This window comes from Pipistrellus kuhlii, unplaced genomic scaffold, assembly GCF_014108245.1.
Source record: "Pipistrellus kuhlii isolate mPipKuh1 unplaced genomic scaffold, mPipKuh1.p scaffold_m20_p_6, whole genome shotgun sequence".
Taxonomy (NCBI): Eukaryota; Metazoa; Chordata; class Mammalia; order Chiroptera; family Vespertilionidae; genus Pipistrellus; species Pipistrellus kuhlii.
The window spans coordinates 28,344,636-28,464,647 of record NW_023425562.1 but is presented as its reverse complement, the minus strand read 5'-3'; the positions used below and the strand labels follow the sequence as shown (position 1 = coordinate 28,464,647).

Here is a 120,012-nt window from a genome sequence, read left to right as displayed (position 1 = left end):
TGTCATTATTAATGATAAAAGAAGTGGTTTCACTCCAATTATAATCCTTTTGGTGGTTAAATAAGGCATGTACACTATTTCGAGAGTTAACTTTTTTTTTTTTAATTGTCCTTGACCAGAATCAACCCGGGACCCTTCAGTCCGCAGGCCCACGCTCTATCCAGTGAGCCAAACCGGCTAGAGCAAGAGTTAACTTTGAAGTAAATAAAGCGCCCAGAAGGAAGTCAGAGTAAAATGGTTTCCTTCCGATTATGTAACCCCTTTGGTGATTAACTAAAAGCATGTACAACTAGTTGCAGATTAAGCTCAATATAAATAAAAAGCGTCCAGAAGGAAGTCTACCCGCTGCTGGGAGAGGGCAAGTTTTCCTCACGCACTCTTCTCCAGTGCCTGAGAAGTTCCCTCTTAAATACCAAACTCGATGTAGAAAAATGCACTTAAATCTCTTTAGAAGGTCATTGGGAGGTGTGAATGGGAGGGCGTATTGAGACTGCTGTCTCAGGTGCACGTTCACGTTCTTTCCGGCGGCACTGCGGACCCATCTGGCGCAGGTGCAAGTCCGCACGCGGCGGCTGCGGCTCCGCGGGACTCCGGGCGGCGGTCCGGGCCCGCGGCGTCCGGCACAGGTGCCGCTGCGCGGGCGAGGGCGGTCCGCCTCCCCGATGCCGGCGAGCCTGCCGACCGCAGCCTACAACCTAGCGGCAGCTACACCTCCTTTGCCTCTAGCCTAGATCGCAGCATCGTTTCCCCCCCGAACTTGTCCACAAGCAAAAATAACGTGAATACCCTATCTAGAGTCTATTTTTCATCGCCGTCGTCGCCATTTCCTGAAATTGGCAGTCCTCTCCCTTGCCCTTGTCGCCACAAAAACACAAACAAGCTACTGCAGATCCCGCAGGCCCAGCGGCGTCGGCGTCAGCGGCGCCTGCGCCTCTTCCTTCTCACCCTCTGATCCCTCCTCCCGGCGCGGCTCGGGGGAAGCGTTGACAGCCGGGTGCGGCGGGGAGGCGGCCGCGGGAGCCGGGAGGAGTTCTGGACCGCGCCTCCCCACCTCCACCCCCAACTTGGTACGCTCCCGCGGCCGCGCCCCGCCGCTGACACCGAGCTGAAAGAGAGGCGGGCCGCGGGGCGGGGCCGGCGGAAAGGGCGGGGCGGTCACGCCGCCTGTCCCGTGCCCGCGGCGTCACGTGCCCGCGCCGCAGCCAATCGCCGGGCGGCGCTGCCCTGGGAGCGAGGAGGCTGTGGTGAGAGACAGACCGAGACCGGAGATGTTTTCAAGCCCGGCGCTGGCGGCGTTCGTGGCGGTTGCAGCGGCGACAAAGACAACGACAGCGACGGCAACCCCTAGGCACTGACTCCGGGGCTGAAGCCGCCGGTGTCGACGGTGCCTGGGGTCCGTGAGTGTGAGGGGGGCGTGGCGACAGGCGAGGAGGAGGAGGAAGGAGGGGCGCGGTTTCGACCCCGTCCCCGGCGCCCCGGAGGAGACCCGTCAGATCTGCGCCGCTCCCGTCCCCGTCCCCAGAGCAAGGTAGGGGACGTGCCGCGCCCACCTCGTTGCTTTCCGGCGCGCCAGGCCGGCCCGGGGAGCCGCGGGGCTGGCGGTGACAGGCCGTTAGTGGCCGGGCGCGGGGCCGCCCCGCCCGCCGCCGCCGCCGCCGCCGCCCCTCCAGCCGCGTCGGGGAGCCGCGGCGCAGCTGGCAGCTGCCGGCCGGGCGAGGGTTGCCATGCGGGGCGGGGGCCTGGGCGGGGTGCACCCCCGCTACCACTCCCCGTTCCCGGGGCTGGGGCTGCCGCTGCCGCCGCTCGGAACATGGCGGGGTCGGGAGGAGCGTGTGCGTGCGAGTGCGCGCGGCCGAGAGGGCGCCGCCGGCTCGCCGCGGCCGGACCTGCGGGGCGGGGCGGGGGCGCGCCCAGCCCGGGCCCGCCCGCCGCCCGCCGCCCGGAGACCGCCGCGGCCCCGCCGGGGGCAGCCTCGGGGGTGCCGGGGGTCGGAGGAGAGGGTGGCGATGGGAGAGAATTGCCATTTTAATGGTCTCAGGGGAGGGAGAGCGGCCGCGCTGCAGTGCCGTCTGAAATGCCAGTGCAATCCTTGCCGCATCGGTTCTCTTCATCGTCTCGTGAGTGTCCGCCCCTTCGAATGATGTCCTTAGACCTTCAGAGCGGGTCAGGTCCTGAGGTCTTATTTTGAGGTGCACTATGGTGTGACGGACCCTGGACGATCTCAAAGCGTTGAGTAAACGGCTGTACAAAGAGGTTACCGAAGCCCAGCTGACAGCTGTTTTGATAATAACAGAAGCAGATCCGGATGGGAAGTGAACGCTGTTGCGCCAGCTGAGATGGAAGGAAACGTTTTAAGCGGTGCAGTCCCCGAGGCTGTCCCGTCCCCTGCACACCCGCGGCCAGAAGGCGGACGTGGGTGAGAGATGGGTTGCAGAGCCAGTGGTCTGGAACGTTTTGGAATTTACTCTCTGTAATCCTGAAGTGGAAATGAATCGGTGTTTTCAATCATGTTAACTTTTTTTTTTTTAGACGGTTTATTGTAAATTAATAAAGGAAGACTAATAAAGTAGCTATTTTTAACGGACTATTAAAAACATATGCCAAAGAAGGCTGTTAAAAATCTTGGGCACCACCGATCTGTTTCAGTTTCTTCAATCATACAAAGGCTTTCCTGGAGATTAGCTCAGAACTGGCAGGACATATGTTCTGTTGTTGCCAAGTGGCTTGAAAACAAATGAGATAGTGTCGGACTGTATAAGATCCAGTCGCTATATTAAACTAATCGTGTTGGGGAAAGTCTTTAATTTGGGCTAAACACAAAAACATTTAATGATTTGAAATGTTTCCCCCAGGAGATGATTGGCAAAGGTAGAAGTGTTTTACTGCTTAAAGATCTTTTATATTTGACACAAGCACTAATTAGATGTCTAAGGATCTGCATATGGTTTGACTAAGGTTAAGTTGAACAAGTCAGAGTATGTGTTCTTTTAGGAACAGGCGCAGTGTTAAAATGGAGTAAAATCCAAGTTAAGTGGTTTTCATGGAAGGAAAAGTAAAACAAAACAAAAAACCAGGAGGCCTTAATATCTTAATTTTTATAGTTTCCATGGTTATTGCTAAAATGGCTTATGAGCAAGTGGAGCTGGGACAGTGGGAATCTCTAGTGTGTACTTCATGAAGAATAATTGAGGAAAGTAGAGAGAACAAAAATATTCAGATAAGGAAAAAACTTAGGTAGGTGGATGTTGTTCGATCTCTGCTTTTCCTTCTTTAATATCAAGAAGGGAGGGCTCTCTACTCCCCTCCCCTCCTCTTTTTTTTTAAAATGTTATTTTCTTTCCTATAGAATTGTTTGGAAATGTGACATTCTTCTGAGGTAGATTGGAGAAATGGCAGTAAGGATATTTGGAAAACATTAGAAAAGAGACTTTTCTAAATAACAATAAATTTAAGTTTCTTAGTTGACAAGCAGTTACATTTTATTTAAACTGTTTTTATATTTTAAGCACATTATTTCAGTCTAAAAAGAGAATGATTAGTGAGATGACTGTTTTCTCTTTTTGTTTTGTTAATCCTCACTCGAGGATATTTTTTTCCATTGATTTTGTTAGAGAGTGGAAGAGAGAGGGAAAGAAAGAGAAACATCGATGTGAGAGAAACACATCTACTGATTGCCTCCTGCAGGAGCCCTGGGGAGGAGCCTACAACCAAGGTACATGCCTTTGATCAGAATGGAACCTGGACCCTTTGGTCCTCAGGCAGATGCTCTACCCATTGAGCCAAGCCAGCTAGGGCTAGACTGTTTTCTTTATATAAACTTGGTGATACTGAAGCAACATCTATCAGATAGACATGAAAAATTTATACAGTAATTGTAATAGGTTGCCTAAGAGTTAGTAATACTACTTTCTGACTTGGAACTTGTTAAAACTAATATCAACGTGTATTTGTAAAATACCTTACTGTGTAAAGAGTACTATCTTGGAGATTTATTCTTAAAACTGGAAGAGACCTCAAGTTTTCTAATCAGTTTTCCTCATTTTACAGATAAGAAAATAAAGGCCTAGAAAATAAATGACTTAATGTCAGTTCAACTAGTTAAAACAGTCTGGTTTGGGGCTAGAGGTTTCTTTCTGTGAAGATGCTAATTTGCCTCTTTCTTTAAAAAGTAGCTTTATGGAGTAGTGGAAAGAACATCTTATATCTATCTATCTATCTATCTATCTATCTATCTATCTACCGTATTTTTCGGACCATAAGACGCACTTTTTTCCCCCCAGAAGTAGGGGGAAAAAGTCCCTGCGTCTTATGGTCCAAATATAGCCTACACATATACTTTTAAAAAAAAGTTTTTTTACTTGCCCGGCTCTGTGTGGTCTCTGTGTGCTTGTCCGGCTCTAAAATGGTTCTAAATGCTGCTGTTTACTTTACAGGGTTGATTACATGTGTTTATGACTGTGATGTTGGGTTTTAATGCACATAAAATATTTTAGGACACTATTTGTTTCAGAATCTTTTTTTCTTCATTTCCCTTCTCTAAAAACTGGTGCGTCTTATGGTCCGGAGCGTCTTATGGTCCGAAAAATACGGTATATAAAAGCCTAAGCCAGTGGTCAGCAAACTCATTAGTCAACAGAGCTAAATATCAACAGTACAACGATTGAAAATTTTTTTGAGAGCCAAATTTTTTAAACTTAAACTTTTTCTAACACCACTTCTTCAAATTACACTCACCAGGCTGTGGTATTTTGTGGAAGAGCCACACTAAAGGGCCTAAAGAGCCGCATGTGGCTCGTGAGCCACAGTTTGCCAACCATGGGCCTAAGTGATTGGTAGATCGGCCAGTAGCTATGACATGCACTGACCACCTGGGGGCAGACACCCAACACAGGAGCTGCCAAACTGCAGTCATTTTGCAGCTGCGGTTCTCAGGTGATGCACCCAGAACCAGAGGAGGGAGACAGATTCCAGGGTGCGTCACCTGAGAACCTCCCTCTTGCAATCCAGGACCCCTCAGGGGATGTCGGAGAGCTGGATTCAGCCCTATCCTCACCGGCCAGGCTTAGGGACCCCAACGGTGCACGAATTCATGCACCAGGCCTCTAGTTGAAATATAAGTGAGCAGGCCTGAGTTTAAATTCTTGATTTGTCGCTTCATAACTGTGGTTTTTGACAAATCACATTAACTTTCAGAATCTTTTCTTCTTAATCTATAAAAAATAATTTTTCTACATAATTTCCAGAGCTGCTGGAAGGAACAAATGTGATTACATATGGAAAGCTCATTGTATATTATAAACTTTTTATATATATTTAAGATTTGATGATACTATCTTTAAAACAAATACAGATCTTACTATGTAAGGTGTCAAGATCCCTTGGTTTTTGCTTAGCCTTAGCTTTGTTTTCAGCACCTGCTGCTTTATAGATTATAACTCCCTGCAGATATGTTTTCTGATACCCACTTAGTTCTAATCTTAGTAAAGCCACTTATTGAACATTTTAAAAATTGTAGTTGACTTCCTCTGGAGAGAATATAAAATTTCTTCATATAGCATTTGAAAACATTCTCCTATACACTCATGCATGCATAATCAGTTTTACAGTGGGTTTAAAAAAAATAATAATAATAATAGTGAAAGTATCTTAGTTGCAGTGCTGTTACTAGTTTCCAGATATAGCAATAACAGGAGATAATTTTCCTTTGTAAACTTAGCCTTGAATAGTTCATGTTAAGGTTATCTTATAGAACTAAAATACATTGAAATGTTAAGACAGAGGTTTTGTTTACTGGCTTATGCTGTTATGTTTAAAGACCTTTTTTTCTAGTGATTTAAATTGATAATATTAGAAACAAAGCATATTTTAGTATTACACAGATTATTAGTAAATTTGAAGCTAAAGTTTACAGTGAACAGTTGTTGAGTATCTATATATATTATAAAAGCCTAAGCGACCATTCTACTGGTAGCTATGATGCACACTGACCATCAGGGCAGATGCTCAATGCACAGGCATGAAAACATGGAACAGACTGATTAATCTCAGAGGAAAAGGGGAAGGGCAGGGAGAGATTAACCAAAGATCTTATAGGCATATTAGAGGCCCAGTGCATGGATTCATGCACTGATGGGGTCCCTTGGCCTGGCCTGTAGAGATGGGCTGAAACCAGCAGTCCAACATCCTCCAAGAGGTCCTGGATTGCAAAAGAGCGTAGGCCAGGCCGAGGGACCACTCCAGTGCATGAATCCATGCAACAGGCCTCTAATTTAGAATATGTGTTCAAAGTTTTAAGTGAAACATTCAATTTTTATAACAACCTTGTAAAACAGACGCTATTATTCTAACATAAAGCTGAGGAAAATGAAGCTTTGAACATATATGTGAGATGTAGATATTCACAGGCCTAAAAATATGACATTTCTATTGTCCTTAATTATTTCTCTGCCATTAACTAAGAGTCTTAGCTGATTTTGAGAAAGGCATTTTCTTAAATTTCAGACTTCATGAAAAATGTTTAAGGATTAGCTATTCTACCTTCTACTTTTGCGTCAAAAAATAAAATAGAAAAGTAAATACCTTAATAGAATCATGGAAGATTGGACAGCAAGCCTATGAGATTCTGATATAGTTGTTGGTTGATTTTTTTTAACTATATATTTTTATTGACTTCAGAGAGGACAGGAGAGGGAGAGAGCGATAGAAACATCAATAATGAAAGAGAATCATTGACGGCTGCCTCTTGCACCCTACCCCCACTGGAGATCGAGTCCACAACCCAGTTATGTGCCCTTGACCGGAATCGAACCTGGGACCCTTTAGTCCTCAGGCTAATATTCTATCCACTGAGCCAAACTGGCTAGGGCAGTTGTTGGTTCTTTTTATATGAGTTGGCAGAAGCAAATTATTCTCAATAGCTACAGAGGGACTACAGTTAACATTTCAAGCGGCTATTCTAATAAACATCACCTTGATATTGATATCATTGCCCTAAAGAAACATTTTAATCAGAGTGACTAAAGAAAAAAAACTCACTAAACTTCTAAATTATATTGGGGCCATAATTGGGGAAAATATCACAAATATTAGTGATAAGCCGAAACTAGTTTGGCTCAGTGGATAGAGCGTCAGCCTGCAGACTGAAAGGTCCCAGGTTCGATTCCGGTCAAGGGCATGTACCTGGGTTGCGAGCACATCCCCAGTGGGGGTTGTGTAGGAGGCAGGTGATCGATGTTTCTCTCTCATCGATGTTTCTTACTATCTCTCTTCCTTCTTCTCTGTAAAAAAGTCAATAAAATACATTTTATATATATATATATATATATATATATATATGTGATTTTTAAGTTACCTTATTGCTTGAAAGAGTGGTGAGAGTTCTATAGCATTTCAGATTTCAGATTGTTCTTCCTCATACATAGGAGTTTTGTTGACATTCTGACTTTTTAAAATATTTTATTTTTATTGATTTCAGAGAGGAATGGAAAAGGAGAGGGAGATAGAAATATCAATAATGGGAGAGAATCAATGATTGGCTGCCTCCTGCAAGCATCACAATCGAACCGTGACTTCCTTTTTCATAGGTCGAAGCCCAACCACTGAGCCACGGTTGCACCTCCAGGTCCATCACACTGTAAAAAGTCAATGTATATTTATTGATTGACTAAGAATGTCAGGAGAATGATCGGACTAGCATCAAGAGAATGAACTGGGAGTAAGGGAGAAAAGATAGGTAGCAAATGAAAAGGCAATGGTTACTATAATAAGGGATTTAATAGAAATTAATTTTCAAAATGGGGAATGATATAATACCATTTTTAAAAAGAAAATAATTCTAGAAGTATGGAATTCAGTTAGAAGGCAAGGTGATTATTAAAAAGGTTTTTAGGCTTTAAGGTATTAGGTTCTGCTAAGTCCAAGCAGAAGACACTGCTTGTATGTAATTTAAAATTTAGCAGAAAAAGATAATTATTTAAAACAAAGGATCCATAAACATTGTAAAGTTATGTTGCAAATTCTTTACTACATATATGTTCAGGAGAAAGAACCTAATGGCTTTCAAGCTCTGAAACAGGTTTGTCCATAAAAGATTAAGAATCACTAACTTGGCCCTAACTGGTTTGGCTCAGTGGATAGAGCATTGGCTTGCGGACTGAAGGGTCCCAGGTTTGATTCCAGTCAAGGGCATGTACATCCCCAGTAGCAGATGTGTAGGAGGCAGGTGATCGATGTTTCTCTCTCATCGATGTTTCTCACTCTCTATCCTTCTCCCTTCCTCTCTGTAAAAAATCAATAAAATATATTTTTTAAAAGAATCACTAACTTGGAAATTTAAGTTCAATTTTTTTGGTTGTCCATGGTTTATTGATAATATTACAGCCTAGCAAAAGATTCAAATGGCTCCATGTGGTGTTTTGAAATTCATCTCAACTGTAGGCTGAGTGACCTGCAGGTTGGACAGTCTGTTAAAGTCCAAGAGCTTCAGCATTTCCTTAATGTCAGGATCAACTTCAATGATCTCTTAATCCAAAGCTGAGACCTCAGGCACATAGTTGTCTCTCCTGTCCCTCTCCTCCTCCTGCAGCTTGATAGAGATGCCTCTCACAGGCCCCCAAGCCTGAGATCTTGTTTTGGAGCTTCTTGCTGGGGATAATGGTGATCTCGAACACGCGCTTGTTGGTGTGGAAGCCTTGCCCAGGCGCGTTAGTATTTCTCGAAGAACCAGGGCACCTTCTTCACGGACTTAGTGCGAATGCAGCCCATATTGGCGAGTCCCTGGTGAAAGTGCTTAAGTTCAGTTTATTGATATAGAACTATACCATTCTTAAATAGTCCTAAATTTATGTTTTAGGCATTATTTTTACAGTATACTTCCTTTCATAGATAAAGCTTTTTAATATTGGTACCATCAGTGGGGCTTGTCTATTTTCCCCTCCAATTCATAACATTTGTGTGATTATATATTAGGACATGTTTTATTTTAAAAGTAAAACCAAATAATGCAAGTATTCTTTCCCAGTAGGGTTGGAGTTTTCACAGTACCACCTTTTTCTTGTTACTTTCTGAACTGCTATTAGAATACAGTGAATTCTCTTCACTGGTTCCTCATTACCATATTTTCTTTATTCTTCTCAGCATACTTTAGCAGGGAAACAGTTTATAATTCTAAACTGGTCTGGTCAGAAGAGCTATTGATAATACATACTGCTACCCTCAGCCAGTTTAGAGCATGTTTTCTTTCAAACTCCTTCAAATATGCTGAATTCGTGTGTGTACTATAGTAAATAGGTTTATGTTGGAAAGTGAGGAGGATACAGAAAAAGTGAAATAGCAGGTCAGGGCTTAAACAATTCAATCCTGGTGTGAAGTCATATGGAAACTATAATTTTAGCTTTGTTGTTTATAACCTACACTATTGTTGAGTTTGGGTGGGAATAGTATGGTATGCAGATTATAAATAACTTAATACTGATATTAGCATTGCTCGGTCATATAGGGGACTGATTTCAGCTACCTATAACTGCAAAAAGAATTTGGGCATCTATAAAGCTGATTTTCAGGATCATAGACTTATAATTCAAAAGCAGTGATAATGCTTGGCTAGTATGTCTCAGTGGTTGAGCACACACCCAATTATGTAAGCAATTAAAAGTCCTTTCCTTTCATGTAAGCCTAAAGTATGTGCCAATCTTTTTTTTTTTTTTTTTAACAAAAACAGTAAAAGTGAGTTAAGGCATTATTTGGGATTAAAATTTGAATGGTACCTGAGTACCTGAGGTATATGTTGCAAAGATCAGCTGCTTTGTCTTTTGAGGGCAGGAGAGGGGGCAAACTTACAATATCAAAAACTTTTATTTTGAAATATTTCAGATAATTTAAAAGAAAGAGAAAATAGCAAAATGAGCACCTGGGTGCCTATCACCAGTTAAGAATTAAACATTATAAATTCATTTGAAGGCCTCTATATATCTTTGGTCCAGTTCCTAACTCCTTCAGAGGAATTCCTATCTCCCTCTCTTTGCATAAACTTTTTTCCAACAGTGACTTTTCCCTTTCTCTGTGGATCTATATATTTTTCTTTCTTCATATTTCACCTCAATGACCTTTTCATTTTAGCTCTATTTTATATTTTATATAACAGAGGTCTGATAGGGGAGTTAAAAATAAGTGGTATACATGAAGTCGAAATCCGCCTTAAAATCTAGGCAAAGGAAAGTTAGACTTCAATGCTGCATAGTACAGAACAGAAGTGATAAAGTAGATGTGAAAGTAACCTAATGAAATAGTTATTTTAGGATTATTAGTCTGGTAGTAGCAGCGTGAGGAACAGTGAGTCTGAAAGGAAGTAGAGAATTGCTAACTCATTTTGACTGACCTTTTCTCCTAATTACTCTGATAGTGAGATTTTATTTGGCCTCTAAACACTTTACCATTTTTGAGAGGAGAAAGGAGCTGGTGGCAAAGTGCTGAATTACTGCTGTTTCTAATTGTCAGGATTTGGGAGGTTATTCCTGTCCCCTTTGAGAATCTGTTGACAGCAAAGTGGAAATGTAATGGCTCTTAGACTTTTTTCAGTTCTAAATGCCAGAGATACAAGTAAAACTGCCTAACCATTTCTCTGAGTTGTTGCAGCCCTCTACTGGTCTGTCGAAGTTGCACAGTGTAGAACCCAGTAGAGCTAGAAGGAGGTCAGTAAATCCAGCAACTGTTTTTAGAAATTTAGACAACATTTATGTCAACTGTCCCAAAATTGGAAATGATTATTTTATAAATTCACCTTAATTCTGGAAGTAAATATCGATACAGATATAGATATTAAATGCCCAGGACAAATAGATAATTATAAACACAACTGCCTGTATTACTTTCTTTTTAAAACTTTAAATGTATTGTTAGAATGTGGTCCTTTATGGTCCAGTGTTTGACAGTATAAAAAAAATATTTTCCCCACTATTATTTTTTGTTATTATCTAATGAAGTAGTGAGAATTTATTGGTTTATTTATTTGTTATTTTTTAGTCCTCACCTGAGGATATTTTTCCCATTGACTTTTAGAGAGGGGGAAGAGAGAGGGGGGAAAAAAATGGAGAGACACATCGATTGGTTGCCTCCTGTCCATGCCCCAACCAGGGATGGAATCTGCAACCTAAGCATGTGCCCTGACTGGGAATCCACCCCACAACTTTTTGGTGCAGGATATGACTCTCCAACCAAACAAGCGCACCTAGCAGGGCGAGAATTTTATTTTAAAATAATTTGAGCCGTGACCAATTTTACTCAGTTGTTCATAGGGCTGAAGAGTCACAGGTTCGGTTCCTAGTAAAGGGCACATAAATCGGTTGCAGATTCAATCCCCAGCCCTCTGTTAGGGCTCCAGCAGGAGGCAACCAATCAATGTGTCTATCTCATGTTGATCTTTCTCTTCCCACTCTCCCTTCCACTCTCTAAAAATAAATGGAAAAAATATCCTCACTTCTCAGATAAGAATTTTTAAAAAATTTATGAGATATTGTTTAGTTATTACTATTAGAAGATAAATTAGCCGAAACCGGTTTGGCTCAGTGGATAGAGCATTAGCCTGCGGACTGAAGGATCCTGGGTTCGATTCCCGTCAAGGGCATGTACCTTGGTTGCGAGCATATCCCCAGTGCAAGAGGCAGCTGATCAATGACTCTCTCTCATCGATGTTTCTAGCTCTCTATCTCTCTCCCTTCCTCTCTGTACAAAATCAATAAAATATGTTTAAATAAAAAAAGATAAATTATTTGTTATAAATTAAATATAACAAATAAATGCCAATTTTAAAAAATTATTTTTAAAGCAATTTTTACTTCTTATTGCTGGAGTCAGAAATGTGGGTGTTATTCTAGCCTACTTGCTTATTTACTGTTTCTTTCTAACACAATATAGTCATTGTACTTTAAGTGGTCTCCTCTCATCTAATTCCTCTTTAGTCTACCTTCAAAGTTTCAGAAAAAGCATATTTCTACTCAAATTGTTACTACTTTTTTGAAAGTTTTAATTTGCTGCTTTAAAAAAAAATAATATATATATATATATATCTATGAAAGGAAGGGAGAGGGATAGAGAAAGAGAGAAATTTATGAGAGAAACATTAATGAGAAAAACATCATCGACTGGCTGCCTTCTGCACACTCACTACTGGGGATCAAGCCCACAACCCTGGCGAGTATCCTGACCTGGAATTGAACTGGCAACCTCTTAGTTCATGGGTTGACGCTGTCATTGAGCCACATTGGCCAGGCTTAATTTGCTTTTTGTCATAATGTTGAAACAATACAAGATGCTTCATGATGTGGCTCTGCTACTTTTTTTAGCCTCATTTTCTACTGCACTGTTTTTCAGTTTTCACTCTCCCTGGCCTGCTTTCTTGTGGGTTGTCTGTTCACACCTGTGCTTCTCTTTCCCCTACAGCCCCGTCTAGTCTGTTCCATCTGTGTCTATCTCCTCATAGTCATCAGTAAGACTCTTATTTCAGTATTTACCTCTTCTCTAAATTCCCCATTCATACCCTATATACAGCACCCAAATTGGGTGATCCCTTTGTGCTAGTACTATTATTTCTGCAGCATTTATTATTTCATATGGTAATTAACTTATCTTTTGTTCCTTAAAAACTAAATTTCCTTCAGGCTAGAATTGTGACTCATCTTTAGTTCTATTGCTTGGCATATAGATGTTTAGTAAATGTTAAATGATTGAATAATTACATGAAGAAATTAGTATGATAGCTAAAGGAAATAACCATAATTTAAAAATTTTAACACTAATTTTTTGTGTGTGCTTATTTCATAATATATCTGTATTTAAGAAAAAGAGGAGGCGATAATGAATTGTAGAATTTTAGGACTGGAATGGACCTCATTTTAAAATGTAGAAACTGAAACCTAAAGCGTTTACTAGAAAAAATTAGAAGAACCCAGGTGTTCTAGTACATTTTTGTATTGCTCCATTCCTCCTAATATATTTTGCCTTAGACTTGGCTAAGATTAGTTGGTATTGGTTGTTTTTATTTCAAGCATTTGGGCTATCTAAATATTACTCGTTTATATCACAGGTTTACCTTTGTGGAATTTTGAAGGTGATACACTCATTTAGCCAAACCAAGTTACCATTTATAATGTATTTACTTTGTATAGTAAGTCTTGAATTATCTGCCATCCTCAGATTCCTAAAATATATAATATTTAGCAGCACCAACCCAAAGTGCAGCCTATCTTGACTGGATTGAGCTTCTATCCTAAATATTTTGTGTCCTTTATATTCTGGTGGCTGGGTTAAAAAATATAAAACACCTTTTTATCTCTTTTGCTCTACCTTTGTCTGAAGCAGTCTCTCACTTGCCATCTTATTATTATTATTTCCCCTGTGTTCTACCCAGAGAATTGTAGTCATCCAAAGGAAATCAAGTGTAAGTCAACCTATTATGTATATAGTTTTAATTTTTATTTGAAGATTATACCATACATGTTCATTATAAAATCTAATATATAACTGCATAAAATAAACATTCGTTAAGGACTTTTAAGGACATTGTTGAGAACAGATTATTTTAAAGGATGTGGATGTTTTGTCTTCATCTTTGGGATGCTGTTGGTCAAATTTGTGATTTTATTATACTAATTTAATTTTTTGGTCTGAAATTACAACCATCATATTCTTTCTTTCTTTATTTTTTTTTTAATGACTTTGTACAGAGAGGAAGGGAGAGAGAGAGTTAGAAACATCAATGAGAGAGAGTCATCGATCAGCTGCCTCTTGCACACCCTCTACAGGGGATATGCCTCCAACTAAGGTTTATGCCCTTGACCTGAATCGAACCCCGGGACCCTTCAGTCCCCAAGCTGATGCTCTATCCATTGAGCCAAACCGGTTTCAGCACAACCATCATATTCTTATGGGAAAATGGTATGGAATAGCTGCCAGAAAACATTGTGGTGAAAATCAACGTGGGAAGATGTGATAAAGAAAGCACTCTTCCTTTTCAAGGTCTAAATTCTCCCTTGCATGGTTTAAGTTGTTACTGTAATGGTAGGAGGGGATGGGAAGGAAGAGATAGGGGAATCTGGTGATGTTCCAGAAGCACACCATTTATTTTGAGGCCTTTTCCATTATTTTTTTAAAACCACTTTTTAAAGTATGATGACGGAATTAAGCTCTTTGGTGTTTGTTTAATAGGAAATACTTAGTTTTTATTTTGGTTTATTCTTTATTCTAAATGTTTATTCTTTTCTGTCTGGGGGAGATAATAATTATTTTATAATTTAAGCTATCATTTTTGCATTTGTAGAAATACAGAATTTGGAGTGAAATTTTTCTAAACCTCTTACTCTGGAATTGGAATTTTGGAAGGATAGAGATCTTCAGTGTCATCTAACCTAACTTTTAAGAAGAAACAGGATCTATAATACTATCAATGATAAAAATATATTAAAAAAGAAGAAGAAACAGGAATATTGAGTATTGATGAAAGTCAACTAAAAAGTCGGTGGTAGATCTCAGAATAGAATAGTGGACTTCAAGTTCCCTGCTCAAATCACGGACAAAGCAATGGTCATTTTCCTAACTGAATGACTGTTAAAAGGATCATTGATTTCTGTTGCTGTGATTTGATCCTTTGCCAGTTGCCTTTATTCTCAATAATTTTGGAGGAGCCAAAACCGGTTTGGCTCAGTGGATAGAGCGTTGGCCTGCGGACTAAAAGGTCCCTGGTTTGATTTCGGTCAGGGGCACATACCTTGGTTGCGGCACATGCCCAATGGGGGGTGTGCAGGAGGCTACTGATCAATGATTCTCTCTCGATACTTCTAGCTCTTTATCCCTCTCTCTTCCTCTCTGTAGAAAATCAATTAAAATATATTTTAAAAAATAATTTTGGAGGAAGCATTTTTTACCCCCACAGCAACTTTAGCTCAGTGAAAGCTGGAATAACAAAAATGTTAGGAATTTCCATTTCATTTTTATGGTTCTCTGCCTTTACTTTCTTTAGGTAGAATATAAAATTGATAAATTTATAGAGCAGCATTTGAATATTTTTATGTACATCAAGTACTGTGCTAAGACATCATTTTAGTTCTTATAGCCTTAACAGTTGAGCTTTTTCAATTCATGACAGATGAATAAATTAAATAACTTGGATTTTGTTTTCATTTGTATTTAAAGTGCATGTTTTGAGGATTCAGGACAAAAAGGTGGACTACTGAGGGAGCTCCTTTTTTCAGATATATGGAAATGCTAGATAAAAATAAAACATTAAAAAAAAAATACACAGCTCAGCTTCAGAGAAAAAAATATGAATCTGCAGGTGCCTAAATAGGAAAGAGGAATTCAAAGTCATAATAGAAAACAGATATTTAAGCCCTGTCCTAAAAGGAAAATAGACAGATACTTCTTAGTGTGTGAGTTTTAATGCAGTACTGGAATCTACAGGCCCAGGAATAGCAGGGAGCTGAGCCCAGATCAGGAAGAATCTGAATTGTATTCATGAATGGGGCCTTTAAAAAAAGTTAATCTTCCAGCCTGAGTTTATATTTCCTGATAAAATTTCTTCCAATTATTTTATTTTTAACCTTTGAGTACTCTTTGTGGTCTCTTTTACAAAGTATATTGCTGAATCTTATTTTTATATAACCTTACAGAATTATATTTTTATTAACGACCTTAATCCATTTTCATTTATTGTAATAACATATATTGAAAATTATTTATATTTTATTTACTATACTTCTACTTATTTCCCACAATCAGTTTCTTAATCTCAAATATATGTGTGTGTATGTATATATACAGAATGTCTGTAGTTTCGATAGCATTTTTACAACAAAATGTATTTTAATGAATACCACCTTTTTAATTATTCAATGTATACATTTTTTGGGACACCCAGCATATGTGTGTGTGTGTGTGTGTGTGTGTGTATTCCTCCAAGGAAGACAAGTACTTTAATCACTTTCTCACTCATCTCTAGTCTCTTCCACTCTACCCCTTACCCCCAAGTTTCCCAACAAGCATGTTAATGTTTTGTAGAATTTTAGTTCTGGATTGTTTAGGGGTGTTTTCCTCGATAATTTCCAATTAGTCCAGCCTACACTCTTTTTCATGGAATAGCATTGACAGCTTTGGTGTTCTGTTTCTGACCTTTTCCAAAGTAAGCAGGTAAGGTTTATGGAACAGTGTTTATAAAGTCTACAATAGCATGTAGCAATGTACTAAGCCTTCACATTCATTATACAATCATTTACCAAGAGCAGCTTTCAGTCCTACAGGCTCCAGTCATATACCTGTACAAGTGTACCGTTGTTTATCATATATACCACATTTTTACTGTACCTTTTCTTATTTTAATATATATTTTATTGATTTTCCACAGAGCGGAAGGGAGAGGGCTAGAAAGCTAGAAATGTCAATGAGAGAGAAACATCGACCAGCTGTCTGTTGCACACCCCCTACCGGGGATGTGCCCGCAACCAATGTACATGCACTTGACCGGAATTGAACCTTCCAGTCCGCAAACCGACGCTCTATCTGCTGAGCCAAACCGGTTTCGGCTTTACTGTACCTTTTCTATGTTTATCAAATAAAGTTACCTACAGTATTCAATACAGTAATGTGCGGTATAGGTTTATGGCCTAGGAGCAATAAGCTGCCATACCATATAGCCTAGATATGTAGTATGCTATACAATTTAGGTTTGTATAAATGCACTCTATGATCTTTTTTTTTCATGGCAAGAATTTCAAATTTTATTGTATTTCTTACATGGCCATTAAATGTTGCTGGGATCTATGTCCAAAGTTTTGGATGGCAGCCCCTGTAAGGGTGAGGTTATACAGTAAGAAATTCACATTTAGGGGTTGCCCAAGGAAACCAGAGACTGATAATCTGGTTGCAATTATTGGAAAAGCCCATTCAGGACTGAACTGAGGTCCTTGGTTGCTGTCAGCAGCTGGTCCTTCACCAACCTGTACCAGGAGAAGTAATAAGACCTGTTAAATCTCTGGTTCCTGATAATCGGTGGTAGATCACAGGCAGGAAAACTGGCTGGTGGCTGCAGCTTGTGTTCACAATCTAGGGAGATCAGGGGAAGGTGCCAGCCCCATCACCACCCCCCTGCTACAGCCACTGCCAGCAACCGCAGCCACCAAGGTGTTTTCATCAACACAGACTCCAGTCCCTTCACCATGAAAAAATTGCAACTTTATTTCGGCATTTTTAAGATGTGTCTTTCATAGGATATGACATTATTTTTTTTCTTTTCTTTTTTATCCTCACCTGAGTATATGTCTGATATTATAATAATAATTCACATAGATACTAGAATGTAGCGTTTTTAGATCTTTGAGTCCATTTATAGGAAATTTAAAGCATGTCAGTCATTCTGCTTGTTGTGGCCCAATTCATGGTCCCATTGGCCAGCAGCCTCAGTGTAGTTCATTGTTGAGCAATAGTACTTTCTGTGATAATAGAAATATTGTTATGTCTGCACTGGGTAGTCCATAATTTAATTTTAATTATTTTAACTTGCAACAACCACATATGGCTGATAGGTTATCATACAGTAATGGTTCTCAACCCTTCTAATGCCGAGTCCCTTTAATACTGTTATGAATCGTAATGTAAATATCTGTGTTTTCCGATGGTCTTAGGTTCTACAGCAGCAGTTCTCAACCTGTGAATCATGACCCACTGGTTGAGAACCGCTACTAGGGTCGCCTAAGACCATCGGAAAACACAGATAATTTACATTACGATTCATTAACAGTAGTAAAATTACAGTTATGAAGTAGCAACAGAATAATTTTATGGTTGGAGGTCACCACAACATGAGGAACTGTATTAAAAGGTCACAGCATTAGATGGGTTGAGAACCATTGTCATACAGCAACTTCATGGCTTTCCCCCTTGGAACTTTTCTAAACCTCTCAAGCTTGGACATAAGCATAAGCTTATAAAAGGGTCCTTGCCCTGTTAAAGCTTGCAGAGTTGAAGGCTGAAAAAATTGGAAAGGAAATGATACATATAGTGATAATTACAGTGCAGTATGATAAGGATTAAATCAGTGAATAGGTCAATAAAGTGACTAAATGCCCTGGTGATGTCTGGAAGTTAGGTGAAGGAAAATAAACCACTTCAGGATTTTAAGTAAGAAAGGTTAGCGCTGGCCAGTGTTGCTCAGTTGGTTGGGCATTTTCCCATGTACGGAAAGGTCATACCAGTCAGGGAACATGACAGGATGCAGGTTGGGGGAGGGGGGGGCGGGCAATGATCAATGTATCCTCTCACATTGATATTTCTCTCCCCCCCCTTCCTGCCTCTCTAAAAACCAATAAAAACATTTATTTTTAAAAAGAAGGGCTTAATTAATTTTATTTAATTTAAAATAGAGTTAAGTGTTGTAAAATTACCAATCAAACCTATAAGGTTCTTAGTTGGACCATCAGAAATAACTGCCAGACCAATAACAGAACTGCCATAGAATATATTCTGAGTTCCTACTTCTGGAGCCATGCTCAAATGACAAAACCTTTGTCACTGCTTCCACTCAGTTGCTTCTGTTACCCAGAATACTGGAGATGTAAAATTAGTCTAGGGAAGGTGGGAAGAATTATAAATGTAGTTCCCTTTTTTTCCTCTTTAGTGTCAAGTCGAGTGGACTTGAACAAGAAAGCTTTCGAGGCACAATTTGATGAAAACTTATTTTAGGTTATGATAGCCTCCCTGAAGAAATAAATTATCTTATGAAGACATAGAGAAAACCAAATTGCATAAACTGCATAAACCTTAAATAGGTTTTATTGCGGAGGAATATACATAACCCTTATATATCCATTCTTTACAGATCCAGAATGAGAAGACTGATAAAAGAAGAAGCTAGCTGAAGAGCTATAAAATGCCCAAATCTGGGTTCACAAAACCAGTTCAGAGTGAAAATTCTGACAGTGACAGCAATATGGTAGAAAAACCATATGGAAGAAAGGTATGATATACTAAAGATTTGTTTACTCTTGGAACTGGGAAAAAGAGTTGTGCAACCATCATCACAAACTAGTTTAGACCATTCCATCATTGCTAAAAGATCCTCACATCCATTTACAATCAGTCTGTTCCTATCCCAACCCACAGATAAACCCTAAATCTGCTTCTAAAATCAGGAATTGTAAGTTTTCAAACTTCTTTTCAAAAATTGTTTTGGCCGTTCAAAGTCCTTTGTATTTTCATAGGATTAGCTTGTCACTTCCTTTTAGAAAAAAGCCTGTTGGTGTTTTAATAAGGATATTATTGAATCTGTAGATCACTTGAATGGTATTATCATATTAACAATATGTCTTCCTATCCATCCTCATAAAATATCTCTTCATTTATTTAGATCTTTAGCTTCTCTGAGAGATGGTTTGTCATCTTCAGTGTACAAATCATGTGCTTCAGTTGTTCAGTTACTCCTGTTTTATTCTTTTGGACACTACTGTAGATAATTTCATTTTGGGTTTTTCTTGGCTAGGATATCCTATCTAATAAAAGAGCAATATGCAAATTGACCATCTCTCCCAACACACAAGATTACCGCCCCCATGTGGTCAAAGATGACTGCCCCCATGTGGACACAAAACGGCCACTACAAGATGGCTGGCTGGAGAGGGCGGTTGTAGGCCATCAGGCCATCAGGGAAAGGCAGTTGGTAGGGACAAGCCCTCCAAGAGAGGGGAGTTAGAGATGATCAGGCCTACAGGAGATGACAGTTGTGGGGGACCCAGGCTTGCAGGGGCGGGCAGTTGGGGGCAACCAGGCCTGTAAGGAGGGCAGTTGCGGGGGAGGAACCAGGCCTGCAGGGGAGGGCAGTTAAGGGCAATCAGGCTGGCAGGGAAGGGAAGTTAGTACAACAAGGCCAGAAAGAGAGGGAAGTTAGGGGTGACTGGGCCAGTAGGGGAGGACAGTTAGTGGTGAGCAGGCCTACAGGGGAGGGCAGTTGGAGGCAACCAGGCCTGCAGGGGTATGCAGTTAGGGGCAATCAGGCCGGCAAGGGAGCAGTTAGGCATCAATCAGGCTGGCAGGGCAGTGGTTAGGGGGTGATCAGGCTGGTAGGCAGGTGAGCAGTTGGGAGCCAGCAGTCCTGGATTGTGAGAGGGATGTCCAATTGCCCGTTTAGGCCTGATTCCACCAGGATTGGTCCTAAACCAGCAGTTGGACATTCCTTGAGGGGTCCCAGATTGGAGAGGGTGCAGGCTGGGCTGAGGGACATCCCTTGCCCCGTGCACAAATTTCGTGCACCAGGCCTCTAGTAGAAATGTAATTGTTTTTTATATAGTGATCCTATATCAACAGTGACTTTACTGATCTCATTTTTTTGTTTTTAAAACTTTGTGGATTCCTTAAGATTTTCTACAAATGAGATGATGTAATTGGCATATAAAGATAATTTTACTCCTTATTAAATATGGATACTTTTATTTCTTGCTGATTGCACTGGCACTTTCTGCTTTTTTACTGTAGTGTTTAATCTCACATTTACTGTAATTGTTGATAAGGTGGTATTTATCTGCTATTTTGCTCTTACATATTTTATGTTTTTGTTTCTTATCTATGCTGCCTTTTAAAAGATATTTTTCATTGTGTTATTTAAATTTCTGTGTCTTTTGAAGAATGTTTCTTGAATTATAATCTTTAAAATATTGATCTAGGGATTATAATGTGCATTACTACACGTTAATATTGACTTAATTCCAGTAAAAATAGCAATGTTGCTCCATTATGGCTTCATTTGCTACTTTTCATGTTATCTGCAATATAGATTATATCTATATTTATTAATGCGACAACAGAATGTTATAATTATCTTATACAATCTTCTCTTTTAAAGAAATAAGAGAAGAAAAGAAAATGACTTTCTACTGGTTTTTGTTTTTACCTACATACCTACATACTTACCAATTTTGGCACTCTTTCTTTCTTTCTATGGATTAAAGTTATTGTCAGTATCATTTCCTTTCACTCTCTGAGAATTTTCCTTAGTATTTATTGTAAAATCTTCATCTGTGATTTCTCTGTCTTCATTGATCTAGGACTATCTTGATTTTGCCATTAAGAAAACAAAGTTTTATTCAGCTATAATTCATATACCATACAATTTACTCATTCAAAGTGTATAGTGCAGGAATTTTTACTGTATTTACAGAGTTGCACAATCTTCACTACTATCAGTTTTAGAATATTTTCACCTGCACCCATTAGCAGTCCTCACTGTTCTGGCCTCAACTTTCATAGCCGTAGGCAATCACCAGTCTACTTTTTATATAGATAGACTTGCTTATTCTGAATATTTAATATAAATGAAAGTATGCAATAGGTGGTCTTTCATGATAATTTGCCTTTATTTTCGAAGGATAGTTTTGTTGGATACTTGAATTTTTAGTTGTCTTTTTTTTTAATTAGATTAAATGTGTCATCCCACTTCTTTCCTGCTTTAACTGTTTCTGATGAGAAAACTGTTAAACAGTTTAACTGTATTGTGTTTACACTCCCTTATTTTATGAGGGATTGTTTGGTTTCCTGGATGTATAAATTAATGGTTTTTCATGAAATTTGGGGTGTTTCATTTATCTTTTTCTTTCCTTTTTGGCTATCTCATATCTTCTGTTGAACATATCTAATACATTTTCAATTAGTATTTTAAAATCCAGTATTTCCATTTGGCTCTTTTTAAAATTCATATTTTCTATTTGATGTCATTGTTGTCATATTTTATTTCATTAAAAAGAGTTGTATTGCTTTCTAGTCTTGCCACATCTAATATCTGGGCTCACTCAGAGAGGATTCTATTGAATATGTATTCCTTGCCTTTTTATATATCTTAATTTTTATTAAAAACTGAAGAATTTAGGTCATAGCAGCCCTAGATTCATTCTCATTACTTCCCAAGGACATTGTCATTGTTGATAGGTTATTGTTTTGATTTGTTTTTAGTAAACTGTCAGGAGCTTACCTGTGGTATTTGTCATGATACTGGTTCTCTCCCTCTCTCCCACTCTCCCTCTCTCCTCTCTCCTCTTTCCCCCTCCCCCTCCCCCTCCCCCCCCCCCTCTCCCTCTCCCTCTCTCTCTCTCTCTCTCTCTCTCTCTCTCTCTCCCTCCCTCTCGTCTTGCTTCCTCTCGTCTTGCTTCCTAGGGATTGCCCCTGTGTCTGCATAGATAAGCCAGCAGCCATTGATTGGTCAAAGATTATACTCAGACATCATGAGCCAGTAAGACTTTCTTTTACCTTCATTTTTTTTTAATTTAGGTCATTTTTTAAAAGTTAAAGTTGACATACAAAATTATATTAGTTTCAGGTGTACACTCCAGTGATTAGACATTATATAATTTGCAAATTGATCATCCCAATAAATCTCATACCATCTGACACCATAGTTATTAGAGTTTTATTACTATATTCCCTGTTATATACTTTACATCCCCATGATTGTATTGTAACAACCAATTTGTACTTCTTAATCCCTTTACTATTTTTACTTACCCTCAAACTCCCTCCTCTCTGGTAGCCATCAAAACTTTTTGTATCTATGATGGCTAACAATGTTTGCCTAGACCTGATGATTATCTGAGAGCCCACCCCACTTGTTTCTTCTCTGCTTGTTTGTTTATTTTGTATTATAGATTCAGTAGTTGATAGATATGTATTTATTGCCATTTTACTGTTCATATATTTTATCTTCTTAAAGAAGACCCTTTAATATTTCACGTCATGGTTTGGTGGCAATGAACTACTTTAGCTTTTTCTTATCTGGGAAGCTCTTTATCTGTTTTTTAATTCTAAATGATAGCTTTGCTAGGTAGAGTTATCTTGGTTGTTCTTCCTTGCTTTGCATCACTTTGAGTATTTCTTACCAGTCCCTCTGGCCTGCAAAGTTTCTGTTGAGAAGTCAGCTTACAGTCTTATGGGAGCTCTCTTGTAGGTAACTAACTGCTTTTCTCTTTCTACTTTGTCTTTAACCTTTGGCATTTTAATTATGATGTATCTTAATTGTGGATCTCTTTGGGTTCATTTTGTTTGGAACTGTTTGCACTTCCTAGACTTGAATGTTTATTTCTCTCAGGTCAGGGAAGTTTTCCCTCATTATTTTTTCAAATAGGATTTCCAATTTTTGCTCTCTCTCTCTTCCCCTTCTGGTACACTGATGGTATGAATGTTGGTATACTTGAAGTCGTCCCAGGAGGCTCCTTACAACATTCTCATTTTTTAAAAATTCTTTTTTATTTTTGCTGTTCTGATTGGGTATTTTTTGCTTCCTTATATTCCAAACATCTGATTTGATTCTTTATTTGAACTACTTAACTGTTAATTATTTGTAAGTTATTCTTCATGTCAGTATATACTTTATTTCTAACTGGTTCTTTTTTATGGTTTCCATGTCCTTTTTTATGCTGTTGAAGTTCTAACTAAGTTCATCTACTCTTTCCTTAAGTTCATTGAGCATCCATATAACCAGTGTTTTGAATTTTGCATCTAGTCGATTGCTGTCTTTGTTGTGTTTAGTTTTTGTGGGTTTTTTTCTGGAGTTCTTTCATTTGGGACATGATTTTTTATATCCTCATTTTGGCAGCCTTCCTGTGTTTGTTTTTATGTATTGGGTAGAGCTGCTACATCTCCCATGCTTGGTAGAGTGGCCTAATGTAGTAGCTGTCCTAGAGGGTATAGTGGCACAGCATTCCCACTCCTGAACTGAGCTTTTCAGGTATTCCCCACTATATACACTTTCCTGTTGTAGTTGAACCTTGATTGCTGTTGGCATGTCAATGGAAGGGATTTATCTCCACACCTATAAGCAGTAAAGACTGGCTGGGCCCACCAAGAAGGACAAGCTGTGCAAGAGAACACACTATAGAGCAGGATTTACTTCAGCAGGGCTCTGGTGCCTCCTTGAGTGTGTCTCTTGTGGAGGTGGTTGGGTGGTGCATCAGTGTGCTCTGAAGCTGTCCACCAGGTGCACTGGCTCGGATCTCCCCAGAGGTGCAGGTCAAGGTCAGCTGCCATCTGTGTTTTGCTACCCAGTATGAACTACAAAATGATTTGCAGAAGACTGCTACTTGTACTGGGGTTGGAGGTGCAAGGCAAGGCAAAGCTACAAACCAACTCCAGCTGCTGCTAGTGCCAGGCCTTGGGCCACTTAGCAAGAGGTATGGGGTACATGGAGGCCAGATGGAACTTGTTTGATTCTACTTGAGAGATTTTAGGAAGGCTTAAAGCATGAACCATGACTATTTGTATGAAAAAGCCTCTGGAAACAATTTGAGTGGGCTCTCAAGTTGGGTGGGGTGGGCTCTCAGATAATCATCAGGTCTAGGCAAACATTGTTAGCCATCATGATGGAGATAGATATGGTGAGTGCTTACTGGCTCTGTAGAGGGAGTTTCAGAAAAGGAGCAATGACCTCTGCCAGCACTTCTGTCTGTTAGAAAACTGCCCCTCCAGTTCTCACCCTAATGCTGGACAATTCAGTTTCTCCCTCTATGTCCCTAGTACCTTTTGAGCCAGGCGAGCGGTTAGGGGTGAGCTGTCAGGAAGGCAAATGGATAGGGGCAAATGGTCCTGGATTGTGAGAAGGATGTCTGACTGACAGTTTAGGCCCGATCTGGCAGTTAGACATCCCCCAAGGGGTCCCGGATTGTGAGAGGGCACAGGTCGGACTGAGGGGACCCCCCCCCCCCAACTTGTGCGTGAATTTTATGCACTGAGCATCTGGTATATACTCTATATAGGTCTAGTAATAATTAATGTCGTTTTCTAATACTTTTTTTAAAATCGAATTTATTTAAATAATACAACAAAATTTAATCAACAATATAGTTGCCATTGTTTTCTACTACTTGTGCCCAACGCTCAGGAAGCATTTTAATCCCTCTGTTGTAAAATTCTTGTGATTTTGTTGCAAAAAATTCGGTCAATGCATTTTTGAGGCATTCTTCATTATTAAATTTTTTTCCAAGAAGAAAGTTTTGCAAAGAATGAAACAAATGGTAATCGGAAGGGGCAATATCAGGAAAATATGCAGGTTGAGGGAGAACTTCCCATTCCAACTGGCGCAGTTTTTCAGCAGTGATTCTTGCAGTATGCGGTCGTGCGTTATCGTGGTGAAGAATTACGCCCTTCCGATTAATCAGCGCGGGTTCTTTTTCTCTTAAAGCTTGGGCTAACCTTTCCAATTGGGCACTATACACTGCACTTGTAATGGTTTGGTTAGATGGTAAAAGTTCATAATGAAGAATTCCTTTAAAATTCCACCAAACACACAACATCACTTTTTTCGCATGCAAGTCAGGTTTTGGCGTGGGCTGCGGAGCCTCATTTTTGTCCAACCATTGAGGCCGCCTTTTCAAATTAACATACAGCACCCATTTTTCATCTCCGGTAACAATTTGCTCTAAAAACGGCAAACGGTTTTGACGAGAGAGGAGCGAACTGCAAATTGTGACTCTTTGATTACGGTTGTTGTCGGTCAACTCATGAGGAACCCATTTTCCAAACTTTTGGACTTTGCCAAGTGCACGCAATTATTGGAAATTGTTTTTTGTGAACAATTTAAAGTTGTCACAAGCTCTTGTTGGGTAATTTGAGGATTTTGCACCAAAAGAGCTTGAAGAGCTTCTTGATCAAAATTGGACACATGGCCTCGACCACTCTTGTCATCTAACGAAAAATTTCCCTCGCGAAATTTCTCAAACCAACACTGGCATTTTCTGGCACTAACTGCATCTTGACCAAGAGCACTACAGATGTTTTTTGCAGCCTCACTTGCTTTTCTTCCTAATTGGAACTCGTAAAGCATGCAGTGCCGAATATGCTCTTCATCTGCCATCTTCTTAGCCCTAGTTTTGCAACAAAAACCAAACCAAACACAAACTTTTTCAAGCAAAACTTGTTAATTGCACTTCACACGTTCTGTAGATACCACGTGTTTGAAGGTTATGTCAATACAAGTCAGCGCCAAGCAAGATTTTAAACGAATGTTTAAAAACGACATTAATTATTACTAGACATTAATTATTAAAAGCCTAAGTGACCGTTCATTCAACTGTTCCACTGTTTGACTGGTAGCTATAACGTGCAATGACCACCGGGGGGCAGATGCTCAACGCACAGGCATGAAAACATGGAACAGACTGATGAATCTCAGAGGGGACGGGGGAGGGAGAAGGGCAGGAAGAGATTAACCGAAGATCTTATATGCATACTAGAGGCCCAGTGCATGGATTCATACATTGGTGGGATCGCATCCGTAGGGTCCCATCGGTGGGGTCCCTCAGGGTGGCCTGTGGGGATCAGACTGAAATCAGCAGTCCAACATTTCCCAAGGGGTCCCAGATTAGGAGATGGTGATTCCATGCACGAATCTGAGCACTGAGCCTCTTGTACCTGAATAATAATTAAACCTACATTTTAAAGAATCTTTATAAACAAAATGCATGCCTGTGAAGCTCCATTTCATTGGCAGAAGTGAAAGAAGAAAAAAACAAGAGGATTTTACTTTATAACTGGGAAATAAATAAGAGGCTTTTATTTTTAAGCAATCTTTGCCACTTAAGATATAAGGTAGTTACATTCTTTTCCTAATTTGCTAATTGATTTATTAAGAATTAATGTAGTCTATTCAGATGATATCAGCTGTCACTGGTTTTTCTTTGATATTTTAAAAATACTATTTTATTGATTTTTAGAGAGAGAGGAAGTGGGGGCAAGGGAGAGAAACATTGACGGGAGAGCGAAACATCAGTAGGCTGTCTTCTACCTGAGATGGAGCACTGCAACCTGGGCATGTGCCCTGACCCTGGAATCAAACCCTTTCAGTACATGGATGACATCCAACTAACTGAACCACACCTGCCAGGGCTTTCTTTAATATTTTGATGCAATGAATCTCTATAAGATTTTCTAATAATGAACTATTCTTACATTCTTTGGATGAATCCTGCTTGACTATGATATACTAGTACAATAAACCTTCAATTTTGTGACCCTCAATTTTATAGACCTCAGATTTAACCAACCAAATACTCAGTGTATATGTCATATGTGAAAACTAACACCCTGTTAATTTTAAAATAATTTTAATCACAATTTACTTATAATTAACAGATTATTTTTTGTTATTCATTATTATTTTTAACAAATTTTAGCAAATAGGCCATATGTTGGGGGGGGGGAAACTGTGGTAATTTCCCCTATATAAATAAATATACATATCTAAAACTATAGTCTACATATTTTAATCTAAAAGTCACCACTCCTAAACAATAGTTGATGAATAATTAGCATGTGATCACAACACACTGTGCACAATGTAATTGGTTCTGTTTTCTCGTGGCGTGACATTCTACAGAAGTTTTAATGCATGCACTAAGCCATTCTCCAACTGTGTGCATTTTTACTTGCAGTGACTGGTGAATGTACACAGATACTAGAACTATTCAGTATAAATTTAAAATTATGATAATACATATAGAAAACTATGTGAAATTAAACTTTTCATACATACTTAATTTTAATTACACAAGTGTGTCTACATAAATAAAAAACAGGTAAACTAATTTGTCAATTTTTAACATATGTGTTCTGAAAACATACTTTATTATATAACAGACTTTTGGCTTTAACAGACACCCCAACTCCCAAATTAGTCCAATATATCAAGGTTTTACTATATTATCTTGCTAAGATACTAATTTTATTTCACAATTTGTTTAATATAATTTATGTTTGGATTTATTTTATAAGCAATTTAGTCTATAATTTCTGTTTTGGACTCTTCAGTATCAGTTTTATTTTAAACTTAAAAATGAATTGGGTACCTTCTTATCTTTTATGTTATATACCATTAGTTATATAAAATGGAAAATATCTGTTCCTTGGATTTTTCTTTCATAAACTAATTTTAGAAATGCACGTTTAGAAAATAATCCATTTTTCAGGTCTTAAATTTTAAATTGTTGAAAAATGAATACAGTATTTTTCTATATCTTTTTAACAACTCATCTGGAATTGTATTTGGGCCTCTCAAGTTTTATTTTCCTCTTCTCTCTCATTTTTACTATTAAACTCACAAAGTTATATTCTATTGCTTTTTTAGAACCATTTTTGATATTGATAAATTCTATATTTTAAAAAAGTTAGTATTTTTATTTTTATGTTCCTTTTCCCCCACCTTGACCTTCCTTCAGTTTATTTTATGTTTTGGGTTGAAAGCTAGTATTTTCTGCAATTTGAGTCTACTTCTACTTTACTTCTGAGATTCTCTACAATTATAATGTCTATTTATTCCTGTTTGAAGACTATTCTTTTAAACTCTCCTGCTAAGGTGATGTCCCTTAGTTTTTAGTATCTAGCATATTTTTCACAAAAGAGTCATCACCATAGCCCAGTTTAGCTGTGCTGCACCAATTTGGATGTTAGCTTATAAGAGTAGACATCTTGGTAATAACTGTGGACCTTGAGGGTAGGACACTTCACCTAAGTGGTTGAGCACATGTTATTAATAAAACACACTGTTTAATTAAATACAGAATTAGTTTTTCAAATTTATATTTGTTGGTATTAATAAGTAAAAGTATGGGAGTATGAAACAAATTAGAAAAAGTTATAATTGTTGAAATTAGTCTTAAATGCATTGAGGACAATGATGGTTTATAATACACTCTGTACTTTTGTGTATGTTTGAAAAGTTCCTTCATAAAGTGGTTTTTAATACTATATTGCTTAGCTAATATTGTTATAATTTATATTTTATTTTTAATAGAGTAAAGATAAGATTGCATCCTATAGCAGAACTCCGAAAATTGATCGAAGTGATGTGGGCAAGGAGGTGAAAGAGAAATCGTCCATGAAACGTAAACTTCCTTTTACGATTAGTCCATCAAGAAATGAAGAAAGAGATTCAGACACAGGTAGAATAATTTGTTGTTTTCTGTAAAACGTTAATTATCTTTTATTCTGGTTTTGCTCATATCATTTCTTTCACCCTAATAGAGAAATTTTTGTATTTCAGTTTTATCATTTTGGGGCAGAAATTCACATAGTTCTCACCAAACATGATTTCTAATCAAGTAAAAATTTTTTTTTAATCTTTTTTCCTTACTCTCTCAATGTTTATTACAAATCTCATCACTTTCAGACTTAATGTTTTTGGGGAGCATTTAATAGTGAAATATACTCAATGATAGGGAGCATAGGATATGGTATATATGAGAAAAAGTTGAGTTTTTGTGGACATTGTTGAACCCACTAAGAAAAAAAGTTTTTAGGCATTTTAGATTCAGAAATAAGTCACCCTCCACTAAAAAAGGGAAAATTATTGAGGCTAACTTCCTAACTCATAGTACTTTTTTTCTGAAAACTCTTATATATCAGAAATAATACTTGACATCAATCAATTTCAGTTATTCATAATAGATTAGAACCTTATTTACCACTGATAAATTACTAGACTTTGTTTTAGCCCTAACTAACCATTTCTTGAAACTAATTTAAACTTGATGTTTACATATTTATATAATCCTTTTATACCTTGCATTAAGTATTATATTAATAAACCATTTTAAAGACTGTTTTAGCTTCACTCACAGAAAGTTAGTGTTCCATTCTGAGTTTATGTACATAAGTTATGTGCTATTTCTATCTTGGGAGCCATCTTAATCTGCAATGTAGAAATGATCTTAATTCTGAAATCTATGAAAATACCCTAAAGACTTTTGAAATGTCTTTTGTTAACACAGCGTTAGAAAACATTTAATTTTTAGTATACACTTTTAAGAATATGTAGGTAGTAGGTAGGTCTCTTAGCTTGAACTAAAAGTTGTTCTTAAACACTCATGGTATTTTTAAATCTTGAAAATTACTCTTTTTTTGAAGTAATTAAGAACTTGTGTGCTTTGTTCATTGTAAGTTACAGTGACTTTTTCTAGAGATTTAAATCTTTTTTTTTCTTCCTGATATGTGATTCTCCTAATCCTTAAGCAGTGTTTCCAAGCTATTACTAAGTATCTCAGCTCAGAAGAAGGTGCTTATGTACTTTTAGATTAATAAGATTTAACTTACCTATATTTTCTCTCTAGAGGTCCTTTTGCCACACACAGACACTCTCTCTCTCTCTCTCTCTATCTCTCTCTCTCTATCTCTATCTCTCTATCTCTATCTCTATCTCTATCTCTCTTTCTCTCATCTCCCTCCCTCTTTCTCTCTCCCCAGCTCTCCCTCCCCCCACTCCCTTTCCCCTGGACTAAAGTAAAATATCTTTTTTACAATCCAGCTTTCTTATTTTTATTATTTAAAAAAATAAAATAGCCCTGGCTGGTGTGGCTCACTTGGTTGAGAGTCATCCCATGCACCAAAAGGTTGCTGTATTGATTCCCAGTCAGGATACATACCCAGGTTGCTCGATCCCCAGTTGTGGGTATGCAGGAGGCAGCCAGCCAATTGATGTTGCATTTTCACATCAGTGGTGGTGTTTTTTCACATCAATGATTTTTTTTTTTTATCTCTCTCAGTCTCCCTTCCTCTCTCTCTCTAAAAATCAATAAAAATATTTTTAAAAAATAGAATGTAAAGTACTATTCAGTGATACTTTTCATATAAAAAATAATTATAGCATCAAACCTCACATTTGATATTGATCTTTTTTAAACAGTGTACTATATTTTAAATTAGCTAAAATTGTAAAGGAAGAAATACAGAAGGAAGATTTTTATTTTAAGATTTTTAAAAAATTTTTTCAGAGAGAGAGGAAGGGAGAGGGAAACAGAGACACATTAATTAGCTATCTTGTGCACACCCTCTACCAGGGATTGAGCCAGCAACCTAGGCATGAGCCCTGACTGGAATCAAACAGGCAACCTTTCTGTGCATTAGATTATTCCCAACCCACTGAGCCATACTAGCCAGGGAAAGATTTTTTTTTGTATATATAACAACCCTTAATATATTTAATATTTAAAATCTCTTAAATGTGAAAAGAAAAACACAAAAATGGAAAAATGGACAAGGAAGTAGTTTAGAACAACAAAATTACAATTGGCAAATAAATATATGAAAAAAATGTATAATGATCGATATGTTGGCCTAAATCATATGAAGTGGTCCCTGGATGGAAATAGGAACTTGCTTTATTTAATAGGTTTAAATTACAGTAGTACATTGTTGGAGATATATATGACAGCATATATAAAAAACTAAAAATGTTTTAATACTTGACTTATTCTTTGGCAATTAGTCTATAAATAATTATGAGAGAAAAAATTGTCTTTATGTTTATCTCAGCATTGTTATAATAGCAAAAACAAAAATCAGGAAAATACTGTTAAGTAATACAGGATTTGTTAAATTACAGTAAATCCAAAAAAGAAATATTATTTTATCCTTAAAAACAATATTGCAGAAGAATGTGCAGTGTGCAAAGATGTTCATAGTATGTAAACTTAAAAATAAGTTATGAAATAATATGTACTGTTTGGTTACATTAAAGTTCACATTCTGTGTATTTATATGTGCGTACAGGACAGATATTAACATACATATGGAAAGAAGATTCACTAATACTGTCTAAAACTGAAATATATATATTTTTTAAATGATTGCTTAAAATTTTAAATTTTTCCATATTTAGAAATTTTTATGAGTGTGTTTATATTTAGTATATGATATAGAGAAGTAATTTCTTTAGTTTTTTTCTTTTTATATTGGATTAAAATAAATTAATCTTACATCTTTTTATTTTAAATAGTACATGTAGATGATATTTTCTAAATCTTATATAAATTTCTCTCTCTCTCTGTCTCCTTTATATCCAGGATTTTGGGTGTTCTGTTACTTTCTTTGTATAATTTTTATGGCTTGAATTTTTAAAATAATGAACATATTTGAATGAAACACAGTCATTATTGTTTTTTAAACAGATATTCATATTGTCCAAGGAAGACTCAGTGGTCCCAAAATCAGCAACAATGCCATCAGCAGAATGAGTCGTTCTCAGTTTTCATTTGGAGATACCCTAGTATGAACTGCTGTGCCTATGCTATAGCAGTTTAGTAATGCCATTAGGGACTGGGCTCTTTTTATTTTTCTGTTCTGCCACCGTTAGCTCATAGGCTTTATCTTTAGTATTTTGCCGTATAGTCACAAAAAATTGCCTGCTTCTTCCTGGGCAGAAAATAGAGAGGAATGACCAAGGGCAGAGGTATCTTTCTACCAGTAAGAGTTTGCTTTTTTTACTAATGAAACAACTTTCTTAGGAACTTCTGCCTGCATCTCACTGGTTAGGCTACCATAGTTGCTGGGGAGTCTGGAAAAGTCTAATATTTTTAGCTGGGCAGATTGTCACCCTAATCAGAATTGGAGTATTTCTGGTAAGAAGGAGAAAATGAATATTGGATAGGTGCCTTACAATACTGCCACTGTATAGTATAAAGTTTTTAGCACAGTAATTAGTAACTGGTGTTTCTCCCTAAGCAAGTTTTATTCCTACACAGTCAGTCATAAAATCAGTTATTTTCTTTTCCTAGTGTAATGGCATCCAAGAGAAAGCCTTAATCCCTTGACATCAAGTACTGAACAGCTATCTTGAGTCTATACATGAGAAAATCTCTTCTTGACCTTCAAACTAAGCTTTCAATTATTTTATTATGAGTAATGCCATAAAAAGCATTTTTCACATTGTATTTTTATTATACTGTGAATTCTTTCCTTTTTTTAAAAAAAATCCTCACCCAAGGATATGTGTGTGTTTTTTAATTTTTTATTTTAGAGATAGAGGAAAGGAGAGAGAGAAACATCAGTAGGCTGCCTCCCACATGTACCTCCCCCCCATTACCCCCCCCCCCCCCCCCCCCAAGGATCGAACCCAAAACCTAAGTATATGCCCTGACAGGAATCAAACCCACAGCCTTTTTGGTATATGGATGATGCTCCAAACAATTGAGCCACCAACCAGGGCTATTTTCTTTCTTTTCATTCCTAGGAGAAGGATTACAGGCTTAAAGGATTAACCATTTCTATGATGTTTCTCCAAAATAATTACTATATTTAGTTACTAAGCCTCCAACAGCATATGAATATTCTTTAATCCCAAATAACATTGGGACACATGTTTTTCTTTAGGTTTAATAGATCTTTGAACTATAGAGGTAAATGAGTAGTAATTTATCCTTTTATATGCTTGTATAAGTGGAAAGTTATTCTTCACTTTTAAATTTTTGTTTTATCTTAGAAGGCATTATTTGCTTACTATTTTTTTTCTTTTGGCATATATAGATAATGTGGTCTGAGAAAATCCCAAAAGGTGCACAGTATTATCTGTTCCCTAAGTCCACGGTGACAGTTGTAAAGCATGTTCAAGTGTTTTGCACTAAATCTTCTCTGCCAGATAGCCTTAGAAGTTTTACTTTCCTTAAGTGTTAGATGCCATCAAAGAATTTACTCTATTTAATATGACTTAAGCAAATTTGGAAAGAGGAATTGTTTAACCATTTGTACACCATAAGCATCAGACCTTTTTAAATTAAATTCAAAATATTGTGGCAGTTAACTGGTTAAAATAAGAAAACAAAGCCTGCCCTGGCCAGTGTTGTTCAGTTGTTAGAGCACCAAAGGGTTACTGATTCAATTCTCAGTCCAGGCATCTTCCTGGGTTGCAGGTTTCATCCCAAGCCTTATTGAGCATGTGTGAGAGGCAGCCATTTGATGTTTGTCACACTGATGTTTCTCCCTCTCTCTTTTCCTCATGTTCACTCTCTAAAAATCAATGGGAAAATATCCTCAGGTGAGTATTTTTTTAAAAAAGAAGTGGGCAGAAAGAAAGAGAAAGAAAGAATACTTTGGACTGATATGATAGTCCAAAGTATTCCATTGTTTTCTGAATATGTTTGGCCCTTTTAAAACAAAAATATGTTTGGCCCTTTTAAAGCAAGCAAGGCCCTAGCCAGATAGTGCAATTGGTTGGAGCATTGTCCTGATATACCAAGATTGCTAGTTCAATTTCTGGTCAGGGCACTGAATGCAGAAATAAGTGAAACAACAAATTGAAGTTTCTCTCCCTCCCACTCTGCCTCTTCCCCCTTTCTCTCTACGGTAACAAAAAACAATAAAAATGTTTTTTAAAAATAAAACAATTTTTCTGCTGTTAAAATAGCAAATAAAATCAATACTTATCACCTTTTGATGATTTTCATGGAGATTATTTACTACAGACTTACTCCCATCCCTTTTTTATAAAATCTTCAAACATACAGTGCAAAAAATCATGCTTGGTATTTTTTCTTATTCTCCTACAACCCAAAACAGCATATTAGCTTTAAAGATTGCTTTTAAAATATAAGTATTGCTTGTCTTGCCTTGCTATGCATAACATATAAGGGAGAGATAGTAGCTCTGTTTAACACTTAAAGAGTTTTACAAAACCTCAGTAGGTAGCTATAGTCTCATTACCGTTTAGATGCAGTATATCATAGAAGGAACAGGATATGGAAGCTTATAATTTTCCATTCCTCAATTAAATCTTCATAGAATACACATTGAGATACCCCAAATATGAACATACTTTTTCTTTTTGAATAAAATCCAAGGGATGTGTGGGTGGAGTGCGGGTGTGTTGATTACTTCCAAAGGAAGATTTGGATGAACTGTTACACTACTACGTTAAATTAATGAATGTAATTGAAAGTTCAGTTTATCCACTATGCTTGAATCTATCACAATAATATGATCTGCTTTTACTAATCCCTTTAATTCTATTTTTGGCACAACTTATTGTTTGTCACTTTTTCTTTGCTATATTATCTGTGGAGACCATTTTGAATTTTTCCTGTCCTTAAATGAAATTTTAAATATTCTTCATGGAATTCTTCTAGTTGTTAACTTAATGTGTTCTGTTTTAAAATATACGTGTCCATTGAAAGGCTTATCATTTAGTCCATTTACCCACTTGCTTTAGAATTTGTCTAGATGTTATTTTATTAGATTTCACTTTCAGTTGAGTGAGCCTTCTCATTACTAAACTTTCAGACTTATCTTTAAATTTTTCAAATGCTGCATTTTGGAGTTGCTTGGTCTCTAAATGGTTTTTTAAATACTTCTGTTCTCTTATGCCTGACTGAGCTCATAATGATATAATGTCCATAATAATGATACTGGAAAGAAAAGTGTCTCAATAAGTTGAGAATATGAGTATTAGAATAATATTATTGTGAGTTAAAATGGCATATCTGCTCTGGCCATATTATCAAAAGTCAATTCTTCATATTGTATATATCTTGAATTGTTAGGCAGAATTACATATTCTTACTGATAAGTGTACTTTGATTGAGGTTACTCTTTCTAAGACGTCTTTAGTAGTGGTTTAGTGTAGTATTGCAAACCATTGGGAATGTGTATAATTTATAGAAAGTTCTCTGGTCTAGAATGATATGATAGTCCAAAGTATTCCATTGTTTTCTGAATATGTTTGGCCCTTTTAAAACAAAAATGCTGATTAAAGTCCATTCAAGCTTTCTAAAGACAAATTATAAACAGAAAAACAGTGATAGAATACTGCATCTTTTATCATTATTCACAAATTTTAAAATGTATATAACTTTAAAGGCCATGATATGTTTTAATAATCAGCATCAGTAATATCTACTGAAAATTGCATGGTTGATTTTCCTAACTTTAATATTCTAATTGAAGAAACTGAAATCTTAGGTATGGGCCAAATGTGTGTGTTACTTACGTGCAATTTTGGCTTTACCTAAAAATGAACTTTTGGAAAAGCAATGCATTATCATTGACTAACTAGTGGTCTTTTGACAAATGTTGGCTTGTTGAATTCTGCATTTCCCTTCGTGTGCTTTTTTTCTTTTCTCCTGTCTCTTCTCATTCTGTAGATTCAGATCCAGGACATACAAGTGAAAATTGGGGGGAGAGACTTATATCTTCTTACAGGACATACTCAGGTAATTAGATTATTTAGGGGCTCCTGTTTAGCCAGTGGTTTCTATCACATTTAAAATTAATTATTGTACTATAACTTATTTTCAAACCACTATATAAATATCTTTGAATAAGTGAACTACATCATGACACCAGATTTCCCACCTTTTGTTTGAGATATCAGTACATCACATCCAACTCATGCTATGTATGAACATTATGAGTAGGATTACTGTTTAACTGCCACTTAGGTGTTGTGCAGTACAGCATGGGGCACCATTCACGTAGAAAATAATGTGAAAGGCAACCTCTTGTAACAGCCCCCCTATGGGAAGATAACCAAGATGCTTAGTCTCTTTTGCTATATACCCTTCATAAAGTATACCAAGTATTTTTTTATAGACAGTGTCATGTGACCCTTCAGTTAAGCAGTATTTTTTTAAAAACATGTTTTAGAAAATTTTCAAGTTGAACTCTTGAATCTATAGACTTTGCTGCCTATGTTGAAATTAAAAAATGGGTTAAAACACCAGATTTCTTGGGAAAATGTCATTACTATTAGCTGTGTTGAACCTCTCTATTCAGTTATGGCACCTGGTATTATGCTTCATAATTGCTCCAGATAGAAGAATACAAGAGAATATATACAACACACTTAGTTAACTGTGTTGTCTCTTTTTAATGGACTCACATTCTAATATTTGAATGTTCTTTAATATAAAATGTTACTTAGTCTTTAGGTCTTTAAGTGTCTGCTTTTCAGCATTTGACATTTAGCTATAAAATATGAAATAAACCTTCTGCTTTTGACATACTTTATTTAATAAATTTATAGGGGTGGTATAGAACCAACTAATTATTTTTAAAATTATACTGAAAACTGTTAATTGAGCTGATAAGTCAGTTTTATTTGATTATCCAAATTTGGGGGTGAGGTCATGTTTATAATCAGCATTACATTTAAAAGACCTTCACTTACTGTGGAATTAGGTGTACTTTTCTAAAATGAGATTCCTAAGTGCCAGGTGCATCTGAAAGAGCTGTATGGGATGAAGCCATTCATGATCTGAGTACCTTTGATGGAAATCCAAATACTAGTATATAGGCACCCAGCTGTTAGAGATTTGTATAGATAGGTTAGAACCAAAGAGTAATGGCAACATTTTTTTCCTCAGCCTTTAAATATACACATTCCAGACATGACTCATGTACTTATGTTCATCTGTATTTGAATTGTTGCCTTACACAGTGGCTGCTTAGTGGAAAAATGCCATATTCTCTAGTTTTGGAGATGCTGGTAAATTGTATCAACAATTTTCAAAGAAAAACACTTTTTAAAAAAAACCCTCACCATAGGATATGTGTTAAGAGAAAGAGGAAGGAGGAGAAAGAGAGAAACATTGATGTAAAAGAGAAACATCAATTAGTTGCCTCCTGTACGTACTCCCACCAAGAATCAAACATGCAACCTTTTTGATGTATGGACAACACTTCACTTACCTAAGCCACCCAGGCAAGACCCAAGGAAAACAGTTCTGTCTCTTTTCCTTAATATATTCTATACTTAATTTGGATGTGACAGTGTTGAACTTTCTGTTAATTCTGACAAGATCTGAAAAAAAGCATTATTTTTGAGATAATAAGACTGAAACATCTTCATATTTCTAAAGATCATCTCTGAACATTGAAATCAAGAATGTTGGAATTGCTGAAAAGTTTATTTCTCTGTTTTTCTTTAGTCATAAAGTAAATCACTTGAATTAAAATATATAAATAAAGGGTGGCTGACTGCAATTTCAAGTCTAGTAGACTGTACCTTAAATGAGTACACGTGTCAATATTCCTGTGTTTAAATTTTAAAATTGCCGACTGGTTATTCATACATACATATAAACACATACTTTAGTTACTGAAACTTGAGAAGACAGGTCAAAGGAAACAAGTTCTTCACAAGATAGATCCAAGATAGCCAATGTTTTGTTCAGTGCTTTAAACTTGAAACAGCATACTTAGGGATATGTTAATGTAACACTTTTATAATTTTGAAGACTTGTATATAGTTATCTCTAACCTAACTTTGTACACCTGCTACTCTTTACTTACCTTCTTCTTCTAACTCATGTTAAACATAAACTCAGAAAAATGACTAGAGACTCTCAAAGAAAAAAATAGAATTCAGATTGGATGCTAGTATCTAATTCAAAGATTTGCTTGAATATTTGGAGTATATTCAATTTGTATATTCTTTTTCAAAATGTAATTTTTAAAACATTGTATTAAAATGCAATAAAAATAAAAAATAATCAGTTGTTTTGCAAATGAGAAAATAAAAAAGTTTCCCCAAAATTTTTAGAAATTATTTTAAGATCAGATATTATGTGTTATTTTGTTTCCTCCAATCACTAGATTTTACTTACTACCCTTAATATATCTTTTCTACTTTCTAGAAAATTTTCACACTGCAAAATATTTTATTTTTAGGTGAAAATAAAGTATTTTAAAAATAAAATATTTTACAGTGTGAAAATTTTAAGGAAAGTAGGGAAGATATATTAAGAGAAATAATAAAAGAGAACCAAAATGAGCAGAACATTATTAGGAGAAAGTATATCTTTCAGAAACATATAGGCTTCTCTAAAACACCTGTTAAGTGCTTTATAAAATATTTAATATTTAAGTGTGACAGTAGTTTCTGTCACACTTAAAATTAATTATTGTAATATAATTAGTAAAAAGTTAGATGAAACCTTTCTGAAACTGGATTTATACTAAATTAGATCATTAATGATAATGAAATGAGGAAAATTAAGATAATATATTAAGAATTCAATAAAGACTTAAATCTTGAAAAAAATTTAAATATATGTTGTTTTTTATTGATTTTAGAGAGAGGAAGGGAAAGGGAGAGCGAGAAAAATATCAATGATGAGAGATAGTCATTGATCAGTTGCCTCCCACACTAACAGGGCTCAAGCCCACAACCTGGGCCTGGGCCTGGGCCCTGACCAGGATTCAAACTGTGACCTCCTGGTTCATAGGTTGATGCTCACCCACTGAACCACACCGGCTGGGCTTGAAATTTTTATTATAAAAACTCAAATATCAACAAAAGAGCCAACGTAGGAGCTATTGAATTTTGAGTGGTTTGTGGGCAGAGGAGTTTAAATATTAGGAACTCAAATTTCTAGATCATTATGATGCCAGTATATTTTAATTAAGTGGTACACTGCAAGAAACATTACTTTTAAGTTCTATGCTATAAGTAATATTTAATGTTTAGTATCAAACTTTTGTTGGTTTCTTGAGACTTGCTAGATTAATAAATGCTATCTCCTAGAGTAGTTTAGCTGCTGGCCACACTACTTATGAATAAGCCTTTTCTTCTTCCACTCATTTTTGCTGCTTTTAAGTTTGTTTTTAAATTTTATTTATTTATTTTTGTAGCACCTCTGCAAGATTTTAAAATCTGGATCAATAAATCCCAGATAACCGAGACCGGTTTGGCTCAATGGATAAAGCGTCGGCTTGGGGACTGAAGGGTCCTGGGTTCGATTCCGGTCAAGGGCATGTACCTTGGTTGCGGGCATATCCCCAGTAGGGGGTGTGCAAGAGGCAGCTGATCGATGACTCTCTCTCATCGATGTTTCTAACTCTCTATCTCTCTCCCTTCCTCTCTGTACAAAATCAATAAAATATATTTTTTTAAAAATCCCAGATAATTTGTATAGGTTTTCCCAAGACATAGATGCCTCAGTAGTTAATAGGCTGACCATCTGCATCATTTCCTAAAAAATGAAATTTTATATATATATATAAAATCAGAGAGGAAGGAAGTGGGAGAGGCAGAAACATCACTGATAAGAGATCATTGATTGGCTGCCTCCTGCATGCCCCACAGTGGGGATCAAGCCCACAATAGAGGCATGTGCTTTGACCTGGAATCAAACTGTGACCTCCTGATTCATAGGTCAGTGCTCAACCACTGAGCCACACTGGCTGGGCTGCATTAGCTCTTATAGGACCTTCTGAATTAACTCTCAGAAAAGTCCAACAAAAAAGAACAGACATCTGTATCTCTGACCTGTAGAATCCAGTTCCATCTTAATTTTCTCATATCTTAATTATTGGGGAATACTGTTTGTATTGCCAAAGAATTTCACAAATAGCTAAGTTTAGAACTACCTTAAGACAGATCAAATCGCTTTGAAAAATCTTTAGACATTTTTGAATTTTTGCCAGATCTCTGTTAACCGCCCCCCCCCCCCCCACACACACACACAGACTCTTTAATTTGTTCATTTTTAACTTTAACATTTCTTGTTCAACTTTCCTATGACTGGAATAAAGTGATTCAGTAGTGTTTTTTAAATCAGTAATAGCTCTGTATGATGAGACTTGTCTCATATACTTATCTTTTTAGAAGATTGTATAAATCATTAGTGAAATTAGGGAAGTAATTTGAAGGAGCATTGCTATGTTGACTTACCAATAATTAAAAAGTATAAAATTATAGTGAAAGACAAGTTTCAAAGATGTAACACTAAGGAATGTTTGAAATGTTATTGAAGTTAACTTTTAATAGAACAAATCATTAAAATACAAATTTTACTTAGAGTAAATTTCCAGATGTTATTAGTTCTCTGAAAACAATAGAATTAATAACTTTTTTAAAAGCATTTAGGAAGAAAATTGTATAATGTAATAAAAGTGTGGTACTCTTTCATCTCCCTATTGTTGGTTCATACACACGTTTCCATATACATGTAAAACATATAATTTTAAAAAGTCATCTTATGTTTTGCTTTTCTTTTAATCTTTATTGTTGAAAGTATTATAGATGTCCCCCGATTTCCCCCTAGAGTTTTGCTTTTGAGTGCTTACATTTGTTTCAAATTCTTATATACTTATTAATAATTCCAGAGAAAGAAGGTCCAGAAAAGAAGAAAACAAAAAAGGAAGCTGGAAATAAGAAGTCCGCACCAGTTAGCATTCTTTTTGGTTATCCACTCTCAGAGCGAAAGCAGATGGCACTTCTTATGCAGATGACAGCAAGAGACAACAGTCCAGGTGAAATTTACCATCACTGAGTTCATGTTTACTCTTAGTTGTCCTCCAACTCCAGCCTGTCGTAACAGTTATTTTTAGCTACTTTAAATTTTTATTATTCCTAGATTTAGTCAGAATTTCTTGTAACATAAGTTTGTAACTACATTTATTTGTGTGACAATGGTTTATTGTTTGTATCCTCCACTAGATGAGAAACTACCCAAGAGAAGGGATCTTTGCATTCGTGGACATTCAGTAAATACTTGTCAATTAAAATGAGCAATTTAGAAATTGGTTAGTCAACTTGAGAAATCTGTTGCTGAACTATGTACTTTTATCTCACTGAAAAATTTTTTACCCCCATTTCTATAAAGTTGCTTCTAGGTTTATAATTTACTTTTCAGTTCACTAGCATCCTGGTGATAAACTAATGATCTTATCATATTATTACTTTTAGAAATAAGTGTTTAATACATGTTTTATTGTTATTTTATTATTTAAGATCTAGGTTATTATAAAAGAAAAAATATCTGCAGTATGTTATGTAAATTTATCTCATTATTTCATTTCACACTTCCAGTTAAGGAAGTGTGTATTTTGTTTTGTTTTATTCAAGTACTGTGCCCCCAGAAATAATTGAAAATGCCTTACCATCAGGACCAAAACAAAATGGAACAAACCAAACAACCTGCTAATTTATTAAAAGGAACTCAGATAGGTGGACTGATATAGTTATTACTTTAAGCATTGAATTTTGCTGTGCATTCTGACAGCTAACAACACAAAAGAAAAGTTTTGAGTTGTATAATTCTCATTGAGTGATACAAGAAAGTATATCACTTTTGTGTATAAAAAAAAATTATTTTAGCTCTAAATTCAAGGCATCTTTGCATAAGACTTTGGGTAGCACCAGACCTTGTTGAAGTACATTGAAAAAGACACAATTTTTCCAGCGAACTTTTCCTGTGTTGGTTCTTTAAAAAAAAAAAAAAAAACTTAGCATGCTAAAATTTCTAGAGTTTGTGTATCAAAGCATGAGTATACCTAATATCTTTCACTAATAAAAATGTTAGGGCTTTTTGCTGTTTTAAAGTAGAATAGGTTTTGGTTATTGTCCCACCTTTCAACCCCTACCTTGGTAAAGAATGTAGTCAAGTTAAAGATTTTTTACAGTGTTAAAACTTGAAATGTTTTTGTAAAATATTGACTTTGAATCAGATATAATAGTTAGATGGAAAGACTTTTAATTTTTAAAACTTATTTTTTATATCATGAACTTCTATCCTTAGAATAAATTAAAGAGCAAATACAATAAGACATTAAGTTAAAGTTCTTCCTTAATAACCTGCTATCTTGAAAGACAATAACTATTAACAATTTCTTCTAGAAATGTACTAGCCATAAGCTTGTAAATATATTATTATCTTTTGTTATAGATTGTTTTTAACTATAAATAAGGTCATTTTTTAAATATTGGTCTGTTATAGGTTGTTTTTATTCAAAGAAATATCTTAATCAACATTATTAATATATTAGAGGCCTGGTGCATGAATTCATGCACAGGTGGGGTCCCTCGGCCTGGCCAGTGATTGAGACCTATTGGGGGGCCAGCCAGCCAGGGGGAAGGACCCCAGGGGGGGCCAGCTGGGAGGAGGGGCCATAAGAGGTTGGCCAGTAGGAGGGGTAGGGGGAAAGGGCCATGGGGGATTGGCCAGTCAGCTGGGGGGGGAGGGACCACAGGAGGTTGGCTGTAGGAGCACACTGACCACCAGGGGGCAGCTCCTGCATTGAATGTCTGCCTCCTGGTGGTCAGTGTGCATCATAGCGACTGGTTGATTGGTCGTTCTGATCATTTGATCATAATGGTTGCTTTGGCTTTTATATAGAGAGAATATAGAATTAGAGTGCAAAGCTTTAGGAATATCAAACTATTTGCCATCAGCATATTGATATACTTGGAGTTTGGGGTTCATTGTTTTATCTGTTTCATAATTAATTTTCCATGTTTTTGTTATGTTTTATCTGCTTGCCATTATGGATAGTACTACTTGTATGTGTGATTACTGTTTTTGCATGGCTAACAATATTTTAATAAATTCCTTGCAAGTTGTGTGAATTAAAAAGTATGTCCTTTTATTTTTAAGAAGTTCAACAATTAGTTTTCTTAATAAACAACTTGACTATAAAAATTGCAATAAAACTCATTTATTCATTCAACAAATATTGTGTGAGTACCATGTGCCGAGTCTAAGGCCTCAAGGTGTAGTGATAAATAAGATAGATAAGGTCCTTCCTCTTATGGAGAGTATGTTATAGATATAGATGGGAAATTTATAATAACAAAATGTACCTTAAAAGTCAAAAGGTAAACTTTAATCTTTTTTTCTTATTGAGGAAAGAATGATGTTATGTTAGTGCTCTAACTACACTAGAAAATTATTTTCCATGGACTCTTCTCTTAGAGCAGTTGTTTCTTTTAAATAGTTGTAAATTTTAGAATTAATTATTAATGTTATACATATGTCTTAAATCCTTAACTGATTAAGAAACTAGTTTTTGTTTTCTTTTACCCCCCAGTATTTATGAAATGTGGAGGAGAGGACATTGAACATCATCTACTTTACCATTCTTGTTTTTTATAGAGAAACTGAAACAAATCAGAAGATGAAAATCATAGCAAAGCACTTTTTTTTTTAAAGGCCTTTCCCCAACCTTTCCTATTTCTTATAGTTGTTAAATTTCATTTTCATAGTAAAATCATTCAAGACCTTAGTTTGTACTTAATATCAGAGTACAACTCCAATACTTTGTCTGAGTCAGAGGTGTGTCTCTAGTCTTAATGTCATTTCATCTGGGTCTTAGAATAGTAGCAGTTTTTTCAAAGTATTCATTGAGCAGACACTTTTAGTATGCATGCCTGATTCTTTATTATTCATTTTAGACCAATTTTATGAATAGATAGAATAAAATATTTTTTCTAAATTGGCTCATGCAATATTTGATAATCCTAAAGGAAAATCTACTTCATGTATTTGGGTAAAATCCAAGTCAAGTTTTAGATTGTGAGGGTGAGAAGATATTCTTCCTGTTCCAGAAATTAGCACATTTTCTATAAAAGCCTTTAAATGAATGTACAAAATATTTAGCCTAGAACTTTTAACTTTCTCCTTTCTTATAGATTCCACACCAAATCATCCATCACAAACAACACCAGCCCAAAAGAAAACTCCCAGTTCCTCATCTCGACAAAAAGATAAAGTTAATAAACGAAATGAACGTGGTGAAACTCCTTTACACATGGCAGCTATTCGAGGAGATGTGAAACAAGTCAAAGAATTAATAAGTTTAGGAGCAAATGTGAATGTGAAAGATTTTGCAGGTAAGACCTATAATTAAATACTAATTATCAGGAACTAAAATTTAGAATTTAAACAGGTTCTGGATACAATTTAATCTACATTTTTTATCCTTCTTGTTAAAAAAAAAAAAAAAAAAAAAAGAATTCGCTGAAACTGGTTTGGCTCAGTGGATAGAGCATCGGCCTGCGGACTGAAGGGTCCTGGGTTCGAATCCGGTCAGGGGCATGTACATTGGTTGTGGGCACATCCCCAGTGGGGAGTGTGCAGGAGGCAACTGATCGATGATTCTCTCTCATCGATGTTTCTAACTCTCTCTCTCCCTCTCTTTTCCTCTCTGTAAAAAATCAATAAAATATATTTTATTAAAAAAAAAAAAAAAGACAGAGAATTCTAAAACCACACTTTATTACAGAACTGTTTTGGATTGTGTACATAAAACCCTGATCTTCACTATAATTCCATGTCAATAATTAAATTTATTTTTTTTAAATATTAAATTTATTTTTTAGTTGACAAATTATAAAAATTTCTTAAAATCTTATTTAGGTTTATTCTTGGTGAATTAGAGTTATATAATGTTTTCATAGTAGTTAATTTATAAGTCTTTCAAGATATTAACTTGAACATAAAGGACTGTAAAGAGATGTAGTGTGTTTTTTTTTAATCTTTAGGGTTAGATTTTGGAGAGGGGGAAGGAGGAAGGTAGGGAGGGAGGGGGAGAGAGAGAGAGAATATGAGAGAACACGAACGAACAATAGAACCCTGACCAAAAATCGAACCTACAACCTGGATATGTGCCTTGACTGGGAATCAAACCCAAGACCTTTCGCTGATTGGGTTGATGCTCCAGCCAACTGAGCTATACTGATTAGGGCAGTGGCATTTTATTTTAATTACTCAAATATTTGTGTCAGCCTTTAGTTCTACCTGCCTTTTTTTACTCAATGTGTTTATCAGTACATACAAATAGTTCTACTTCAATCATTTCAACAACTGTATGCATTATATGGACAATACTTTAGTGAACACTTGTAGAAATATCTTTGGGTATAGTTATGGTGGAAGGATTGTCAGTATTCCAGTTAGAAGAAAAGCTGCTGAATCATAGGGAATATATATCCTAAAATATTTGAAATACAGGCACATGACCCTCCAGAAAAATCTTTTTATCAGTTTACCTTACCGTCAAGAGTACTGTACAAAGAGCTTTCCCCCCCCCCCCCACATATTCACTAAAAGTAGATATTATAGATTTAATTATTAGCACTCTGGCAATTGAAAAAAAAGATCTTTAATTTGGACTTTCTTAGTAATAACTGAATATTTCTTGTATTCTGTGAATTGTGAGATCCAGTTCTTTGCCCATTTTTCTTATGTTTGGTAGTATTAATATGTAAGAGCCCTTCATATTAATGTGGATTTTAATTATTGAATATGTAAAGATTTTTACTTTCTGTGACCACGTTTGAATTTTCATTACTGTGAAATTGTACTAATTTGTAACAAATTTAGTGTTATTGTACTAAAGTTTTTAATATAATCATATAAGTTATTATTTCCATTTTTGGGTTCTTTGGTATTTTCTGCTCCTAAATCATAAAACCATATCCCTATGTTTTCTTTTTTTCCAAATTTTGTTTGTGTTTTGCTTTTACACGTATCCCTACTTAAATACATCTGGAATTTATTTCTCTATTGGGTGTGAATTAGGGAAAGGGTGATATACAATATCAACTTTAAAGAATGAACTTAAACTTGATATTATCATCTATCGGAAATAAAAAATTTGTACTTTTTCTTTGGTCTAACAATTCACTTTCTAGCATTTATCTTAATTGTATAATTATGAATGTGCATAAAGATTTAGTTATATGGATATTTGTTGCAGCATTGTTTCTAATTTTTAAAAATTAGAAATAATTTAAATGTCCAGCAATAGGAGCTTGTTTAAACAAATTATGGCATGTTCAATCAGTATATTAATAATACTATATTGTAGAAAAGTGACATGCGGGTTATTTTCATTGTAAAGTAAGTAAAAGAAGTGGGTTAAACAACCTTCCAAGTTTTGTTTTAAAATTATAGATATGAGAGGGATAGAGCTAGTAGGATTTATGTGAAATTATTTAAATTATTCTATCTAGGTGTTGGAATTATGGGTAATGCTTATTTTGTGCTTTGTAGATTTTTGTTGCTTTTAAATCCTCACCCTAGGATATTTTTCCATTGATTTTTAGACAGAGGGAATGACAGAAACATCGATGTGAGAGAAACACATCAATTGGTTGCCTCCTGCATGAGCCCCAAACAGGCCTGGGCCAGGAAGGAGCCTGTAACTGAGGCATGTTGCCCTTGACCAGAATCAAACCCGAGACCCTTCAGTCTGCAGGCTGACGCTCTATCTACTGAACCAAACCAGCTAGGGTTATGCTTTGTAGTTTCTATGTTTTCTAATTTTTCTTTCATGAACATATAACTTTCTTCTAATATAAAAGTAATGAAAATGATAAAGTTACTCCAGTTTAAATAAATATTAATTTCAGAAAATATTGTATTGACTTAATAGATGAAAGCCATTAAAACAAAGAGGTTTTTGTTTGCTGAATGAAAGACCCTTACAAGCTTAACTTTTGCCTCATTTTTCTATTTTTTCTATAGTCAGATGATTATAAATTTTAGCAAGTTTATATTTATTGGATAAGTGTAAATGTTTAATATTTTGTCAAATAATTCAGATTTAATGGAAATATCATGAATGAACTTTCTGTAAGATTAGTGATGTTCCCAGGTATTTATTTCTTGTTTGTCACTCCTTTTTCTTTCTGTACTATGTGCATTGAGAATCAATATGTAATGTATGCTTATATACATGGAAATATATATACATACATATATGTAATTATATTTATTATAAGGCCAATTTGTAAAATAGCTAGATGTAGTGGTTAAAGTGGATGTTACTTACAATAAAAATTGTAGTGACATGCTCCCTAACTTTTTTTAGACTTGTTAATATTTAATGATCCCTCTATATATAACATTTATTACTGCATTTTAGTGAACCATATGCCTAAATTAATATCCTAACTTTAGGTTGGACACCACTGCATGAAGCCTGCAATGTTGGGTATTACGATGTTGCTAAGATACTTATAGCAGCTGGAGCAGATGTTAACACACAAGGATTAGATGATGACACTCCACTCCATGATTCTGCTAGTAGTGGGCATAGAGATGTAAGTATGATAGAAAAATCAATAATACTCATTTTCAAAATATAAATTCAACCCAGAGTAATTTTGTTTGCTTCTTAGTCATACACTCTCTTATCATATTTCACTCATTGCCTGATCAGCTCATCTGTATTTTATTTTTATTTTTATCTGCCTTTGACCTGTTAATTCCTATCATAGTCAGGTTTAGTATTATATTTACATAAAATTTATTTAATTTGATAATTAATTATATAGGTTGGCAAAATTTTATTTCCAGGCCATTTGTCACACAACTAGATACAGTGGTTAAAGTGGATTTTACTTACAATAAAAATTGTACAGTGTCATACTGCCTATCTTTTTTTAGTTATTAATATTTAATGATTCCTATATACATAACATTTATGCCAGCATTTTAGCTGACATTACTTATTTAATATATTCAGATGGTTTATTTGTATATAATAATAATAAAAACATGGTATTATACTCAAACATGATTATATGTGCTCACAAATTAATGATATCTCTAAACATCATGTTTATTAGTTTTGCTGTAATATTATGGACCATACTGGGTTTTAAGTTTTATTTGCATTTTCAACCTTTGGCATGTTAATATCAGAGCTAAACCATTCTTGGTGTGGACCACTTTGGGTTCATTTTGTTTGGGACTTTTGTTTGGGACTGTTTGTGCTTCCTGGATTTGTGTGTGTATTTTCCTCACCAGGTTAGGGAAGTTTTCCATCACTATTTTTCCAAATAGGTTTTCTTTTAAAAAATATAAATTTTTATTGATTTTGGAAAAGAAGGAAGAGGGAGAGATAGAGAGAGAGAGATAGAAACATCAATGATAAAAGAGAATCATTGATTGGCTGCCTCCTGCACACCCACACTGAGGATTGAGGCCACAACCTAGGTATGTGGCCTGACCACGAATCAAACCCTGTCCTCCTGGTTTATGGGTTGACACTTAACCACATAGCCACACTGGCAGGTCAGTTCTTTCTCCTTTTTTTCTCCTGTTTTGCTCAGTCCCTTTACTCCCCAAGCCTACTCACCCCAGAGCTATCAGTTCTTCTATGTTTATGAGTCTGTCTCTGTTTTGCTTTGTCAGTTCAGTTTGTTCATTAGATCCCACATATGAGTGAAATTATATGGTAAAAGGTAAAATTTTCTTATTTTTTATGGCCGAGTAATATTCCATTGTGTAAATGTACCATAGCTGTTTTATCCCATCATCTACTGATGGACACTTGGACTGCTTCCAAATCTTATCTATGGTAAATAACTGCAGTGAATATAGGGGTGCATATGTTCTTTCAAATTAGTGTGAGTTTGATTCGGGTTTCTTTAGATGAATTCTCAGAAGTGGACTTGCTGGGTCAAAGGCAGTTCTTTTTTTAATTTTTTGCTGTAACTTCGTACAGCTTTCTACAGTGGTTGCATCAGTCTACATTCCCACCAACAGTGCATGAGAGTTCCCTTTTCTGCACATCCTGGACAACACTTGTTGTTTGTTGATTTATTGATGATAGCTATTCTGATAGGTGTGAAGTGATATCTCATTGTGGTTTTATTTTGCATTTCATAACATTGAGCATCTTTTTGAATGTTTATTGGTCATCCATCTCTCTTCTTTGAAGAAGTGTGTATTGAGGTACTCTGCCCATTTTTTAATTGGATTGTTTTTGGGGTGTTTTCTTTCTTTCTTTCTTTTTTTTTTTTTTTTTTTTTTTTTTTTTTTTTTTTTGATGTTGAGTTGTATAAGTTCTTTATATTTTGGATATTAAGCCCTTATCAGTTGTATTGGCAAGTAATGTGCTCCCATTTAGTGGGCTGTATTTTCATTTTGTTGATGGCTTTCTTTTTTATGCAAAAACTTTTTAGTTTGATGTACTTCTGTTTATTTTTTTTCTTTTGTTTCTCTTGCCAGAGGAGATATGTCAGGAAAAAAAAATATTGTCCAAGAAATATCTGAAATTTTACTGCCTGCCTATGTTTTGTTGGATTTTTATGGTTTCAAGTCAAACATTTAAGTTTTAATCCATTTTGAGTTTATTCTTGTGTGTGTTGTAAGAAAGTGATCTAGTTTTATTTATTTTTTTTTGCACATATCTGTCCCATTTTCGCAGCACCATTTATTGAAATCTTTAGCCCATTGTATGTTTTTGCCTCCTTTGTGAAATATTAATTGAATATAAAGGCGTTGGTTTATATCTGGGCTCTCTGTTCTGTTATGTTGATCTATATGTCAGTTCTAGTACTTTTTTGGTGGAATCTTTATAGTTCTCTATTTATAGTATCATGTCATCTGCAAATAATGACAGTTTTACTTCTTTCTTTCCAGTTTGGATGTCTTTGTTTCTCCTTCTTATCTGTTTATTGTAATTAGGACTTCTAGTGCTATGTTAAGAGTGATGAAAGCAGACACCCATCCCTGTCTTATTCCGGATTGAAAGGGGAACACTTGTAGTTCTTGCTTATTGAGTAATTTAGTAGTAATTTTGATAATGTTGTGGGAGGATATGAGTACCATATTTTCCTTTGCTGCCAATCTTGACCAGTTCTTAAGATTTTCTTAATAAATTTTTCTTTTTTCTGGCTTATTCTATGATAAGAATACAGTATGTAATATACAAAATATGTGTTAATTGATCATTATTGGTAAGGCTTCTGATCAGCAGTACACTATTAGTAGTCAGGATTTGCGGGGTTCAAAAGTTATACATGGATTGTCAGCTGTGTAGGGGGTTGGCATCCCTAATCCCGTTCAGGGGTCAACTGTACGTATTACATGAAGCCAGGGAATTTGTCATTCTTGTTTATAGATTGATCTTCAGAACTTGGAGCAGTGCTTATTAATAGGTTCTTAATAAATAATTTGCTGAATATATGATGAAAAGGGAAGAAACTGATGAGATTCACTGCTAAAATTGCCCAGTTTAAATTTTAAGGAAGAAATTTCTTTTTAGTAAGTAAGATCATCAGATGGGGGAAGGCAATGAAAATGGAACTTGAAGAGAGTAATCATGATTTAGAAGAGACACACTGTAAGAAATGGAAGCAGAATGATGTTATGAATGTTATCAAGGAATGGTTGAAATGACTCAAGTATGAAGTAACTAAATCTTCCTACTATTTAATTCAGATAGTGAAACTGTTACTTCGTCATGGTGCAAATCCATTTCAAGCTAATAAACACGGAGAACGTCCAGTGGATGTCGCAGAAACAGAGGAGTTGGAACTGCTACTAAAAAGAGAGGTGCCTTTATCTGATGATGATGAAAGTTACACAGGTTTGTTTCAGATAATCTATATTCAACTGTTTGTTTGACATAATGTTTAGTAGAACATTTTACTTCTACTTTATAGTACATAAAATGCTTAAATACCTTAGAATAATGCTAGCTATTATAGTTAGTAAGACTGGTGAATTAATAACCTATTATTTGCTACATGTCCTCTTTGTAAATGGAGTCACGATGCCATTGCCCTATTTTCATGATTTACCCCCCATAAATTGCTGATATTTATGCCCACTAAAGGGTGGGTCGCCCCTAATCCACCCACCCCACCCCCTGCCAGCCTGGTTGCCCCTAACTGCCCTTCCCCCAACCACCACGCACCTAGTCATTCCTAATAGCCCCCTTTGCCAGCCTGGTCGCCCCCAATTGCCTCCCCTGCTGGCCTGGTCACCCCACGCAGCCTGCTTGTTCAGTCGTTTGGTTCTCCCTCACTAACCCCTCTGCTACCTTGGTTGTAGGCAGCCATCTTGTGAGGGTGGGAGGGTTAATTTGCATATTGCCTCTTTATTATATAGGATATTGAATGTAAATTGTAATTTTTTAATTAAAAAATTTAAAAGAATAATGGAAGAATAAACCAACAACTTATAAACTTGGTTAACTAATAGAAGAAAGGGAAAAGGGAGGTATGTGTGAATTGTTACAGTCTTGAAAAACAGTCTGACAACAGCTGGTGAAATACAAGAGCTTTTATCTTTTAAAGATACATATTGAAATATTTCTAGATAAAATAACTTGAATGGGGATATGCTTCACAATGATATAGCAGCAGGATGAATAGAGGATATGGATTGGCCAAAGATTGATGGCTATTGGAGCTGAGTAATGGGTACATGGGGGTTCAATATAATATAATATTCTGTCTACTATGTTAAGTTCAAAGTTTATTATAAAAACATTTTTAAAGATACTTATGCACCTTGATCTATCAGTCACTTCTGGGAATATCCAGTGTTTATTATAGCACTGTTTTGACTAGAAAAAGCATAAATAGATAGTCAGATAGAGCATTGGTTATATAAATTGATGAATAAAGCCACATGATAGGCTATTGTATAACTATGAAAAAATATATCTTAATATACTATACCAATTACTTGGAAGGATTTTCATAAGATATTGACTTAAAAATTAAGATAAAGAATTATAATACCTAATTTTGTAATATGAACAATGTTTTAAAAAGCAATATGTATGTTCATTTGAGTTCATATATTTGTACAAAATTTTATAAGCATGGAGAAAATCCAAAAGAATGTATGTCAGGCTACTAATAAGGCATGTGTTAGGTGGGGGGTGGTGGCTGGCAGAGAAAGGGGGTGATTTGGGTGGAAGGAAGGGAGCTGAACACAATCATGTGATAATATTTTTGTATACATAAATATACAACTCAGAATCTTCCCTTACCCTGCATCCCTGTTTATTTAGCACCTTATGCCCTTCCCTTCATAGTGAACCTTCTTAAAGTGCATTGTATTACACTCTATTGAATCTATGTTTACTAACATCATTATTATTAACGTTAGAGGCCCAGTGCATGAAAAATTCGTGCACTGCAGGGGTTGGGGGGGTTGCTCAGTCTAGCCTGCCTCCTCACACAGTCCAGGAGCCCTCAGCGGATGTCCTACTAACAGCTTGGGTCCATGCCTCCTCTGCAGGAGGCAACGGGGCTGATCAGGGGAAGGCGCGGTGCCCATCACCCCACTGCTGCTGCTGCCACTACCGGCCGCTGGAGCTGCAGGCCCTCCTCGGCCCTTGTAGCCGCTGCAACTTTGTCTGAAAGGCTGTCCAGAAGACATCTGGTCTATTCAGTCTAATTAGCATATTGCCCTTTTATTAGTATAGATGTTCTAACTGCCAGATCCCCTAACTGTCTTCTCAGTCTCTATAGAATTTGACAGTGTTGACCATATTCTTCCTAAAATTCTTCTGTCTTGGTTTCTGAGGCATAATTCTCTGGCTTTCGTGTAGCTTGCCAGACTGTTTCTTCTTAGTTTCCTTCTAGAATCTCATCTTTATTTTTCCCCTTACTCCCTTCACATATTCCCCTGTGTTGATTTTTCTAAAAATTTTACTTTCTGGGCCCTCTTCTCTTACCACCCACACTTATAGTTCTAACTGCCATCTATATGGTGAAGCCTCCCAGATATCTCTTTATTCCATACATTTTTCTTAAGCTTTCAAACCTATATATTTAGCTGCCCCTCTGGCTATTACCATTTAAGATTTCCACAGAAATAAGAGTACCTGAATGGAACTTGATTCTCTATTTACACTCTTCTCTCTCTCTCTCTCTCTCTCTCTCTCTCGTGTGTTTTTTTGTTTTGTTTTTTCTCTCAGTGGTAACATAAATCAGCTATACTTATGTTATACTAAAGGCCTGGTGTATGAGATTAGTGCACTCAGGGGGTTCCCTAAACCCAGCCTGCACGCTCTTGCAGTCAGGAGCCCTTGGGGAATGTCTGACTGATGGCTTAGGCCCGCTTCCCCGCAGTCAGACATCCTTAGCCCTGCTTTGGAGGCAGGAGAGGCTCTGGCCACTGCCACTGCACTTGCCAACAATGAGCCCGGCTTCTGAGCATCTGCCCCCTGGTGGTCAGTGCGTGTCACAGCGACCAGTCATTCCACAGTTCAGTCAATTTGCATATTACCTTTTTATTATATAGGATACTTCATAGTCATCCTAAACTCCTCTTTCTCCTTTTCCTTCAGCTCTATTAGCAACTATTTTTGAGCACCCATTATGTGTTGGGAATTGTTTATGCACTGAGGATACAGCCTATTAAGAAAATGTAGATAATAACATAATCTGTCATTCCTACTTTGAAATAATTTATAAATCCATCTAGCAGTGACAAGCTGAAGGTCATTTGAACATCTTTGTGTTGTGTAAAATAAGGATTATGATAGCTGAAATTACATTGGCTTCCATAAAAAAGCAAGAAAATAAGATTTAAAAAATAGAAATTTTATGTGGTATGTTAATTTTTACATGTTTTGTGGCTACAAACTCTAATTCTGGTCTCTTTAAAAAGCAGTAGCTGTGGAAAGCAGTCTTGTTATAAAACTTTCTTTTAAAAAGAAAGTCTGCAACAGATTTTTCCTATGGAAGAAGAAAGGTGTTTTATTTGAACTTACATATTTAATTAGAGTGGAACACCATCTTCTAGAAACTTTTTATTTTTTTTCCATTTATTTAGATTGTTTCATGTGCTCATTAGCTATATGTTGATTTTTCAGAATATTTATTTTCTACATGGTGAAAGTGCCTGAATTATTGCTTGATCAAAAGTCCTTCAAGGAATGATGCAAAAATCATCAGTAAGTATCTTACAAAGATTTTGGAGTTACTAAAAAAGGCTGATGAAAATACCCAAATTTATTGCTTAATTTACATGAGGTCCTTGTTAGACTTAACTTTATCAAACACCATCCAGTCTAAATTCAGAATATTTAATAGAGAATTAACTGCCCACAGGTGTTTGTATATAAAGTCTGATAGTATTGTTACCTATCTGATATATCATGTCATCCATGTGACAGATACACTTTAAGTGTTGCAAAGTTAGGAGAATAAGGTCAAGACTATAAATTTCAAAGAAGTTAATACATTTGAAGTAAATAAAAGGGTGTTATATATGTAGTATTTTAAGTGTGGTTTATTCCATTAGGCACTGTGGTATGCTTTTATGACAGTGCTCCTCAGTAGCTTTTCCACAAACTATTGCTGATTCTCAGGATAAAGAACTTTTGCCAGAATATAAATGTACTGCTTTCATCAAAAAGAATACTAAAAAAAAAAAAAAAAGCATGTCAGCTGAACTCAGTGTGCTAGTGACATAATTCCCATCTCTGGTACAAGATCCTTATTTCATCATTAATTTGTAGTAAACAATTTGCAGACTGGCCTCAGTTCATGAACCACACTGCATAGCAGTTTTATGTCGTGCATATTAGACATTTACGCAGTTGTTGCAAGAATACATGTCCTGGTTAATATAGCTTATTTGTGTACAAATGTAAGACACTTTTAAATTTGCATAATTCTTTAGTCTTTTCCCCTTTAACTTCTGCCTTTTTCCTTTTCATTTAATATTACATTCCTATACAGGAATTCCATGTAATAATAGTATTTGCTACAAACAATTGCTCCTTGCTATTATGCTGAGAATTCAGTTATTCAGAGATCATGCTCATTAAAGCATAATTATGATAATAGAGATGAGGGTCACTGTGTCACGCAGTGTCCTTGCCCATACTTTTAGACATTCATTAATTGGCAGAGTAGAGATTCTGTTAACAAGTTTGCAGACACTGATTTTATTACTTAAACAGAGTTCTCGGTGGACAATGTTGAAAATGCCAGTCATTGTCCTAAGTATTAACCTTTTTCTTATCTTACTTTGACTGCTAATAGTCTGGCCTTGTTTATTAAGTAGTTGATATAAACTTACCTTACTTGCATACTTAGATTTAACCTAGAAAATGCTCAAATGCTCCATCATAATAAACAGACAAGCTACTTTTAGAGTCTACCATAAAATAGATTAGGAAACTGGTGCTTGCTGAGAGCATCTGTGTGTCAAAAAATACACAAAATGACCAGTATTTTGAAGCCTTATTTTCTTAATATTAAAACAGTAAGTTGTAACTATTTAAATATATTGTCATATTTACAAATTCACTTCCTCAGTTTTATATTTCAGGAATTATGAAATACAAGTGTTGATGCATGCATATAGAGAACTATGACAGTTAATAATTCAAGAGTTCCAAAAACCAATTATTTAAACCAAAATATACCATACATTTTTACTAAATGGATTATGTGATGTTAACAATTTAACGATGAGGAAAAAGAATCATCACCTTAAGTTTTAGAGCAAACTATTTAACCTTAGAAGTATAAAAACTACAGGAAGAAGTTGCATAGGGTGTTTTTAGAGCATTAATATCTATATCATAATTGATCATTAGAAATTTAAACTTGATAGAGCATTTTAATGGAAAAGGAGTTTGAGTACTAGTGTACACCTAAAATTAAGATTACTCCATTTAACATGTAAAAATATTTTATCTTCTTGCTTTCCAAATGGCATTTTAAAATCAATTCCAGTGTCTATGTTAGATAAAAGATTAGGCCTAGTATGAAAAATTATAATCCATTTATAACCCAAGAAACTTATTTGATTTAACCAGTGCTGTAAACAACATATTTGATTAAATCTATTTCTCAACTTGTTGAGTAGCAACAAGCACTATGTTTGGTACTTAGCACTCTTATTTTCACATATCCTTGTGGAATCAGTACTTAGAAGAAAGGAAAAGGGAGTTAGGTATCTATTATGTGCAGAGAGGTGGCATATAGTATGGATAGACAATGAGATATTCTTTTATTTAATGACCAATTAAAAGAAATTCCATTATAGTGTTTTGCATTCTCTACTTTTTATTCTCTGTTTTGTGACATATGGTGCACTTTAAATATCTTAAACGTAAATCTTTAACAAAACCTCTTCATTTAACTTTTTTGAAAGTCAATACTTTTAAATCAGATTGTATCACATGTATTATGTGTATTAATTATAGAAACCTACAATAGTTCCAGAGCTTAAGAATTTTTAATTCTAGGTAGAGTGTTTTTTAAAGAAAAATATCTATGTGAAATTTTGCTAAGTGGAGAAAAAGGGAAAGAAGTTAATGAATACCTAAATTACCATATATTGTAAACATTCACCCTTTATCATTATCTATAAAAATTACATAGCTCTATATTTTTTTTACTTGCTTATATACCAGAAAAATAAATGGGAAATTGTGGTTGCATCTAAGATGTTCTTTGGAATGTTTGCAAATTAATAAATGTCTTTACATTTTGTATGTTTTATAAAATAGTAGTCTGCCAAATATCTCTCTTTGAAATTAATGTAAATTATAGTAGTCAAGAAATTTCAAGTGTATTTGCCCAAAATTTGTAAAACTGTTTATTGCAGATACCAAAACTAATGGGTTTTTTGTTTAAGTATGTTAGCTTGCTGGTTTTCCTTAAAAATTGAATTTCTACTGGTGCCTAGCAACTTAAAGTGAGTCTGTCACATAATTATAATAGTTGAGATATTGCTGAATATTTAAAACTAAAACTCTATAAAGGGTACATTTGGGCAGAACCCTTAAATACAAAGAGCTTTGAATTAAAAATATTAATTATATATGCATACATTTAAATGAGTTCGGCCTTAGCTATATCATCTTGCCTGCAGAAAAAAATGTTTTATCTAGTCATGGTTGAAAGGACCTTCATGTAATATCTATATTTATGATGGAATAGCTAAGACTGGGTGATTTTTGTCAGTTTCCTTTAGTGACATCAAAATTTTTGTAGTGATACCACTATTTTCAGAGGGGGATTGAATATCTTGATTAATTTATATTTTATAGAATCGGTTTCTGTGTTACTGGTATTTTAGTAGAAAGACAGTGTAATAACTAATTGAGGGAGTATTCAGAGTGCTGTTGTACTTTATTTTAATTCTTATGTAGATTTTCTTTTAGACTTAGTATTTTCAACTTATATATTCTCTTCTCTCCCCAGCTTACCGCTAAATTAACTTAATGATCTACCTATATCTAGTATTGTAGAAATAAAGTGAAAATACGTTCTTATATGGCATACTTATTTCCAACTAGATGTATAACTTCTCTCCTCTTACAAAATAGAATTAAAATACCTAATCTTTACTTAGGAAAATTGAGGTAAAGAAATGAAAATTTAGATGAGACAGTACAAAATTACCTAATATTGTATTTCCTTATCTGTGAGCTATATCTCTCAATCAGTTTAGGAATATGAAACCTGTTGAGTTTTGTTTCTGAAAATGCAAGTCTTTTTCTAATGTTACTTATTTGCCTAAGTAACATAAATAAGTTATATTTGTATAATTCTTAAATATATTAGGGCCAAAACTGGTTTGGCTCAATGGATAGAGCGTCGGCTTGGGGACTGAAAGGTCCGGGTTCGATTCCGGTCAAGGGCATGTACCTTGGTTGCGGGCATAACCCCAGTAGGGGGTGTGCAAGAGGCAGCTGACCGATGACTCTCTCTAATGGATGTTTCTAACTCTCTATCCCTCTCTCTTCCTCTCTGTACAAAATCAATAAAATATATTAAAAAAACAAATATATATATATATATATATTAGTTGTATTAGTGAATTATTGCAGAGCAGAGGAACAACCCAAAATAGACATATGAGAGGTCTGCAACCATTGTGAAATATTCATCCCAATGAAACCCCAGAAATTCTCTGAAAGTAAGGCTCAGCCTGTTCAGGGAACGAACGGTGTTAGCAAAAGGCTGAGATTAGAGAGAACCACAGATCACTAGGAACAGGCCTCTAACTCAAGAGTGAAGCCTATTGTAAAGATTTTCCACAAAATGCTGAAGAAACTAGTTTCTCTATATTAATATGAAAAGAAATCCAGATATTTTAGGAAAACCAACTGAATGAAAGACAAGAAGGGCCAAGATGAACAAATAGAACCATTGATCCTGGAGAATCTAAATAATATAGGAGGCAGAAGGGTAAGTTATTCTCAATATTTCTGGAGATTCTTGGTAGGAATTGATCCACTAACCATGATAACAAAAGGCTACTGTGAAAAATTAGACTAGCAAAATCCTTAGAATTAATAATTATCACTGCTGAAAGTAAATATTCTATATAGGACTAAAGTATACACTAGGCATTGCTGAAGATCTGAGAGGTCTAAGAGAAGAGCAAAATATAAAACACTTTTTAAAAGACATTGGAAATAGTAAGAAAAATGATTTTTAAAAACCATCTAACCATACCCAAGATATATAGTATTCATCTTACAAATATCAGTAAATAGAAAATATTTTTAAATTAAATAAAAATCTTTAACTGGAGAAAGATTTGTGTTTATAGATCAAAGGGGAATAGTAAAAAAAAAGGAGGGGGGTCAGGGATAGGAAACATCACATCTTGATAAATCACAACTTCAAGGATAAAAAGTGTTTTAAATCCTACAAGCTTCCAAAATAAGAAGGAAACATGTTACCTACAAAGGAAAGAGATTGACATCAGATTTTTCATCTATAATAACAAAAGTCTAATATGCTGATTAGACTGGACGTCCTTTCGAACCAAGCCAGAGCTGCGAGGGAAGCCTGGGTCCCAGGTCCAGAAGGAAACTGGTATCAGCATCCAGGGGAAGGAAGGCCTACTCTTGCATGAATTTCATGCATCAGGCCTCTAGTCTATCCTATATAATAAGAGAGAATGTGCTAGTTATCTGTTACACTTGAAGCTTAATGACCAACAGTGTAACAACCAGATCATGCATCTACAGGAGAGTGGGGCAGCGAACTACAAGTGGGCAGTGAAAAGCTACAGGAGGGGGCAGGGCAGCAAGCTATGAGGAGGTGGGGTGGGGACGGGGGGAGTTACAGGAGGGTGTCAGAGAGCTACTGGCACACGGATTCATGCGCAAGGACATATACATGCATATATGGGTTGACCAGTTGCTATGATGTGCACTGACGACCAGGGGGGCAGATGCTCAATGCAGAAGCTTCCCCCTGGTGGTCAATGGCATTCCCCGGGGGGAGTACCGCTCAGCCAGAAGCCAGGGTCTCACCTGGCAAGCACAGTGGCAGTGGTGGGAACCTCTCCAGCTTCCGTGGCAGCACTAGTTATGTCTGACTGATGACTTAGACCTATTTTCCCAAATTTTGTGCACTGGGCCTCTAGTATTTAAAGTAAAAACTATTAGTGCCCTGGCTGAGTGGTTTGGTTGGCTGGAGTATGATCCCATACACCAAAAAGTTTGCAGGTTCAATTTCTGGCCAGGGCACATACTTTGGTTTCAGGTTCCATCTCCCATTGGGGCACATATGGAGGCAACTGACTGATGTTTCTCACATCGATGTTTCCTTTTTTCTCTCTCTCTAAAAATCAATAAACATATTCTTGGGTGAGGATTTTTTTTTACATGAAATATTTTTAATGCATACATATATAACAAGGATTTGTATACAGAACACATAAATAATTATTAAACATCAACCAATCAAAGGCGAACAATTGATAGACAAATGAATATAAATATGAACAGGTCAATTAAAAGAAGAGGGTTTATTAAATGACTAAAAAGCAAATGAAAAGACATTTGTTGGAAAGTTAAGATATGCAAAGGAAATTTAAAAAGATAAGCAATTGCATAGTCACCTGGTTGGGATGAGGGAAACTTGGATATTTAACAATCTTACCTAATAATAGACATGTAAATTGATCATACCTCTGCTATGCCCACAGCCAGTCAGGAGTGAGTATGTAAATTAACCTGATAAATATGGTGGGTTAATTTGCAGAGGCAGATGCAGAGTGGGAGAGAGCTACAGGAGCAGTGCTCTGGCTGGGAGTGAGGACTTGCAGGTTCCGGGTGGCCGGGAGTGAAGCCAGGTGAAGGAAGGCCTGTTCGTGCAGTGGGTCTCTAGTGGAGGAAATAGAATAAGCATTGCTAAAGGAGTTACTTAAAAGTAATTCTTTCATACAAATAAAGTATTGATGGCTAGTTTTACAGGATTGGTTAGTTCCAAGTATGCAATTGAGGGCGGTTAAAAATACAAGGAAGGAAGTAAAGTTCCTATTTGTCCATGTAACATTTGTTCCATGGCTCAGCCTTAGCAACCGCGTAGCACCGTAATAGCAGCTCTGAGAACTGAGGCACAGGATGTGCACAGGCCCCCCCTTCTCAGTAACTTCAAGTTAAAATCTGTTGCAACTTTCAAATAGACAATACAATATTATTAATTATAGTCATCATGCTGTACATTATCTCTTCAGAGCTTTTCATCACTGGAAATTTGTACCCTTTGACCACTACCTATTTTCCCCTTCCTGGACTTTTTTATTTTCTATATATTGCACTGCATTATAGTTATGAATGCGGTGTTTTTATTCTATGTTATTTCATTACATATGGAATATATAAATCAAGGTATTATGTACCTAAGGTGTGAGTATTTCAAGATCAAGCAAAGAATAGACAAATAGCACGTTTATGTTTGAATTTCAACTATAACCTCAGGTGGGTATGTTTAAAGCATTATGTTACTGCTTTTTCTTTTTTTTTATATGTAAACTAACAGTAAACCTCTTTTAATACCATGCTTTATTTTAGATCCTAGATTTTGTGACAGAGTTGTTTTCTTAATCATGAAACAAACATAGAAGTGAAAGCTTTTTATTGAGGGCTTATGAATGATCACGAATTATGGCTTCATTTTCCTGGGTATTTGTATAGTTCATCTTAACTATATTCAGTGTATTTTATGTACTCAGAAGTAATATGATATAATGGTTGTTAGTACTAATTTTGGAGTAAAAAAAAAATGGATTTGAAGACCTTGCTCTGCTACATACTAACTGATCAGGGAAATTTTTTATAACATTTTTACATAGTCATTTTTTGGGCCTGTAAGTTAGATACAAAGACAAATAAGACAACTTATAGACTTGCATAAATGTGTTTATTTTAAGCTTTTGCCAAGGATAATTTTCTTCCACATAAGTTGTAGAAACTCTTTAAATCATTACATAATGGCATTATATTGCAGTTAGCATATGAAGTAGAGTTTATGTAATTGTGTTCCCTCTTCACTATCTCCACTCCCATTTTCCTTCTCCTTTCTTTGAGGAATACTAAAAAAATAATTTATGCAAGTGATCATCAATTAAAACTAATGCTTTTATTTATAAAAATATAAATTCCACTAGACATTAACATAAGAAAAATAGTGGCCCGGTACATGAAATCATGCACATTAAAAGGGAATTAATTAGAGGAAATATTTTAATATTGTTATTTGCCCTTTCTCTATAATAGAAGTGTCAGAGATTAAAGAAAATAAGATGTATATGAAAATCTTCCTCCTGTCAGAGTCTGGGATGTGCCGCGGGACCCAGAGACACGTCCCCGCTTGCACCTTGAAATTGTGCGAGACTCAGACCCGGCCGGCCCGACCCTTGTCTAACGCTGCGGGGCGGAGGGACTGCAGGGCGGAGGACGCAACCTCAGGTCCCCCGTCAAACCCTGCTGGGGGTGGCAGCCTGGCCTCAGATTCCTCGGCTCAGCCTCAGGTCCCCCAGCGCCAGGGCAGGGGATGCAGCCTCAGGTCCCCTGGCCCAACCTCTGGGCCCCCCCAGCCCCAGTGCCAGGATGCGGGGTTGGGCATCAGGTCCTCCGGCCCCGGCGTGAGGGCATGATGACCACTTACATATTAGTTCTTTATTATATAGGATTATTTCTTAGCTCATTCTATTTCTTCTCTCCCCTCATTACTCTCCCTCTTCCCCTCCATGAAAAGTCCATATTTGTATATATGCTTTTTGTTTACTTGAAAGACTGATGTTTTCCACTACCCTCAGTCTAAAGGACCACCGACTTTCATTGTAACCGTATAATAAGTGACATGCCTGGAGTTAGCTTGAATATTTATGTCTTTAATCTTTTGGTACAAACTTAAGCAAATATGAAAAATTCTGGAATTCAGCTTTGGCTTTTTTAAATTAATGTGTGCTTTATTGAATATGTCAATATTTGATGTTAAACATTTTATTTAAATATTTTAATTTAATGATAACTTTTTATCTTTTTTTCTAGGCAGTGAGTTAATATTTATCACATTTATGGTATTTGTCAGGATATGCTAGGCACATTACATTAGTAAGTTCATTTAATCCTCACAATAGCCCTATAAGTTAATTCCTCCTAACAGGTTACTGACCTATTAAGTGACAGAGCAAAGATTTGAACCTAGAGTTAATGGCAGAACCTGTATACATTCAGAGTCAGATGACCCTAATGTCAGCATGTAACTGCAGTGTGAATTTAGTGTTATGTTTATTTGACTTAATGATACCTGTTTTGATGTATGCTGAGACTAGAGTCTTCATTATATTTGAGTGTAGCAACTTCTCTTGGGCAAAAAGGTTCTGAAAATGAAAGAAACTAGCTGGTGGAGGCTTTTTTGTTTTTGTTTTTGCTATGGAGCCTACCATTAACTGATTTAAAATCTTTCATTAAATGATACATGCTCACATATAATTTATTCCTGAAAATATTTTGTGTCTTACCTGATTTTGTTCAGAAAAATTATATTTAAAACTGTAGTATATGTATTTAAGGGTTTTTGTTTTATTCTGTACAGATGTTTTTACTTTTATTATAGAAACCTTCTAATATATGCAAAAGTAGAAATAGTAGTATTACAAGCCCATATATATATATTACTCAGTTTTAATAATTATCACTGTATGTTCAATCTTGTTTTGCCCCTCATGAGTCTATATATTTTTCTATATTATTAAATATCTATGATATCAAATAATTTGAGGCAAGCTGAATGTCCCATCAGTAGAAAAATCAGTTTAAATGATTACATATTAATTCAAGGTAATACACAGCCTTTAAAAATAGTAATGAAGAAATGTAACTTTAAAAGAAAATTTCTATGATCTGTTAAATGAAAAGAAAAATATATGAAATGGTATACATGCTGTGATTTGAGATACTTGTTTATAACCTAAATTCTACCTGAAAATTTTATATATCCTTTATACCTTAGTTTCAATGCTGTGTTTTTTAGAAAAGCCTGATTTCCTTCTCCAGTTCTCCCAAGCAGACTTTCCCAAATACACCCTTTGGACCTAGTATCTACTGTGATTTTAGCAATTGGCAGATTATATAACTGTTAAGGGGCAGGACTGGGTTTTGTATGGGTCTTTTTTCATATTTTCACCCCTATCTCCTAGCACTGTGTGCCTGGCAGAGCATAATTAATATTTAGACTTATGCTCAGTGTAGAACTGATATTTTATGGGATATAAAAAGGAAAAAATTATTCTCAATTTCCAGTAAAACTATTCAGTTGATGAGAAACAGAATATAAATAGAATAGTTATATATAAACATAAGAATTAAATCCTTGAAGACTGCAAGTAGGGAAGTCCTTAGGAACAAATTATAAATAAGATGTTAACAGAAAAAAATAACACCTGCTGTATAAGTACATTTTTTTTAATTCATTTAATCAAGAACCAAAATAAATACTCCGAAAATAGTTGTTCCTTTTTGCAACATAAAGTTTTAGAGTTTGGTATTATGTATTACAATATTGGTAATTGGGAATGAAAATTTTTTTTACATATGTACAAGCAATTATAAACCCAAAAATGTTCTTTTTTTTATGTGTCAGTATAACTATATCACTCATTGTCATTTTATAATATTATTATCTTACAACATTACCACATCTCCAAAAACAAGGTTGTAATTTCTCTAGAGATCCTCTATAGTAGTGCCCAGTAATTTTATAAACACTCTGAAATACTTCTGGAATTTGAATTTTCATGTGAAGTGAATATTTGAGAGCTAGATCACTTTAGAGGAACCTTACTATATTAAAATAAATTTATAACATATTTGAGATGATTTTTTGTATCTCCTTTCCTTGATCAGAGGCCTCAGTTGTTATTTTTTTTTAGTTAGAAGCCTGGGTTTTGTTTTCAGAGGCCCATGTATGCAAAATACATTTCAACTAAGAAAAGGTGCCCTCCCCAGCTGATGTGATTCAGTGGTTAGAGTGTCAGCCCACACAAGGAAGGGTCGAGGGTTTGATTCCCAGTCAAGGTCATGTACCTGGGTTGTAGGTTCAATTAAGAAATAGAGTAGTCTTCTTCAGGTATACCCATTTGTTATTATATTCTTGATTATATAATTAGGGGATATAGTTCTTTTGATTTTTCTAATTTTTTTTAAACTAGGTAGTCATTCCTTATATAGTCAAAACTATTCACTTTTACTTAAGTTAACTGTCCTCTGTGGGAATCACTTGATATACCTTATGGTTTTATTAATAAAAATTCTGAAACATAAAACAATCTGTGATATTTATATAATTAAACCCTTTAAATCAGTGGTTCTTAATCTTTTTTTTGTTTGTTTTCCATCAAAGAATATTAAGTTAAATATCCTTTTCAGAAAAACAATAAATATATGTAAAATTTTTATATAACATTAGTAATCAATATTTTTCTTGAAATCCAGTCCCTTGCTTTATATTATATATTTCTGATATATGTGTTGTAAATTCAGTACATCATGTACTTTTAGATGTATCAAGGAATCCTCTTCTAAAGTAGATTCTCTATAAAGCTTTTCCATGACACTGTAGCAGAGTTCTTACATGTTTTTATTGCATTATTCACATATAATTCTGAAATATTTTTTTAATTGTTTGAAATATTTATTGTATATGCTATGTTTTTTCTGTCTTATTTTTCTTTCATTTGTCTTTCAACCAACAATAGATTTTTTTTTTCTTCTTATTCTAGATTCTGAAGAGGTTCAGTCTGTAAATCCTTCCAGTGTTGATGAAAATATTGACTCTGAGACAGAGAAAGACTCTATCACCTGTGAAAGTAAACAAATAATTCCCAAAGCACCTCTTTCAACTGCCCTTGATGAGTATGAGTTCAAAGATGATGATGATGAAGAAATAAATAAAATGATTGATGATAGGCATATTCTTAGGAAAGAGCTCAGAAAAGAGAATGAATCTGAAGTAGAAAAAAATAGTTTATTTGCAAAACAGGATAAAGCTTTCTACCCTAAATCATTTAAAAGTAAAAAACAAAAGCCATCTAGGGTTTTGTATTCAAGTTCTGAAAGTTCAGATGAAGAAATTCTTCAGAACAAAAAGGTTTCTGCTTCATGCTCTATACCTGAAACATCAAATTCCGACACACAAACCAAAAAGGAATATGGAGTTTCAAATGAGCACAAACAGAAAGGTAAAGTTAAAAGAAAATTAAAGAACCAGAACAAAAATAAAGAGAACCAAGAGCTGAAGCAAGAAAAAGAGGGGAAAGAAAATACTAGAGTAACAAACCTGACAATTACTACAGTAGATTGTTCAGAAAAGACAAGAGAGGAGGGGAATTTTAGGAAATCTTTTAGCCCTAAAGATGATACTTCGTTACATTTATTTCATATTTCCAGTGGTAAATCTCCCAAACATTCTTGTGGACTAAGTGAAAAACAATCAACACCACTAAAACAAGAACACACCAAAACATGTTTATCACCAGGAAGTTCTGAAATGTCATTACAGCCTGATCTTGTTCGATATGATAATACAGAACCAGAATTCTTGCCAGAAAGTTCAAGTGTAAAATCTTGTAAGCATAAGGAAAAAAACAAACATCAGAAAGATTTCCACTTAGAATTTGGTGAAAAGTCAAATGCTAAAATAAAGGATGAAGACCATAGTTCAACATTTGAAAACTCAGATTGTACATTGAAAAAAATGGATAAAGAAGGTAAAACATTAAAAAAGCATAAATTGAAACATAAAGAGAGGGAAAAAGAAAAGCATAAAAAGGAAATTGAAAGTGAAAAGGAAAAATACAAAAATAGGGATGGGGTTAAAGAGCAACAGCGGAGTGTTGAATTTGATAGAGAATTTTGGAAAGAGAATTTTTTTAAAAGTGATGAAACTGAAGATATATTTTTTAGTATGGAACATGACTCCCTAACAGAAAAAAAATCAAAGTTGGAAAAAAACATGAAAGATGATAAATCAACCAAGGAAAAACATGTCTCAAAAGAGAGGAACTTTAAAGAAGAACGAGAAAAGATTAAAAAGGAAAGTGAGAAATCATTTAGGGAGGAAAAAATAAAAGATTTAAAAGAAGAAAGAGAGAATATACCTATCAGTAAAGAGACAGAAGTTAGTTCTTTAGGTATAAGTGCCAGTGAGGAATCTATAGGGTTACATTCAATGGAAAGGGAAATAGAAATTGAAAAACAAGAAAAGCACATAAAAGACAGTAAGGAAAAATCTGATAAACGATTTCAAAGTAAAGAAAAGGACATTGAGAAAGCTGAAAGAAGAAATTCTGAAAAAGAGAAGAAAATAAAACACGAGCATAAGTCAGAGAAAGACAAATTAGATCTTAGTGAATGTGTTGACAGAATAAAAGAAAAAGACAAATTATATTCACATCATACAGAGAAATGTCATAGAGAAGGTGAGAAGATAAAAAATATTACTATTAAAAAACCTGATGACAGAGAGAAAAGTAGAGAAAAGACAGACAGAAGACATGACAAAGACAAACCTGAAAAAGAGAGGCATCTAGCAGAAAGCAAAGAAAAGCACATGATGGAGAAAAAAATCAAACAGTCAGATAATAGTGACTACACTAAATCAGAAAAAAGCAAAAATAAAGACAAGGAGATAGATAAAAAGGAAAAATCTAGAGATAAAGAAAGTGTAAATACAAGTAACTCCAAACACTTTCAGGAAGAGAAGAGGTCAAATATAGCAGACAGCAGTAAAGCACAACAGGAAAAAACTTTATCCCTTAAAGAAAAAACAAAAGATGAATCTTTGAAAACTGATGGAAAAGAAAAAGATAAAAAAGATAAAGACATAGACAGATACAAAGAACGAGACAAACATAAGGATAAAATTCAACTGAATAGTTTATTCAGACTAAAATCTGAAGTCGATAAGCCCAAACCTAAGTTATCACCAGCTTCAAAAGATACTCGACCTAAGGAAAAGAGGTTGGTGAATGATGATTTAATGCAGACAAGTTTTGAACGAATGCTAAGCCTTAAAGACCTAGAAATAGAGCAGTGGCACAAAAAACATAAGGAAAAAATAAAGCAAAAAGAAAAGGAACGGTTGAGAAATCGTAACTGTTTAGAACTTAAAGTAAAAGATAAAGAAAAAACAAAGCATACACTAGCTGAGTCCAAAAATAAAGCACTTAGTAGGTCAAAGAGTTCAGAGTTGACTGATCCTTATACCAAGGAGAAACAATCTAAAGATGCTGTAAGTAACAGATCACAATCTGTTGACACCAAAAATATAATGAATTTAGGGAAGTCATCTTTTGTCTCAGATAATAGCTTAAACAGATCTCCTAGATCAGAGAATGAAAAGCCAGGTCTCAGCTCCAGATCTGTATCCATGATTTCTGTTGCTAGTTCAGAAGATTCCTGTCATACTACAGTAACCACCCCAAGACCTCCAGTTGAGTATGACTCTGACTTTTTGTTAGAGGGTTCAGATTCCCAAATGTCCTTTTCCCAGTCACCTTTTCTGCCAATTGCCAAATCTCCTGCATTTCATGAAAAGGACTTCGATAGTATAACTGAACTGCCAGAGCGGATTAAACCACCATATACAAGCAGACTTCCAACATCCCATGTCCGATCATCTTCTGTAGAAGATGTTAAACTTATAAATGAGGGGAGAGCAGCTGTAGAAGTTCGAAGATGTAGCATGCCATCTGTCATTTGTGAACATACAAAACAATTCCAAACAACATCAGAAGAAAGCAATCAAGTTGGCTTAGCTGTGCCAAGAGATATTTGCCCTTCTCCCAAATCTGTGGTATCCTCTAATGTGCCTGAAAGAGAACTTTCAAATGTATCGAACATACATTCCAGTTTTGCCACCTCTCCAACTAGATCTATAAACAGCAAATACATTTCAGCTGATATAAACATCATCAAGAGTTCTGCGTCAGTGGGCACTTTAATGGACAGTCCTGTTCATTTAGAGCCATCTAATCAGGTTGGTGTGATCCAAAATAAATCATGGGAGATACATGTAGATAGATTGGAATCATTAAGCACCAGTGATGTCATTGGCCCAAATTCTAGTACATCTGATCAAGATCCTTCTGTCCAGGTTTTTTGTAATTCCGGAAACAAAATATTAAGAGAACAGAATACTGACTTTTTATGCCTGCACCAGACTGAACTGCCAGCAAACTCTTGTGCTCAGGATGCACCATCCTTTCTACCTTCACAGCAACCAGGCTCTTTCCAAAGCCAATCGCTTTCAGATACTGATAAACATATGTCTTCATCATATGTTGCCAATCAAGATACAGATATTTTACAACATAAAAATGCAGTTCAGGTTATCAGTACTGTTTTAGATACTGATAATGAGTCTACAAAAGATACGGAAAAGACTTTTCCCCTAACAGATGTCCAAAGGACAGATACCTTTGTTCCATTGTACTCTGAAAACTCTGTTCAAGAAGCATCACCAAATTTTGAGAAGGCTAATACTTTGCCTCTTTTACCATTAGAGAAGGATTTTAATGGAAGTGATTCCTCTTCCCAGCAAAATATACATTATGCATTTAGCAAACATATATATAAGTCTTCCAATAGCCATGAAGTTGAAAATAACACTTCTGATATTCAGGTTATTTCACACGAAAAAGAAAGCAATCTGGAAAGTTTAGTTTTAACTCATTTGAATGATAAGTGTGATTCTGATTTATATGAAATGAATGCAGGAATGCCAAAAGGAAACCTAAATGAACAGGATAATCCAAAGCTTTCTCTTGAAAGTGAAAAGTGTTTGCTTTCCATTGAAGAGGAAGAATCACAACAAAGCACTTTATCATGTCTGGAAAGCCATTCACAACAACCAACTCAACCAGAAATGCATAAATATGGGCAATTAATTAAAGCAGAATTAGAAGAAAATGTGGAAGATGATAAAACTGAAAACCAAATTTCTCAGAGGATGACTAGAAACAGAGCAAATGCAGTGGCAAATCAAAGCAAACAGATTATTGCTAGTTGTACATTATTACCAGAAAAAGACAGTGAGTCTTCATCTCCTAGAGGAAGAATAAGATTAACTGAAGAAGATGATCCTCAAATTCACCACCCACGGAAAAGGAAAGTGTCACGTGTACCTCAGCCTGTGCAAGTGAGTCCCTCTTTACTACAAGCAAAAGAGAAAACTCAGCAGTCTCTGGCAGCCATTGTAGATTCTCTGAAACTAGATGAGATTCAGCCATACAGTTCAGAGAGAGCAAATCCATATTTTGAGTATTTGCACATAAGAAAAAAAATTGAAGAAAAGCGCAAATTGTTATGTAGTGTTATTCCTCAAGCACCTCAGTATTATGATGAATACGTGACATTTAATGGATCATATCTCTTGGATGGAAATCCCTTAAGCAAGATTTGCATTCCCACAGTAAGTAAGATTACTTGATATACATCCGAAATGCTGTTCAATAGAAATAATCAAGTCACGTGGAGTTTTAAATTTTCTGGTAGCCTCATTTTAAAAAATAAAAAGAAATTGGTAAATTAATTTTAATATTTTAACCAGATATATCCATATTTCAAAATATAATCAATATAGAAAAGTTATCTTTGAGACCATCTATATTCTTTTTTTGTTATAATAAGTATTTGAAATCTGGTGTGCTGGTGTGTGTCTACAGTACTTCTCAATTTAAACTAGTTACATTTTAGTAAGTGGTCAGTAGCCATATGTGGTTAGTGGCTGCCTTATTGAACAACACTGAGCTATACAGTATTTTGTTTTTCATTACCTGCTTTCCCTTCTGTCCCAAAGAAGGTATGTTTTTATTTCTTTTAAGGGTAATTCCTTTATATGTGTTTTTGATCCCACTCAGTCCAGTCTTCTCTGGAACCATCCTCTATTACAATACTTCTCACTAGTATATTTTTAAATTTTCCTTCTACATTGGCCTATATCCCCCATTTCAAACATATTTGGATCTCCTTCATTCCATGGAGAAAAAGTTACCCTTTGACTATGCCATTTTGTCAAGCTCACCTCTCTTTCCTTCATTGCTGCACTCTTGGAGAGTAGTCTGTGCCTCAAGTGTCCTCTGTATCACGTCCTATTCATCCCTGACTATTACACATTGGCAGAGGTCACCAGTGAGTGTGTAACTGCCAGATTCATTGGCCTCTTTTTCTTTCTACTTGACTTCAGTTATTGACATTGTGACCATCTTAGTCTAAATCAAATTTTCCCTCTCCCCACTCCCACCTTGGTCTCTGGTGGCGCTCTTTTGTAATTCCCTTGCCTCATTGATGAATCCTTTCTCTCTTTTAATGACTCACCTACCCACCCTTTAAACATCAGAGTTCTCTAGGAATCAATTATTTTTGCCCGTGTGATCTTAACTACTGCTATGGTTTCAGTAATTTTTCAAGTGCCATTTAGTCCCAAAAAATTCTTATCTAGTTATATATCTTTTTTGTTGACCACCAGAATCAAATATAGGTGCCTCCAGGCATCTATACCTAAATGACTTTCCAATACCTGTCATGGGAAGCTAACTTGCATATAAGAAGCTAACTATAGAATTGAGTGCAAGAGATTTATTAGGAAGGGCTATCATATCAGGAACAATACCTATAAATGTGTGAGGGAAGCAGAATTGGTCAGAGCACGAAGTTGAACTGAAATGCAGTTGCAACAATGACCTCAGCTGAACCCATAAGAGCTCTACAGGGGTGGCCTTTCTGATAAGTAGCCTGCACTCGGAGAAGAAACATAACCTTGGCCAAGCCAACTCACTTCTCTGAAAGGTACAAGTAATTCTTATAGAGGTACTCCAATGAGAGCTGTCAGCCAACACTCCTAGATGCTGGGGGATGAGTGTCTCATTGCTGAAGCAGGCGGAAGGGGAGGACTTAACCATGCACCATGGCATTCACTCTGTCCTCAGACTTCACACAGACCATGAGGGATGATTTCTCTTTCCCTGAAAAACACATCTTCATCCATTAGTGATGATACCAAAGTAGAAATCTACCAGTCACCAATCCTAACCATTCTACCTTAGAACTTTCTCCAGAATCTGTACCTTCTTCTACCACTGCCTTGGCTTAGGGCCCTCATCATTATCTGTCATTTAGAACATTACAAGGATTTTTTCACTTTTTTTTTTTTTTTTTGAGAGAGAAACATTGATGTGAGAAAGAAACATCCATCGATTGGTTGCTTCCTTCATTCTCCCTGTCCAGGGATTGAATCCACAACCTGGTATATGCCCTGACGGGGAATCAAACCCACTACCTTCTGATGTAGGGGACAGCTCTCCAACTAACTGAGCCACAATAGCCAGAACTTTTTACTACTTTTTTCTCTTCATGTCTTTCTGCTGGAACATTTTCTTTTGTTAAATTTATATTTCCTTAAAAACAATAGAGAGCTATTTCCTTATTTCAAAATCTCAGCTGTAATTAGCTGGCTTCCCATCTTCTACAGCTTAAAATCCATATCTAAGTATAGCATAACCATCATTTCATATTCTGACCCCAATCTACCCATCTGGCTTTATTTTCTTACTGCTACTTCCAAACTCACCCACTACATCAGAGAACATCAGCCAAACTGAAATCTTCTATGGAAATCTCTTATTCATACTTTTGGTAGTTCTCCCTGCCTGAAATGTTGTTCTCTTCAGGAACCCTTTTTTAATCCTCTTCCTTTGCCTTTTTCTAAGCTGTGATGTCACCCCTGTACAAAATTTAGTCAAGGAAGAATTGCTTGTGTCTTCCTTATTCCCCTATAATATTGTCGTTAACTGTTTAAGGTGTCTGTCTCTGACAGTGGTAATCTAATTAAGGGCTAGAACACTATCTCTTGTAGAATAGTTCCAAGTTTATCTTTAGCCATGAATACACTACTGATTTCTATAACCATGTTTCTAGCTGCTTCTAGACAGCTGAATGCCCCACATTATCCTTAAAATCAGTATGTCTAGCTCTGGCCAGTGTTTCTCAGTGGTTAGAGCATCAGCTCACACATCAAAGGGTCATGGGTACGATTCCCAGTCAATGGTACATACTTGAGTTGCATATTGGATCCCTAGCCCTGATCAAGGGGTATGCAAAAGGCAACCAATCGGTGTTTCTCTTACATTGATGTTTCTCTCATTTTCTCTCCCCACACTCCTTTCTTCCTCTCTCTCTAAAACAAAAATGTCAATGGAAAAAATATCCTTGAAATGATTAACAAAAAAATAAATCTTGCCGAGACCAGTTTGGCTCAATGGATAGAGCGTCGGCTTGGGGACTGAAGGGTCCCGGGTTCGATTCCGGTCAAGGGCATGTGCCTTGGTTGCGGGCATATCCCCGGTGGGGAGGTGTGCAGGAGGCAGCTGATCGATGACTCTCATCGATGTTTCTAACTCTCTATCTCTCTCCCCTCCTCTCTGTACAAAACCAAAAAAATAAATTAAAAAATAAATATAAATAAATAAATAAATAAATAAATAAATAAATAAATAAATAAATAAATCTTATCTAATACTAAACTTGTTTTATCTCAAAAGTGCTCAGTGGAACATATTTTAAGAAAAGCTGGTTTAACTAGACCACAACCTTTATTACTTTGCCACTGCTGATCTCTCTGTCCTCATATCCCATCATTCTTTACCTCCTGTTATGTTCCAAGGATTCAAGCCTGCTTATAATTGCCTCCAAACTCTATACTGTTTGTTTCATGCATTTGATTATACCATTCTCTTTTCTGGGAATTACCTTCTTCTCTTCTTTCTCTTTCCTTTTTCCCACAACTCATTTCTCTTAACTCTTCCTTTAGGTTAAGGCTCTGAAAGAAACTTTCTCTGACACTCCAGCCTCAAAGGAATACATACTCTTCCTCTGTGTTGCTTGAAAGAGGCCTGCATGATTATAAAACTACAACAATAGCACCAAACTCACCATTTAACTCTTTTTGTTGTAAATTTAAAGTTTACAGGACACAGAAATCAAGCAAATGTATCATTGCAATTAGAGGCCAGCTCATTGAAAAATGATTAGCCCCTAAAAGTTATGTTTTGTATTTTCCACATTGATTTGACTAATTAAATGCTTATGATATTTAACATGTTTTTCAGTCATTCATAATTCCTGTAAACTGTTTACTGATTATAGAGTCTTGATTAGATCCAGGTTTGATTCTTTGGCAAGAGCTTTTCATATATGGTATTGTATAATTCCTGTTGTGCATCATGAAACACACTGTATCTATTTCTCTTACCTTCAGAAAAATCAAGAGTTAACTAAGTTCTATACTGTGCCAGATATACTGAGCTATCTTACTTTGTTCTAATAATGCTGAAAAGAATTATAAACTGGGATGAGAGAGGGGGAAATATAGATACTCTAAGGCAGCAGTCGCCGACCGGAGGTCCGAAAGATTGGCGACCACTGCTCTAAGGTACTTAGTGGAACAATATTTAGGGTTTCAAACAGTTGAAATTAAAAAATAATTGTATAATTGTTACTATATTATTTAATTCAGAGAACATCTGAATTTATATCTTCATTTTAAGTTATCTACTAAAAGGTTTTAATTTTATAAGTGTAGCCCATTATAAATAAAACCTAATATTTTTAACTATTAAATTTTTAAAATTAGATTACGCCACCCCCTTCACTATCAGATCCTCTCAAAGAGCTGTTTCGGCAACAGGAAGTGGTAAGGATGAAACTACGTTTGCAACACAGCATTGAAAGGGTAAGAGTTGTTTACATTTACATTTATGCTAAAAAATAACAATATATTACAGTGACCTACAGTTTTTCATTAGTGAATTTTTCTTATTTAGATCCATTTTGAGAGATGATTTATTACCTTGTGCGTATCTTAGATGGAGAATTTGTAAGCCTGTTTTAGGGTAGCTGCTCCCATGTTAAAATTTATGTTCAGTATATTTTCAATTTATAAAAGCCTCTAATGATTTTCTCTTTTAAAAAAAAATACTTTTACTGATTTTGGAGAGAAAGAGAGAGATAGAAACATCAATGATGAGAATCATTGATTGACTGCCTCCTGCAAGCCCCACACCAGGGATTGAGCCCACAACCCAGGCATGTGCCCAGATTGGGAATTGAACCATGACCTCCTGTTTCATAGGGTGATGCTCAATCACTGAACCACACCAGCCAGGCTAATTTTCTTATTGAATTTGCAGAACTATAACAGTGAATTCTAGTTGGACATTTGGACTTCCACATTTTAGAATTGTTGCTTGTTACCAATTATGTTAGTGTAAAATACTTACAGAGGCTGTGCTTACTGATCCTTACTTTAGTATTTCAGTTTCTAGTGGTTAGTCTTGGCATGAAATGACAGGAGGGGAAATCTATCTAATTATTTATAAAAATCATAAAAGGCCCTGGTCAGTGTAGTTCAATTGGTTGGAGCATCATCCCATGTACCGGAAGGTCACAGGTTCAATTTCCCGTCGGGGAGAGTGCTGGGCTGGGGTTGCAGAGGTGCAGTCAGTTGTTGTGTCTGTTTCACATCGCTGTTTCTCTCTTTCACTCTCTCACAGCCTTCCTTTCTAAAATCAAAAAACACCTTCTTAATCTTTTGGGATGGTCAGGGAATTCTGCAAATGTGATGTAACATAGTTATTTACAAACGAAACCTTGTCTACAATTTATTTGATTCAGACATTATTAATTTCTTATGACAGAGATTAATCTTTTTTGTGCCCTATAACAATCGGATAAATATTGTATAAGACCTTTTCTCAGAATAATGTTTTGGTGGGATTATTTTTTTCAGAATAATGTTTTTAAATTGATAGTGTTACAGTGAGAACAAATAAAAGAAGAAAGCACTGCCGAGACCGGTTTGGCTCAATGGATAGAGCGTCGGCTTGGGGACTGAAAGGTCCCGGGTTCGATTCCGGTCAAGGGCATGTACCTTGGTTGCGGGCATACCCCCAGTGGGGGGTGTGCAAGAGGCAGCTGGTCGATGACTCTCTCATCGATGTTTCTAGCTCTCTATCTCTCTCCCTTCCTCTCTGTACAAAATCAATAAAATATATTTAAAAAAAAAAAAAAGAAGAAAGCACTGATACAGAACTTATAATTCATGACCCATATCATAGAGCAATAAGTTAGATCATATAACAAATATATCAATAGTTGTTTTAACTATCAATCACCTACAGAAGCCATACTTTCTACAGACAGTTAAGAATTGTCATTTGAACTGTGAAACTTGCAGAACCTTAATATTGGGTCGGCAACTAAGTAATTGCGGATTGATTTTTTTTAAAGAAAAAGACAATTTTTTTATGGAACTAAATAACTTTATTCTGTAATGTATTGCCCATTTTGATCAATGACCTTTTGCCATCTTTCAGGCAGCATCATAATCCCACGTTCAAAAAACTTCTGGTTTTTATTAGCAAAAAACTGAATCAGGTACGATTTGACATCATCATCATTATTGAAATTTTTACCATTCAAGGAGTTTTGTAAAGATCGAAACAAAAAGTAATCAGATGGTGCAAGGTCAGGACTATATGGTGGATGTGGCAAAACATCCCAACCAAGCTCCATTAATTTTTGCCGAGTGACCAAAGATGTGTGTGGCCTTGCATTGTCATGATGGAATACAACACCTTTTCGATTTGTCAATTCGGGCCACTTTTCTTTAACTGCATTGTTTAATTTCGTTAGTTGTTCAATGTAGACATCAGAATTGATCGTCTGGTTGGGTGGTAAGAGTTCAAAGTAGACAATTCCTTTGTAATCCCACCAAACTGATAACAAAACCTTCTTTTGATGAATATCAGCTTTTGATGGGGTTTGAGTTGGTTCACCTGGCCTGCTCCACGATCTTTTCCGCTTGATATTGTTGTAAACAACCCATTTTTCATCGCCAGTTATCAGTCGTTTTAAAAATGGATCATTTTCATTATGTTTCTTTAGCAAATCGCAGCTGCTAATGCGTTGCCTTAACTGTGATTCTTTCAGTTCATGAGGAACCCATGTATCGAGTTTTTGAACATAGCCAAGTTGTTTTAAGTGATTTTCAATGCATGTATGTGATACATGAAGCTTCTCTGCAATCTCACGTGTTGTACTGTGACAGTCCGAATTGATTATTGCTTTGATTAGGGCGTCATCAACTTCAACTGGACGACCAGAGCGTTTTTCATCTTTGAGTGAAAAATCACCAGAACGAAATTTGGCAAACCAATTTTGACACTGCCGTTCTTTTAAGGCTTCGTCACCATAAACAGCACATAACTTTTTATGAGCTTGGGATGCATTTTTCCCTTTGCGGAAATAAAAAAGCAAAATATGACAAAAATGTTCCTTTTGATTTTCCATTTTTCAACGAACGCCAAACAAAAACTACAAAACAGATCAAAAAACTTTTTTTACTGATTAACAGCTGAATAGCCAACTATCAAATAACAAAATGTGTTTTACATTTGTACTACGTCTGCAAACCTAAAAATTCAACTGAAGCCATATATGTGTGAAACCCGCAATTACTTAGCTGCCGACCCAATAGATAGCAAAAATGACTCATCCTCCTCCATATTGACCATCACACAATTTAGTATTGCATAATACTACAAAGCAATTTAAATGTCTGACCAATATGAAGACAAACAGCTTTATCATTTGTTGACTGAATAAACTACCAGCAACAGAATTGCTTGATAGTGGGCCAGCTGTGTTGCACAATTTACACTGAAAGCTGCTGTCATGTGTCATGAAGTAGGAGGTATAATAACTATAAGAATTGCAAAGAAGTGAGTATAAAAATATGAGGGCAGTATCTGCAACAACTATAATATGGCTTGAAAATATTTGTGATTTCCCGAAACCGGTTTGGCTCAGTGGATAGAGCATCGGCCTGCAGACTGAAAGGTCCCGGGTTCAATTCCAGTCAAGGGCATGTACCTTGGTTGCGGGCACGTCCTCAACAGGGGGTGTGCAAAAGGCAGCTGGTCGATGATTCTCTCTCATCGATATTTCTAACTCTCTATCCCTCTCTTCTTCCTCTCCGTAAAAAAATCAATAAAAGATATTTTTTAAAAAAGAAAATATTTGTGATTTTTATTTTGGGTTTTGTTTTTGTTTTTAGTTAATCCTCACCCAGGATATTTTTTCCTTGGATTTTTTTAGAAAGTGGAGGGGAGAGGGAGAGAGAGAAACATCAATTGGTTGTCTCTGTCATACATCCTAACCAGGGACCAAACCTGCAACCCAGGTATGTGCCCTTGACTGGGAATTGGACCCACAGCCCTTTGGTATGCAGGCCAATGTTCTAACCACCGCATAGGGCTAGAATGGCTGTAATCTAAAAAGACAGGCAGTGAGCATTGGCGAGGATGTGAAAAAATTGGAACCTTTATAAATTGCTGGTGGGAATATAACATGGTACGACTGCTATTTAAGACAGTGTGATAGTTCCTCAACAAGTTAAACATAGAATTACCATGTGACCTAGCAGTTCTCTTATTTACCCAAGAGAAATAAAAACACACATTGAAACAAAAACTTAAATATGAAATATTCATAGTAGCATTATTCATGGATAGCCCAATATTGGAAACTACCCAGAAAATTGACAACTGATAAATGAATGAATAAAATGTGGTATATTCATACAATGGAATATTATTCAGCCATAAAAAGGAACAATGTATTAATACATAGTACAACATAGATGAACCTTGAAATCATGTGACATGAAAGAAGCCAGTTACAAAAGATTACATATTATTCCATTTATATAAAGTGTTCATGATAGGTAAAATTTATAAAAACAAAAAATAGAGTTAGTTTCCAGGAAAGAGGATAAATGGGGAATAGTTTTGTTGATGGGTATGGGGCTTCTTTTTGAAGTGATGAAAATAGTCTGGAATAAGTGGTGATGATTAAACATCTTGTGACTATACTAAAAGTCACGATTGTACCCTGTACAAGATCATTTTTAAAAAGAAAATGCCAGTTTTAAAAAGAAAGTCTACTTATACTTTTCAAACACTAGTTCTCAAATTCTCAAGCTTACTATGAAGAAAAAATGGCTCTGAGATTAAAGTTGTTTAGCATATTTTATTTAAAAAGTTTTATATTTTATTTAAAAACAAGTAGTTAAAGAATTATATATTTTTTAATTCTTTGTTCAACTAGGAAAAACTCATTGTATCCAATGAACAGGAAGTTCTACGAGTTCATTACAGAGCTGCAAGAACACTAGCAAATCAAACACTGCCATTTAGTGCATGCACTGTTTTACTGGACGCAGAAGTCTACAGTGTGCCACTGGATGCTCAGGTACAGTGCTTGCTGATACAGTTAGAATGTTCTTAATACAACTTGGGTTTTTTTTTGTAATTCCCATTGAAGAAACTTGAATTCAACAATTAGTAAAACTCAAATGAGAAAAACAAGTCTTCTAGACCAAAGTATTCCCAAGTCACCTGATCCTCCATTTTCTAAAGTCCTCTAGTACAGCAGTCACCAACCTTTCAGACCTCACAGACCACCGGTTGGCGACCACTGCTCCAAAGGTTTCCTTAAACAGCAGTCACCAACCTTTCGGACCTCGTCCATGGACTACCAGTTGGCAACCACTGCTTAATATAATACCATGTCTAATAATGTTTATAGCATAAAAGTTTATCCTATATAATAAAAGGCTAATATAGAAATTGTCCCCTTGGGAGTTTGATGAAGAGACCAGGAATTTGATTGCTTGCTATGATGTGCCCTGGTCACCAGGGGGTGGCTCGGAACATGGTGGGCAACCAGGGGTGGCAGTGGAGCACTGAGGGAGAAAGGGAAAGAGGAGGCGGGGAACCTGATCGGCTCTGATTGCCAGGCAGGCCTAGGGACCCTACCCGTGTATGAATTTCGTGCACTGGGCCTCTAGTATTGTAATACTAGAGGCCCAGTGCACAAAATTAGTGCTCTCAATGTGGCGGGCGAGGTGGGGGTCCCTCAGCCTAGCCTGCACCCTATTGTAGTCCGGGAACCCTCAGGGAATGTCCCCAGGGGGAGCAGGCGCGATTCAGGACCGCTGGTTCCTAACCACTCACCTGCCTGCCTGCCTGATCATTCTGCAGGCCAGCCTGCTCACCCCCAACTGCCCCCCCAAGCCTTCTTGCCCCCAACTGCCCCCCTTGCTGGCTTGATCGCCCCCAACTGCCCCCACTTGCTGGCCTGCTCACCCCAAATGCCCTCCCACTGGCCTGATTGCCCCCAACTGCCCTCCCCCCTGGCCTGATCACCCTCGCCCTCGGCCCCACCACCATGGCTTTGTCCAGAAGGATGTCCGGAAGGTCTCCCGGTCTAATTAGCATATTACCCTTTTATTGGCATAGATATTGGGACGGACAAAAGAGGATTTACAGTTGTTCATATGGCAAAATGTAATAAAATAATTAACTTTTATATCATAAAAGTAGATAATTGCAAAACAAATATGTGTTTAGGATAGTGTCCCTATAGGTAATTTATAATTTGGTTCTAAAGTGGATACTTATACATTCAGTCTGGCCTTCAAGCAGCTGGAAAGCTACTGTAAGCTGGAAAATAGTACAGGCAGACCGAACCTCTTAAGTTGTGATGGTGCTACAATAGGGCCATGTTTTGTTTTGATCTTGGTTATTTTTTTAATTAATATTCAGTAAGTCTTCACTTAACATAGTCAACAGGTTCTGCAACTTTAAGCAAAACAACATATAATGAAACTAGTATTACCATAGGCTCATTGATACAAACAAGGGTTAAGTTTATATAGTACCTCATTAGCGTTATAATGAAACACAGCACAGAACAAAGTATTATTCAAGGGCCTACTGCAATTGAAAAACTGTAGTTGTATCTTGAACAAAGTTTACTGCTGCATATAAATTACCTGAATTAGACATATCAGTTGTCAGAATTTTTTTATTTCATAAACCAGAATGAAATTCATTGGTCGTAAGAGAATATAATGATTAAAATAAAAAGTGTAAACGTGGACAATAAAATATCATAAAAAAAAGACTAGGAAATGCTGTTGTAAGTTGGGCAAGCTAGAAATACAAGGGATATAAAGTATATTATAGAGAAAGTTACTGTCTTCTCTCTGGTTGTATTTTATTTTTAATTTTTCTCATGTGCTAAAAAGATTAAACAAGATAAGTAGATTTCAAACTTTCTTAAGCCACCAACTATTTTATTCAAATGAGAACATTCAGAGGTAACAGAAACTGTTATTAAAATGAATAATTGGATCAGTCTTAGGAAAGAACATTTTTATAATATTCAGATAATATTTTATCCTTTTTCAAAATATATTTCCATCATTCCTTAAAAAATGGAATATAACATGAAAAGATATAATGACATAGAGATTTTAAAGTGGATTTTATTGTATTTTATTATATTCAACTATATTTAACGTTCTCTTTCAGTCTGATGACAGTAAAACTTCTGTGAGGGATCGCTTTAATGCAAGACAGTTCATGTCTTGGTTACAAGATGTGGATGATAAATTTGACAAATTAAAGGTATGTATATTGAGAAGTTCAGTTTAAATGGATGCTTTCCCCTTCTCTTTTTTTTTTCATTTTAAATTTTTAAAAAATTGATTTTTAGAAAGGGGGGTTAGAGAGAGAGAGAAACATCAATTTGTTGTTCCACTTATTTATGCATTTATTGGTTGATTCTTGTATGTGCCCTGAGCAGGGATCAAACCCACAACCTTGATGTTTTGGGTTGACATGCTAACCAACTGAGGTACCTGGCCAGGGCTGCTTCCCCTTTCAAAACAAATACTGCAGCTATATTTAGAGAGAAATTATTAGGGAAAGAAATACTGATCACAGATCCTCACACTAGGTCACACTTGGAAAATAAAAGCCATATTACTCTTCAGGATCAATGTAGAAAAATGAATTTCTAATAAGGATCTTTATGTTTATTGTCCAATATACAAGTCTAGTTATAGTTCTAACATATGAAAGAATGGGAAATAATAATAAGAAATATATTTTGCAACTCTATAAAGAAAAGTATTTGGTTTTAGATCTTCAGTACAAATCATTTCTCCTTAGATTTTCTTGATTCTTTTGTTAATTCGAAATCTCATTTGAAACAATAGTTTTAAACATTAAAATGTGTGTGAAGTTGAGGACCCAGAAATAGTAGGCATATGGATACAGACAAGGTTTAACACCTACCCTGTATAACTCAAAAACTTTTTATACCTCTGCTATATCCCTAACGTAAACAAAGCATATTTAATAGAATAATTCATTAACTTTTTTCTTTTTAATAGACCTGTCTTTTAATGAGGCAGCAACATGAAGCTGCAGCTTTAAACGCCGTTCAGAGATTAGAATGGCAGCTCAAACTCCAGGAACTTGATCCTGCCACATATAAATCTATCAGCATTTATGAAATCCAGGAGTTTTATGTTCCCCTTGTTGAGGTTAATGATGATTTTGAATTGACTCCTATATAGCAGCCGTTACTTCCTCGTGTGTCATCTTAAAATGATGGAGACTCCAGTGTTGTACTGTGGAAAATTGCTTTTTGACAAAAATACTGATATTCTGCCTTTACAATTGTTGGTAAAGTTGAACTATAATTGATTATGTAGCAAACACTGTCATTTTATAAAAAATGAAAAGAAATATTTTGGATCTTGAATCCAAACAATTTCTAATTGAAAACTATATCGGTCAAAGGTCATGATTACATTTGGCAGGATGTGGTAGATATTTAAAAAGTTGAGAATCTGCTAATGGCGCTGGAAGTTGTTAGCACTCTAAGTAATAAGATAACCACTAGTATGCAAATCTTTTTTAAGTTTTATTAAAATATATCAGTAAACTAAAAGGTTCAATTCCTACCAAATAGTTTCTAATGTGGAAGCAAAACTTGGCACAAATTTTCTTCAGTTTATTATATTTGTAAATTGTACAGTTTTCTTTTCAAAAGTTTGATATTGTCTTTCTTTTTAATAACTTATTTTATACATAATGTGCAGATGTAAATCTTGTAATTAATGCTCAAAATGTAAACAAAGGGATTGGTAGTCAAAACATGTACAAAGAAATAATTATAAACCTGTTTTGTCTGATGTTTTATTGGACCAAAGTTGTAGTTTGTATGGAGTGTAGCAGTAGGGTGGTCAGGTAGCAAAACTTTTAAATAAGGCATGCATGTGTTTGAGTTAGCTTGTTTTTATCACCATAACTGTAAAGTTGTGACTTAGTCGTATTGCATGCTTCTTCCTATAATTTAACTCCATAAGTGATGACTAAAGTAGTGTAAGGTGTTTCATACTAATCTCCTGGCATAGTACCTATGGCTTACTATGTTGGATATATTATTTAGAATAGTCATACAAAGGAACAGCTCTTCTTTCACCTCATAGTAGAGCCTATTCTCTCCTCCCACCCCCAAACTCCTTTGAATGAAAATTCTGAAATTGTAAATATCTATTTTAATACTCAAGTATGATGAATCTGTGAATATATGTAAAATATGTTTAATAAATTTTATTGGTCATGTTAAATCATTGTAAAACTTTTTTACATTGCTAAAGCATAATGTTTTAAGCTTAATAACCTTTGCACTTTTAAAATAAAAACAGTACTCCAATGAAAAAAGAGATATTTGATAGTCAAAATAAGTAAAAGCAACAGGCATATTCCAATTGATCTCTACAATGTTTATGAAAAATTCATTAATCTGCTGTATTTTTTTCCTTGTATCAAGATATAAAGTCTAATTTTCAGAATTTTATAATTAATATTTGGTATGCTGTTTTTAATAAAATAATTAGCAATATAATTAGAACAAGTCCAGTTCCTCCTATTCCATGATACAGATTAAATATTCAGGAATATTTCTGATCTGAAACCTGCTGCTAAACTTATTAAACATTTTTGAAGGGAAAGTTAGGTTATATGTAAAATTGATTATAAGTGTATGAGATTAAAATTTATAGAACTTTCCACAATACTTTGTTGAATTATAAAATAATACTGGATGTGTTTTATTCTGATAGAACAAAGTAAAAAGAATATATGAGAAATAAAGTGTTTAAAATTCAGCTTAAAAGTTGGAAATTCCAGATGATGGGAGAGAAAAGAATAATGGAAGTTGTTGAGTGCAAAGGTACATATTAAGCTTAGGGATTTTTTAATTTTTACACCAATTTATATTTAAATTCATATTGTATTTGGCATGCGCAATAAAGAAGCACGTGTAAAAAATACACAGTGCAAGGACTTTAATATAGAGGTTGGATGTAGTAGTGTTTAGAAACTTAGATGAGAGATTTTGGCCTTTTTTTGGATAAATTGGGCCAAGAAAGGCAGGGTAGATTTTGAAGCACTGGTTTTGTTGAAGTTGAGTTTATTAAGGCTGGGAACATTAAAATCTAATTTATAAAAGCAATACTTTTTAATATGAAAAAATTAATGCAAATTTTGTGTATACTTTTGCCTAAACAAAAAACAGATTTTTGAGCAATGGAGTCATAGAACATATGAGAGGGATAAGCTTGTAAGCATTTTGTGCTGATGGTCCAACCTGAGAAGGGGTGTGGGAGAACATGTTGGCCAAACAGAACAAGCTGCAGAAGAAAAAAAGCAAGCGCGCAGGAATCTGGCATGTCTTAGTCATCCCAGCTTTTTAGCATTAACCACAGTTCTCACCCTCTACAATGGTACCTCAAGTTGCTGGAGCATCTCTGCCATGATTCTGCTTGTGCAGATTTCCTTTGTAAAATGACTCAAAGCTAATCCGGATAGCTTAAAAGAAAAGTGAATGCCTTTCCTGGAAATTTATACTTAAGTAAGTAGCTAAGGGCTTTTGATATTACAAATATTCTAAAGCTCTGAAATGCTAGAAAAAAAAATTGGAATGGAGTATATGCCTAAAGATTTAGGATCTGAAAGAGGAACAAAGGATTGTTCATTTAATCAGTGATTTTTTTTAACTACTCAAATATCATGAACAAGATACTAAACTGCACCTGAGGATTTGTATTTCTTTAAATCTTGTTCTACATCCTATCTGTTTAATAAATGACTAGTTGATATTTGTGCATGTTATTTAATAAAGAGTTATATTTTTATAGAAAAAAAAGTGAAATGTGTGCTTTTTTTTTTTTAATTTTCCACTCCTATATGACTGTACGCCAAACACTGATATTTACTTGATCAGCTAGCAAAATGGCAGAAATAATCACTTTGGGGAAACAAACAGCATCTGAAGAATTGGTCTTTCAAGTCTAGTTAGTAATGAGGTTTCAAAAATGAATAGATCAACCGAAGGACTTGTATACATGCATATAAATACAACCAATGGACATAAAACTCTGGGGAGGGGGGGGGGTGTGTGGGAAGGAGGGGGGGGAATCAATAAAATATGTAAAAATAAATAAATAAAAAGGGGGAAAAATGAATTTTAAATGTTACACATGTGCAAACTTCATAACTGCAAAAATCTTATGCAAAGACCCCATGAAGCTCATTTTAGTGGACTTAATAATTATACACTTATTCTAGAAATTGGGTACTGTACTAAATATTTTCCTTAGTTATCCAACATGTGAACAGTATTTTTTATTCTCTGGTATCCTGGCATAAAACCCCAAAACTTGATATAGAGAACTTACCCATTTGAAACTCATGATACAGTTTTATCTTCTTGTATTTTAAACAAAGCATTTTCATATTTTAAAAAAATTCTTTCAAGCCGAAACCGGTTTGGCTCAGTGGTAGAGCGTCTGTCTGCGGACTGAAAAGTCCCGGGTTCGATTCCGGTCAAGGGCATGTACCTCGGTTGCGGGCACATCCCCGGTAGGGGGTGTACAAGAGGCAGCTGGTTGATGTTTCTCTCTCATTGACGTTTCTAGCTCTCTATCTCCCTTCCTCTCTGTAAAAAAACAAAACAAAAACAAAAACAAAAAAAATTCTTTCAAACATTCATGGCAAAAAGGTGGTTACAAGACATATTCATCTTTGGAAAAGTTTGTGTGAAGTTTAATTTGTTAAAATACCTTGTAATTCATTTCTTAGTGGCTTCTTGGGACCATAGTTTCCTTTGTACCTAAAATGGTGATACAAAACCTCCACAGAAGTAGTTATCCAAAAAAACAAAAATCTCAGAAAGTAAACATAGAAAAACTACAAACTAACATTCCTCTCGAACATATTCACATTCAGTTAGGCAACAATTTCTTAATTAGAATAGAAAAAGTATAACCCATAAAAGAAAAAATTTGATAAATAGGACATTAAAGTTTACAACTTTTTTCCTTCAAAAAACACTTAAAATGAAAATGTAAGCCACACTTACACTTTCAAAAAATTGATTAAAAACATATATGTCCCTAACTGGTTTGGGTCAGTGGATAGAGTATCTTCCTGGGGACTGAAGGGTCCCAGGTTCTATTCCAGTCAAGGGCACCTGCTCTGATTTCAGCCTTGGTCCTCAGTAGGGGGGCGTGCAGGAGGCAGCCAATCAGTAATTCTGATCATTGTTGTTTCTATCACTCCCTGAAATCAATAAAAAATATTTTTAAATATGATAAAATATTTTTAATTGATTTATTACAGAGAGGAAGGAAGAGGAATAGAGCGTTAGAAACATCGATGAGAGAGAAACATTTATCAGCTGCCTCCTGCACAGCCCCCACTGGGGATGTGCCCGTAACCAAGGTACATGCCCTTGACTGGAATCAAGCCTGGGACCCTTCAGTCCACAGGTTGACACTATCCACTGAGCCAAACTGGTTAGGCCCTGATAAATATTCTGGAAATGTAAAAATTTTCAACTCAAGAAAACAAAATTTTAATATTTTACTAAAGATATGTGAATGGCAAGGGAACAAAACACATAGCAAGATGCTCAGCATCATTAGTCATTAGGGAAATCAAATTAAAACCACAATGCTATCCCAGTATATACCAACTAGAATGGCTAAAATTAATACTTAAAATACCAGGAATTGGAGAAACTGTTGAGCAACTAGAACTCTTCAATTGTTGGCAAAAATGCAAAATGTGAACCACCATTTTGGATATCCATTTAGTAGTTTACAATGTAAAAAATACACTTCCTATAAAAAAAAATACTATCAATCTCACTCCTAACCATTTACCCAAAAGAATGGATAACTTCATATTAACAAGAATCTTTTGTTAAATTTACAATTACCAAGTACTTCTTTTAAACTTTATTGTTGATACTATTACAGATGTCCCCATTTTCTCCCTATTTCCCCACTTCAACACAGCCCCTGCCTCACCTTCCCTCTGGCCATCACCACTGCTCTCTGTGTCTGGGTGTCATGCATATATGTTCTTTGGCTAATCCCTTCACCTTACTTCATCCAGTAACTCCTCTCCCATCCCTCTGACAGCTGCCAGTCTGTTCCATGTATCCATGCCTTTTTTTCTATTTTGTTCGCTGATTAATTTTGTTAACAGGATTCCATATATAAGGCATTTAAGACTGTTTCTAGTTTAAGACTTTAGCACTAGGTCAGTATTTCCAAGGAGAAATACCTTGTGGATCATAGCTCAAAGGGCTCCAACTTAATATTTCTGGAATCTTTTTTAAAAATATATTTTTTAATTGGTTTTAGAGTGGAAGGGAGAGAGAGAAACATCAATGATGAGAATCATTGATAGGCTTGCCTCCTGTACCCCCTCTACTGGGGATCGAGCCTGCAACTGGGCATGTGCCCTGACTGGGAATTGAACTATGACCTTCTGGTTCATAGGTCCACCCTCAACCCCTGAGCCACACCTGCAAAATCCCAGGGCTGTGGGAAGGAACTGAGTGTAAATTCTCCATTGCTTTTACCTACACGCTAGCTGTTGTTGAAATGAATTCGCTTTCTTGAAATAGGGGCTGAAATGAGTGCTGGCGTCCTGCTTAGGAGGTCTGCCCTCTCCTACTGAGGCTTGGAGTGGTGCGCTGTAGCCGTTTGTCCAGCTGTCTGTCCATCTCCGCAGGCCAGCAAGCTTTTTCTTGGCCCAGCTCCTAAGGCTTGTCCTCTCACTTCTAATTACAATGCTAAACACAGCGCCAGGCACTCACTCACAGGGCACAGCAGACTTTAGTGAACTGCTGAAAAGAAGGCTCTTTCTACTCTGGGGGATCCTTATTCAGTCGGTCTCATGCAGATCCCAGAAACCTGTATTTTAAGAAATCTGACCCCTGATGTGAAATAACAAGGTCAGCTCCACTCCATCACCCAGAGCCTCCGTCTTGCAGCCCTCTAAGAGGACCTAGAACAGCTGCCTCGCAGCGTTGCTGTGAGGATTCAGTGAGCTCAGCTCCATGGCTAGCACATGGTGAGTGCAGAGAACGGGCCTGAAGCCTGATGTGGAGCAGGGAAGAGGGCTGAGAGCGCGCGCGCGTGGGCGCCAGGGTGGGTGTGTCCCTGGGGGCGGGGCCAAGACCCGGGGCGGGGCCAAGACCCGGGGGCGGGGCATGCGCTGTTCTGGCGGAGCCGGCGGTGGTGCTGAGCCGAGAGAGGGCGCGGCGGGGAGAGGGAGGAGTGCTGAGCGGGAGGCGGAGCGGGGCCTGGAGGGCGGCGGGCGGGCCTGGGCCTTTGAGGTGTCGGGAGCTCGCGGCGCTTCGCGGAGGAGCGACTGCGCGGAGGCGCGGCCCGCCTCCCTCGCACGGCCCCGCAGCGCGTCCGAGCTGGGCCGAGGCGCCGGGGAGCAGGCCAGGCAGCCTAGCGGGGCCGCGGCGCACGGTGAGCGGGAGGGGCCGGGGCTGGCGGCGGCGGCCGGAAGGGTCTGTGCCCCGAGCTCGGGCCTCCGGAGGCAGTGCCCGCGGGGGGCTTCTCGGGAGCCGGCAGGAACGGGGGCGCTCGCGCGGCCGGAGCCCCGCCTACGCGGAGGACAAAGTGGGGTCCCGCCGCCAGTGGGTGCTGGGCGGCCCTGGCGCCCCTTTCCCTGCGCCGCCGGGGCCCGCGCCCCCGGCCTGGTCCTCCGGGGGGCGCTGGGGCCGCGGGCCGCGGGCCGCCGCCACCTCCCGGCGGCACAAAGGCTGCTGTCAGCGCCGGCCCCCGCCGACCTCGCAGCTCCGATGGGGTATTGTTCTTAAAAAAGGCTAGAAGCCTCTCAGATAATGCTGCTACCTGCTCTGTAGATACCCGTGTTTACTTGAATATTTTCCCCAGGAAGATGTTGGGAGTAGGATGAAGGACAAGCGCAGATGGAAAATAAAAAAATTAAAAACCCCTTTTTGGTAGTTGTAGGATGAAAACTAGTTCTGGAAAAAAAGATCAGTTTTCAAATACCTTCCTTGGGCCCCCACTGGTGGCTCCAAAAGCCATTCCACTGGGTACGTGTTGGTAAATAAGTTAGGTAATGGGGATAGTAACGGTCTTTAAAAGAGAAAACCTGTGGCCTCAGGAGCCATCGCCAGGGCTTTCTCTTTCAAACTTGAGTCATCCCGGGTACGAAGCCTTTTTGTTTTTGTTTTAATTGTGCTTCGTAATACTCAGAAAAAAAGTTTACGGTAATTATAAAGGCCCTATAAACGCACCTTTTATCCTTGCATCAGTAGTCATTTAGTTTAATTGGTTCTATGGAAGGGGTGTTTTAACCCCCAAGAAGTTATATCTTCGCTTTTTAGAGATTTTAATAGCCACATTGGTGGTTTAACCACTGTCAGAATTTGTCCTGGTCTTTTTTTTTTTTCTTCCTTCCTTTGAAAGTGTAATAGCATCTTAATAATGGTGAAGAATCTGTGGTACCTGGGGTATAGAATCAGAAGAAGAGCTTAACATAATGCAGTTAATAATTTACTGTCCCCTTTGTTACTTGCTAAATTATTTAAGGAATGACTGTCAACTCCTTTCTTTGAGCTGCTTCCTTCTAGTTGTGTTAAGAAACAATGATATAATCATCATCATTACTAGAATTACTTACATTTAAAATCTGTTTTAATTCCAAGAATTAAAATGTTGTTAAATGTTTTAAAATTAGAATACACTATTAATAGTTTTTCTACAGGCATAAAGTTGAATAATAGGCCTAAAACTAAAGTTGAATAGTAGCAGGGTAGTTTTGAAATTAGTTATTTGCTTGTATATTCTCAAGTTACTGATGACCTATAAATACATACGTATCCTAATATGTCCACTTTAATTTACCAGTCACTGTTTCTAGGTAGTCTGAGAAATTTAAGTATTCTAAATCTTTGAAGATGGCCAACAAGACATTATTATATAAAAATTGCAGGGTGTTTTTTCATGTTGAATCTTTCATTGAATGACCTTTAAATTATCACTCGAAAGTCTTCTAACACAGGGAGTGCGGTTTATTTGTGCTGTTTTTCATTTTTGTATTTGTTTTTACCCTAGCACTTACTTTTGAATTGAAGTTTTTTGTTTGTTGTTTGTTTTGGTTTAGCTTCCTGGGAGTTGCCGATTGTCTTTGAAGAAACATGAAGTCACATTCTATTGTTATGCTTACTCTAGCCATCTTGGTGTTCCTGACATGGATCCCTGGGTCCCTGAGTTGTAACAAAGCACTGTGTGCTAGTGATGTGAGCAAATGCCTCATTCAGGTAGGACTCAGAGTATTATTATTAATATTAAAGTATATTGTATCTCTGTTGTACAATATAGAGTGTACATATAATACAGTGTATTAGGTGAGAGGTGAGGCACTGAGTTATGACAGACACAATGGTCTGGGTTTTTGCCCCCTTAGTGCACTTGCATACAAGCAAGGTTAGATTCAAGAGATTCAGTACTGAAAATAATATCCAGCTTTATAAACATGCTGTTTCAAGGTGCCAAGCACTCTGTTCAGAGGAATTGAAGGGTTTCTCTTGTATAATCTTGTTTACATAGCAAAGAGACTACATAACTATATGTAGAGGGGAAATTAGCTAATCAAATAATAGACAAATTGTACTAATGTATTAGGTGTCTATTCTATGTAAAAAAAATTACCTCCAAATGTAGCAACTTAATTACCGTATTTTTCGGACCATAAGACGCTCCGGACCATAAGATGCACCAGTTTTTAGAGAAGGGAAATGAAGAAAAAAAGATTCTGAAACAAATAGTGTCCTAAAATATTTTATGTGCATTAAAACCCAACATCACAGTCATAAACACATGTAATCAACCCTGTAAAGTAAACAGCAGCATTTAGAACCATTTTAGAGCCGGGCAAGCACACAGAGACCACACAGAGCCGGGCAAGTAAAACTTTTTTTTAAAGTATATGTGTAGGCTATATTTGGACCATAAGACGCAGGGACTTTTTCCCCCCACTTCTGGGGGGAAAAAAGTGTGTCTTATGGTCCGAAAAATACGGTAGGTAGACGTTTAATATTTCATCCGTTTCTTAGATTGGAAATCTGGAGCATTTGATCTGGGTGGTTTTGGCTTAGGGTTCCTTACAGGGTTACAAGCAAATGGTTATCTGGGATTGGAAAATCAGCTTCCAAAATACGTGATAATTTTTTAGTCATCAAAGCAAGCCTACTGATGTAGTTACCACTGTCATTTTCTCATTTCAAGAGAAAAGTGAGGTTAAGTTATTTGGCTCAGTTCATAGAGGTAAGAAGTGGCTGTAGAATGTGGATCTATGTTTGACTCCAAAGCCTCTGGCTGGTTATAACTCTTCATAAAGTTGTGTTCATTAGTGGTGAACTTCATGTCATATATAGCTGTTCTCTCTTTTCCTTCCTATTAGATCATCAGCAGAATTATGCTCTTCGTGTGTCTGTTTATTAGCCTCCCTTCTAATTATTGGCTGTTGGCTAAGAAATTCAGTAAACACACATACTAGAATTCTGTGTAAGTCTGAGTCGGCTACCTCTTGGCTATAACTCTGACATAAGAGAAATTTTGTGTGTGTATTAGAAGTAATAATCATTTGTATAGATCAGAGGCATTTTGTGCTTAATTCTAACAATTGGGTTCTTCACATTCATAGTTGAAATTCTAGGAAGCCTGGCCTTTATGTGAATGTAGTTTGCCATCATCTCAACTCTGTTTACTCTTACTTTGCATGTCAAACCAAAATATTTAATAAAAAAGTTTGTTAGTGGTTGGTTTTTAATATTTATTTATTTATTTTGCTATGAACATTTTCAAGCACAAATATTATAGAAGAGATAAGGAAATAATAAATAACAATTGCAATCAATAGTTGCAGCAATCATTAAATAATGGTTACCCTTGTTTTATTCCTATCCCCCTACCCTGTCCACTGCGGTTCTGTTTTAATATCAAGCAAATCCTGATACTATTTTGCCATAATTCTAATACCTATCTCTTAAAGATAAGAACTCTTTAACACATAGCTATTAGCAATTTTTAAATTATCAGTAATTCTTTAATATCACCTAATTTTATACATGGAAGTTTTTTTTGTTTTTTTAAAAATATATATTTTATTGATTTTTTTTACAGAGAGGAAGAGAGAGGGATAGAGAGCTAGAAACATCGATGAGAGAGAAATATGGATTAGCTGCCTCTTGCACACCCCCCACTGGGATTGTGCCCACAACCAATGTACATGCCCTTGACCGGAATCAAACCTCGGACCCTTCAGTCCACAGGCCAACACTCTATCCACTGAGCCAAACCGGTTTTGGCTATATGTGGAAGTTTTGATATGGCATGTCTGCTTAGGCTTGTGCTCACTGAAAATTTTGTAGTCTGAGCTGTGGTCAGATGCGGAATCTGTGCTCACTCCCCAGCTGTTACAATGTATTGTAGCTTCCTTGTTCATTAATAGAAATGAAGTCTCCTAACAGTTACTATTATATATTCATGGTTATGTGGAAATTCACTTAAATTCCAAATTATTTTTTGACTCTCAGAGGTCTGTAATTTCCATTAGTTCTAATAATGAAAACTAAAACATTCCCTTTTGTTATTTTTATATATAATATCCTTATTGAAACTCTAATTAATATGAGTCTGTGATTAATGTTGGCTTAGATTTTTTTAAACAGTTTTATTGAGATATATAATACTAATATTATAAATTTCACCAACTTAAATGTACAATTCAAAGAATTTTGGTGTATTCAGAGTTATGCAACCATCACAATGTAATTTTAGTGCATTTCCATCACCCTAAAAAGAAACCTCATCCCCATTATCAGTCTCGCCCCATTTCCTCTTCCCCACCTCTAGGCAACCAGTAATCTACTTTCTACATCTTCATATGCCTGTCCTATACATTTAATATGAATGGAATCATATAATACATTGCCTTTTATGTCTATCTTATGTTACTGAATATAATGCTTTCAGGATTCATGCATGCTATAGTAGGTATAAGCACTTCATTCTTTTATGGTCAAATAATTTTTTGCTGTACAGATATACCTAATTTAATTTATCCATTCATCAGCTGACGGGCATTTGGATTGTTTTTACTTGTTGGCAATGGTGAATAATGCTGTGAATATTCATGTGTAAGTCTTTATGTGGATATGTTTGTATTTCTTTTGGGTATGTACCTAGGAGTGGAATTGCTGGGTCATATTTTCTTTTGTGTGTGTTAATCTTCACCTGAGCATATTTTTCCCATTGATTTTTAGAGAGAGTGGTTGCCTGCTGCACGAACCCCGAACCGGGGCTGGGGATTGAACCTGCAACCCAGGTATGTGCCCTTGACCGGGAATCACATCTGTGACCCTTCGTTTGGCAGTCTGGTGCTCTAACCACTGAGCGGAATCTGCCAGAGCTACATTCCATTTTTTGGATGTACCACATTTTGTTTATCCATTCACCTATTAAGATTCATCTTGTTGCTTCTAGGGTTGGGCAGTTGTAAATAAAGCTTGCCTGGCTGGTGTGGCTCAGTGGTTAAACCACCTAAGAACTAGAAGGTCATGGTTCAGTTCCTGGTCAGGGCACATGCCAGGGTTGCAGGCTTGATCACCAGTGGAGGGCATGCAGGAGGCAGCTGACAATGATTCTCTCTCAGCATTGATGTTTCTGTCTCTCTCCCTCTCCTTTTCTCTTGAACCAATAAAAGACATATAAAAATAAATAGCTAAGATCTGTGCCTCATCAGTAGATGAGTGGATTTTAAAAATTTACACAATGGAATACTTCCCAACTGTAAAAAAAAAAAAAAAAAAAAAAAGGTCTCTTTCCCCATGTGACATCATGGAGGGACCTGGAGAGCATTATGCTAAGCAAAATAAGCCAGTCAGAGAGAGACAAATATCACATGATCTCAGTTATATGCGGGATCTAATGAGCAAAAATAGGTCCAGAGGCGTGAATGCTTGGCTCAGAGGGGAGGCTGGTGGAGGGGATGGGAAGAAAACACTTTCACTTGTTTTTTAATGCACTCTGTTTTCATCAAATATTTCTGAGGAAACCTACTGGAAATTTATTCTGTTACTGGTATTTATATTTCTTCCAAGATCATTTTTTCTTTTAACTTATGTCTCTGGTGTGGCAGGCCTTCCCCAATTTTTATGTAGTTGTCCATTATAGTTAAGAATGAGGCATTCAAAGCATGGTTGGGAGACTATGTGTGGGCAGGGCTGATGGACACAGGCTGGGGCAGGGAAGCCCTTCTGCTTTGTTTGATCAGCTGGTTTTATTGGTTGGGGGGGGGGGGGAGAAGCGTGGGGGAGAGTGGACAGTGTATCCCTGGTTCTTGTCTTTTGCTCCAGTGTGGATGGTAGCCTAGCTTGATAGAAACTTGAACTTGGATGCCCTCTTCCATTCCTGTTTTCTTCTGTTGAAGAACAGATTGGCTCTTGGTGTTTCATGTGCCAAGGATGATTAAGTGGGGCCCTTGGATCTCTTAAAGGCTTATGGCATCCTCTGAATTAAAAATTGTATATGTGCAGCCGAAACGGGTTTGGCTCAGTGGTAGAGCATCAGTCTGCGGACTGAAAGGTCCCGGGTTCGATTCCGGTCAAGGGCATGTACCTTGGTTGCAGGCACATCCCCGGTAGCGGGTGTGCAGGAGGCAGCTGGTCGATGTTTCTCTCTCATCGACGTTTCTAGCTCTCTATCTCTCTCCCTTCCTCTCTGTAAAAAAATCAATAAAATATGTTTTTTAAAAATTGTATTTGTGCAGTATGAAAAAGGAAGAAAGTCCACAGCTTTCAGGAGGTTCTCAAGGTGGCTGATGCTCTGAAAGATTAAGAATTGCCAGTGTGGTTCAGTTGGTTGGGGTATCATCCCATACATGGAAAAGTTGTGGGTTCCACTCCTGGTCAGGGCACATTCCTGGGTTGCAGGTTTAATCCCTGGTTGGGGCATTTCTCTCTCACATCAATGTTTCTCTGTGTGTGTGTCCCTTCCTGTCTCTCTAAAATCAATCAACATATCCTCAGGTAAGGATTGAAGAAATAAAAAAGGGTGTTAAGAATTGCTGGGGTTTTGCTTTTCATTGCACATAGTACGTTATTAAAATTCTGCTTTTACATTCAACAAAGTACAAGGCACATTGACATTTCAGATGTGATAATAGCTTCTCTCTGAACACTTACAGAACAAGAACATGTACAGAAATGAACATTGGAGAAAAGTACGTTAGGAAAGGCGATGCTGTCAGAGTTTAAAGAAAGATATTACTTCCTACATCTTAGAGGGAATTTGGTTTTCTTTTTGTTATTTTGGTTTGGTTTAAACAGCATCTGCAGTGTTGAAATGATGTACTGTGAGGATAAGCTAGACCATTCATTTATATTGAGCTCTCTGCAACTCTTGAAATAACTAAATATAAAAAAATTTCCCTGGAAGCTCATAGTTATGTAAATATTTTTACCAGCATGGCCACAAGCAGCACAGTCATTCCTGCCACTCCCACCAGTTGCTACAAATAAGGGTAGTCCCTACATAAATATTTATTTTGTGCTTTTGACAGGAAAGAAATCTAATTTTAAACATCAAGAAAGTAAAATTGTCATCATGGTGTATTTCCTTGATGATATAATAATGAGTGGTTTAGCTTTCCTATTTCGGGGGGTTGGAGGGGGGAATTAATATAGGATTTTCCTTTTAACAAAATCTTTCTTTTTTTTTCTTCTGATGTGGGAAAAGAATATAAAATTTGGATTAATATTATGCTTTTACCTCAGAAACCTCAAGACCCATTTTGTAGTAAGAACTAAAAACAAAACAAAAAAAACCCCTACTAATTGATTTGTGAGTACTTTGGGCAAGTATTTATGGTCATATTTAGGGTGATGTAAACATTATATTTAATGAAAATATTCAAACTTAGGTTCAGAGATCGTTGATGCATTATTTTAGCTCTTTACTGGTTATCTGAGTGTTTACTTAGCACTTTCATGTACTAAATTAACAGTCTGCTTTTTTATTCTAAAAACTTATTTAACTATTAAATAAATCTTAGACTTATTGAAACAAGTTGGGATATCAAAATAGTTTATTAATAATTATAGTTTTTAAATGTATTTTTGTCTTAGGTTACAAATAGAAAATAGTTCAGATAACTTAAGCACTTAATCACAGTAAACTAAAAAAAATTAACTTTCTCTTCCTTTTTCCTTAATCAGTGCTAATTAAATCCTACATTACTTTCTTGACATAATTATCTTGGTTTGTCAATAATAGTAGTAATATTTTGGTTTATAATATACAGTGTTTCCTCCTTTCTCTTACAAACATCTTTTTTCTTATAGTGTTTTTTTTTTTTTTTCATTTTACTTCCCTGCTCATTAAAGTGTGGCTCTAACTCATTTTTGTTCTCTTTTGCTTCAATTAACACCTCATAAGAATCTTTGAAATTAATTCCAAAAGTAATGAGTTAAGCCTGATGTAATTTAAGAAAAGAATAAGTCATTGTTGCCCTTCAAATGCTTAATGCAGTTAGAATAGCTGCTAAAATTTGTAAGTAGAGATAAATTTATTTTTACTGGCTGTTTCACTTGTTGAATTATTATATTAAAACAAAAATTAGGATTTCATTGGAAGATGTGGACATTTTCAAATATGAAACATGGAGAAATTTTCAAGTATAAAATAGAAAAAATAGTCAAATAATCCCCCATTAACCTATCACTCAGCTTCAACAGTGATTCACAAACAGCCAGCCCAGTCTCATCTATAGCTACCTCACCTTACCCCACTGGGATCATTGTAAAGAAATTTGTTGGGGAATTTATACAGTAAATTAAAATTTTATTACTAGTTTTATGTAAGAAATGGGCGCCATTTGACATATTTTGGAAGTTCGTGTATATACATGACCTTGTATGCTGTTTGTTTAGCTGACAGCACTACTGCTCTCAGTAGTGTTTTACTTAAGTTTATATTATTTTCAGAACAAAAGTTTACCAACCAGTTTGAACAGTATGATAATAAGATTCAGCTGAGATATTTTTGTTCAGTTTGAAAGTTTGTCTGATGATCTCCTTAAAGAATATTAATATGTCAAAATAGATTTGTTGTAACCTAGCATAATATCATTATGTTTATTCTTTTGAATAAGGGCTAATTGTTTGAAGATGTTTTGTTTTATATGTTTGCTTTTAAATACCCATTTGATCTAAGAAAATGTGTAAATAATGAGTCATTCCCAGTGGGGGCACACAGGAGGCAGTTGATCAGTGTTTCTGTCTCATTGATGTTTCTAACTCTATCCCTCTCCCTTCCTCTCTGTAAAAATCAATAAAACATATTTTAAAAAAATAAATAAACAGAGGAATATGTTTTCAGAGTTAGAACTATCTTTAGTATTGCTTTCTTTAATATCAGCTTACATTTATCCGAAACCAGTTTGGCTCAGCGGTAGAGCGTCGGTCTGTGGACTGAAAGGTCCCAGGTTCGATTCCGGTCAAGGGCATGTACATTGGTTGTGGGCACATCCCCAGTAGGGGGTGTGCAAGAGGCAGCTCATCGATGTTTCTCTCTCATCGATGTTTCTAGCTATCTCTCTCCCTTCCTCTCTGTAAAAAATAAATAAAATATATTTTAAATATATATATATATATATATATATATATATATATATATATATATTTCAGCTTACATTTAAATAGTACTTTATATTTTTTTAATTCTGGTTTATTAAAATAATAAATTTATGTACCATATTGTACCATTCTGGTTTTTCAAAGGTGAAATAAGATGTTCCCAATGCATGTTGGGGGGTGAGATTTATTGATATATAATTACATACAATTCTCTTTTTTGGTATAGAGTTCTATGATATTTGACTAACATATACTCTATACAGTCAAGAGAAGGAATATTTTCATCACTTTTAAAAGTTTCCTCAAGCTCCTCTGTGATCAAAACTGGCCCCTCCAGTGCCTCAGCGCCTGACTAGGATTTGATTTTTATCTCTATAGTTTCACTTTTTTCAGAATGTCATAAACAGAATCGTACAGTATGTAGCCTTTTGTTATTCTCTGATTTCCTTCATCTAGTGTAAGACATTCTTTAGGTTCATCAATATTATTGCATGTTTCAGGTATTTCTTTCCTTTGTATTGCTGAGTTGTAGTCTATTGTATGGCGGTACTTTAATTTGTTTATTCATTTACTGGTTGATGGACATTGGGTTGTTTTCAGTTTTTGGTGATTATGAATAAAGTTGATATATATTTTTACATATGAGTCTTTGTGTGAACATGTTTCATTTCTCTCGAGTAAATATCTATGAGAGGGATTGCTGAGTCACAAAAGCATTTTGATAGCCATTATCTCACATGGATACCAAAGTTTATAAGGGTAAACCCAACAATACCACTTCCTTTTTATGACCGACAAAATGAGACTCAGTGTTATATGCTGCAAATCAGATTCTTCCTCAATGTATTAGTTTTCATCTCTAGTCTAGAAATTGGGAAGTTCATAAGATAATTTTTTACTTCTACAATCTGGTCTTAGTCTTAGGTGAATAATAGTCCCTCTCCCCCATTTATTTTGCATAGAGGATTAAGATCTCACCAGAACCTTGAATAAGATTTTCTGTTAAAGTTGATGAAATAGTTATGTTAAGCCTTAGCCAGTTTTGCTCTGTGGTTAGAGTGTTGGCCAGAAGACTGAAAGGTCCCAGGTTCAATTCTGATCAAGGGCCTGTACCTGTTGCAGGCTCGGTACCCAGCCCCAGTTTGGGCAGATGCGGGGAAACAACCAATCAGTGTGTCTCTCTCACATCAGTGTTTCTCTGTTTCTCACCCTCCCTTCCAGTCTCTCTAAAAATCAATGGGGAAAAAAAAAAATCCTCGGGTGAAGATTAAATAAATAAGTAAAACCTCTATCTGCTGGCACTCAAAAATTTGAAATTCTATATCATATTGGAGGTTTCCCCTAATACAAATATAGTAAAATGCATTTTAAATGATTAGGCTCTGCCTCAAAACTTTACATCCTGCCAGATTTTCATCTTATATAAGCTTTTTAAGGCCTTGCTGAATTCTCTGGATACCCAGGCTGGTAATGTATAAAATTTTGTTTTCCATTTAGTATAAAATTTTTGGTTTTTTCATTATAAAATTATTGAACCATGTGATTACCCAACTTTAGGAAACATCTAGTGTAGTCTCTCACACAGAGAACTCGTGTCTGATTTCATTGTCACGTGGCTCTCACCTGGAGGAGCGGTGGTAGTGAGGGCAGCCTTGAGCCAGAAGACCCCATGCCAGAGCCCCACCTGCGTGAACTCAGGCGAATCAGTAACCCCTTCCTTCTCAGCTCCGTGAGCAACGGCGACACTTCTTCTGAGACTCGCAGACTAGGGAAGCAGGTGACACATACGGTCATTAACTGAGGTCATTAATTGAATTCCAGCTCACTGGTTCTGCAGCTCTTGACCAGTGAGACCTTCTTTACCTTTACAAACAATGATTGAACTTGGGCAATAGCAGTTCTAATGATATTCCGGTACCGAGAATGAGTTATATACCATTAATTAAACAACCTAAAGGGTTATCTAAATTTAATTGTGGGCTCATTCTCTCCAAGAAAGTAATAACAATAATTATCGAAATGCTAAATTATTAAGAAATAAGTTTCATATATCACATTCCAAAAACAGACATATGAAACCAAAACTTGGGTCAAACCTTAGCCACTTAGTAATCGAAGGATGTACAAATTTCATAACCTTGCTTGAAAAATCAAATAATAACTATCTTAGTAGGACTCTGAGATTCAAGATTCTGCATAGGAAACACTTAGCACACTGCCTGTTAGTGATAAAATAAAACCCTCTTAGGAACTTGGGGGAGGTTGTGCAGTAAATATAATAAATGGAAGCATTGAGTCAGTCTTTTTTGGACTACGGTGAACTTTGTGATCACATGTTCCATTCAACTGAGCAGTGCTCAAGTTTAGTTATAGTGAAGTTAGAAAAACATATAGTCAAATTTTCCAAATAGAAAATTCAACATCTCAACACAAGCTTTTTTTTTTTTTTTTTTTTTTTTTAATTTAGTAAATGGAAGGCTTTGAAATAATAGTGAAATGGAAGATAATGAAGTCTCTGGAAGGTAGTGAGTGGCAAAGGGTAAGAACATGGGCAAAGTGTGGAAGGGTCTGGAACTTAAGTCCTATTATGCAGCCATTAAGTTATGTTGACAGATTTTTATAATAGGGAATTGCTTTTTTTTTTTTTAAACAGGACAGTATACACTCATTATTTTCTTAGAAATTCATAGGAATTTACCAAAGCGGGAGGAATTTGAGTGTTTTTTCCTTGTATTCTAGTAAATATTTTTTAAAATATTTATAAATCAAATAAATATCTACAAAATGTTAAGGCATTACCGTTATCTTGACTCTAGCCTCTTTCTGGTTATGGAAGATTCATTTGCCCATTAGGAATTACATGTCATTGTTTATTATCACAACTAAAACAACTAGCGGAAAAGATTTCTTTTTAAGTGTCTGGAAGAAAAGATTCTGCTGAACATTTTTAAATGGAGTAATTTTTTCTGTGATGCTTGATTCATCACAGAGAATTACATTTTGAGTTGTTTTGTTTTCTTTTGTATTTCCAATACTTAGGTTCAAAGCACTTGAGAAATGTGTTTTATATTTTGAAACATTCATTCTAACCACAGTTTGTTTGCTGTCAAAAAATTAAAGTATACTTTTCCAAATATGTTTATGACCAAATATTATTCAATAGTGTGATTTTAAAAGACATGTAAATTGAATAGGAAAGATGAATTACTTGGTGAACTACATGTGACTGTTATAATTATTTACACATGGAAATGAATTGTTTCCATTTTTTCTTGACTTAATGGTCATAAAGCAAATGATTACCATATAGTTTTGCTCTCTTGATTTAAAGTTAGGTTTTTGAGATCCTAAATGTCATATGTTAAATCTGCATGGAATTTTCTCCTGAAAAGTGAGAAGTTAAATGTATTTTTGAAAACTGAAAAGCTACAAATGCTGACTAAAAGGTTGGTGTGAAGGTCTCATTTTCCTTCTTTCCCAGTCTCTGGAAAGGGATGCTGCATTCGTTATGAAGAATAGAGATTTTTAAAATATGTCCTGAGACTTATTTGCTTGTAAAATTTCTTAGTTTATGTGATTAAATTTGTTTTCTGAAAACAAATATTTTGGAGTCTTTTCTGTAGTAAGATGGAAAGATAGAAAAATATTAGCAAACATTTTACCTGGCATTTAACTAGTTTTAACAGTCATTTAATAGTGTGGTAATAAAGTTTATATTTAAGTCCTTTCCCCCATGTCTCAGCTTTCTATAGCCTCTCACTTTGTATTCTGTCAGTAAATTGTAATTATTAAGTATATCACTACTCTACATTATTCTGTTACACTGGCATGGAAAAGTAGAGACATCTATTCAGAGGGTGTGAAATAGGTTTGAATCTTGAGGGCAGAGTAATTCAGGCAAGTTCAAGCATCTTTAATTTGTTTTTATTTTTAAATTGATTTTTAGAGAGAGAGGAAAGGAGAGGGAGAGAGAGAACCATCCAGTGATAGTAAAACCTCAATCGGCTGCCTCCTGCATGCCCCCTACCTGATATGGAACCCACAGCACAGGCATGTACCCTGACCAGGAATCAAGCCAGCAGCCTTTCAGTGCATGGGATGATGCCCGAACAAGGAGCCAAAGCAACCAGGGCTCAAGCGACTTTTAGTCATAAGTTAGCAGTAACTTAGGATATCACTCCTTTCATTCCAATTTAAAACACCTCACAAATACCTGACAATGAAAGGCATAATGAATGCTTTACAAATATAGTTTTTCTAATGGAAGCTATTATTGACATTTATTTAAAAATTATTTAGCATAACATTAATTCATTTAACAGGCTACCGTTTAGAAATTGATTGATAGGGAAAGGGAGAAATGTATTCTTTGAATAAATTTGTTACTTTTCTAAATCATTTCTCCTGAGCTAAATAGATAATGTAAATGTAAGCAAATAAAATAGTGAAGGGATATTTTCTGTGTAAAATGTAAGTTAAAAATTTAAAAGAACCTTTATTTCTTGTGACAATCTTTATAATACTAAAAACCAAAAGTATCAACATCCTTAACGCTGATGGTGTTTTTTGAAAAATGTGTTTTCAGAAATGTTATCTCATTCCAAAGACAGGACAGACAGGTTTTCATGGAGAAACAAGTCACAGAGATCACTTTTGGTGGCTGTGTTTTTCTAGATTTCCAAATAAGTTTGGGCTTCTCTGAATCAGGCATCACCAGTTTTGTGATGAGGCATCGGAAATTCTCACAAAATCTCTGCCCATTTCGTCCTTCTCTTTCTCACAGGCCTAGCAAACTTACCTATAGTGAAAAACAGCCGACCCTACCGAATTCCACAGTATTAAAATGTTATAATTTGTACTTATTGTGTTTCAGATATGCATTGGCATCAAACTAATTAAATAGCTAGGATAGTACAAGTGTTGATTCTTGAAAGTGCTGTGTAATAGCTAGAGGACTTTTGGAGAAGAAATTGGGAATTACATGTCATTGTTTATTATCGGTGTGATTAAATAGCAGTGACAAAAACATGTAATTTTAGAGTGATGAAGTGACTCCAATAGTATATAAATGTTATAAGATGAATTTAATAGGGATAAATATTATGTGCTGTGTTTTAGTTCTCGTGACCCAGGAAAAGCCAAGTAGGCGATGGTGGCTACAGAATTTCCTTTTAAGTTGGGACTGTCTGGTGTTAAGGGCAAAAATTACGAAGCGAAGCTGTATTAATTAGTTTTCATGGAGTAACCACCTCAGAGTTCAGTGGTTTAAAACAGTAATCATTTCTGGAGTCTCTGTTCTGTTCCATTGACCTATATCCTGGTTCTTGTGCCAGTACCAGGCTGTTTTGTTTGTTTTTTTAATATATTTTATTGATTTTTTTTACAGAGAGGGATAGAGAGCTAGAAACATCGATGAGAGAGAATTATCGAACAGCTGCCTCCTGCACACGCCCCACTGGGGACGTGCTCACAACCAAGGCACATGCCTTTGACCAGAGTAGAGCCTGGGACCCTTCAGTCCGCAGGCCGATGCTCTATCCACTGAGCCAAACCGGTTTCGGCAAGTACCAGGCTGTTTTGATGCAATAGATTTGTAGTATAATTTAATATCTGGTATTGTAATTCCTCTAATTTTGTCATTTCTCAAGATTGCTGTGGCTATTTAGGGTCTTTTTCTATTCTATATAAATTTTTGGTGTATTTGTTTTAGTTCTGTGAAATATGCTCATGGTAATTTAAAAGGGATATATTGGAATCTGTAGATTGCTGTGGGTAATATGGACATTTTAATGACGATAATTTTTCCAACCCATGAACATGGTATATACTTTGACCTGTTTCCTTTTTCAATGTTCTGTAGTTTTCTGAGTATAGGTCTTTTACCTCCTTTGTTAAGTTTATTTCTAGGTATCTTATTTTTTTGTTGTTGTTGCAGTGGTAAATGGAGAGTGTTGGTGTTTTTAGTTTCTCTGAAAGTTCATTATTGGTATACTAGAGGCTCAGTGTATGAAATTCATGCACTCAGTAGGGGGAGAGTCCCTCAGCCCAGCAGGTGCCCTCTCGCAGTCCAGGAGCCCTCGGGGGATATCCAACTGATGGTTTAGGCCCGAAACAGGCCTATGCCAGGAGTCAGACATCCCACCACCACTGCACTCGCCAGCCATGAGCCAGCTCAGGGCTTCTGGCTGAGCAGCGCTCCCCATATGGGAACACACTGACCACCAGGGGGAAGCTCCTGCATCGAGTGTCTGCCCCTGGTAGTCAGTGGGTGTCAAAGCAATTTGGGTGGGTGTCATCAATTTGGTCAATTTGCATATTAGCCTTTTATTATATAGGATAAAAATGCCATTGATTTCAGGATGTTAAATTTGTATCCAGCTACTTTGCTAAATTATTTATTAAATTTGATAGTTTTTTTGGTGGAGTCTTTAGGGTTTTCTATATATAATATCATATCATCTGTGGATAATAACAGTTTTGCTTCCTGCTTTCCAATTTGAATGTGTTTTATTTATTTTTTCTGCTTGCTGTGGCTAGAACTTCCAGCACTGTGTAGAATAAGAGTGGTGAAAACAGGCATCCCTGTCTTGTAAATGTTCTTAAGAGAAATGCTCTTAGTTTTTGCCCAGTGAAGTATGATGACTGTAGGTTTTTCATATGTGACCTTTATTATGTTAAGGTATGTATATTCTCTCTATTCCCACTTTACTGAGAGTTTTTATCAAAAATGGGTGCTGGGTGTGAGAACTGAAGTTTTGTTTGAAAACAGAAACATTTTTTCCATGAACTGAGGTATGAATGTACAATGAGGTATCACTTCACACCTGCCAGAATGGCTCCCACCAATAAATCAACAAATGACAAGTGCTGGCGAGGATGTGGAGATAAGAGAACCCCAGTACACTGCTGGTGGGAATGCAGACTGATGTAGCCATTGTGCCTCACCGACCAGGCATTCTGATGATTCTCTCTCATCATTGATGTCTCTACCTCTCTCTCCCTTTCTTCTTCTTTCTTCTTTCTTTTTAATGTATTTTTTTAAAATTATATGAAGAGTAAATTATAAATGCAAATTTATTTATTTTTTTACTGCAAATAATCAACAATTTTAAATATGGTTATTTGGAATTTTAAGTTTGAACGTCTGTTTCTAGGAGCTCTGCCAGTGCCGGCCTGGAGAAGGAAATTGCTCCTGCTGCAAGGAGTGCATGCTGTGTCTCGGGACCCTCTGGGACGAGTGCTGTGATTGTGTGGGTAAGTTCACATGAAGTAAAGTTTCTTAATATTTCTTATCTGAGAGTCCTGACTGCAAGCGATTTTAAAGAATATAAATGTATAGATGCGGATGTGAATAAGATATAATAGATAGCCCTTGCTGGTGTGTGGTTCAGTTGGTTGAGCATCCGTCCCATGCACCAAAAGGCCAGAGCACATGCCCAGGTTGCAGGCTCAATCTCCAGTGAGGGGCTTGCAGGAGGCAGCCAAACTGTGTTTCTCTCTCACATCGATGTTTCTCTCTGCCTCTCCCTCTCTCTCTCTCAAATCAGTAAAAACATTAAAAAAAAACATATTAAGTATAAGAACATTTTATATTTGCTTTATTAGATGGTATTTACATATAGGGTGGGGCAAAAATAAGTTTATAGTTGTGAGTACATAGAGTTTATTCTTGTATTATTTTTTATTATTTACCATGTGAACAACTGTAAACCTACTTTGCCTTACCCTGTTTATCTGTATTTTTATAGAAAATGCTCTTAGAGGAAGTTTTAAAAAGTGCTTATCCTTAGGAAGTAGGAGTGGAGGAAAAACAGGATTTTTTTTTTACTTTTTAATTTTTTTACACTGTTGAATTTTTTGTAAGAAGCATGTCTTATAGTTGTAAATAAAGAATAAGTACTTAGCATAATAAAAATATATAGATTATCTTCCTTTATATAAGATTTCACTAAAAGATTCTTTAGAAACTAAAATCTGTTTTTAAGGTTTTCTGAGCAACAGTCTACATAGTGTATTAAATAAAAAATAGCAAGTTGCAAAAGTGTTTATGGAATGCTGTCATTTGTAGTTTGGTTGTTTTAGAAAATTGTGTGTGTGTGTGTGTGTGTGTGTGTGTGTGTGTGTGTGTGTTAACTATTGCACAGTGGTAACGTGCCATTCAGCTTCTAGGAAAGGAGGTCTGTAATTCTTCTACTGAGTAAGAATAGTGATACATGCTCATATCTCTACAATTTTAGAAACAACTTGTATTTTTCTGGGCTAGTTACCATTAAAATAATTATTGTCCTTTAAGGATTGGATACCAATTTTGAGTGAGTTTATAATATAACTTAATCTTTCATTTTAAATTCAGTTAATCTTTCTATTTTCTAGGATAAAATGTAGATATTTCAGTTTCTTTGTACAGCAATACTCTTTTCCTTGTAGGCACTTCTCTTCCAGTTTAGGCTTTTTTGATGTCCTATGCAAACCTGTGGCCACTCCTCCCGTCTCAGTTGAAACACTCCCCACACTTTTCCTGGGTGGTGCACAGACCTCTGAAAGGACCCAGATTAGAGAACAGCCTCACCTTCCTGTCTAACTCTGGACTTTTAGCTCAGACGTTGTCTACCAAGCTTTGTCCTCCAACTGCCTTGTACAAGAAAATTAGTTTCTCTTTTCTGACTTCGCCTTAAGGCAAGAGTGACCACTATCGCTCGTTTTCATCCCTGCCATCCATGGATTTCGGAACCTAGATCTCCACCACAGGTTTTTTGGTTGTTTTGGTTTTGTTGGTTTTGTTTTGGTGGAAAATGGGGACATCTGTAATAATGTAAACAGTAAAAATCAAGTTAAAAGAGAGAGAAAAAAATAGTGTCAGAATTCTGTGTACTGAAAGGATTTGAAATGCTTGCCTTGTCAACTGTTGCCATCTGTTTCCCAATTTTTTGGCCTCCCTGACAGTCATATGCAGAGCCACTTTCTTGAAACTTTTTAGTATAATTAGTATTTAAATTTTTTTGTTGTGAGAAAATGCCACAAAGTGACAAACTATTTCAAGAAAATGATCATAAAAAGAAAGGAGAGCTCCAAAAATAAACTCTAGTTAAAGAAAAGACCTGTTATAGTGATAAACTTCAGGATAACGGTGAGATGCTTCTCAGAAAGGTTTCATTAACTGATTTAAACTATGGTGGTTAGCAACTCTCCACAGAATTTGACCCTTTGTACATAATGAATATGGACAACTAAAGAATCTACAGAAATTTTAAAGGATGACTCCTCCCTCCAGTAGGATAGTCCCCATGAAAAAATACAGAACTTGAGAGTGCTGTAGGCAGGAAATGGAGGGTCCCACAGAAAACTGTTACCTGGCAAGCATTTGCTTCATGCTTATAGGTGTTTTTTGTTGTTATTGTTTTTAAATATATTTTATTGATTTTTTTATAGAGAGGAAGGGAGAAGGATAGAGAGTTAGAAACATTGATCACCTGCCTTCTGCACACCTCCTACTGGGAATGTAACTGCAACCGACTCTGTGACCGAAATCAAACCTGGGACCCTTCAGTCTACAGACCGATGCCCTATTCACTGAACCAAACCAGCTAGGGCCATGCTTATAGGTTTTAATGCAGTGTATTGAGAGTTAAATTAGAAATTTTTTTTTATCTAAGTTTATTAAGTGCACAAAACTCCAAAACAGTGTTTTGTTTTGTTTTTAATGCAATGAAATCTGTAATGACCACAGGAGTTTCTTTAAAGTCTCAGTAGCCCTAGCTGGTGTTGCTCAGTGGATAGAGCGTCAGCCTGTGGACTGAAGGGTCCCAAGTTTGATTCTGATCAAGGGCACACGCCCAGGTTGTGGGCTTGATCCCCAGTGTGGGATGTGCAGGAGGCAGCCAATCAATGATTCTCTCTCATCATTGATGTTTCTATCTCTCTTTCCCTCTCCCTCTCTGAAATCAATAAAGATATATTTAAAAAAATAAAGTCTCAGTAGATGTTGAGTTTAATTCTTCTGTTGAACTAAGTTGTTTGCCTTTTTATCTCTGATTACTGAATTTCATTAATTATAGAATCTGAAAGAAGAATATACCATGTACATTTATATAAACAAACATTCTGAGTATTATTCAAATTATTATCAGAGAAGTGCACATGAACTCAGGCTGCATCATAATCTTGGCTCTAGTCCTAGATTGTATAACATTGGACAAACCGTTTAATTAATGGGGCATATTTCCTCCTTTATGATCAAAGGAGTCATATTTGATCATTTAATCCATGACTCTGTCACACAACCTAAGTCATAAAAGTTCAGGCATATTGAAAGATTTTACAAAGAGCATGCACACAACCTTGTAATCCTCAGTTCTGGCATGTTCCTTAAACTATAAACATGTGGAAAACACGTGAGATGGTTTTTTCTTCTAAGTTTATAAAATATAGGAATTTATAAATTTCATCTAACTTTTCAAACTTTTAATCTGGGAAAGAAGAAAAACTCCACTTTTGACCTAATAGATGCTAAATAAGAATAAAACATAATTTAGTCTTTAAAAGTATAATATTGTCTCAGTTTTGCATTGGTTCCCAATATGATTCTTGGTCAGGGTTCATGCCAGGGTTGCAGGCTTCATCTGTAGTGGGGGAGTGCAGGAGGTAGCTGATAGATGTTTTGCACTCAGTTCGATTTTTATCTCTCCCTCTCTTTTATCTCTCCCTTCCTCTTTCTTTAAAAATCAATTTAAAAAAATATTTTTAGCCAAAACCAGTTTGGCTCAGTGGTAGAGCATCAGTCTGCGGACTGAAAGGTCCCAGGTTCAATTCCGGTCAAGGGCATGTACATTGGTTGTGGGCACATCCCCAGTAGGGGTGTGCAAGAGGCAGCTGGTCGATGTTTCTCTCTCATCGACGTTTCTAGCTCTCTATCCCTCTCTCCTCCTCTCTGTAAAAAAATCAATAAAATATATTAAAAAACATATATATTTAAAACAATATAATATTCACAAAAAGAAGTCCAGAAAACTCTGTTCAATGTTATTGCTACATTACACAACCTACCCCAAAACATAGTGGGTAATAATAATAATAATAATAATAATAACAACAACAACAACAACAACAACTTAATTAGCTCCCGAACCTGCATTTTGGGTATGGTTCTTTGGGGTAGCTCTTTTCTACTACACATAGTGTCAGCTGGGACAACTCGAAAGCAGGGTTTGATTAAACAGCTCTCTCTTTTATAAACAAGATTCCTCTAAAAAGTTTCTATGGTCACCATTTCTTATTCTTTTCTGCCATTTTCTCTTTTTAAAAATACTTTTTACAAGAAGTTATTTTGAGATAATTTCAAATGTAGGAAAAAATTGCCAGAAGGATAAAAGGACTCTCCCCCTCAGCCTGATTCCCCAGTTATTAACATTAATGAATTTGCTCCATGACTTAGTACCCCTGACTCTCTCCCTTTCCCTGCACACACACACGAATACACATTTATGGGTACACACCCTCATGATCATTCATCTCTTTTGAAAGTTTGGAAAGCAGGCTTGACAGATTATGTCCCATCATTACTAAATACTCCAACAACAAGGATATTCTCCTATGTAACTAGCATATAACCCTCCCAATCACAAACCCCACTTATATTTTGCCAACCGTTTCAACAGTATCTCTTGTTCCTTTCTGGTCCAGGATTTTATTTATTTAGTTGTCCTGTCTCTTCAGACTCATTCAACTGAAACAACCATGGTGGTTTAATGGCTACAGACTTTGTTTCGTAGGATGATCCTCAGTTTTGATCCACCTAATGTTGACTGATGATCATACTTAAGTCACACATTCTTGGCAGCAGTGTCACTGAAATGAAACTTTGCAGGACATTAAGGGACACCCAACATCAAACTATCCTATAACTGACGATGCTAACCTTCATCTCCTGGTTACACTATTGGCTGCCAGATTTTTCCACATTCATTAACCCCTTTGTAATGGATTAGTATTTTGTAGAGAGTTTTCCAAGAGTACATCAATATGTTCCTCATCAAGCCTCCACCCACTGGTCTTACCATCTATTGACAACTACCATCTGAATCATATACTTCTGTGATGGTCGCCAGGATTTTCTATTTCCTTCAGACCTTCTGCACTTATCAGTTGGCACTCAAGTAAAAGGAAGAGCTTTCCATTCTCCTCCATGTCCTCATTCACGTATTTATAATTCAAAGACTCATCAATTTCTGTTTTATTCCCAAAGTGTTAATCCATTTCTGTCTTTACTTATTTTAGTGGTAATATATCGATTTGGCCAGTGGGGTAGCCCCTTTTGGTTGCCTCCTATGTATTTTAACACATCCCACCCTTCTTTACTTTCTGGCATGCAAAGGGCCATTTTGTACTTTCCAGGATCTATCCCTAGAATCATTCTCTTCTCCAAGGACTTCTGGCTCCTCTTAGTGGAGGATGGGTTCTTAGAAAATAGTGTGGACACTCTGTGTGCTTGATGCTCGTGATGTTCATCTCTTCAAGTCCCTCTCAACAGCACAAAAGCTAGAGAAATAACTATAATACTGTATGTCACATAATTTTAATATATTGGGGCTTCGATTCCAGGGTAATTAGCAAGTTCATGACATTACAATTAGTGAAAAGAGTAAACTGATTATCCTCTTTGCCCTCGCACCCCCAGGTATGTGTAATCCTCGAAATTACAGCGACACGCCTCCCACTTCGAAGAGCACAGTGGAGGAGCTTCATGAGCCGATCCCCTCTCTCTTCCGGGCGCTCACCGAGGGAGACACGCAGTTGAACTGGAACATCGTTTCCTTCCCTGTTGCCGAAGAACTGTCACATCATGAGAATCTGGTTTCATTTTTAGAGACTGTAAACCAGCCACACCACCAAAATGTGTCCGTTCCCAGCAATAATGTCCACGCACCTTATACCAGTGACAAAGGTAATTATGGCCAACAGTTGACTTTTTCTGTCCTGCCCCCTCACTTTCTCTGTGGTCTGTGAAGCCTATATTAAGGTTATCTGTTTAAGGTAGCTTTTTGGTTTTGAGTTTGTATACTCTTAACTAAACTCTGGATTTTAACAACCCCACATCCCTGAGTAGATAAGGAGGCATGTCAAGCATATTGTCACAAGTCCTTCATACTCGCAGTGGTAGAGACTATAATAGGAGATAGATACATGGTCCTAATTTTGATATGTGTGTTAGATTTTCATTGTTTTTTTCATCAGATAGTAACAGAGCTGCTTGGTTACTACAGTATTGCTCACCATCTGGTAACATTCGAACTGTCCTTAGAAATCAGGTTTTCATGATAGCCTTGGTACCACAAATGATGCCAGGTTAGCAGCTAAATTTCCAGGTATAAATTAACCACATCCAGTTCTTCGTGAGTAATATTGGTCAGAAGGGAAACGAAAGGAAAGAATGACATATACAACTTTGAGAAACATATTGAAGAACATTTGTTAGGATAGGTCATACTTTTATTTTGGAATGCAAAAGGCATGTAACTTTTAAAATCCATGATATTTTCAAATAAAAAAAAGTTTTACAGTTTTATTGTGGAAGAAGAAGGCAAATATGAGAATTGCAGTCATTTCTCAAACTATGAGGTGAAATTATGCATAAACAGTATAATTTGTACTCTTTTTTTTGTGTGTGTGTGCACCTTCCATTTCAATCCTACCTGTCTAAAATAGTATGAACTTTGGCCATTGATAGTAAAGGCAAAACAGCTGTTGTTAATCATACACAAAGTAAGAATTTTTATTTCCTTCCACGTTGAAGTACTCCATAAGACAAATTCTTATGGAAGATGTCATAAATGAATGGAATGTGTCTTGCTACCATTTTTCCCATGATTATAATGTAAATAATCAACATAATTGATACTAAATAATAATCATAAAATTGTCCCAAAGATTATTTCAATTCATGAAATATAATCAGGAAGGTTATTATCCTTCAAGACAGAGCTCATGTTTCTCCTCTGTGACACCTTCCCTAGATGCCCCTCCCCACAGGTAGAGATAGCCACTTCCTACTCCTCCCAAATTTTAGTTTGATTTGTTGTCTGTAACTTATAGATCTAACAATTTCTACTTAGTTCCTTGAATTCTCTGATTACTCTTTGATTCCCCTCATAGCTATTCCCTAGAAGATACTCAATAAATAATAGTAGAATAAGTAACGAAGTGAGTTTGGGAGGTACCAATCACTTGGGGATTTAAATGTTCCCCCACCCGCCTGGCTCACTGGTGACCCCTGTAGTTTGCCTGGCATAGAGCTCTGCCAATCCCCTCAGTTTCCCTGTTTAACCAGACCCCATCCTCTATCCACTGCAGCGGACTCGCCTCACTCCATCCCTGTGCACACTACTCTCATCTCTTGTGACTTTCCTTATTTTGTTACGTGGTAGCTTTGCTTTTAATTCTTCCTAACACAAGTCCAGCTTTTTGCTATTAAGCCTTCCCTTATTATTCAGACCCCTAGTGGTTTATCTGTTCTTTAAATGGCTCTGTGAAATAACTTAGCCTTTAGTCATATACTCTGTCAATGGTTTGTATTGTCCTGTATGTATGTATGTATGTATTTATTTGTTTGTTTGTTTCAGATAAATAAATCCTGCGAGCTAGGTAGTCATATGGGGTTAACCACCAGGAGAACTTAAACAATCATAAGTGGTTGCTTGGAAAGTAGGACTAGAAAATGTTAATAGTAAGAAAAGTATTTTCTCTTTTTTTTCACTCTGCAATTCAACTTTTTTTTTAATCAAAATCAGAATATGCACAACACATACAACAAGCAATTACTAAAGCTACAGTGACGAAGTTCAATCCTTACATTCAGCAAGTTTAAATCCATTTTTACATTTTTAAAACCTTATAACTGAAAATATTGCTTACTGCTAGAACTTGCTCAAATGCTATTGCTGATTGTACAAGTCACTGATTATGTCAATACAACAAAGATAACCACCTTTTTGAGGATTGCAATGTGCCAGACATTTAGTGGGGAAATACACACAACTAAACAAAACTCACACAACAAACATCTGAGAATCTGGACACTACATATCAGTGTTTTGAAGTATTTCATTAATATCTAAGACAAGTGTATCAAAACCTTGGCATGATTTAATTTCAAGTCAGTTTTGGTTTTACTAACATCAGAAAGTTAAGACTACACCGCCAATGCCCAGTCTGCTTAATTTAACTTAAGAGTTTAATAGCTAATGCTGGATTGTACCAAACATTGCTACTCATTCATGATCATTTGAATTAAGTTTGTTTTATTTTATTATGAATTCTCTGTATAACTTCAGAACAGTATTTCTCAAACCTCTTTTAGTTGAAAAATTCTCTCATAGGAAATCTTATCAGAAATGTCCAGTTTAATAGGCACATGTTGTTAAGCCCAGTAATCTAACTTTCAGATCAAAGTCTGAAACCTAATAAAGTGTCTAAGTAAGCCCTTTGCGTTCTTCAGCTGGGGTGAGAGAGATTGGCTTCCTTCTCCATGTAGTTAGCGAATGAGATCTTTTTTCCTATACTTCATCTGTTGTTCTGTGCAGACTAGCAATAAGAGAACTAAGATTAAATAACTGTCAATAATATCCAGCAAAGTACAAAAGCATTTTATTTCTTATTTCTTGCTCTAAAATCTTAATTTTTTATTTTTCAGAACACATGTGTACTGTGGTTTATTTTGATGACTGCATGTCCATACATCAATGTAAGATATCCTGCGAGTCCATGGGGGCATCCAAATACCGCTGGTTCCATAACGCCTGCTGCGAGTGTATTGGTCCAGAATGCATTGACTATGGTAGTAAAACTGTCAAATGTATGAACTGCATGTTTTAAAGAAAGCAAAGAGGTGAAAACCAAAGCAATCGAGTCAAAAAGGAAGGTACGAAAAGCTCTTCACCAATGTCTGCTGGTTGCATCAGAATGCCAGCAGGTTAAGAAGATGTGAAGAATTCGGACTGAGTTGCTTTTAGAGTACGTCAAATTCGGCAATGTTTTAAATTGGGATAACTGCTCATAGTGATTTACTGTCCACCAGCAATAGGCCCTTTCTCCTGTTTGTTTCCCTTTAGAATACTGGGGATTCTAAAGGGAAACGAACATAAAGATACACGCTCAGCTTTGGTCACGTGAGAAGCAGTTGCACGGAGAATACTTGACAGAGCTGAGGTTCTAACAGAAAGCCTGATGTCCTTTTCCTCTAACATGCCAAACCCTCGTGTGGGAGTGTTAGAGCCTGTGAGCGTAAGTTATGGTTTCTTCATGGACTGCTAGGACACTGAGATTTTATGGTCGTACGCCATTCTTTACTGTGCCTCGTTCATCTGTTCCAGAAATAGTATAGATACCCAAATGCATTCCCCTGAGAATTCATTATAATCACCATAAAAAGCTTAATTTTAAACCTTTTTATGTTGGTTTTAGGAAGTAAATGCTTACTATGTTTTACAGTTTAAAATTCTTACTAATAGAATCCATCCTATAATACACATATTTTAGGGAAGGCGTTAGGGAAGGTTTCTCCTTCTCTTCCATCCTCCTGCCCAAAGGGCCGATGTACGTAGTGTAGTAACAAAGAATATTTACCAAGAATTTCAGGGCACACCTAGGAAACCGCAGTAAATATGCTGCTAGAATAAATCGTTAGGAAGTTCAAGCATTTCTCTGACTTACGGTACCTGTGTAAAGAGCACTCGGAATGGAAAATGACTGCCAGATCAGACTCCGTGCAGAGCGGCAAAGAAACAACTTGTCCGTTGGACAGAAATGGCAGAGATGAAAGGTGAAGCTGTGCGCAGGCAGAGCCTGAGCCCACGCCTCAGCTCACACAGCCACGCTCTGCCATAGATGAGTGATAGAGGGGCTAGAGCAGAGAACTCACTGGAAGGTCGAAGATACTGGGGATTCTAATGGGAAACAAATGTAAAACTATTTACATTAATTATTTTGTTACCTTGTAATCTTTTTTTTAGGTTTATATCTAGATCAGTTGTTCTTATTAAATATCATACAGTAGGAGGTTAAGATGATGAAACAAACAAAATCTTTGTTCAAGATAACTTTAACTTCAAATACACTACAAAACATTTTGTCAGCTTTTTATATAACGCTTCAATAAAGATAAACTTAGCTACTATGTGCCCTTGCAATCTTCAAGCATCTAAAACATATTTATATTACAGAGATTCTTAACTTTATAAAGTTATTCATTTCTCAAACAGGACACATTTGAATTACACATAAGTTTTTAGGAATACCTTTGGATGACTAAATATTTACTACATAAAAATAGATGATGCTGTTAGACACTTTGTATTTGTATTAATTATCTGACCAGTAGTGAGTTTCAAGACCATATGTACTACTATGATGAACTATTCTCATAAAGTTAGAAGCCTTAATATCTTTTCTGCTCTTTCAGGTAATTCTGATGAATACTCAAGGTACTTTAGCTTTTTATAAAGTTGAAATTTAGATAATGAATGTTTTTTAATAGGAAGACATTGGATATCCTTTTCTTACTTTTACCTAGAATGCCTCTGTTTAAAATGCCTTAAAACATTTTAGCTCCCTTTCTTCATTAATACCAATAAAGGTGAAGGTTTTCTTGAACTTAAATGTTCAAGGAATCTGTAACCTGTTGCATCATTCAACTTCGCAGTTTTTCAAAGTAATTTCATATTTATCTATGAATAGAAGAATACTTTTGAGTTTATTAACACATGCTTAATGTTTTCTTAAATACAGTAACAAACTTTTTAAAACTGCATTTTATCATCTTTTTCGATCTTCATCATTAAATTTTTAAATGTACTTTATCTTTTTCCCCTTACATTGGGAAGATAATTTCTTGACCCATATTATGTTTTAATTGATTTTTTTATATTCTCTTTCTCCCAATAGAAATTATCCCTAAATGTAATGCTTAATTTTTTCTTGTTTATGAAGGCGTTGAAACACAGAGTTCACTTGAAATATTCCATTTCAGGTTTTGAATAACAATATTTTTTTTCAAATTAAAAATATAACATTTAGGAAGCAAGTAGCACCGCTAAAATGTAGACCTATTACCGTTCTAAGCACAATTCACTACCATACAGAAGCCCTGGTAAAAAATTATTTTTCTTTTAAATAAAAAATTAGGTTCTTACCATTTTTTGACTAGATTAAAGAACACTAAACTTTAAATCAGTAGGCATTATAAAAGCCACATATAAAAGGTTCTTTCCTATAGTAAAACATGTCCTTGCTAGCAGGTTTTTCTGCCCCAACTTCTCCTAATAACATCTAATTATTATTGAAACTATAATGGCACCAAATCAAATGGTAATTCAAATAAAGTAAGTCTTTGTTTACATAGAATGCTGTAAAGGAGAGGCCTTCACTTAAAAATATGATTTCCAAGGTTTCAGAAAACAAAATTGATGAGATGTTAGATTATTTGAATCATTATTTATAAATCACAGTAGCATTAAAATGGAGAAAAGAAATGAAACTTCTGAAAAATGAGGTGAACATATAAATAAGCCACATATTTAAAGTTTGTTTTTTATTAAAGCTTCTTTGAATATTTTTAAATCTATTCTGCATTCCCATGAGCCCATGTTTGTTGTATTTCACATGATCTACAACATATAAAATTATGTACTTTTTCCTTTGGTTGTCCCTATGAACAAAAAAGTATTTTAATAAAAAATTGAAACACATGTGTATATTTTGTAAATGTCAGCATAGAACATCAAAGTAAGTTTGAGGTTTCTGTCTAGTGAAATTATTGTTTAATCATGTCTCTTCTCTGGATGTCCCTACAACTAAGTTGGAACAAAGGATCTGTAGCAGTTTGCACTGTGCTTTTCCAAAACATGCTTTATTCCAGCACGGCGTAACTTTTTGAAATGAAGAAATTAACTATTCTCTTTGCTCCGAAGGCCTGATGCCAGCTAGCCTCACACTGCCTGGTGGTTGGAAGATCCCGCAGGAAAACAGCTCCCCTCTCTCGTGGTAATCCTCGCAGGGTGATATCAGAACTGGCCATTTCACAGAATCCACATTTTGACAGCCTAATGGATAGGGGATCTAGGGACCAGAAGATTCAAGAAGACAAGGTTACCAGCCTGAGTGACTTAAGGGTGTGACAGATCTGGCGAACTTGGGGTTGTAGAATAATTTCAAGAAAGATAGTGCATTTGGTCAGGAAAGCTGATTTATCACAGACAGTGGCCCATGGCAGTTTGTGGAGCCGAGAGGCAGAGGGTCACCTGGAGATGCAGAGTTGAGAGGGAGTATCACCAAGTTTGAAAAGTCAGCAGGACCCGACAGGGCCAGACAGGTGCACTGGCCAAGGCCACGCCTGGCGTGTTTTGAGTTTCAAAGCTGCCAGACACGCCCTTAGCCGTGGGTGTCAGGCGTGATGACTCAGACGTTTAGATTCTTCCTAACCAATAAAAAAATAAATTCATCTCACATTATTTTACTTTGAACTCTGTGCTGGAAGGATGGAGTCAGCAATAGTTCTAAGGCCTTTTGAGATGAGAATTCTCAGTGCAGAAGCAAAGAGAGGAAAGATTTCTGCCCTCCCACCCTGGCACTGTGACTCAGAGTGCCGCCTGGGAAGGTGCAGAGCCCCCACCCCCAGTCACAGGGACAGAAATCCCCTCGCTGACTGAAGGTAGCCACCGAAGTTAGACACAGTCACCACTGACATAGCTTTAGGGCAGAAGCTGTGTTTCCGACCCTCCTTACCTCTGAACTCCACGCTGGAGCAGAGCGATCGGTCTAAAACACGGGGGCAAGCAGTACTGCCCCTACCCGGTTTCAGTTGGAGCAACTAGCAAGGCCTTTTTGCTCCTTTGCCTCAGAGGGTTTGAGTTGCCCAGCAGGAAGTAGGAGCAGCACAGACAACCTGCCTTTTGGTGTGTTTTTAAATATATAATTTTTTTTTAATTTCAGAGAGAGAGGAAGAGAGAAACATCAGTGATAAAAGAGAATCGGTTGGCTACCTCCCACATTCCCCCCCCCCCCCCCCCCCCCCCCCCCACTGGAGATCAAGCCTGCAGCCCAGGCATGTACCGTGACCTCCTGGTTCATAGGTGGACACTCAGCCAGTGAGCCACGCCTTTTGTTTGCCAGAAGCCTCGCCTGCTCTAAGGGATTTGGCTGGAGCAGGGAGAGTGCGAGTGCTTTGGGGCCCTGAGAGAGAAAACTGGAAGTAGCGTGGGTCTCCCAAACCCTGCAGCCTGCCCCAGCCTCACCGTGCCCAGAAGAGGCTAAAGTTCTAAGACTGGCCCAGCAGCTCAGGAGAAGGCCTGGGTCCTGCACTACAGTTGCCTTTTGCTAGAGGTTTCAACCTGTGAATATTAGCAGCTCAGCTCAGCCCTCATTGTCCTGGGCCCCCAAACTCTAGGATTATGGGAGACCCCAGCGAGATATGTGACAGATCCTCTCTCGTGACAGACACTGGATGAGGTGGTGCTCAGAGTTCGTCTGTAAGTTAAAGAAAATGATGAGGTATGAAGTGTTGCACCCTTGGGTTTGCAGAATGGCAGCTCTGTTCCCAGCCTCCTCACCTCACACCACCGTCCCTCGTTCCCTCCGTCCACCTGCGTCTGGCTGTGCCCTTCTGCAGCACACCGAGTGCTTTCCGCCCTGGGGTTTTGCATGAGTCGTTACCTCTGCTCTGTCTGCTTTTTATGCAGATTTTGGTTTCTTGTTCTTATTCAGGTCTCAGCCCAAATATTTCCACCACCATTTCTAAAGTAGCTGCCCTCCCCCCCCAAAAAAAATAATTAGCAGCCCCTTCCTTCATTAACCCTTTTACCCTGTTTCTTTTTTTTTTAACAGTAAGTAACTCTCCAAAAGTATGCCTCAGCTCAGTTGGTGTGGGTGAGTGGTTAAGCATCGGCCTTTATAGCAGGAAGGGGGTCATGGTTCAGTTTCCAGTCAGGGCGCATGCCCATATTACAGGCTCAGTCCCCGGTGAGGGCCATCCAGGAGACAGCTGATTAATGATTCTCTCTCATCATTGATGTTTCTGTCTCTCCCTCTCTCTTCCTCTCTGAAACCTTAGACACAGTTCCCCAGCACGCTAAAAGGGCAGGCACAAACTGTGTTATGGATGAGAGTGATAGCACATCCTAGCACATTTCTGCAACTCCTCAGCAGGCCTCTTTGGGCCCACCATGTGGTCCTGCTGACCTGCCAGGCCTGCCTGAGACCTCTTGGTCTCACAGTCCCATCGCAGTCCCCCTGAGCCGCATCAGGCCTCCTGCAAATGCTGTTTCACCAGCCTGGGGTGCTCCCCCCGGCGCCCTCCTGTTACCACTCTCACTGACTCATAAAGGTCTCCTCTAAAATCACCCCAAGGTTGAAAAACAGGTTCCTATTGAGCAAAACAGTTAACTCATTTCTTATGACCGACTGACAATGGATAGAGGCCAGATTGGAGGACAAGACGAGCCAAGATTTAGCCAGACATGCCCCAGGGAACATGGCCTGAAGGAGGGCCTACCACTGGAGGAGGAGGACAAAATATGTGTTCTTCATGGACAACTGGCTAACAAGAGGAAGAGCGTGCCCATTATTCTTCCCAAATTTATCAAGTTATTCGTCTGGCCCCCCAACCCCAGGGCTGGAGAGTGGGGGCTGTGGCAATAAATATAGAGGGCAGAGGAAAGCCCTGTGAGACACTACATTCTTTCCTACCCAGGAAGGAAGCATCAGGATTAGGGGGAAAATATTCTGAAACAAGTAGCCCCATAACCCAGGTCCTTTAGGTCCAAATTATACACATGACCTACTTTTTCCCACCTCAGAGACGTCTGCACATCCCACTGAGGTTAATAACAAAATCGGACTTTGCCTATCTTTGACTATTAAGATATGTTTTTGTCTTTTCCTCTGAGTACCCTTTGATGATATCCTCAGGTATGGGAATGTCTTTAGGAAAAACTCAAGAGCTCTGAATCTGATGAGATCTTATATCTTTCCATGTTCCCAAGATCATACAACTGGTGTGTTTTTTTTTGTTTGTTTGTTTTGGGTTTTTTTTTATATTATTGATTTTTTATGGAGAGGAAGGAAGAGAGATAGAGAGCTAGAAACATCAATGAGAGAGAAACATCGACCAGCTGCCTCTTGCACACCCCCTACAGGGGATGTGCCCGCAACCAACGTACATGCCCTTGACCAGAATCGAACCTGGGACCCTTGAGTCCTCAGACCAACGCTCTACCACTGAGCCAAACCGGTTTCGGCCATACAACTGTTTTTAAAATAATATCCTGCTGAATTTGGGTTATCTCAAGATGGTTTTGACTAACTAAATGGCACAACTTGGAGGTTTTTCTGTAGCTACAGATTTTTGCCAGAATAGCATTCTGATGTGTTTCATTTCAGTGGTTAAACTTTTATGTCTTGTTCCTTCCTGGTGGCCTCTTTTAT

The 120,012-nt window shown here is 36.4% G+C and overlaps 2 protein-coding genes and 1 pseudogene across 8 annotated transcripts; 2 read left to right on the top strand and 1 right to left on the bottom strand.

The window, feature by feature from the left end:
- The first annotated feature begins 1,382 nt into the window (after positions 1-1,382).
- Positions 1,383-83,703, top strand: ANKRD12 (ankyrin repeat domain 12). 6 transcript variants are annotated; one of them, XM_036418588.2, is made up of 13 exons: positions 1,383-1,528; positions 18,860-18,997; positions 28,802-28,949; positions 35,916-35,984; positions 40,882-41,028; positions 44,186-44,386; positions 47,460-47,602; positions 50,733-50,880; positions 65,310-70,000; positions 74,219-74,317; positions 78,754-78,897; positions 81,024-81,119; positions 81,890-83,703. In XM_036418588.2, exons 2-13 carry the CDS (start codon positions 18,911-18,913, stop codon positions 82,073-82,075), a joined length of 6,159 nt encoding a protein of 2,052 aa, XP_036274481.1. In that variant the 5' UTR covers positions 1,383-1,528; positions 18,860-18,910; the 3' UTR covers positions 82,076-83,703. The 6 variants fall into 6 exon arrangements, with proteins under 6 accessions (XP_036274481.1, XP_036274482.1, XP_036274483.1 ...); XM_036418589.2 differs by lacking the exon at positions 35,916-35,984; XM_036418590.2 differs by lacking the exon at positions 78,754-78,897.
- LOC118707770 lies at positions 8,339-8,763 on the bottom strand (annotated as a pseudogene).
- Positions 83,704-88,134: 4,431 nt separating the features above from the next.
- On the top strand, positions 88,135-113,419 carry TWSG1 (twisted gastrulation BMP signaling modulator 1). 2 transcript variants are annotated; one of them, XM_036418595.2, is made up of 6 exons: positions 88,135-88,342; positions 88,844-88,935; positions 90,009-90,165; positions 104,697-104,796; positions 110,216-110,482; positions 113,228-113,419. In XM_036418595.2, the coding sequence occupies exons 3-6, from the start codon at positions 90,043-90,045 to the stop codon at positions 113,407-113,409; spliced, it is 672 nt and encodes a 223-aa protein (XP_036274488.1). In that variant the 5' UTR covers positions 88,135-88,342; positions 88,844-88,935; positions 90,009-90,042; the 3' UTR covers positions 113,410-113,419. The 2 variants fall into 2 exon arrangements, with proteins under 2 accessions (XP_036274488.1, XP_036274487.1); XM_036418594.2 differs by lacking the exon at positions 88,844-88,935 and having other exon boundaries at positions 88,136-88,342.
- The last annotated feature ends 6,593 nt before the right edge of the window (positions 113,420-120,012 follow it).

Excerpts from the sequence above, each read along its gene's own strand:
- ANKRD12 (XM_036418588.2), top strand. The coding sequence starts at position 18,911 with ATGCCCAAATCTGGGTTCACAAAACCAGTTCAGAGTGAAAATTCTGAC. Across the intron at positions 18,998-28,801 it reads AAAAACCATATGGAAGAAAG|AGTAAAGATAAGATTGCATC; the intron begins GTATGATATACT and ends TATTTTTAATAG. Across the intron at positions 28,950-35,915 it reads AGAAAGAGATTCAGACACAG|ATTCAGATCCAGGACATACA; the intron begins GTAGAATAATTT and ends CTCATTCTGTAG.
- TWSG1 (XM_036418595.2), top strand. The coding sequence starts at position 90,043 with ATGAAGTCACATTCTATTGTTATGCTTACTCTAGCCATCTTGGTGTTC. Across the intron at positions 90,166-104,696 it reads TGAGCAAATGCCTCATTCAG|GAGCTCTGCCAGTGCCGGCC; the intron begins GTAGGACTCAGA and ends GTCTGTTTCTAG. Across the intron at positions 104,797-110,215 it reads CGAGTGCTGTGATTGTGTGG|GTATGTGTAATCCTCGAAAT; the intron begins GTAAGTTCACAT and ends TCGCACCCCCAG.